The sequence below is a fragment of the Glycine max genome, chromosome 9 (genome assembly GCF_000004515.6).
Source record: "Glycine max cultivar Williams 82 chromosome 9, Glycine_max_v4.0, whole genome shotgun sequence".
In the NCBI taxonomy this organism is placed as follows: domain Eukaryota; kingdom Viridiplantae; phylum Streptophyta; class Magnoliopsida; order Fabales; family Fabaceae; genus Glycine; species Glycine max.
Genome location: NC_038245.2, coordinates 29591094 through 29735272, shown reverse-complemented (window position 1 = coordinate 29735272; position 144179 = coordinate 29591094). Strand labels below are relative to the sequence as shown.

General features: G+C 35.7%; 2 protein-coding genes and 1 long non-coding RNA gene across 8 annotated transcripts; all 3 read left to right on the top strand.

The window, feature by feature from the left end:
* The first annotated feature begins 39355 nt into the window (after positions 1-39355).
* On the top strand, positions 39356-72079 carry LOC100791541 (DNA gyrase subunit A, chloroplastic/mitochondrial). Its single transcript, XM_006587186.4, has 27 exons — positions 39356-39925; positions 41258-41327; positions 41476-41541; positions 44294-44395; positions 46632-46676; positions 46778-46876; positions 46981-47067; positions 48528-48598; positions 50678-50786; positions 50889-50951; positions 52488-52553; positions 52688-52776; positions 54539-54587; positions 55552-55638; positions 57178-57271; positions 57529-57599; positions 57727-57816; positions 61933-62058; positions 62133-62290; positions 65463-65544; positions 68561-68725; positions 68847-68948; positions 69475-69611; positions 70189-70309; positions 70403-70457; positions 70605-70704; positions 71644-72079. The coding sequence occupies exons 1-27, from the start codon at positions 39531-39533 to the stop codon at positions 71750-71752; spliced, it is 2808 nt and encodes a 935-aa protein (XP_006587249.1). The 5' UTR covers positions 39356-39530; the 3' UTR covers positions 71753-72079.
* Positions 72080-73232: 1153 nt separating this feature from the next.
* On the top strand, positions 73233-76000 carry LOC100791016 (uncharacterized). Of its 6 annotated transcripts, XR_005886559.1 has the most exons (6): positions 73233-74168; positions 74246-74488; positions 74648-74748; positions 75107-75456; positions 75550-75632; positions 75715-76000. It is a non-coding gene; the product is annotated as an uncharacterized lncRNA (long non-coding RNA). The 6 variants fall into 6 exon arrangements; XR_005886561.1 differs by lacking the exon at positions 74648-74748; XR_005886558.1 differs by having other exon boundaries at positions 74648-75456.
* Positions 76001-84680: 8680 nt separating this feature from the next.
* On the top strand, positions 84681-87047 carry LOC100527442 (uncharacterized). The gene is given in 3 exon segments (NM_001249222.2): positions 84681-84864; positions 84994-85069; positions 86585-87047. Coding segments are annotated over 3 exon segments (444 nt in total). The 5' UTR covers positions 84681-84789; the 3' UTR covers positions 86878-87047.
* The last annotated feature ends 57132 nt before the right edge of the window (positions 87048-144179 follow it).

Here is a 144179-nt window from a genome sequence, read left to right as displayed (position 1 = left end):
CAGAGCTAAAGATGGAAACTGCAAATTCTAATGCAGCAATTTGTTGTTCTTAAGTAGAAAACTGAAAACTCCACACCCTGGGATATATCCCTTACTATGCATGTCCTTTAAATATAAATTTATATTAAACAAACACTAATATTTTAATTTTCAAGATTAGATGCAACATATGTATAGCGACTAAATTTTCTTGTCGACGTATCAAACTCAGAAAAGACTAATGAATAAAGGCAAGGTTCTCTTTATATTTCTATAGTAGGAAACTAAATTTAATGGGTTTTTTTGCAGTTTGATAACAGACCATCGTGCAACTGCTTGCAGTCAGTTTCGAAGGTAATGTCTTGAAGACCCAATTCCCGAACCCACAACACAACAAGCTAGAGAGGAGGATGCTTCATCTTCATTTGTAGGGATGATTCCAACATGATAATAAGTTCTAGCAAGAATGAATTCTCCTTTAACATTTTGTATACATGCACTTAAGCAACATATACTAGAATCGGAGATAACTGAGGTGTCAATATTCCACTTCAAAGACCTCGTAGTAGGCTTGTGCCAATGCTTGATGACTTATCGAGTTTAAGGAATATTATTGCTTGAAGCTAGAGAGCGAGACATCCTAGCTTGTCTCTAATGACAGATGAAGTCATTTGCTAGTCCGAAAGAAACAAAAGCTGGTCTTTCCTTATTACCTCAAACCCTGTCATTTCGATGGTGCCAAAGACACCATAACAATGCCAAGAAAGAAACCTTGTGATTATCTTCTAGATACTATAACACTTGGAAAACACATTTGTTAGTGCTTTCTTCCTTTTCAACAATAGGAGAAATAAGATTCCAACACCCAGAGAGACTCCAAATTTCTCTAGCATATGGGCATCCTAAAAAAAGGCCAAGAGGATTCTATTAAGCGATCACACATAGGGCATATGGTAGTGCATTGAACACTCTTGGTGATTAATCTCTCTCTAGTTGGAAGACAGTCACGAGCCAATCTTTGTAAGAAAATTATGATTTTGTGATGGGCATCAAGACTCCATATAGCATTCCATTCTCCTGACTCTCGCATCATTGAATTATCAATCTGAAATTCCATTGCATGGTAGTAGGTGGATTTTACTAAATAATTTTCATCCTTGTTGTAGTGCCAAATCAACTTGTCTTCACATCCATATTGCTAAAGTGAATTGGCCTACTTTTGATAATGTCCATGTCTCGTGCACCAAAAATATGATCAATCACATCATTATGCCAAGTTTTGCTGGAAAGATCCATGAGCTCATTCACCTTGAGATCTTCAAGGCCTTGCATAGGGGTTTATTTATGAAGGCGCCATCAGGGGATCTAAGCCTTGGGTTGCATTGGGACCCAGTGTAGTTTGAAGAAAATCCTACTTAGGAAAATATTTAGCTTTTCGAACTCAAGTAGCTATAGCTTCTTGGTCAGAGACAAGCTTCCAACCCTTCTTCCATAGCATGATGATAACTATGGTACATGGATATATTTGATGATTAAATCAAAGAAAATTTTTTAGATTTCCTTAATTTTATTGCTTATTTTTATGTGAATAATGAAAATTCTAACATCATTCAAATTCTAGACCAGCAAGTGTTTAATTTGGGAAATTTATAGTACTTTGGTGTTATATTTGTTGCAGAAACATAGAATAAAGGTTGGAATTTGGAAGAGAAGTTGAAGATTTGAAGATTCTCACTCAACACACAGAAGACATATAGAGAAATCAGCTATTACGTGAAGGCGCGCTTAGCCCGAGACCACCGACTCACTCACTAAGTGTGACAGTCGCGCTTAGGGCGAGGTTGCGTAAATTTTAAGCTGACTTGACCTATAAAAGGAGGAAGAGGCAAAGGAAAAAGACACACTAATACAGATAGAGATAATCCATGAAATTAGAGTTTCCTAAATAGGGGAAATCGACCTTTAGGAGTCATTCCTTCTAATGCAATCCTACCCCCAAGGGCATTGGATAGAAGACTCCAAGAAGATTGGGCCAGAGATGCAAGAGAAGGCCCTAGGGTTCTCATGAGCCTTAGGATAAATTTTGGGCCCATGGGCTAAGTATGAGCCCACTTATCTTTGTATATATTAGATTAAGATTTCATTATTTTTGGGCCTTGTATTTAGGGCTCCATAATGTAGATAGGGTACCCTAGAAATGTAGGATTTTCCAGCTCTTGTATTTTAGAGCACCTAGACTAGTTTTTGTATTAGGGGTTGTGTTTTTTAATTTCACATGCATTAAGTGAGTATCTGATGTGTGTGTTGGGAAATAAATTTAATTGAATTGGGAGAAGTCCAATCCAATTAAATTTTAGAGGGGGAGGTGAGCATTTGCTTGCTACACCTCATGGCCACATCATATAATCACACTTTGTGCATGTCCTTCATGTTTTACATGCCTCATGACACCTAAGCACACTTAGTGGAGAATCTTGGACTTGATCTTGGATTAGTGGGCTGAACCATAGCTAAAATTCACTAATCATAATTAGTGAAATTTTGGCTCCAAAATTTGGCTCCACAAATTCATTTTCAAATTCAAGTGAAATTCGAATAGAAATTCAAATTTCCCTCCAATTTTGTGTGACACTTAGGCTATAAATAGAGGTCATGTGTGTGCATTTTTTCAACTTTGATCATTTGAGAATTACTCTTCAAAGTTCATACCTCATTCAAGGCACAAATTCCATGCTCCTTCTCTCCCTCTCCCTCTACTTAGTTTCTCCTACCTTCAAGCTCTTATCCATAGCTTCCTATGGTGGTGCACTTCTTCTTGACTCATCTTCTCCTTGAAGTGGCATCTCCAATCATCTTTCTTCCTTCTCCATTCCACTGTCATTGAACTTCAAGAAGCAAAAGACTCTATTGATGAAGAAGATCCAAGGCCCACAAGCTGCACATGGAGCTACATCACCTTCCCTCAATCTCCATCCTCCTTTATCTTCTTCTCTTTCCATCAACCCCTTGCAATTGTAAAGTCTCTCATGACAATGAGAGGCTAAACCACCTATAGTTGAGAACTTGACAGCCAACTAGTTTTGATGTAATTCTCTTCCTATCTATTTAATATTATTACTTTTTACATTATCTTTTCTTGTGCTTAATGTTATTGTTTATGGCCTGATCACCCATTTGCATAATAAGTTTTAGGGGTAGCGTTGGGAAGTGTTATTATCTAATAGAACAGGGGGTATCTAAATAAAATCATCACTAGGGATAGGTTGATTTTATTTAACATGTTATACATCTCTATTCTTAATGTAATTTACTATTTTATCTCTGCAAAGGGATTTGGGAGAGAAAATAGATAAATTAAGTTTTTTCACTCGAGAGATGTTGGTTAGAGTATATAAGTAGATGTAAGTGTAAATTGGAATAATTATAAATAGAGAAAATTCATTAATATTACATCAAAGAGTAACTGGTAGGCTAAGTTCCTAACATTCTCATCTTCTGAATTTAACTTCTATAATATTGGTTTTTCTCATCTTTTTTGTTTTTAATTAATTGATTTAAATTCATGTTTAATTTCTTGTTTATTTTAATTTAATCCTATGTCAATTTAATTTACTATTTTTCTCACAATGTTTTCAAATCAATTTATTTATTGCCAAAAAATTATATATTCATCTACCTAAGTACAAACAAAGTTCCTGTGGATTTGACACTCAGACTTCTATTTTAATTTTACTACTTGTGACAATTTGGTGCACTTGCCAATCGTTCAACAAGTTTTTAGCACCATTGTCGGGTACTTTGTTCTTTGTACTTGGTAATTTGGATATTCTAATTTTAAAGCAATCAATTTTTTTAAAAAAATTTAATTTTTTATTTATCTTTAACCTTGATTTAATTTTTTAGAAAAAAAAAATCTTTTTCTTGTGAGACTATGCTTGCAAGATGGAACCTTGGAAGAACTTGATCCATGGAAGATATTTTGAGTAGTATGCTTAGACATCAAAGGCTTCTTAGTAGCCAATTAAAGAAATTGTTTGAGCATGTTGAAATCATGCGATTAGGGGTCAGTCATCCACAACTGGTAAATTGTGATATTTGTGAAGGAAAGCATTTCAATGATAGTTGTCATCTTTACTCCATGGAAAATTATTGGTGGGAGCAAGAGATACATCCTTACAATCAATATGATGAAGAAAGACTTTCAAATCTTGAGAATGTTTTGATGCAATTCATAGAAACATCCCAAGATAGCTTCAAAGCCAATCAAAACACAATTCAAAATCCGGAGAGTTGGTAAGCTAGCAAAATAAGTGGTTGAAATACCTTTTTTGGTCACAAGGGAAGAAAACTTAGTAGAGGTTAAAGCTCATGAGGAGAGTCTTGCAGAAGAGCATGATTCAAGAGAAAGAGATGAAGAAAAAAAGAAAAAGGTGAGGAGAGAACACAACAACAGTGGGAGAAGTGCTCACTAGTAAAAATTCAACAAAAAAGTCTTCTCCAAGTCAATACCCCTCCCGGTCAATTGATTTGCAAGGAAGAAAGGCATAGAGAATGTGATAAATCTTTATGTGCCATTTTTTCCTTGATCACCAACACTTCTCTCTCAATGATATGGAAAGCATTTCAGGGATACATGAGTTTCATGGAGTCTCTAGCTAAGAAGAAAAAAATGCAAGGAAGATGTGTTCTATGTGATCTTCATGCCACCTTGAAGGCATTTGTCCCGTCAAGCTAGTGACATTAAAGAAGCACTTACTGGGAGGCAACCCAGGATTTCTTGCTTTATCTCTCTTTTAGTTAATTACATGGTGTGTTTTTCTATTTTTTCTTAGGATAGTTGTGTTTAATTTCCTTCAATAATAATGTGTGATTGCCTTAGCTCTAGGGGTTAAGAAAACTGGAGCAATGTCTTGCATGAGTGAAATGATAAGAAGTGACCAAATGCATGTACAAGTTGCTTGGCCAGGAGTCCAGCTTCCCTCTGTCGGCGGGAGACACCTCTAGCATTGGTGATGATGATGCTACAAATGTTGAAGCTGATGATGATTATGTTGTAGACATCACTGATGCTCGAACAGCTTGGGATCCACAACCCACTCAGGATTGAGCCCCACTTTTGATCAAGACTTTTCTTTAGTTTTCTTTTCTTTATTTTATTTTATTCTTTTTTATTTTCATGCAATTTAATTTCAGCAGTTTAAATTCAATTCTTTAAATTCAGTCATTTAATAGTTTTAATGCATGATAGAGATGTAAGTACTTATTGATTGGTTGTGGCATGTTTTAGGTGAATCAATTGCATGAGTGAGACAAACTACGTACTCATGAATATTGTTGTGAAAAATTCTGATTCTCGTGTGAGCATGCTTCATTGTGAGTGATAAGTGTGAATTAAATGTGCATGAGTGAAGTGGTTAGCATGCCTGACAAGAATATAATGAGTGACAAACGGAATGCTTCATGGATTGAGTTTAAATCCCTAGTTTTGCATGATTCTTAAATTGTTGGAATGCATACATGATGTGGAAATGTTCAAGGCCTTGTTGTTTATTTTATTTCAGCTACTTAGCCAAATAGCCACCTTGTTACTAGTGAATGTCCATTGCACCCTATTAAGCCTAATTTGAAATCCGAGCCGAATGAAATTGATACTGAGTAACTACCCTATCTTAGGTTGTAGGAGAGCACTCATGGATCAAGACAAATTTGTCCCAAATTTGGGGGAGTGTTTTCGATAAACTTTTGTTGCTGAAACATTAATAACAACACAAGCTAATGTGAGTTGTAGTATACAGTAAATTGCTCCAGTCCAGTATTATTGTTGATTGTTCATTCTTGTAAAAAAAAGTGTTTGTTTATTTTGTGGAATGAGAGCTAGAAGCAACCATGTGCAAAGAAAAGTATGTGTGTTATTAAGTGTAGCAAAACAATAAGGTTGGGGCTGTGAAAAAATGAGTTATGGTTTGTCAAGAAAATGGGGAATGAATGCTCTCGTAGAACCTAAGCTTTGAATCCAAGAAAAATGATGATTTCTTTGTTAGCCCGGCCACATTACAAGCTTGATAAAGTCCTTAGTGATCCACATTTTGTATGTATGATTGCATTGAATGAGATGATGTGCAAAGTTGGGAATGTTAGTTTCAGTTGTTGTGATTGAAACATTCATAATCGAGACACTTGTGTGCTTGAGAGAAACACTAGCCTTGTGAGGAATGAAGCATGGTGAATCTTCTGTGACGATGGTCATACTTGCTAACCTATCTTATCTCCAAGGGAATCCTTTCATGCTTTTATCATGTGATCATGACAAATGTGAACTTAAGAGTTGGCCATTAAAGTGTTTGAAATGCTATGCAGTTATCTCATGAATTGTGGTTGGTACATTCTGAACCATGTCATTAGTACTTTTTCTTGAGGACAAGCAAAGCTTTAAATTTGGGGGAGTTTGATAATTGTGGTACATAGGTATATTTAATGGTTAAATCATACAAAAATTGTTAGATTTCCTTTATTTTATTGCTTATTTTTATGTGAATAATGAGAATTCTAACATCCTTCAAATTATAGGCCAACAGGTGTTTAATTTGGGAAATTTATAGTACTTTGGTGTTATATTTGCTGCAGAAACATAGAATAAAGCTTGGAAGAGAAGTTGAAGATCTGAAGATTCTCGCTTAGTGCAGAGCACTCGCTCAGCGCACAAAAGTCACATGGAGAAACCAGTTATCAAGTGAAGGTGGCTTAGCGCGAGTCGTGCGCTAAGTGCGTGACCACCGACTCACTCACTAAGTGCGACAGTCGCACTTAGCGCAAGGTTGCGTAAATTTTAAGATGATTTCACTTATAAAAAGTGGAAGAGATAAAGGAAAAGGACACACCAATACAGGTAGAAATCCCATGAAATTAGAGTTTTCCAAATAGGGGAAACCCACCTTTAGGAGTCATTCCTTTCCTCCATCTCCATCCTCCTTTATCTTTTTCTCTCCCATCAACCCCTTGCAATTGTAAAGTCTTTCATGGCAATGAGAGGCTAAACCCTCCTTAGTTGGGAACTTAACAGCCAACTACTTTTGATGTTATTCTCTTCCTATCTATTTAATATTATTACTTTTTGCCTTATCCTTTCTTGTGCTTAATGTTATTGTTTATGGCTTGATCACTCACTTGCATGATAAGTTTTAGGGGTAGCGTTGGAAAGCGTTATTATCTAATAGAACTAGGGGTATCTAAATAAAGTCATCACTAGGGATAGGTTGATTTTGTTTTGCATGTTATACATCTCTATTCTTAATGTAATTTACTGTTATATCTCTGCAAAGGGATTTGAGAGAGAAAATAGATAAATTAGGCTCTTTCACTCAAGGGATCTTGGTTAGAGTGTATAAGTAGGTGTAGGTGTAAATTAGAATAATTGTAAATAGAGAAAATTCATTAATATTACATCAAAGAGTAGCTCTGGTAGGTTAAGTTCTCAACATTCTCATCTTCTGAATTTAATTTCTATAATATTTGTTTTTCTCATCTTTTCTATTTTTAATTAATTAATTTAAATTCATGTTTAATTTTTTGTTTATTTTAATTTAATCCTATGTCAATTTAATTTACTTTTTTCACACAATCTTTTCAAATCAATTTATTTATTGCCTAAAAATTATATATTCATCTACCTGAGTACAAACAAAGTTCATGTGGATTCGACACTCGAACTTCTATTTTAACTTTACTTCCTTTTTTAGCCTCCACAACTGTAGTGTTTTGACTTGGTTGTTCCCTAGCATTAATTACGTCAGGACCCCATTCACATTTTCCATCATCAACAGTTGAAGAACATTATAGTTTCTCACATTGATCTTCTGTGTGACCTAGAAGACCACAGTAATAACAAAATTGGCCAAGTCTCTTATACTCAAACTTCACTTCCTTTGGCTCTCCTCTAGGTTTACGAATTTTGCTGATCTCTTCAGCGAAACCCTAATTTCCAGGAAGACTGATCCTCATGTATGGCCTCAAGAAATTCGAGATACTCTTGCCATCATATTCAAAAATGATGAAAGAATTCAAAGAGAAAAATCCCTTGATCTACCTCTCTAATGGTGGGTGCTAGACTTCAACCATCCTCTCCTTCATAATAGGGAACTCTGATGGTTCTTTTCATAAAAAACGTCCAACGAGATAAAGAGATAGATTGGGACCATCATCCGCAATGGCATCTTCTGGAATTAGTGTCTCTAGAATGTTTTCTTCAATGGATAAGTTCTCAAGTAGGCCAGGGGATCCATGGAGGAAACAAACAAAAACACAAAAAAAAAATAGTGTTTCACACGTAGGAGAAGCTTATACGAGGCTAACAAGGGAGGAAACCCTAGCTAGGAGAGAGAGGTCATCTCAATGAGAAGAGAAAAAGTCAAATTTTCTATGCTATTTTTTAAGCCAAACAAGTCTAAATAATAATATAATTGATCAGTGTGGCCTTGCATGTATCTCTTAAGTTAGTAGATTATTTTTGTTATAAGCTTTCCCAAGTTAAAAGAATAATAAGAAACATTTGCTTTATAAAAACTTAAAATTATATACCTTTCAATGTAAAAAAAGATGGAAATTCCATAATTAAATGTTTGAGATTGACTAATAATCTTTAAGATTTTTCAGATATCCCCCATAAAAATTAAATTTAAATTATTTTGGGTACAAAAATAAATTAGTTTAAATATTATATCAGTGTAATAATGAAGTTTCGTTGAATAATTTAAACATGCATATGATTCCACCAAATGTTAATTAAGTAAGATAGTAAGTTGAATTTAGGTAAGCCAATAGCAGCACTCCAATATGATCATTGATCAATGAATTTGTCCTTAAAAAAAATTACCAATGAAGAATTTACTAGACTTGGTGGTTTGGATCTTGTACGTGGAAAAGAACACAAAATCAAATTTTCAACTGGGGAACACTTGCACGAGCCCATTCAACATAAATTCCCGCAAAAAATGGAAAACAACGTGGGGCGAGCCCATTTGCAGGTGGCGGCGAAGTGAAGGGTATAGAAAGAGAAGTGATTGACGAGGGGGGAAGAACGCATATTCAAAACCAAATGAAAAATCAGTTCTTCATTTTCTGGCGGCTTTTAATTTTCAATTGTTTCATAGCATTTAAACTTTTCAGCTAGGCATTTTTCGACAGCTTTGAACTATCAAAAAGACAGCGAACGAAATAGACAGAAGTACTAAAACTTAGCATAGAAAAAAAAAATTAAAGGATTTTAACCAGTGAACGAAAAGTTTATAAACAAAAATTTAGACATATTAAAAAATTCAATGACTAAAAATATAATTTATCCTTAATTATATATATATTACAATTTTTTGTTATATATATATATATATATATATATATATATATATATATTATTTTATTTTTAATATTTTAAAATGATAACTAATTAGTTTGATAGAAATAATTAAAATAATAATAATTAAATAAAAACTTAAAATTATATAATATTTTTTATTAAAAATAGAAAAAATGTGAAGTTGATATGATTAATTGTGTTGTGTGCTATTAAAAAAATTAGAATACTAGAATGTTTGACATATTATAAGCATGATGGGTGGTATGATTGTAGAGTTTTATTTTTATACTGTAAATACAGCTCTTGACCAATTATAAATAAATTTAAGTATAATTTTTAAAGTAATTGTAAAAAAACAACAAATCAATTCAATTATATATTATATATTTCGATGGTCCTCGCACAATAGGTTTCATTTAACATTTTTGCAAAATAAATAAAATTAAGGCTAATTAAGTTTATGGTATCTAAATTTTTGTTTGATTTTTTAAGGTTTCTTAACTTTTATACATAAGATTTTTAATCTTTAAACTTTTATTTTACTAGTCAAAATCTTTAAATTTTTTAAAAAATTAATTTTTAGTCTCTAAACAAAAATTTGAATATATTATTTTTATTTATTTAATGAGATTTCAAGGATAAAGAAACTAAAATTTTTAAAATTTTAAAGATTAAAAATCTTGATGAAAAAAAGTTTACTAATATTAACCAATCAAATAAAAATTTATGAACTAACAATTAAATTTTGTAAAAAAATTAGAAACTTAAAATTTAATTAACCTATAATACTGATGTAGCTCCTACGTGGAACTTGTAGGCCTTGGATCTTCTTCATCAATGTAGTCCTTTGCTTCTTGAATTTTAATGACAGCGGAATGGAGAAGAAGAGTTCAGAGGAGACGTAACTTCAAGGAGAAGATGAGTCAAGAAAAAGCTCACCACCATAGGAAGTCATGGAAAAGAGCTTGAAGGTAGAAGATGAGTGAAGGGAGAGGGAGAGAAGCGGCACGAAATTTTGTGCCTCAAATGAGGTCTGAACTTTGAAGTGTAATTCTCAAATGATCAAAGTTGAAAAAAATGCTCACACATGACCTCTATTTATAGCCTAAGTGTCACACAAAATTGGAGGGAAATTTGAATTTCTATTCAAATTTCACTTGGATTTAAAATTAAATTCATGGAGCCAAAATTTCACTAATTATGATTAGTGAATTTTAGTTATGGTTTAGCCCACTAATCCAAGATCAAGTTCAAGATTCTCCATTAAGTGTGCTTAGGTATCATGAGGTATGTAAAGCATGAAGGACATGCACAAAGTGTAACTATATAATGTGGCAATGAGGTGTAGCAAGCAAATGCTCACCCCTCCTCTAAAATTTAATTGGATTGAGCTTCTCCCAATTCAATTACATTTATTTTCCAACACACACATCAAATATTCACTTAGTGCATGTGAAATTACAAAACTACCCCTAATATAAAAATTAGTCTAGGTGCCCTAAAATACAAGGGCTGAAAAATCCTACATTTCTAGGGTACCCTACCTACATTATGGAGCCCTAAATACAAGGTCCAAAAATAATGAAACTTTAATCTAATATGTACAAAGATAAGTGGGCTCAAACTTAGCCCATGAGCCTGAAATCTACCCTAAGGCTCATGAGAACCCTAGGGCCTTCTCTTGCATCTCTGGCCCAATCTACTTGGAGTCCTCTATCCAATGCCCTTGCGGGGTAGGATTGCATCATTGTCTCCCCCTTGAAAAGGATTTGACCTCAAATCCCGAGGTTCTGAAGACTCTGGGCTTTTTTCCTCAACACTTGTAAAAAGAACAAAAACATATGTATTAGTGGTGTTTGGTATGTTGAAGTAAGGTAAGGTCTGAAAACCCATTTCATGGGCATCTTCCCATGAAGGAACATGCTTCCTCACCAACTCAATGAGTGGTGCTATAAGTATAGAAAAATATGGGACAAACCTTTTGCAAAAGTTTGTTAAGTCATGGAAGCCCCAAATTTTTCTTATAATTGGTGAAGTGGGCCACTCAGGAATGACCTTTATTCTCTTAGGGGTCATGGGAATCCCTTGATTACTATTTAAAAAATTAAGAAAAGTAATGCAATAAAACATGCCTTTTTCTGTATTTTCATGTTGATTATTCCTACCAAAAGGTATTACAAACCTAAGGAGTCCCATATGAGTACCTAAGTTTGTATTGAAACTAAAAATAAGAACAAACCTACCTAATAAGTCCCTATGTACACAAATCATGAAGATGTTAAGTGCACGAGTGATTTTACAAAAGAGGGTTGTACCACTAAAAACATTCATCATACCACCTATTTTAGGGATTTGGTGCCTAACAACACTATTTTGGGCACCAACAAAGCACAAGGATTTAAGCTCTTGCGAACCAAACCCTCATCCAACAACTCCTTTACATGAGGAATAAACTCAAGCCCAAGAGGTGTGACAATGCTAACAAGTGTCTTTTTACAAAGGAGAAAATATGGAGTTTGTCTGAGAGGGGAAATTTCTAATAATATTTGTCTTTATTTCAAAATGTTTTTCCTTCTTATCTAACCTCTTGGAGGAGACACTTACCTCCTTACACTCCTCCTTAACCATTAAAGGTTGTCCTTTTTCTTGGGGGTAGATTTCTTCACTAGATTCTTCCCCTTTTACTTCTTCACTTTCACTAGAGGAAGGTGAAGTAGTAGCCTCATCTTGGCTACTATAAATGTCTTGGCTCCTCATAATCATGATTTTCTTGGTGGGGCATTGAGAAGTAATTTGTCATCTTTCAAGACAGTTAAAGTAGTCTTTTCTTGCATACTAGCCTTAGGGGGTTGCTTTTCTATTGTCTTCCCCTTATCATCTTTGGGCTTAGAAGGTGTTGCCCCTAAGATGCCTAAACCTTGGTCTTTCTTTGGATAAGAATGAGAGCCATAAGATTTTAAAGTAGACTTTCTTTTAACTTTTTGCTTAACCCTTATTTCCCAATCTAAGTAAGTCTCTACATTGTCCTTCCCATGGAAGTATGGGAGGTTAATGCTAGCCTCTTGAGGCTTTCTTTCATTTTCTCTCCTATAGGAGTGAGGTCTAAGATGTGACCTATGCCTTCCTTCATAATGGTCACGAAGTTCTTCACTTAGGCTCTTGCAAGAGTTATGTCTACTATAGGAGGCATGTTTTTCTCTTTTCATTTCCTTCATTATTTTTCTTCTTTCTTCCTCTCTTATTTTCTCTCTTTCATCTTGACTTATTTCTTCCACTCTTTTTTTCCTCTTTCTTTTCTCTCTCTTTCCACAACTTAAGGGATCTCAACTCATCTAATATCTTATACAAGGGGTCCTTAGGAGTAGAACCCTCACCATTAACACTAGATGAAGAATGAAGACTCGTGTTGGTTCCTAAGTTGTGGTTCTTTCTTGTTGTGGGTTTGAAAATAAAAGGTAAAAGAAACTATGGTTGAAGCTAGCCAAAATAAACACTAAAAGATGTGTGAAAGATATGGTAAAAACTAATTGGTAAAAGGCAAGCTATCTAGGCGGTTTGACAAGGGAAGGTAAATGAAATAAGCTATGAAAGTAAGCAAGAAATGTAAACTAGGCGGATCCTAAGAGTGTTTGGATGACCTCATTTAAGGTTCTCAACAAAACACTCAGTATCCTAAGGGAAAATTGCCTAAAATTATTACACACAAATGGAAGTAGGGTGACCTATTGGAGGCTCCCAACTTACTTCCAATGAAAGGTCTTTTTATTACAAAATTTGAAAGCAAAGCAAATTGCCAATTACAAAATTACAAAAAAAAGTTTTCAATTTTGGTGGCTATTCTCTCTATGGTGTTTCACTCAATTTGGAGTGCTTCTTAGTCGAATAGCTCATAAGGTGGTTGGCCCCTTGCTTCTTGACTCAAATTCTTCAAGGGATGACATCAATCCTCCTTTCCAATTCCCTATGTGACAAATCACAAACAAGGAAACAAAGATACAAGCAATAACCAAAGACTAAAAAAATGAAATGAAATTTAAACCAATAGAGTTTTAACAAGACAAATTTTCAAGGATTATTCAACAATTAAAGCAAAGAAAAACACATAAAAGCAAGCTAGAACTCAACGAGAAACTTAGAATGGCTCTATAGTAGAATAAAAAAACAAAAAAAAAACTCAAGAAACCTCTAGTTTTGGCACTTATTTTCACACTAATTTTCAATTGAAATTTCAGAACTAAGATTGGAATAAAATAAGCACCAATTATAGAACAAATTTCGAGCCAAAACAACAAGCACACTTCCCTTTCACTTTTTTTTCCTGGACACTGATTTTTCTTCCAACTTGTGTGATTTTTATTATTATTTCCTTTTATCCAAATCGCTTGGTTCTTTTTTTATAATTTTGTTCCATATGTCTAGAAAATTCAGTAAATATTTCAGCTCAAAATTCATAGTGACCAATTCTCAGTAATTTATACAAGTTTGTATGTTCAAGCTGCCAACACCAGCGATTTCAACCTAGAAATCAAGAGTAGTATTTATGTTGCTTAAGGCTTGGATAGTTACAATTTGTGTTTGCTTATGCTCAATTATCTTGAATAACAAAATCCAGCCATTTGGTGCTTATGTTTGCTTAACACTTGTTTTGATTCACAAATTCAGCCACAACTCAACTTCATCATAGGCATCATGTAGAAAACTTAGAAAACAAAAAAAAAAGTTCAACTACAAGACTACTTCTGGGAACTGATTTAGAACATGTTATGAACTAAATAACATGCATGAATTAGACTCAAAATTCAAAAGATAAGCTAATAATGATAAGAATATATGAACAAATGTAACTAGAATTGAATCAACAAAATAAAAATTCAACACAAACTTAGAACATAATGTGACAATTATTATGACTAAACATGACTCTAAGACAACATGGATTAAGTAATTTACACTTAGATTTTTATGTTTTTTTTCTAATCAATATTTTGGAAGAAAATTTAGATCTAAAGGTTCAGCATAAGAAGATTATGTCTGAAAAATGAAAGAACCTAAAATCAACAAAAAAACATGATTCAAGAGTAGATCTATAAAATTTCAACCATAGAAATGCAAGAACAAGTGTAGATCTAAGATTCATTCGGTTTATTTTTTTGAATCTACTCTAAACAACACCAAATCACAAGACAATGGAGGATATACATGGAGAATAATATGAATAACAAGGAATTAAAGTGAATTAACCGAACAAAAAGATAGAGGAAGCAAAAGAACATCACCTAGATGAAGATGCTCTGATACCACATGATGTAGCTCTTGTGTGGAGCTTGTAGGCCTTGGATCTTCTTCATCAATGGAGTCCTTTGCTTCTTGAATTTTAATGGCAGCGGAATGGAGAAGAAGAAGAGTTGAGAGGAGACGCCACTTCAAGGAGAAGATTAGTCAAGAAGAAACTCACCATCATAGGAAGCCATGGATAAGAGCTTGAAGGGAAGAGAAGATGAGTGGAGGGAGAGGGAGAGAAGGGGCACGAAATTTTGTGCCTCAAATGAGGTTTGAACTTTGAAGTGTAATTCTCAAATGATCAAAGTTGAAAAAAAGCACACACATGACCTTTATTTATATCTTAAGTGTCACACAAAATTGGAGGGAAATTTGAATTTCTATTCAAATTTCTCTTGGATTTGAAATTGAATTCATGGAGACAAATTTTGGAGCCAAAATTTCACTAATTATGATTAGTGAATTTTAGTTATGGTTCAGCCCACTAATCCAAGATCAAGTCCAACATTCTCCACTAAGTGTGCTTACGTGTCATGAGGCATGTAAAGCATGAAGGACATGCACAAAGTGTAACTATATGATGTGGCAATGGGGTGTAGCAAGCAAATGCTCACCCCCCCTCTAAAATTTAATTGGATTGGACTTCTCCCAATTCAATTAAATTTATTTTTCAACACACACATCAAATATTCACTTAGTGTATGTGAAATTACAAAACTACCCCTAATACAAAAACTAGTCTAGGTGCCCTAAAATACAAGGGCTAAAAAATCCTACATTTCTAGGGTACCCTACCTATATTATGGAGCCCTAAATACAAGGCCCAAAACTAATGAAACCTTAATCTAATATGTACAAAGATAAGTGGGCTTATACTTAGTTCATGAGCCCGAAGTCTACCCTAAGGCTCATAAGAACCCTAGGGCCTTCTCTTGCATCTCTGGCCCAATCTACTTGGAGTCTTCTATCCAATGCCCTTGCGGGATAGGATTGCATCAAATACTAAAGTCAACTTTATTGGTACAACCACCTCTAATCTTCACCATCCAGATTCATCAAAATCTCCATCATATAATAGATCAACATCATCTTTGGAAAACCCATGTTCCGTATCCTCATCTGATCCATGATTCATTACTGGGATCGCCATGTTCACATTCTAATTCACTCTCAAAATCCTCAGCCTCTCTGTACTCTTCAGAAATCTCATCCGGATAATCATTCAATGGAATATTGTTTTCAGCTATAAGCCTATAACCAACAAATGTAATGAATTCCTTAACCATTTGTGGTTTTTCATTAAAGGGTATTGTCGTATTGATGAGAAAGGTAGACTAGCTAATTAATACCATTTAACTTGAGAATGGTTTTGCATCATAGGATTTCATTGTACAAATGTCAAAAGCAAACATTAACACATTGGATATCTCAAAAGCCAGATTCTTGACGACAAGGAGGCGTTTCAAAAGAAAATGTTAGAGAAACTTATATGGATTTGTTTCGTCATGCTTATTGGAGCACGACATGGAGGGGTTTCCGTAGTGGAAAAGGAATTTCGCTCTGACGTAAGCTTTGCAATTCACAAATTCTCAAAGTTAATCAACAAATTTTTGTTTCATTACAAGACAATATGATGGTTGGTGTGTATTGTGTATTTTATACTTAATAGTCTCTCTCTCACTATCTATAGACAATAAGATTTCTTCTTTTAGATCTTGAAAGGGTGTCTACTCAAAGAGCTATATCAATGCTTATGTGCTAGTAGGGTTACAATTACAAATGAGTATGAAAATATGTAGGCCACAATAAGAGAAGAAAGAAAATATAAAGATTTAATCAGTTGGGACAATAAAACATCTTATGATAAATAATAGGTAAATATTCATTTTAATTATTCTCTGCAAGTGTATGTCAATGACAAAATTGATTTTTCTAAAAGAGGAAAAATTAAAATTTTGCCCACAAATATATGAAAAGTATAACAAATTTGTCATATTATTAGCTCACATTTACTAACTCAAACGATCATGCTTATGTGGCACCTTTAAACCCAATATTTGTCATTGAAAATAATGACATGTGTGTTGCTTATTCGGTGGGACTAATGTGTTAGCATATTGTTAATGGACTAATTTTTCAGTTTCAAAAATTGTTAAATTATTTTAATTTTGTCTCTGAACTTGGTAACTTGTTGTATTTTTAATCTATAAATTTAACTACTTATTGTCATTTTGGTATCTAAACTTAATTATGTACTACCATTTTGGTCCCTAAATGTGCTTTGAATTTTTAATTAAATTTCACGTTGCATGTAAATTATTAATATAGTCATCATACTGTATTCCCTTATTTTCATTCTATATCTCATCTTTTTCATCTTTTTCTTCCATACTTTGTAGTTCATCTTAACTTTCACATCCACCATTTTTATGCAAAGTTCGTCATTTATTCAACTAAAACATCAATATTAATAGGAAAATTAAAAAACATCTTTAAAATCTAATTTTTCTTGATAAACATTGTAACGACCCGCCTCGTCGCTACGATATCACCACTCTAAACTGCGAGAATTTCAATTTTTAAATGAAAACTCCATTAATTTGCTTATGAAAAATGAAAGTAATTTTTTTTCTCGATATACATTCACCAAACAACGCACCATTACTTAAGTGAATACATATATATATAGGTATAGTAACTCAGTACACATCATTCACATAATGGAAAGTAAATTTGTTCATACACATAATTAAATTTGTGATTTACATCATCAATTCAACAAAAAGAATTATGGAACCATCTATGGAGAAGTTGATTAACAAAACACAACTCTCTCCATAAATAATCCCAACGTCATCACGTCGACTCGGCGGCTCCACAAAAGAATCTCACTTCTCGTACTCTACTGCTGTCATTCTGCTCCAATGAACAAAGGTTCACGATCATCACAGGTACCAACCACACGGCATAAAATTTGCGAGGGGAGAGTTTATAATAAAAGAAATTAATACAAAAATCAAATAACCATAATTAGTAAGACAACATTAACAAATATCATATGCTTACACAAACATTCATTAGTCCAACACACACTCAACAAATAGTCATCATTCGTCCATAGTTCTAATCAATCATGCTTAGTATGATACGTGCACTTGACCTCAACTCTCAAAGCAATGTGGTACCATCTCCAAGGAAATAGCCTAAGTGTGTCCATACGACACTCTCACTTAGGAAAACTAGGTAGTAAGTGTCGAGTTCACCCTGTCGTGCACAGGCAACTCCACCCCCCCCCCCCCATGGTGATCAGCCTGAGTCTCAAGGGAGTTTCAAACCGAGTGACATGCCCCCAAGTACAAGTATTCCTCCTCATGAGAAACTACAAGTACTTACTGACAAAGTTTATACTATTTCCATGTCATACGAAGTATGAAACATGGGCACCATCAATATTGACCATGAATATCCAACAAGGTCACTGCACCCCCCATGTACATACACAACCTACATCATCATAATGACATTTTCAACATTATCAACATCTCACCTCACTATCATTATCAATATTGACATTGCCCTATCTCATTTCAATGACATTGCCCTATCTCATTTCAATGACATTATCAACAACAACAACATCATATCATATTAACATAATCATCAATAACAGCATCAACTCATATCAACATAATCATCAATGACAACATCATCTCACATCAATTAATATCCTCAATAATAGTATCATTAGTAAGTCGCATTCTGCATATACATACATGTATAGTTCATGCCTAAGATTCACACTCCTCAGGTCTTCAGACCATACAAGTCTAATAGAAACAATAATCTTATTCATCAATAATAGATATATTGCATCCCATTAGTCAAAAACATTGTTTTCTTGAAAACCAACATGTAACAAGGACAGGAATACATCCCCATAGTTAGGTTTCCAGACCTCAACTATGGTATTAAAAACTGTAAATGATAATAAACTCCCCTCTCCTATCGTGAGCTCTACGTCGGTTTCTTTTTGCGTCACTTAGAGACCTCTCTCGTTCACGTTCGTCAATCCAAATGCAAGGTTCTATATAACAAATTGAAGGAAATTTAGTATAGATTTCAGAAACAAGGTTAATGACAACATTCAGAGTCAAATACCCCTGTCAAAACATAAAGGGCTTAGAGGGTATTTTGGATTCTACTAAAAGGAGACATCATTATAAAATTCTGATCACGTTAATGTGATCGGGGTTCAGTGAAGGTCATGAAAATAACATCAATGTTATAAAAAAATAACTTTTACAATGTCTCATTCTCAAAGGTTTTTCAAAGGAAGTGTAAAAACACCCTATTACAGTACCCAAAACACAAGAGACACTAAGAGAAACTCAAACTAACTAAGAGCAAGGCTTAGAAGTCAAGATTACCTCGAAGAAGCTACAAAAGGAAGAATTGAGGGAGTTTTCTCCATCGAATCCTTGAGGAGGATTCTGAGGATTCCACTTCGATTACAATTTTCTTCTTGGTGTGGAGGTTAGGCGGTAAGCAACAGTGGCTCATGGTGGCCACCGGTGGTCATGGGTGGTGGAGAAGGAGGTGTTAGGGTTTGGGTGGCATTTGGAGAGGAGGAGAGGGTGAAAATCGTGTTTTTCAAACTGAAGAACGTATTTATAATCTGTAGATCTTGCTTAGTGAGATCATCTCGCTAAGTGGGAGTCCACTTTTCGTGCTTAGTGCAACTCCCTCTGCACTAAGTCTCGCTCAATGCAATTCCCTCTCAGGTTGAAATTGCGCTTAGCGCACCCCTTCTCGCTCAGTGCAATTCCCTCTCGGGTTGGAATTGCACTTAGCGCGCCCTTCGCACTTAGAGAGACATCAAAAGTTGTTATTTTCAAAATCCCAACGCTCACACTGTGAGAATTGTCTTAGGAACCTCTAGTCAGAATTTGAAGACGATCAAACGGTTAACGAATCCGGGATTGCGATTTTACTGAAATAGGTTTAGGTAAAATTTAAAATCTCATAATTTCAAATTAGCTCAACAAAACTCCACATAACTCAACATCCACATCAAGAAATTCACACAAGACTAATTCAAGTCATACCTCAACTCATTCAAGTCAACCATATAGTCAAATAATACGATAAATACAATTAAACATCGATTTATAATTAGTAATATTTCAAGGTGTTACAAACATTATTTAATTTCTTTAAGAAATTTCATTTTAATTATTCAATTAACATTTTTCAAATAGCTCCTTCAACACTCTCAAGTAATCATATATTACATTTTTGTTTCGATTTTAGTTCTTTAAAGAAATTTTTTTGTTTTAGTTCTTTTTGTCAAGTAACATCGTAAATGATAAAATAACAATGATGGTGACAATCTATTGATTTGTCATGTTATTAACGAGTCTGAGAAGATAATCACATAATTTTTTGATCAACTGTGTTTTTAAATTCCTCATCAACTCCATTATTTATATATGGCCACTTTACTCTCTTTCTCCATTTCTCCCACAACCACAGCCTCAACCTTTAGATCCAAAGTCTCGGCCATGGCCACCTCTCCTCCTACTAAGATGACCCCTGTCATCATTATTAGTGGCAGAAAAGTCGGCAAGACCTTGCAAGACATGGGTACCGGCCAAGACCTAGTGGTCCAACGAAGGGAGTCTATGGCTCTCAATTTTGAGGGACTCGTCCTTGTGTGCACCTGGATTGATGATCTTGAATTTGTGGTTCAATCTACTCCTCCTTCCAGATGGCCCGGTGAGTACTCTTGTTCACGTATTTGTTATCTGTAGGAATTGAAGACAAGTACAAGAAAGTTTATAACAATTCACTTACACTGCTCAACTGAATGTGCTAGACTTCTTGGTTGATTCACAATTAAGATTGAATTTTATAACAAATTGAGTTAGACTCCTTTGGCTAATTCATAGTAATGATTGAATTTGTCCATGGCTTCACTATTAATGATCATGTTGTTGCAGATTTGGTGTTTTTCCATAACTGAATGTTGGAGCCATGGCTTCAGAGCAAAGGCTTGAATGATGCAAACCAGGTAATGGCGTATTTCGCTGTGACAAAACTTGGAGAAGCCCCCATAGATGGTACCACTGATACCTTTCCAAAAGGACTTACCTCTGTATATGGCAAGTGGGTTTCTGATGTAGCTAAAAGATTGGTGTTGCTAGGTGCATTAGGAATATTGCTTGTGCACCTAGCGAAATTTTTTTTGAAAATGCCCTTAACTGTTTTCTTCTTCCTTTTAAGTTAATTTTTTTACAGTAGCGCACTCATTCGCTTATTTTCTCGGTTTCTTCTGGTTTTTTCATTATCGTGAAAGATGCATTGTGTCGTTTTAGTCGAGGTGAAAGTTTTACGGAGGTACATCGATGGTGGATGGTTTGGTTGTTAACGGAAGTACTTTGGAGGTATGTCGGTGTTCTTTATTTTTTTGCATAAAATATGGATTAAAGAATCCGTAAGTTATATAAAACTTATAGATTGATTAATCTGTAAGATTTATATAACTTAAGGATTGGTTAATCCGTATGAGTTATACGAATTTTTATTTTTTTTAATTCAAAGAAATATTAAAATTTTAAATTCCTTTTAAATTATAAATATATTGATATGATCGTTGAAAAAATTAATGTGTATAAAAATTTATTTGTTTATTTGAAATGTAATTCGTATTATTATTTTAAACATTTTCAAATAAGTGTAGATTGATAATTAACTTGTAAGTATTTATTTTTGTATTTTGGAAATGGTATTAATTGTAAAATAATTTACACTTGTAATATATGTATAATTTATTAGAATTGTTGGGGTCTAAAATTGATTTTTTGTGTGGTTATAATTTCATGAATTAGAATTAAGTTGAATAATATAATCTATTTTACTACATATGGTTCGGTGATAATTTTTTATGTATTATATGGTTATCAATTGTAAGTAAAAAAATTGATGTTATTGGTTTTTAATATATAGGGTTACCAATTTTAATGTTTTATAATATTATATGCAGGAAAAAATTACATAGGATTTTGTGTAATAGTATATGTATGGTGTGGTTAGGGGTTGTTTGTTTCTAATGTTGAAATTTTTGAATATCTTGTTAAGATGGATGAAGATCAATGGATGTATGATAGTATAATGTCTGAAGAAGTTGATATGAATGAACGAAATGAAGACGACGCTGGTGTGAATGAAGAACATGTTGATTATTCTGATGTGTTCAATACTTCTCGGGTATTAATGTGATTTATTGTTATTAAAGTAATAAAATGAATGTCCCTTGAAGACTAAACTTGTGTGGATTGCATTGTAGGTGTTTGCTACCCGAGATGATGTTCTACATTGGGCTCGATCGGTTGCTTATGAAATTGGATTTGCAGTGGTGATTATGAGGTCAGACACAAACACGGGTATGAGAGGAAGGACTTCATTTGTCTTAATTGGTTGTGAAAGAAGTGGTCAGTATAGGTCTAGGAAGAAAGATTTTGTAAGAAGAGATACAGTAGGTTGGGGTGGTAGGTCCGGGGGCGGAAGTTATAGACACCTTTCCATACTTTGTGTCTGTAGTACTTCACTTAATTTCCTCTGCAATATTGGGCTTTGGCGGTATTTATCATGCACTTTTGGCACCTGAGACTCTTGAAGAATATTTTCCATTCTTCGGTTATGTATGGAAAGAGAGAAATAAAATTACTACAATTTTGGGTATTCACTTAATCTTGTTAGGTATAGGTGCGCTTCTTCTAGTTTTAAAGGCTCTTTATTTTGGAGGTATATATGATGCATGGGCTTAGGGGGCGAAGATTTAAGAAAAATAACCAATTTGACCCTTAGTCCAAGTATTATATTTGGGTATTTATTAAAATCACCTTTTGGGGGAGAAGGGTGGATTGTTAGTGTGGACGATTTGGGATAGGAAATATGGGTGTCCCTTTAAGCTTCATGGGAAACCAGTGGTTGGAGGCCAAGCATGGATGGTGAAGTTAATGTGTGGGAATCACAATCATGAAATGGTAAAGTCATTAGTTGGACATTCATACGCTGGTCGATTGACTAAGGATGAAAAGACAATTATTGCTGATATGACAAAGTCAATGGTGAAACCAAGAAATATTTTGCTAACGCTGAAGGAGCACAATGTCAACAGTTATACAACAATCATAAAACAAAAAATTAAACTAAATTGTTTGATGTGACCATGAAAGTCTCGTGTCATTACATGATTGGATAATATATAAGTCAAATTAATGTGACTTATTTTCAAGTCACACTAAAATAACAACCAATTTTAAAAATTTTCATCTCAAATACATACACCAAAAATGAAAGTAATCAAACATGCACATTTGTCTCCACAGAATGTTGCATATTTGTTGCATTGTAAATGTTTACATGTTAATAGGCATATGTGTTGGGGAAAAAAATGTGTATGTGAAAAAATCACTCTTTAGTTTATTTACCAATTAATTATGAAATATTTAATTATAGTAATTAATCATAATTTAAATATTCTAACTAATAATAACATTTTATATTTTAATTTAATTAATAGTAATAATATAGGGGTAAATTATGATTTTCATCCTTGAATTTTTCGGCAATTATGGTTTTGGTTCCTAAACTTTTCGAGAACCGATCAACATTTTTGAACCATTTTCCTTTCATATGCTTTAGTTATTTCCATCTAATTTGGACATTAAGTGATAGCATGACCTTAGTTTTATTACGTTTTTTGGACTAAAACCCACCAAAAATTAGTTTTTGAAAGGATTAAATAATTTGTGCAAGCTTAGCCGCCACAAATTACTTTAGACCAAACCATTTCATAGGTCACAAAATCAACATCAAACGTTGTCTATTAAGATGCAAACATACTAGTCTAACGTCTTATAGATACACAATATTAAGCTCATTGTCTTTTTCTCTCAGGATTTACAAGATATTTTGAAAGCTTTTTACAACTTAAAAATTTTGAATTCAGAGACTTAAAAGATGAAAAATGAATTTGACAAAAAAAAAATACTAATAATTTCATCGCAACAAAATTCACAACAAAGGTTGTTTGAGGGAATTGTCAAACAAGTATGGAAAGGTAGAACTTGCAAAAGTCTTTGACAGTCATCGTTTTTAAACTTTTATGTTATACTTTCCAAAGTCATTCATTATGTTTCCCTCAAACAATTGTCAAACAAGTGCATAACATGCATGCAATGTTGTGAATGGAACAACATTATACCTTATCCTAAAACCTCCTCCATTCCCCTCCACTTCCTAACTAACTTGCAACAATACTTCACACTCTCACTTCATTGTTAATGGAGTTGGCCCATATGAATGAAGTCCATTCAAATTTTTTTTTTTTTGCAATACCATTAACTTTAAAAAACAACTTTGTTTTAACCATATTTTTCACACATATCTAAAAATTAAGCAGTTAAAAAAATAAACTAAACCCATCATTATGGCAAGATTAAGGACATGATTGGAATTTCAGATCTTTACAAACCTTTCTATTGTCTTCATTAGTTCCCTTTATGTTGTCTAGATTAGTTTGCAGTATGCACTTTCATGGACCCATCAAATGATATCAGAATTCTGTATGTTACAAAATTAAATAAATACAACAATCATGAAATCAAAAAATCATTTTTAAAGCTCCTTAAAAGTGTATAAATAACTAATCTTATTTTCTGTAGAGGCAAATATCATAAGAGGCGGGTTGAATTGTGATTTTAAAATTTTTATAAGATTTTTTAAAACCTATCATGTGATAACATTTTATCAAATAGAAAGAGAAGTTTTCACAAACAGGTACGATTTGACGATAACAATAGATATAGTTACAAACTTTTTTCAAAGATCAAAATCAAATTTGAACCCTTGTTAGTTAAAACAAAAAGCCATAAATATGTAAGACATAAAGAGTTTTATATTGGTTCATCTCTACCATTGAGACTATGTCCTGGTTTTTACAACCCACCAAGTTCTAGTACCTTTAAAAAAAGTTACAAGTATTTTTCCTTGCCACTTATGGCTCTTACAACATAGCTTATGCCTAAGATTTACACCATAAAGTATTTTTTCTCAAAAAAGCCACTTCTAGCTCTTAAAAAAATCAACAAATTTGTTGGGGGTATATTTTGCACACAAAATAGCTTAAGCGTCTTATAGAAGGATATACAAGTTAAGCACTGAATATTTTTCTCTCAGGATTTACAAGGTGTTTAAAGAGCTTTACAACTTAAAAATTTACAGAAAAAGAGCTTAGAGAAGATAGAACAACAAATTTCAAATATTAGTGAGTTCGCTTGTAACTTCAATCCTTCAAAGCTTCTTGTATTTATAGGAAATCTTCAGCAAGTGTTTGTTGCCTCTAAAAGGCTTCATTTTCTTCATTGAGGGCTTATGTCTCAAGAAGTGTTCGTTGGAGCATTTAATGCAAACATTAAACACACATCCTTTCCATGTTGAAATACCACTCTCTTTGGTTTTCTTGAGCCACACGTCAATAGAGATCAACGTGCTTTTCCTTAGAATAGTTCTGATCAACACTAGTGTAACATAGTGCATCTTATGAGATGAGGAAATATGTTGTTTTCTTTAAGACATGAATGTTCTCTTACTTCCTTGGACTTCAATAGATCCTAGCATGGTTATCGAAATCACGAGTCAACTCATAAAATGGTACAAGTTTATAACTCCCCTTTGACTCCACGAGTTAAATCACACACTAAATAAGAAATTGAGTGAACTTAAGTAGACTTAAACAAAATCAAGCTAATTCATGAGTCTATGGCCAAGTCACCGAGTTTGGTTGAGGCTAAAAAATTGAACAAAATGTCACCCTGATGGGTTATTTTATGTGTCACCCAAATTAAGAAACTTAATCAGACTCCACTTTCCATTCTTGTGTTTGTGTTTCGTTGTGCCTTTGTTCTCCGCTTATGGGCTCTAGTTTCACATTGGTGTTTGGTCATGTTGTCGTATTTGGTTATGCCTTTTTTCTCCACTCTTGTTCTTGTTGTTGTTGGTGAGCCCTGAAGCACGACCAGGGTTCATGTTACGGTGTTGCCTTCGAGTTGTTATGCTCATCCCACAGTCACAACTAACACAAACTTTATCTTAATGTTGTGTTCGAGTTGGTATGTTTGAAGGTAAGCTTTGTTTCTCTTCCCATACTATTTTTTACTCTTTCACAAATCAATTTTGTTTTGTCCTATTATCTATTTAAGGCAATTGCCTTTGTGCTCATCTATTTTGTTTGAAGCTCATCTCTAATTTTTTTCATGTTTGATGTCAGTACAATGTTTGGGAGTGGCACTGGAACTGGATCAAATTCATCTGATCCCAATGCAACTGCCTTTTTAATTGCTAGAGCTAGAAGTAAAAAATGCTTTGGGAAATAGACCAGATATTAGGTGGAAGCATGAGACAAATGTTCAAGGCATTGGAAAAAAATTTAAATGTAACTATTGCTCACAGATTATGAGTGGGGCATTTTTAGATTCAAGCATAATCTTGTTAGGACTATAGAAGATTTAGGTGTCAAAAGAAGTTAAAATGGCAATGCTGAAAATTATTGCAAAGGCTAAAGAGGCATCTAAGAAGAAAAGAAGATTGAACCTTATTGAATAAGAAGATATGCATGTTGATGAACTTCACAAGAGGGGGAAAAGTACAGAATTTGGATTTAGATAGTCGGTTTTAGAAGAATGTAACCATGTGCCTCAAAGTTGTTACCCCTCTTATGGTGGTCCTTTGATTGTTGATTCTGATGAAAAACACGCCATGGATTTCATATATGAGAAGATGGATAGTGCAAAAGAGAAGATAAAATGCAACTTTAATAACATTATGAAAAGGTAAAATTTGTAAACTTTCTCACATTTACAAGTTACTTATTTATTTATATAACTATGTGATGTCTAATATAACATATTTGCCTATTTAGTAATTGTAATCTGTGTAGCTATGAGTGTGACACTCTAAAACCTATTATGAATAAACATGAACTTTTACTTCAATATAAAGTGATTTTAATGTAATAATGTTCATTAATGCAATTGCGAAAACATTTTACTTAAAGAAAGTGTGAGTAATTTTTTTTCTTAGTATTCCTTTATACATACCAATCATGACGAAAATATAAATTGCTCGGTAAACAAATGTGTTCTAAATATAAACCATACACTTTTAGAAGAGTGAAGAGAAATGAGATAATTTTTTTTATTAATGTCAACATAAAAGAGTGCATAATTATATAAACTAAATCTGAACCCGTGCGATGCATGGGGTTTTAAATAAAATAATAAAATATTCGAATTAGATAAATCACAATGTGAATTGTTTTATTTTATTCATCAGACATATAGTTTCACTTTATGTTCTAACTTGGTCATAAGTTGTAACCAATATTTTAGAGCAATTAAAGGGGTAGTGCGAAGAATATCCAATTGGATAAATTAATTGCTATGAAATTGGATATATAACAAATTTAACACATCATAGAATGTTATTAGACTTAACATAACCACTCTTATTAGTACATAAAACAAAACCTTCCCAATTATAACCATGCTAAACCTCTTGACCCCATTCTAAAGCATGTATTTTTCTATAATTTGTGCAAAGAAAGTATGCTTCCCAACTCTAGCATGAACCTTTCATAGGAAGATGTACACATGCCAAAAGTTCAATTGTAGGGCATTATCCATTAGTATGATTGAAAGATAAAGTGGAATAGAATTCACATATGGTCTTAAATCCTAATTAAAAGAAGAGCAAAGGACAAGCAAAAATAGTGTGGAGAAAACATTTATCCACTCTAAAGCTTCAATACAATGCACCTTTTTTTTTGTTGAGAATCATGCATTTCAAGTTAAAAGACCAATTTTAGTGTCTGCGAAATAGAAAAAGTCTTGTAGCCAAATACATTCATTAAAAGTCGTTTTAGTTGCAAAGGATATGTACATAATTAAAATCATTTAACAAAATAAATAGGGAGGAAGTTAGTAACCTTTTACATGTTAAAATAGCTAGATTTGTGCGACTTCTTGCTAGCTTCCTGTTAAGAGATTCAAGAAAACAAATTAGAAGTTCATAAACTAAAACCACAAAAAAAAATACAAGCAAAGAAAAAAAGAGTTTTTTTAACAAATCTTAGCACAAATAGTATAAGCTAACTTTGTGTGATAGTTATCACTTCAGCAATGCAGCAAAATATTCCACCAATGTAGTTCTAATAGTGTTCCAACAATGCAGTTCAAATAGAAATGGCTAAAGCTATTTTCAATAAGTTGTGGATGATAGCAAGTAAGGAAGCCTACTCTTTATTCAATGCTTTCAGCTCCTCTTTCACAACTATGAGAAATTTAAAAAGGAATATACATTAGAAAGTAAAATTACAAAAACATTAAACCAAGTTCAAAATCTAAACAAAATGAAAAAATAAGGTAGATGAGTAAGGAAGAGACACCATAAACTACTCCAAACATAAGGGGAAAAGGTTACCTATTTTCACAGAGATGTGTGGGCTAGGCGCGTAGCTATTGTTGAAATACAATAAATCACACTAGAAGAGGGATTGAATAATGTGTTATTCAAAATATAAAACCTTTTTGAAATGGAAGATGTTTACAATAAACAAGTTTATAAAACCCTTGTCCATTGACTAAAAGTGGACAATCGTCTAATGATGTATAAAACTTATTTTTCAGTGAAAACCTTGTGTGCAAAATGTATCAATAATGAACTTTGAAAAGCTAAAGAAGAGCGGTAAAAATATTTTGTCTTATACTAGTTCTCTCAACCTGAGCTACATCCATTTCATCTTTTCCAACAAGTGAAGGATTCCACTAATCAAACTTGATTAAAATAAGTATTTTTTTTGTCACTCCTAACTTACAAGTATTCTTCAGGCCACTACTAGCACAACCGTTAGACTCCCCCCGAATCTAAGAATACCCAAGTATTATTTTCTCACTAAGTCACTGATGTAAGCTCCATTGGAGCTTGAAGGCCTAGGATCTTCTTCATCAACGGATTCCTTTGCTTCTTGGAAGATGAATGGCAGCGGAAGGAGAAGGAAGAGAGATAGGAGATGCCACTTAAAGGAGAAGATGAGTCTAGAAGAAGCTTACCACCATTGGAGGAAGAAGAAGACAAATGAAGGGAGAGGAAGAGAAGAACACAAAATTTTATGCTCTAAAACAGCTTTGAAATCTGAAGATTAATTTTCAAATGATTAAAGTTCAAAAAATGCACACACATGGCCTCTATTTATAGCCTAAGTGTCTCACAAAATTGGAGGGAAATTTGAATTTCTATTCAAATTTCACTTGAATTTGAAATTGAATTTGTGGAGCCAAAATTTCACTAATTATGATTAGTGAATTTTAGCTATGGTTCAGCCCACTAATCCAAGATCAAGTTCAAGATTCTCCACTAAGTGTGCTTAGGTGTTATGAGGCATGTAAAGCATGAAGGACATGCACAAAGTGTGACTATATGATGTGGCAATAGGGTGTAGTAAGCAAATGCTCACCTCCCCCTCTAAAATTTAATTGGATTGGGCTTCTCCCAATTCAATAAAATTTATTTCCAACCACACACATCAAATATTCACTTAATGCATGTGAAATTACAAAACTACCCTTAATACAAAAACTAGTCTATGTGCCCTAAAATAGAAAAGCTGAAAAATCCTACATTTCTAGGGTACCTTACCTATTTTATGGAGCCCTAAATACAAGGCCCAAAAATAATGAAACCTTAATCTAATATGTACAAAGATAAGCGGACTCAAACTTAGCCCATGGGACCGAAATCTACCCTAAGACTCATGAGAACCCTAAGGCCTTCTCTACGGGGTAGGATTGCATCAGTCACTATTGGTTTTCACAAACAAAAGTTTGATATAGAATTATATATTAATTATAACACTTAATGAGTGAATTTACAATTAAGTTCTAATCTCTCATAAGTACTTTGTGTATCACAAAGGATGGACTCTCTTAAGCTTAAGGTATTTTTCAACAATTGTTTTCTTTTCTCTTATTTCTTGATTCACGACTCTTTTTTTTATGTGTTTGTTGTTTTTCTTCTATCTTTGATGTTGTATTTATAGATAGAGAGAAGCTCATAATTATGGAGAGTATTTTCAGGATTGAATAATATGAAAATTTTGCAAATTAATTTTGTTTCCTAAAATAAGCAGATCATGTGCATTTCTATCTGATAGGATCAGAACTTTCTATATTTGTCATTCATAAATCAATATGGTCATTAGACTCATAAAAGGAAATATAAGATTGATTCATAGATTTATTCCTTTTAAAAAGAATCATATAAACTGACATAAATAGATAATTCAAATAAAAATTCATATTTCAATCGGTGTTTGGATGGACTGGACAAGTACTTCCTACTTCCAGTAAATGAGGTGTCCACTAATGGATAGTCTCACTTGGTGCTGCTTCCAATCATCAAATTTGTTTGCCTTACATGTAACAAAATGGTTAATACAAATTTATGTCTTTGATTTCATCAAAACCTTAAGAGATGTCTGGGTCATCCAGTGTCTGATAATAGCATCATTGCATCGAATAATGGATTGCCTCTCCCATGCTAAATTTGGTAACACATCAATGCCTTGATATAAATCTTTTTAGATGAAAATCCAGAAGTATTAATAGAGAGAAATAAATATTGAGATAACCAAAGCATTGATGGGCAGAAATGAAGACTCTAAATAAATTTGGGAATGAAACGATATTCTAAACAACATCTATTGTATACATATAAAAAAATGGGGTAAGAAACTGAACGGTAAGGTGTATTGTGGGAGTGGAATATATAGAGGGAATGGTAGGCTAATAGAATATGAGGAGTTAAAATTTTAATATGGTAGGCTAAAATTAATATGGAGGTTTAGGAACGAAAAAATGTCTAAGGCGTAACTGATTTATACATATTATGATAGTACTGAGTTTGTAACCGTTAAATATATCAGTGTGTGGATACATCCCCAAAATACACATAATAGAAAGCTTACGACTGAAGTATAAGCATAATATCTAGAACCTAGGTTTACCTATACATATGCAAAAGAAAGAGAAACACCTAGTGTCAAAGCAGTTACCATTAACCTAAACCTGAGGGAGAAACTATGCACAAAAGGGTGAGACACGAGGTCGACAATTAGAAGATCCTTAATAGTGAAACTCCCATGAGGAAACATCACACATGCCCTCATCAATATCATCCTCACTATTTTCCTCGATAAGCCACTCGACTCCTCCTTGGGGAAGCTCCCCATCAGCTGTCGTTGTGCCATCCTCCACAATCTAGCTCAAGTAGAAGTTCTAGCTCCATTTGACCCTAAAATAAAAACGTAAGGGATGAGTTTTTTCATTTTTTCAGCCAAAACACAAGTCAAAACACATAAGGCTAGCAACAACAGTGTTGTGGTTGTCTCAACATAAGGTGTCACTTTTTCACTATCTCAACATACATACCCATTAGCCAACTACCACTAGAACTCTCATAACTTAGTGATCTTACAACATTTTTGTTTGGATGACTGCAAGAGTACACCCACACCACGGTATAATGAAAGGCTTTCATCGGACGATTATGCCTTGTATTTGTCGGGATTGCCAAGTCAACACTATGGAAACACAACTATAAACTTAATGTCTTTATCCCCCAAGAACTCTAATGTCAGAAAGCATACCTCAGGTACCACTCTATAAGACCAACACAAACTCTGAGGATTGACTCCTTAACACCCTCCTCCCTAAGATTTACTTTATTTTTGCCCTGGGGTATGGCTACACAGGTACTAAATGCTAATGAAAGGCAAATCGAGCCCAAGAATCCATCATAGCTCAAACAAAATAAATATATATAGATTAGTGAGGACCTCTCCTCCCACACCTCATGGTGTGAAACCCGTCAATCGACCATTGTCTTACGAGCTCTAAAAAATTTCAACACGACGGCTCCATATGACTCTTTCAAATTGCATCTCAATGCCCCACCATGTATTCACATTTGCTTGGACGTCTCTTAAGCATCCTATTCTTAATAGGAATTCAAGTCACATCGGCACTCTTACCTAAGTTCGCGTGAACTAACACACAACAATGCATGTGTATCGAGATGTATAGTGCCCACTAGAACGAGGTTGTAGTAAACATTGAGACTCATTCCCAAGTCCCTATTACAACCACACAAAAGTGCATGTCTTTCGAGACATATCGCACCCACCATAATAGGGTCCTAGTTGACATAGAACTTATGCTCAAGTCCTTGTGACTACCTCACACAGGGTCGTACGCAAAACATCATTGCAATCCATAGTTGTAAGTCAACCAGGTCACACACAATCATTACAAGCAACCATGTGCCCAAGATCACACCTCCTAGTCTCCAAGTAAAACAACACATACCACATTTACAATCGCATGAGATTCAAATTCCCTGGGTCTTTCAATCATAATAAAATAGATTGTATTTCATATAGTAACAATTAAAATCAACATACAACACTTAGAAAAAATTAGCAATTTAACATATCAAGTAGCCATGTATTAAAAACCCTATCTTTTAGAAATAGGGGCAAATGCAAGGCTCAATGAAAATATGCAAATGATTTTAGTTAAATGAAATTTTCTAAGATTTCTAACAAAGAAAACCATTTGATTAGCAAAAATCTATAAAAGAAATACATAAAAGATTCCACGAGGCAACAAGATAGAGAACGTTCAAGTTTTGACATAGTTCAAAGATTTATAAATTTCTACCTCTTCCCAAAATCATTTTGACTTATAATTGTTAAAGTTTAAATCTAACATAATCCTCTTTTCATCAAGGTAAAAATTGTATAAAATTTGTTCTATGTCATTCCTAGTAAAATTTTATTTCCAAGACTTTTCCTAGACTTCACAAAATGTCCTTCATATAGCCACTTCGCTTTGCTTTGGCCTTTAGAATATGAAGATGAAACCCTTAATTTTTATAATATACATGATTGATTTCTCTCTCTCTCTCTCTCTCTCTCTCTATTTTAATAAATTGTAAATACCATTTCAAGTGGACAACCACAAAAGCCCAAAAATTAAAGAAAATCACGCATTGCCACACCAAACTTGCAAAACAAGACAATTGGCTTGTATGTCAAAGTTGGGCCTCAAAATAACATCATCTCTCAAGGATTTCAACATAAAAGTTGTTGAAAATAATATCTAGAGTAAAATAGGACAAATTTCATTAAAACCCAACAGGTATATTTTTTTATAGGCTCGAAACACTAAGACCAATCCAGAGAACAAAATCTTTGAACTAGCCTCTCCCTTCTCATAGCCCCAAATTTCAAAAATCAAAGCTTGCTTAAAAATCCTAAGAAAAATTGAATATGGTCTCCTTTGTAATAGGAGCTAAATCATTCACAACTTTCCAAAAACAGTTTGAGAAAAAACCTTAAAAACCCATTTTTTTTCAACATGCAATGCAATGGAGGTTTACTACACCATGATTGCCTCCTCCCAAAGGCAACCATGGGTTGAGTTCAATAAAAAAAATCCCTTTTACCCTTGATAAGCTAAGCAAGAAATGAGGAAGAAGAGGTGTGAAGATGGTTAGCTAACCTAGTACTTGCAAAGACACCACTCAAGGACCAAAGTGCATAATTTGCTTCTTCTCGCTTCGGTGCTCACGACTAGACCAACTAAAGGAGATGAAGAATGACTTTGTTTCTCTTCTAAGCATGGGCCAAATAAGAGATAGGAGAGAGAAGGGAGCTTTTGGAGTGTTCAACAAGTTAGGATTCTTGGAGAGGAAGGCTAGCTTTTTGATTGGCTTAGGTGGATGGTGTGTGAAGGTTGAGTGTTATGGGAGTTAAAGAGTGATTGGAGGGGTTTTTCCCCCTTGCATGGTCAGCCCCCGCTCCCATTGGTGGGTGGGGTTTGTGCCATGATGGCCTTTGGGGTTTACATTGTGTAACTTTTCACAATGTAATTTTACATGGCAAATTTTTTTTCGCAAAGAAAATAAATTTTGAACTAGTTTTAGGAATTAAATCTAATCAATTAAAAATTTCATAAAATTTGAAACTCAAGGTATTTTTGTGTAATTAAGTAAATCCTAATGATCAAATATTTTTTCTCTTAAAAAGAATTAAATCAACAAACAACATATCACAAGCAAATAATTAATTACAAACAATTAATCATCAAGAAATAAATTAACACGATGATTTTTAATCAAATCACACTTTACAAACAATTCAATCGCAAACAAAGTTAATTACAATCCACAACTAAAGAAATTAACCATGGAGAACTATGAAAGCGATATTGTAACTCTTCAACTTAACTGTTATTAAGAACTACTTATTTCCTCTATTTCCATTTTTTTCTTCAATGTGGGATCGGATGGAGTCTTGACACTTCAAGATAGGATTTGTGTTCCCAATGTGCCCGAACTTTGGAAGATGATCTTAGAAGAAGGCCATAGAAGCAACTAGAGCATCCACCATGGTGCTACCAAGATGTATCAGGATCTAAAGGTAATGTTTTGGTGGCCCAACATGAAGAGAGAGGTTAGCAAGTTTGTGTATGCGTGTTTAGTCTACCAAAAGGCTAAGATAGAATATCACAAACCTTCAAGTAAGTTACAACCCTTAGAGATACCCCAGTGGAAGTGGGATAGTATCTCCATGGATTTCGTTGTAGGACTACCCAGGACCCCAAAGGTTTTGATTCTATTTGGGTTTTTGTTGAAAGATTGACCAAATTCGCACACTTTATCCCCATCAATATTAGGCTTTCCTTAGAGAAGTTGACCTCCCTGTGCATTAGTGAGATTGTCAGATTACATGGTGTGCCATCTAGCATAGTGTCTGATAGAGATCCTAAATTCACCTCTAGGTTTTGGGAGAGTTTGAACAAAGCGTTGGGCACCAAGCTTAGGCTAAGTTCAACCTACCACCCTCAGACTGATGGCCAAACTGAACGGACCATTTAGTCACTAAAGGACCTTTTAAGAGCATGTGTATTAGAACAAAAAGGGAGTTGGGAGTGTTTTCTGTTGTTGATAGAGTTCACCTATAACAATAGTTTTCATTCTATCATTGGCATGGCTCCATATGAAGCTTTGTATGGTAGAAGGTGTAGGACACCCCTGTGTTGGCTAGAACCTGGAGAGAACTTCACCTTAGGACCTGAAGTGGTACAACAAACCACTGAGAAGGTCAAGTTGATCCAAGAGAGGATGAAGATTGCTCTGAGTAGGCAAAAGAGTTATCAAGATAAGAGGAGGAAAGACATGGAATTCGAGGCTGGTGATCATGTATTCTTGAGAGTCACCCCTTGGACTAGGGTTGGTCGAGCTTTGAAATCCCAAAAACTTACACCTCGTTTTATCAGTCCTTTCCAAATTCTCAAAAGAGTTGGTCCTGTGGCATATCAAATTGCATTACCCCCATCTCTTTCTAGCCTCCATAGTGTTTTTCATGTTTCTCAACTCCGTAAATATATTCATGATCCTTCCCATGTGGTCGATTTAGATGTTGTTCAAGTAAAGGACAATTTGACATATGAAACATTGCCTTTGAGGATCGAGGCTAGGCGAACAAAGCACTTAAGAGAGAAAGAGATTTCATTGGTAAAGGTAATCTTGGAGGTGCATCAGGAGAAGATGCAACATGGGAATTAGAGAGTCAGATGGAAGAAGCCTATCCATCCTTGTTTCAGTCAGGTAAATTTTGGGGACAAAATTTCTAAAAAGGGTGGGAGAGTTGTAACACCCTAAAATTTTAATAATTAAAAATAGATGTTTGATGTTTTACTTGTGTTATTTGATTACTTGATTAATTTGGATGAGTTAAGGTATTCTATGAATTAGCCATGTGCGATTTGCTTGATGTGGATGTTGAGTTATGTGGACTTTATTGACTTAGGTTGAAATTATGAGATTTCAAGTTTTACTTAAACCTGTTCCACTAAAACTGCAATCCTGGATTTGTTAACCGTTGGATCACTTTCAAATTTGGACTGTAGGCTTGCAACCCAAATTTTCAAATTTTGACTATTGGGATTTGCAATATAATATATTGAGTATGAGATATGATATTTTAACCGAAGCAGTAAAATTTGAGCTAGATCATCTCGCCCAAGCGAGCCAAATTTTGCCCAAGCGAATTTAAGCTAGATTTGCTTGCCTGGGTGAGCCAAATTTTGCCTGGGCAAGTGTTGCAGGTTACAAATATGTCCAACAACGTAAAAGAGTCATTTTTTTTCTCCTTCTCTTCCCTTAAACCCTCTCCCAACACCCCCAACCTCCTCCTCCACCACCACTGACCACCGATGACTGCCATGAGCCGCCTTTGCTTGTCGTTGGACCACCGTACGGAGAATAACAATTTAATCAAAGCAGAATCTTCAAAACTCAACTCGAGGATTTGGTAGAGAACGAAGCCTCCAATCCTTCCTTCAAAATTTCTTCGAGATAATCGTTATTTCTAAGTCTTCTCCTTGTTAGTTTGAGCCTACCTTTGCATCTCTTATGACTTGGGTACCATTATTGGATGTTTTTACACTTCCTTTGAAAAACCCTTGAAAAAGAGATGTTTTAAAAGTTACATTTTTATAAAATAGACTTTGTTTTTGTAACATTTGTTGAACCCTGGTCATTGTGTTGTGATCAAAATTTCAAAATGACCTCTCTTTGATATGAATCTCAAAACACCCCTTTAGCCCCTTTTTAAATTGAATGGGTATTTGACCCCAAAAGTTAATATTAACCTTGTCTTTGAAATCTATACTGAATTATCTTTGATTTGGTATATAGAGCTCTGCATTTGGACGAATGGATGTGAACCTAAGAGATCTTAGAGCAACGCCGCAAGTAACTAACAAAGAGATATAGATAGATGAGGGGAGTTTATTGTTTGTTTATAGCTTTTGATACCATAGTTGGGGTCAGGGAACCCAATTATGGGGATGTATGATTGTCCTTGTGCATGCTGGTTTTCAAGAAAAACTGTGTTTTTAACTAATGGGATGTGATATATTTGCTATTGATGTGCATGCTGATTTTCAAGAAAAACTGTGTTTTTAACTAATGGGATGTGATATGTTTGTTATAGATGATTAAAATTGTCAATGATGTTGTTGTTGTATTGATTGGAATTTTTGGGAAAAGTCTTAATTATAGAGGAGACTTTGCCCAAAATTTTATATTTGTTCTTTATTTACTTCTTTATTAAATTTTAAATGGGCATAAGAGTTTGTTTTGAATACCATAGTTTTCCTCTTTAATTTAGAATTTTCCTTAAAAATATGAGTCTCATGATATTATAGATTGTTGTTGTATGAGGTTTATGTTGCCTGAAGACCTGGGGAATGTGAATCTTGGGCATGAATTTATATGTATGCATATGAAATGTGATGTTGATGATGATGTTGAGATGAAATGATGTTGATGATGTTATTGTGATGATGTATGTTGTGTATGTACATGGAGGTATGGTGACCATGTTGGATATCCCTAGAGGGAGAAATAAAGTGTTTTAAAGAGTTTTAAGCATTCCTGAAGAGAGAAGGGGATGACTTAGAATCTTTAACTATCCATGGTTAGTGCATTGATGATGCTCATGTTTCATACTTCATATTGCATGAGAATCTTTAAGCATTCCTGTAATGATTTCGAACTTTCGTTCGTGGGAGCAGATAAGCAGCCGTAGACTTGGAGGGAAGTCTTTTGTTGGAGCCGCCAAGCCGACGTGATAACGTTGAAATTTATTTTGTGGAAGAGTTGTGTTTTGTTATGAACTTTTCCTTAGTTGGTTCCTTGAATCTTTTTGATTGGGCATGTAAGTCCCAAGTTTAGATATATGGAAAAAAATCTGAATTATGTCCTGACATTTGAAAGATATATAGTGGTGTATTATATATATATATATATATATATATATATATATATAAGTATGTATCTGTTCATGTGTTTGTGAGTTGTTTGATGAATGTACACGCAAAAAATTTACCATCATTTTCACAATCAAATTAATGGAGTTTTCAATTAAAAATTGAAATGTCATATTTTATAGTAAGTGATATCGAAACGACCAAGTTGTTACTTTAGTTTTAATCAATATTCATATCAATCGTTTCTTTATTAGTGACTTCTAAACAAAATGATAATTTAATAATATTTCATTTTTAAGTAAATTATACTTTTTCTTGTAAAAATATTATTTTATTATAATATTAAATATTAAAATTATATTTTATGAATTATAATATTTTTTACGTGTCATGTAATAATAAGAAAAAAAGAGAAGAAAAACAATAAAGTAAATTTTTTCTAAATAGTGACAACCCATCCTTTTCTATTGTAAAAATAATAGTAAGAAAAAAAAAAGAAAAATATTAAAGCAAAATTTTCCAAAGGTTTAAAGGTAGGGGTAAAAAAATAAAATTCACAATGTATCCTTTTTTATTGTAAAATAAAATAAATAGATTATTAATTATAGTATTTTTAGGGGTGATTTGATTTGTTAGAATATATAGAACAACACAACATAATCATTTGTTCCCTATTAGATTTTAAAGTGATAATGAGACAACATAAAATAAGTGGCCAAATACAACGCAAAATATGTAAAATTTTGTTACTCACATCCTTAAACAACTTTTTGTTCTTAGTATAAAAGAGTGAAAATACAAAACTATCCACTAAATCTTTTCTCACTCCCCACTTTTTTTTTTCTTTTCTAACTAATGTATAAAGCTGCTCTATCATACTGGATCGTTGAAATAGTTGTAGCACCGATTAAATAAATTTTCTAGCATGGCAAAATGCTAGCAATATGAAAGAATAACTTGCATTTGCTTATTTGTTTTCTTCCAAGTTAATAATATTAAATATTAAAATTATATTTTTTGAATTATAATATTTTTTTTACGTGTCATATAATATAGTAAGAAAAAAAGAAAAGAAAAAAATAAAGCAAAATTTTCCAAATTGTCATGCGTAGAAGTAGGGGTAAAAAAGTAAAATTGACAATTTATTCTTTTCTTATATTGTAAATAGATATTTTTTTTAATATTTTGCCATTATTCCTGCATTCAATGTACAAACTACAAAATATTAATATTAATATAAGAAAAAAATTATGCATTGAATAAAAAATTTCACATAATCATTAAATTATAATTCTTTATATATGATAAATTTATTGACTTTTAAAATAATTATATTAAAGTAATTCAAACAATGATATACTATTTGATGATGTGGTATAAAATTATTTTAAACCGCACATAGACATTTTATCTATATTAATACTTAGAACATCTTTAATGAAATTTTTGAGTTCAAGAATTTTTATCGACCAAACCTACTACTATTTTTACTTAAGAGTTATCAATGCCGGAAGTTAGATTTTAGGGACAAAATTCTTTTTTTTTTATAAAAAATATTATTTTATTTTTTTATAAGTAAAATTCAAAAATGTAAATTCAATTTTACCACTAAAATAAAAAAATAAAAGTTCTTACATCAGCATATATGACATCATCTCTCTAAAAAAAGTATTCCAACACCAAAACACCAAAAATGAGTTCTTTGAAAGTTCTTACAATCAATTAGTAAACTATTTATGAAAAATATAAAAAGGAAAAAGACAAGAAAACAAAAATCATGCGAGTGATGACACACAAACACCGGTTCATTATCAAATCTCAAACACCTTTGGCGCGCAGTGTCCACAATACACACTACAAGGGTTTTAGAGAACGTCTCTCACCTCTTCTCTATCCAAAATCCCTAAAACCCCAACAATACTCCCACGCTCTCACTTTCAAATGGTTGCAGCAACTGCAACCCTATGAAACCCTCTTCCCTCCATTTCCAAAACCCTAACCCTATCTTCTGCAGCCCCATGGCACACTCCGCGCTCCGCGTCCTCCGCCTCTCCCCCTTCCTCCAGCCATTGCGCCTCCGCCACGCCCCCTCCGAGCTCCGCTTCCTCTCCGCCCGCGCGCCGCGGCGCCCGGCCTCGGCGTTTCGGTCCGCCAGGCGCCGCGACGACGAGAATGGGAGCGTCACGACGGCGGCGTCGGCGACGACAGATAACGGTTACGTGAGCGAGGGGAGGGTGGTGCCGACGGAGCTTCACAAAGAGGCCACAGAGGCTTACATGGCGTATGCAATGTCCGTTCTGCTCGGTCGCGCGTTGCCCGATGTTCGCGACGGGTTGAAGCCCGTGCACCGAAGGATTCTGTTAGTGTTCTCTTACAAGTTTTTTAAGTTCTAAGTGTTTTTAATATTGAAGCATTTTTTTTGGTCTTGTCACACTATTGTAACCGGATTAGAGATTAATCTTGGGTCCAAAAGGTTAAAGTGATAGATGTGATAAGTGATGTGACAAGGAAGGAAGAGAAAGATGGGTAGACAATGGGGGTGGAAATGAAATGAGATGGAAGAGAAAATGGGTAGATAATTATAAATTTATGATTAGTCTATTAGAAAACGGGGAAATTTCACAATATATTTGTTTTTGGGACTGCTCCTACTTTATCAGTGCCACTGGGGATTTTGAACAATATTCATTTGAGTTTTTCCTTTGGGATTTCTTTTTCCTCTAAGTTCAAAAAAAGTTGGGGGTATTTCACAATTTTATTCATTAATTTTATTTAATATTTTATTGCCTAATTATTCTTTTCTTCACACCAAACTCACGAATTTTGTGCTAACCTCTTTGTTTTATAACACGGGATAGATAAACAAAAGTAATTTTATTTGGCATGGGGAAGAACACTGGCTTAAATTGTCTTTCTATTTTTATTCCCTTTGTTTCTGTGATTGATTGCGTTTGGAGCTTGGTATCGAATCATGTGAGCATGATATTATTTTTGCAATCAAAACATCCTTGCTTTCATTGGTTCATGAGTTGTATATGTAGTAAATGTTTGCATTACTTCATGTTTAGATTAAACCTATTGTTCCTTATTTCTCTCATTATGTGAAGTTTCTGACATGGTCACTTATAGTTTGTAGTGCAGCAATAACAAAAACTGGGGTAATACTCTTCTTATTCCTAATTTTCTATTTGCCCTCTTCACTAACCACTTATAATATTAATTTTCTAAATTATAACCAGTTAAATGTGGATAGACAAATAAAATTCTAATTACGGTTTATTTGAATATAAAGTATTTTATCGAGGGGAATTTAAGAAATTATAATCAAAAGTAATTAAGGTTGATCCTGTATACACATAATTGGGAGTGTTCAATGTTCCTTATCCTCAATGGTCATCAGCAATGCCTTTAGCCTTTGCTTAAGTTGTTTATTGTGTATGGTTGGGGTGGTGTTGTTTCCTTTGTGGGGTTTTTTGTCTTATGTTCTATATCAGGAGATATATCTCCTCTGTTATTTGTAGTATCCCTGGTACTCCTTTATATTAATATATTATTACTTTTGGCGGTTCAAAAAAAACATAATTGGGAGTGTGAATCACCCCACTAGTTTAAAATTTTCAGTCGTTGAAATTTGACAATTCTTATTGAGATTGAGATTTGATTGCAAACTAAGCTACTATTTTGAATGCAGATTTGCTATGCATGAGCTTGGCCTCTCATCCAAAAAACCGTTCAAGAAGTGTGCGAGAGTTGTTGGAGAGGTTAATATCTAGCCATTGATGTTATATTCTCAATTTTGTTGAAGCATCCAATGTGTTCATCTAGAAGCATGCTTGGACTACTTATTAAGTTATTATCCATTGTCAATTTTTTTGTTTGATGTGATACTATATGATGCTGTTATTGTAGGTATTGGGAAAATTCCACCCTCATGGAGACACTGCTGTGTATGATTCCTTGGTGCGAATGGCCCAGGTAAACATTTGCCTTTTGCTTTCCATGTTATTTGAGCTTCATCTTAATATATTGTGTTTGGTTTAGTTGTGAAGAAAAAGATGATTTCAATAATTAATTATGGTATAATTGGTTATTGTTATAATCTATCATTTTGAATGAAATTTTTTTGTTTGTTAAAAATAAGAAAAGTGATATTAAGATAATCTATTAAATCTATTATGTTCGGATTGTTTGAAAGAATAGCTTTTTATAGTAAAATTACAAAAAAGGTATAGGACTGGAGTTATTGTAAAAGTTAGTTTTGTATTTAAAAAATCAATGTTGAGGATTTTTTTTTTTGCTCAGCAAAAATAAGTGATATATTATAAATAAGTACCAGAGGTACTAGGGTACATAAAAGGATGGGTATACAGCAGGTTCAGATCGCTATACAAGGAATACTAAGAACCTGATTGGACCCATAGTAGGAAATAAAATACCCTGCATGAGCTATTGGAATTACTACATCCGTCGTCACTCCCTAATTACAGAAAAATGCTTTGAGTTGGGAGGGCCAGTGACTAAAGTGCACTGTGAAACCCTTCTCCATTGCCTTATGCCAAGACCATAGTAGGAATAGTGCATCGTCCATCACTTTGCTTCCATCGAAGGATTTGTTTTCAAAAACTACCCCGTTTCGATGCTTCCAAATGGTCCATGTTAGCACTACCCACTAGCACTTCCATCAATGTTGAGGATAAAATGGGAATACAAAAGTTAGATAGAAAATAATTTGATAGATTTTATTCTTAAGCTACATAATTTTGCTTATGATAGAAAAGCTTTCTTCTGTAGAAACCACCTTTTATCACTTTGATAGTTTTACCAAAAATATCAGTTTTTTTGAAAAAAAGCTTTGATAATTTTTAAAAATCTGTTTCTTCCCCTGAAATAATCCCATCCAAACACTCTTATATATTTTGGGCCATTGATTGTTTTCTGTAGTATCGGTTAACATAGTAGGTGCTTGATGACTGACTAATTATGGTAATTAAGTATTTTTTTTCTTTTAAAAGGTCTCTTAGAAAACCTGTTTTTTAAGTGTCCAAGAATTCTCCCCTTATGGTGGGAATCCCCAGCTTGGACCAAAACTGTGGGAGTATTCTCCCCCATTCCTAGGCAGAATTACATGCAGCACACGCTTATCTCCAAAGGAAAGCATCTGCAGGCTAGGTGGAAATGTTGGTGGGTGGCGTTGACCTGGTCAATATGGCAGCATCGAAACCGGATTGTGTTCCTAAATGAGGCTTTTAATGGATCCAAGCTAATGGATGATGCTATTTTCCTGGTTTGGTCTTGGTTTAGACAGCTGGAGAAAGGATTTGTACAGCCCTACAACTATTGGTCTAGCAATTTATCAACAGCATTTTTTGAATAGGGTAGCAGTGCAGGGTTATTGTATTCCCTTTTGTTTGGCACCTGATTCGTAGGACCTATGGTTCTGCTAGTTGGCTGCTGTATACCTTGTATATTTAGTACCTCTGGTACTCACAACTATTAATACAAATTATAATTTTGCTGACCAAAAAAAAAAAAAAAAAAGGTCTCTTAGAAAGTTGCAAATTTTATTTTCCCAACATAAGATAATGCAATAATTCTAAGATATCCATTAAAAGGGCCACCCACCATATTATCTTCGATCCATTTAAAGGGCCACCCACCATGTTGTCCAAGCACCAAGTTCAAAAAGTGATGGGTATGAGGGGGTGTATTAGGAAAAATCAAAGTCCCACATTGGATAGAGATAAGACCAAGATAGAGAATATAAGTGGGTGCAACTCTCACCCTAGCTTTTGGGGTTGAGCTAGGTCCAAATCCACATTCTAAGAGATATTTGTATCAAATATGTTTTTAGCCCATGTAAATATGGTTAAATTTGATTTTAGTCCTCCATTTTTTTTGTTGGTTATGGTCCACCATTTTTTTTGTTGGTTATGGTCCTCATTTTTTTTTTGAAAATAATGTTTATCAGTTAATGGTGATCTGACTGACATTTAGGGATTCCACGTCAGTGCCTATTCTGTGGTGGCATGCATGGCATGTCTAGATGCATGCCACATCATAAGTGGTAATAGGGACCATTTAAAACATTTTAAAATTTCTGAGGACTAAAACGAACTATAAAATTTTGCAGGATTAAAACCAAATTTAAATTGTCATCAGAATAGATTTCTAAGGGCTAAAATGAACACTGAAGCCTTTTTTGAGATTGTAGTCAATTTATTTGGAGATTTTGCGGTAGTTTAATGGCATTTAATGTCTTTTGATTCTGATGTATTAGCTGCACAATAAAAGGCTTCATGGCGACGACAATTTGATCTATGCACCAAAGCACGTCTATATGAAGTGTTTGTTTACGTGTAATAGTTTAATAATAATGAGTAAACTATCCTAGTTATTTTTATTTTTCCTTGATCATGCTGAATTAGGAGGTAATTGTGCCAGAGACTTACTCATGATATTTTAGCATTACATAGGTTTCTTGATCAGCCTACCTACCTATGTATGTGTTCTATTAGATGGGTAGTGATAAAGGTCCTTTTACTGATAGTGCTATTTCCCATTAGTATTTTGTACCTTTCGAAGGAATAATAGATTTACCTAGTATATTTTGAGACCTAATGGGCAATTACTATTTTGAAGTGATTCTTTTTTGGATTCTGTCTTAAAATATTACACTTCCTTTCTTTTTTCTGCTGTTATAATCTATGTGCTTTCCAATTTCTTTCAGGATTTTTCTTTACGCAGTCCTTTGATTCAAGGTCATGGAAATTTTGGGTCAATTGATGCTGACCCTCCTGCTGCCATGCGTTACACAGAGTGCAGACTGGACGTATGTGTTTAACTGATTTAATCTTTGAATCTAAATTATACTTGTCTATCACTTTTGCTTTTATATCAGAGTGTGCTACAATGTATTCTGCAATCAATAATTGTTTGTGCTGGTTAATTACTGGCAGGTAAAAGAGTTGCATACTAGTTTTTAGTCATACCAGAACAGAGTTGATTTTTTAACCATATTTCTTAATTTTGAGTAATTTTAAAATTCAAATATATCTAACATTTAAGGTGCCAGACTTAAAAGATTATATTTTTGAAATCAGTTTCCTTTTCATAAGTGTGAGGAGGAAAAGAAAAATGGAAGATCATGTGAATTTTTGATATATATGATTGATGATTGATGTATATATAAATCAACACTCAGTTGTTGATATGGTTGGGGTTTCAAAATTGTGATATTTGGTCACTTTGCTTGAAGATCTGAAGTCAGAACTTCAGAAGGGTTTTGTCTCAAGAAATTACTGCATGGTATATTTGTCTGCAAAAAAAATAAAATGGGTCTTACAGGACTACTACACAAGGAATTTCCAGGAAGTATGAAGTTTTTGGTTCCATAAACATGAATATTGGTTGCTTTCTATGACATTGTCAAAACATAAAAAGGGCTTATATTTGGTTCTTCTCTTGAGCTTTGTTTGATTGTTGCTTGGTAATTTTGTATTGCTTGGAAACGATATGGCTCTACGGTATCTCATCTTAAGCTCTGTAATCATTAAACGATGATCATCAGAATTCTTGTTTAAAGAGTCTTATTCCTTTCCCTTTTCAATTTTTCTTTTTCATGACGGTATTATGAAAGAACATGACTTAAGAACCTTGTGTGCATTCAATAAAACCCAATAGCGTCATTATTAGAGTATATGTTAGAATAACTGTGAAAACAGTTTGCAAGGGCTGTTAGCTTTTGCTAACAGCACCTCACTAATATCAGGCTGTTAGTCTATTAACAGATTTTCCCTCCTATTTGTTAATTCTGTTTTGTACTTAGTTTGAAGGGTTAGAGATCTATAAATACTTCTCTGTAACTAACTTTCAGATTCAATAATATCAGTTCCCTTTCTCTACATTGTCAATTTATGGCTAGTCCTCTGGACTCTCATTGAGCAGTGGTTAAAAGGATCTTAAGGTATCTCAAGGGTACCTTGTCTCATGGTTTACTTCTTCAGCCTGCTTCTACTGAGAAACCCATGGCTTTTTATGCATTCTGTGATGCTGATTGGGCATCTGATGTAGATGATAGGTGTTCCACCTCAGGGGCTGCCATCTTTCTTGGCCCAAACTTGATATCATGGTGGTCTCGCAAGCAGAAAGTCACAGCTAGGTCCAGTACTGAAGCTAAATATCACAGCTTGGCTCAAACTTCTACTGAATTGACATGGATTCAGGCTCTTTTAACAGAATTGCGAGTTCCCTTCACTTCTCCTGTCCTTTATTGTGACAATCAAAGTGTTGTATCCATTGCTCATAATCCTGTGTTCCACAGTTGCACGAAGCATATGGAAATTGATGTCTTTTATGTTAGGGAAAAGGTTCTGGCCAAGCAGTTTTCAGTCTTACACATCCCTGCTTTGGATCAGTGGGCAGATGTGCTGACCAAGCCTCTTTCTTCAGCAAGATTTGAAGTTCTCAGAGGCAAACTCAATGTGAAGAGTTTTTCCTCTGAAAACTCTTCCCCTTGAGTTTGAGGTGGGGGGGGGGGGGGGGGTATTAGAGTATATGTTAGAATAACTGTGAAAACAGTTTGCAAGGGCCAACATTTCTGTGGAGGTTGTCTGGATTGCTCTGTGAATTCTAATTTAGTTATCAATAAGATTTGGTGTTAATAGATCAGCATGAAGTTTTACTTGGTCAAAAGCAGTTGTCCAGAGTGTTGGATTTTTTTTGTGCTCTTTGTTGTTTATTGAATTGATTTAACATATTGGCAGACATTTTTATAGGAGAGTATACCTACTCGTCCAGCAGTAGTGTCTTTTCTTTTTCTTGTATCTGTTAGTCTGTTTAGCTAACCTCAGTTCTCTTATAGTTAGTTTTCTGTTAGGAACTAACTCAAGGTTAGTTGACAGTTACATTTGTGTAACTGTATATGTAAACTGTATCGCAGATAGTTATTGATTGGGTTGGTTTTATCAATACAATCTAACTTTCCTTCTTTCTCTTTCTCTCTCTCTCCCTTCTCTGAATCTATTAATTTTAATGGATGGTATTTGGTTCTTGGTCTGAATTTGCAGGATCTGACTGAAGCAATGTTGTTGACAGATCTAGAGCAGGACACGGTTTGTCTCTGCTCTTCTTTGCCCTGAGATTTATGTTTTTTTTGAATTAATTTAACATCTTAACTGAAGTGCATATTATGTCTATATGTTCCTGATTGCAGGTTGATTTTGTTCCGAATTTTGATAATTCTCAAAAAGAACCATCACTTCTACCAGCTCGCCTTCCAACCTTATTGTTAAATGGTTCTTCTGGCATTGCGGTGATTTTGCATTCCTTTTCACATACTTGACACAAGATCTGCTGTTTATTGACTAATCATGCATCTACTCACGTGGAGCTGTCCATTTTTTTTATCTTCATCAGGTTGGTATGGCAACTAATATCCCTCCTCATAATCTTGGGGAAGTTGTTGATGTGCTCTGTGTGTTGATACATAATCCCGAAGCTACTGTGAGTGGCAAACATTTCTCTCTCTCTCTCTCTCTCTCTCTCTCTCTCTCTTGTTTTGATAAAAAGGAATCTGTTTAGAAAGGAGATACAAAGATACAACCAGATCTTCGAGCACAGCTCAGTCCCAAGGGTTTTGTTCTTTTTTCTTCTTCCAAACTCTTTAAACCTCATTGCCATTAATGTCTCTGCTGATTGATGATAAGAACAGATGTGTTACTGGTTCTAAATTGTTCATACACATAACACCAATATCATCAGGTCTCTGAATCTGCAACAAATCATTACTATCAATCCTATTTGGTACTGCTGTCCAGACAATAGCCATCAATCCGAGAATGAGCTTTTGATTTCCAAATAAATTGATCAACAATAAAATTGTTTCTATGAATCTAGTTTTTTGATGGATGTTGAAAATTCTGTGACTTTTGGTCTGAGGATATGCTGTTTTTGTAAACGAGGAATAAGCATTTGAATCTATGATCCAGTTTGATTAAGTTCATAAAAAAAATGAAATATAGAATAATGTTGATGATCTCCAGGAGGCTTATTATTTTATGTGCAATTATATTGTTGTTTTTTGAAATCAAAACCAAAATTTGAGTGGGTTCCAAACTTTACATGTCTTAAACTCCTTAACTAATAAAGTTTCTATAAGTGCGATGTCTTACTTTTAATGAAGTTTAGATGATATATTGATTATCTTATTAGTTGTTAACATTGTTTGGTTGGTTAGGATGGGATGGGAGGGAAAATAGTAGTTATGAACTGTGAAGGGGAGAGGAGATAGGGAAACCTTTAGGATAATTTCGCCAGTACATTCCAAAAATTATAGATCTCCCTCTAAATCCCCCACTGTTGGAGGGGAGACAAAACTGGTGGGAATGGGTATTAGCCCCCACATTTCTCCTACCCACCCCTCCACATTTTTGAACTAAATGAGGTAAATTTTAGAAAAATCCCTCCTCCATCCTTCCCTTCCTTTGAACTAAACTCACTGCAAAAGTATATCTTCTTCAAAAGCATTTGCTGATTTTTTCTTAAACTTAAACTGTCAAGTAAATGTTTATAAGAAACTCCCATGAAATTGGTGTGAAATGTGCTTATTAGAAACAATGAAAGTATGAAACTCATTTTTATTTTTTGGATTGAGTTACCCTTGCTACTGAAACCTATGAGATTTCAGTATTATTTACGAGTAAACCAGTGCAAGATAAAACTGACACATGCGAAAAACTGATAGGATTGTAGGGAAGGACTTTTGAAGGGCCTTGTCTCTCCCCCAAATTATTAAGCACTTTAATTAATTTGTATATGTTTGCTATTATACGTTATCTTGTTGGGTTAAGTAATATAATTCTCAAGTAGTGGAAGAAAAGTCATTTTGTGTTTTGTGAACTTAATATTATTCTCCGTTCTTCCTTCTTTAATGAAAATTTCTGATTAGTTTTGGTGTGTTGTAGCTGCAAGAATTGCTTGAATACATGCCTGGACCAGATTTTCCAACAGGAGGGCTGATTATGGGAAATCTTGGGTGAGTGTATGATGGTTTTGGTAGTATTCCTTTTTTAATGAATATTTGATAAACATTTTTACTATTTTTTTTCCAATATTGCTTGGCCATTTTACGTAGTGTAATTATACACTTCGAAAATGTTAATAGTGACATTTTAGTTATGAATCATTTATTGGTCGAGAAATGTTAGTAACACACTCACACACTCTTTCTAACACACACTTTCCTATTGATTGAAATATGTTGGAAATCACAAAATTATGTGGGTCCTACCCTATATTTAATGAATCTCACTCATGATATTGTAGTTCTCAATAGATTTTAACCAATAGCAGAGTATGTTAAAGTTGAAGTTCGATAAACAAGGGTCAAGGTTGATATTCTACACTCAATTGAAGCTTTTATATATATGTATTGGGAAAAACCCAAGTCTCACATTGGCTAGAGATAAAACCAAGATAGAGTATATAAGTGAGGAACAACCTTCATCCTATGAGCTAGCTTTTGAGGGTGAATTAGGCCTAAACTCACATTCTAAAAATCTAAGATGGTATTTGAGCTTGAGGTCTATCCATGGCGACAAATCATAATTTCGCTTACACAAATCCTTCTTTTCATCCGATTTCTCAAAAAACAATGCGTGAGTTTCTTCTGTGCATCTAATGCATAGTCGACGCGCTTGGATTGTGTGGAGATCCTGTTCTTCCGCGTGAACACCTTGACATGATTCTTGAAGGCCTACCAGAGGAGTATGGTCCAGTGATCTCAGTGATCGATGCAAGTTTGAACCACTTCTAATTGGAGAAATAGAGGCATTGCTGCTTGCACATGAGGCACGCATGAAAAAGTTTCAGAACTGCTTTGCTGATTCACCTTTGATTAATGTTGCTCAAGGTTACAATTCATTTTTGAATTCTTCCAAAATCTAAGAATATGAAATGACAGAAAGGTCAACAAGTACAAAAAAGAGCAGAGGTGCAGACTTTGGCACCTTACAAAGACAACTACAATAAAGAAAAAGCATACTACTAAAAAGATAGAAATTAGAATAAACACATAATAATTTAACACTCCCCCTCAAATTGGAACATATAAATTGAATCGGAGGTCCTCTCATAGATTTGGTCAAAATATTTGCAAGATGATCATTTGAGCTGACAAATTCACTACTAATCTCCTTGGACAACAGTTTCTCCCGAACAAAGTGGCAGTCAATCTCTATATGTTTGGTTCTTTCATGAAACACCGGATTGGCAACAATGTGAAGTGCTGCCTGGTTGTCACAATACAACTTCATTTGTTTAACTTCACAATTCTTGAAGAAGTTGTTTGATCCAAACTAACTAACATGTGGTTTTGGCCATAGCCCTATATTTTGCTTCTGCACTAGACCAAGCAACAATGTTTTGTTTCTTGCTCTTCCAAGAGATAATATTGCCTCCAATGGATACACAATATCCAGTAGTGGACCTTCTGTCTATGGGGCATCCAACCCAATTAACATCACAATACCTAGAAATTTGAGTATTTCCTTTATCTTCATATAAAATCCTTGACCCGGAGCCTTTTTAATATACGTAAGAATGCGAATCACAACCTTCCAATGATCAACATGAGGGGCCTGCAAGAACTTACTAATCACACTAACTGCAAAAGAGATGTCGGGTCTTGTAATTGTGAGATAAATGAACTATCCAACCTGTCTTCTATATCTTTTTGGATCTAAGTATGGTTCACTTTGGTCTGCCATCAACTTTTGATTCGGGTCCATAGGACTATCAATGGGTCTACAATTAATAATGCATGTTTCTTCTAAAATATCAAGAGCATACTTTCTTTGGGAAACCACAATGCCTTCATTTGATTGAGCTACCTTAATACCAAGAAAGTATTCAAGACTCCCAAGGTCTTTAGTCTGAAAATGACTGGACAAGTACTCTTTTAGTTAGGAAATCTTAGCATTATCGTTTCCTTTTACATTGATTAATTGTATCAAATTTTCTATGATGCATTTTTTTTCTTTCCTTTTACATTGTGCTTTTCCGATTTTGTTGTACTATGTGATGTATGGTTTGATATATACTCATTTTTCTTAAGGATCTTAGAGGCATACCGTACTGGCCGAGGACGTGTTATTATTAGAGGAAAAACCGATATTGAATTGCTTGATTCAAAGACAAAACGGACTGCAATAATCATAAAAGAGGTGACACTCTAGATTCTTTCAGATTTGACATTAGAAAATTAGAATCACATGCTTTATTTCTTTAGAAAATTGATCACAGATTCTATTTTATGATTGGAGTAGATTCCTTACCAGACCAACAAAGCAACTTTAGTTGAGAAGATTGCTGAACTTGTAGAAAACAAGGTATTACTGTGTTCCAACAAGATATTAATAAAATACTGCAAATTTCAATTTACTTTTATCTTCTTGAAGTTACGTGCTCTCTCACTTTGTTTGTGCTAGTGAAATAAGATAATTTGAGGAAAAGAGGAGAGGAGTGGTGGCTATGGGGTGTTTGGAAACTTCTAAAAAAGTAGACATCTAGGTGCTGTGCACTTTTTTTCCTTTATCTTATTTTTAAAATTTATTTTGGTCCTTCATCTTTCAAAAGTTCATTTTGGCCCTTGATCTTTTAAATTTGGGTCAAATTGGTCCTTTTGAAATAGTGATCGTTTTTTTTAAGATGCGATTTTGAACTCTTTTTTGACTGATTCAAGACATATAACTTGTCCCATTAAATTCAACTACAAGAAAACTATAGAATCTAGATGACCTTCGAGCCAGAAAGGGTTATAAACAAGGTGAAAGTCGCATGAAAAGTGAAATCATGAGCAATAGAAAAAATTGAAAAATCTAATATTAGATTCTTTTCCGGTTGTTCCTGGACTCCTTTTTCATTTAATAATCAGTTGGGTTCCATAGTTCTCATGCAGGTGAATCTCCTTTTCCGGTTGTACCAAGTTTCATGTCTTGAATTCAGATGTTTGGGTTTTAGGAGTTATGTTTCATCTTACCTTGGAAATTGTTTTGTAAAGATTTCATTGTGAAATGATCTCTCATTCTCTCTTAATATTCTTTTTGTGAGGGTTATTGACATGAAAATTGTAGAACTTAACAACCTTACTTTTAGAAGGTGAATACATAATTCTTAATTTAATTTTCAATGAATATATGTGTGTGGGTGCGTGTGTGTGTATATATATATATATATATATATATATATATATAGAGAGAGAGAGAGAGAGAGAGAGAGAGAGAGAGAGAGAGAGAGAGAGAGAGGAGGGATCAAGTTACTCCTCATCCTCACTCTCTATTTTCTTGAAATCTAATGATTCTAATGTGTAGTTAATCTTAATCATTAGATTTCAAGAAATGAATGGTGAGGATGGTGTCCTATATTTTAGACATTAGTTGTGTCCATGATGTGTCGTAGTTGGTGCTTCATAGGATATCATTACTTCCTATTTCCAACAATTTCTTTGATTTTTGTTGCTATACTGTCATTAGAAGCTTTTGACCAAGTTATGCTTTTAGTTTTTTTATGTATTTTGTTATATGTTTGAAAAGTAACCCTGTTGGTGATAATGACTTAAGTGTGGGAACAAGATTTGGTTGGATGAATATTATAGTTTTTTATGTTGGATTATTCATATTTATAATTGGACAAGCAGAAAGCTTGTATGTTTTTTTCTCTTGTACTCTTGCCTTGTGAATTATATGCAATATCATACTTTGAGCTCATGTTTGTTTATTCATTTTATATTTCCAGCATTATAAAGTATTCATTTTATATTTCCAGCATTATAAAGTATTATTTTTATGCTAAAGTTAATCTTTGTTTAACTTGCATCTAGCATGTATATTTTCTAACATAATTTTGTTTTTGTTACTTTCTTACAGAGTTTAGATGGGATAAGTGATATTCGGGATGAGAGTGATCGTTCTGGAATGCGTATAGTTATTGAGGTAGAATATATAAATATGGCTCTGACCCTGTATTATCTTATTGAATGGACACATACAGAAACAGAGAGAAAAGTAAGAAAAAGGAGAAGGGACTGTTGAGCTGGTCACCATGATTAATCTCTTTCATTGTGCAGCTGAAGCGGGGATCAGATCCATTGATTGTTTTAAATAATCTTTATCGCTTAACATCTCTGCAATCAACATTTAGCTGTAATATGGTGGGGTAAGTTTCTGCAGCTTACACATGTTTTGAAATAGTGAATTTAATATTTTAAAATGCTCTGATCACTGATACATCCTTCTGGTGACAATTCTGATGATTGATCGATATTTTTTTCTCTTATATGAGGATTTGTTTTTTGATAGATAAATATCTTTTGGAATGACTCTGCTTATTAGACCTCCTTGGAGGCCTGTGAGGCTGTGACTCTTTTACTGGCATAGAACTTGTGTTTTTGGATTAGATATTTTTGCCAAAAGTTTTGTTGGCCAAAACTTCTTGGTTACAAATTATGGGATTGCACGTGAAAGCTCGAGGTTATTCCATTAGACAGATACTTGTTTCTTTACCTGTTGGAAAGGAACAGATTCACGTATGTTTTTTCATTCTTTGATTTCTGCGAGTGATTGACTTTTTTTTTAGGAAGCTCCCTCAGAACATTACGTGACAGTTCAGGAAATCAGTGTGCAGATTTGTTCACCATTATTACATCTGGCACTTGAGTTTAACCCATTTTTAGTCACCTTAGAGCATATGATGTGTGCCCTAACTTGAGAGGGAATGCTAAGAGTGTTTAGAATTTAGAATAAGTGCACTTTGGTCTGTTTTTCTCTTTCAATCTGTTAGTACAATATAAATATGTAATAAGGCTATTTTCTTCATATCTATCTGTTCATATGATTGATTGGTAACAAAAAGCTTGCATTATAGATAGAAAAATTAAAAGACCCCTCGTCCTATGCTATTTGTGTTTTTTAATCCCCTTTAATCTGAAGCAGTTCAGGGAAAGGAATGAAAGTACAAAATCAATTGAGTGATGTGGCCACTGGCCAACATGTTTTGCAAATTTGGGCTGGATGTAGATTGCAAACATTGTTTTTGGGCTCATGGATGCCAAATAATATTTGTAGAATCCCCATGCCACGTTGGTGGCATAAATCTTTTCTTATTTTTTTGATCAGCAAAATTAGATGTATATATATATATATAAGAGTACCAGTGGTACTAGAAATACAGGATAACATTAGAGTACCAGCAAATCTTTTCTTGAATGGGAAGTTAAAGGGAAATTCCATAATCCATATTGATGTTGACATTATTGTCTTTAAATGATTTGGTATGGTTGAAGGTTATTAATAGATATCATTTAAGTGTCCAGTTTTGCAAATTTTTATGACTCAGCTGTCATTATATCATTTTAATAAAAGATTGGAGGTTTGTGCATCTAATGACTTGTAATATTGCCTTTTAAAAGTTATTCCTATCCATCCTGCTATAAAAAAGGTGCATTTTTTGGAAAACGACTTGCAAAAGCTGAAAATCAGTGCCCCAATTGGGCATGACAAACATGAAGTGTACACATAACAGCCAGCCACCCTGGCAAGGGATGCAGGAGAGAGAAGTGGGAAAACATTTATAGAAAGAGAGGAATATAAGGGAAAAGGAGAGAATGAGTCAATTTGGAAAGACTTAGTGAAAGAGGGAATTGAGAAGGAGAGACTAGGCCTTCAAAATCGTTGGACTATATATATATTTTCTATTTTTTATTTCAGTTAATATTTTGTAATTTTCTTGTTACTGATGCTGGTATCTCATAAATATCAAAATCAGCAAAGATATATTTACCAAATACATATCACTGCTTCTTTTTTTATAATCCCCCAATTCTATCAATTTTTGCTCATCTTACTGTTTCTTTCTTCTTTTAATCTATTTATATACTTGTCTTAAATTGAACATACCTTTTTGTCTGATTTCTTCGTAGCATTCTAAATGGACAACCTAAACAAATGGGGCTGAAGGAATTACTGCAGGTGAGTACTTACTGGCCCTAGAATACTACTGTGTTCATTTCACCTCTTGAATTGTTATTTTGAATAAAAAGTACTTATTTCTTGCCTCATAGCATAGCATAAAATTGGTTTGCTTGTTAACACCTTATTGATATTCTTTAATGAATTCATGTCTCTATGAAGTACAAGCCTTACATTCATGTACACATTCAGCAATGTGTTAGACTAGTGCTTTTGACTCGTATACACATGGCTTATACAGATTTCTTATTTAAATAAAAAGAAATTCATTGTTACTAGACTATTATCAAATCCTTAAACAATCTTTAAAATTTTAAAGCTTACTTGCTTTTTTGTTTATTTTTTTTTATTAATGTGCAATTTTGATCGCCTAATATATTTTTGATCTAATTTAATCTCTTGGTTTTTTAAATTATTATATTCATGTCCTTTTGTCAATTTCTGTCTACATAACTCTCAGTCATTAGTTTCTGCACAAATACTTTCTATCTAGGGTTTTTGATACTATTACGTATTAACATTAAATGTTATACATATTTTTATATATTATTATATTTTTATTTTGATTTATTAATTAGTGATCTTAAAACACTGGTAAATATCGTGGAGAAAGTGAATGGCAGAATGTGCAAGAATGTGTCAGCTGCATTATAGAATATAACTACTAAAAATTCCAATTGAAAATCATAAGAATTTTTTTTCTTAAACTTTAGAATAATTTTTAGTTCATTTTACTCAGAATCAATCCAACCCATTATTGATCAGGTTGGTTTGGTTTGGTTTGAATTTGATAGAAAAATTGTATAAATCCAACCTAACCCAAACGGGTTGGTAACGGGTTTGATGGAACCCTACCTAATAATGCCTTTTCTTCTTCTGGCTTGAGCCAGTGTAATGCTTTTAGCATCTTTTAAAGAAGTGTGCTACTTTTTCTTTTCTCTTGGCTTAATACTCTACCTTTCAGGCATTCTTAGACTTCAGATGCTCTGTTGTTGAGAGGCGTGCAAGGTTTAAGTTATCACAAGCACAAGAGAGAAGACATATTGTTGAGGTATGTCACATATACAGTAAGATCTATCTGTGTATGCTTCCTTTGTCCTATGCATAGAGTGTACAGCTCAGACATATTCCAGCGGTAGAGGGGTTATATTCATAAATTTATCTGTGTTTGTTTCTGGGAGTTTAGTTACTATGAAAGTGATAGCTTAAAAACCACCAAAATTGTATTTTCCCATGTTCATGCATATTTTGTTTCTTATGTTCTTAGTTTATGTTGATATGTAGTTAATAACAGGTTTCAGCTCCTTGGACTTTAGCATACATTTCTAATATATCACAATGTACTGGGAGCATCTAAGTTTGACTTTCATGAAACATTGTTGCATTGCATACCTTACATTCTTAAAAGTATTTACATGTTACCATCTGTCATCTGTGTTATATGATTATATCTGAACTTGTTAACTTTTTTTGTTACGTTCATTATTCCATTGTTTGCACATGTGCAAATCAACTATTATAAAACTGTGAACCCAACCTTGGTTCAGGTTTTGCTCAAGGACTTGTGGGCTAAATGATTAAATTTTAATTGCAATTAGGAGAGAACATGAGAAAGATGGGAAAGTTAGTTTCAGAGAGAGGAAGAAAATAGATCTGATACATTTAGGAATGCGTAACAGAGTACAATGTTATTTTCAGTATTTCAGTTTATAGCTTGTGACCAGAGAAAATTTCCTTGTCTGGGTGCATTGCCGTTACCTGCCTGTATTTCCTTCAAATTCTCACTAATAATACAATCTCCCTTGTTAGTTAGGGATTGAATGTTATCAAACTTGGCTGGAGATCGTTTTCTTTTTTGCAATGGTTGTTAAAGATATGGGCTTTTCCTTTCACTGGATTTGGAATAAAGGAGCAAGTGAAAATTGGGTTAATTCAGCAACACTGCTTGCTATGTTGATTGGAGATATAGTGACACTTGCTACTTTTAGCTTGGAATGTGTTTATGTTTTCATGTTATTAGCTTGGTGAATGGTGACATCACTGTTCATTTGGCTTGTCCATAATTCTTTGCTAATGGTGTTTTTAATAATATTTGTCGTGAATTGGTCAAAGGTTAGAGTGCTGTTATATTTATTTGTTTTTGTTGGGCATTTGTTCTTTACATTCTTTTGTTTTCTTCATTTCTGTCTGAGAATGTCTTGTTGTAGATTCTCATGAAGTCTTTCTTGTCCTCTTTGCTAAAATATTTGAATTTTCTTTTATTAGTTTAGAAACAGAGTCTATGTATAGTGTGCCGATTACTGGGGTCATTATTTAGTATAGAGATAACTAGTTTCGTTATCCTTTCCTAGGTTCATTATTTATGTTCTGTTTTTAGAGTGCATAGATTCACTATAAATAAACTTTGCAATTCAGTGCTTTTCACGGAATGGTTCAGGTAAGCTAAATCCTTTTACAATAAGAAAAGAAAAATAAATGATTTGGAAAATTTTATGCATGAGGATTGTATGAGATTATGAGACTAATTATTGAAGTTTAGTTTTTCTTAAAGAGTTGTTTGGATGTAAGTTTATGTTATGTACAAACTTAGGGTATTCTTATTGGGTTTGATAATCTGGATGGAGTGATTCGCATAATACGTGAAGCTTCAAGTAACTCGGCTGCAGCAGCTGGTTTACGTAATGGTAAACTTCTTATTTTAAGTATATTTATTGGTTTATTGATTTTTCTTGATTGTAAATTTCTCCCCTATTAACTTTGTTTTAAGACATTATATGAAGATGAGGCTGCTTTCATATAGACTGATAGTTGGAAACTTTTCATTTTGAATAACTATCTTCTGAATAGTACTACTTGTTATGGAAATGAAATCTATGTAATCATTGGTTGAAATTCTTTATCTTTTAGCTATTTAATGTGGATAAGTAATATTGCTTTGCAGCATTCAGTCTCTCTGAGAAACAAGCTGAAGCTCTTCTGGACATTAGCCTAAGAAGACTGTCCCTTCGTGAGGTGCATTATAATGATGCCTATAACTAGACTAGAATAATTGATTTTTTTCTTTATCAAGATTTCTATGAATAATTAAATATATATTTGATAAGAGCATAAGCATAATTATAAGCTTTTTGTGGTGCAGAGTGGAAACTTTGTGGCTGAAAGTAAATCTTTGATGGAACAAATTTCCAAGTTAGAGGAACTGTTGTCCAGCAGGAAAAATATACTGGAGGTATAGTTTCACTTTCAATCTGTTCTCTTGTTCATAATTTATCTTTCTTGAAATCTCTATTGCTTAGATAACAAGGGGTTGAGTTAGTACCTAAGTTTATTTTTCTCCGTGATACCGGTATTACCTATTTGCTGGTATGGCAATGCGTGAAGTTGTATATTTCCCTTAAATTCTTAATGCTGTTCCTATCTGTATATAAAAAATTCACTGTTAAATCTCAAGCACTGAAGGGAATGGGGGAGAAAAAAGAATTGGCAAAGATATATTGTGCACAAGTAGAGATAGTATTTGGATAGGGGGAAACCACAAGTGCATGGTCATTGTCAAGTATTACCTCTGGTCCTATATATAAGAAACAAAAGGTAACATTTTCTTGGTCTTAATTATAAGAAACACGATTACTTAATTGTTAAATTTTCTTTTCACCCCTAATGATTACTCTCTTTTCCCATGAAAGTGGGTGCATTTATTGAGCCATCAACAAAACAAAACATACTCATTGATTGAAAAATAATCATATCTTAAATCATTTAATGTCATGGGTAGTCATGGAATAAAATTAAAGTTTATGACAAGCTAACTAATCTAATTATTTTTACTGGTCTTGATGAATTATGTAATTGCTACTTATATATAGGACCGGAGGTAGTAATAAATATCGAATCCACAAGGATTGTGTTTTTGGCTTTGCAATTGTCACAATTAAAAATAGAAACTAAATAATTTGGAAAAATATTGAAATTTGATTTGTCGAATATTTGATTTAAAAAGGTAAATATTAAATAAAGATAAAGATAAATGACAAAAATATATTTTGGATAAGATTTAGATTTGTGAAATTCTAGGATCAGGGTTTCGCATCAAGACACTTGTTCAATTAATCCAACAATTCAATATTCTTCCTAATTCTCTTATAATGGTGAATTAATCTAAGGTAATTTCCGCTCTCTTTCAAGAAACGGAGATATGCCTAATTAAATTAACCCCTAATATTGTGGTGCTATGTTCAATTAAGCCCTTTACACTTGTTACTAGTTTGTTTTATCATGAATTCTACTGGCATAAATTAAAACCTAAGCCCTTCTACTATGGTTCCAACACGTTTAGTTCACCTCTCAATTCATCCATAAGCGTCTAAAATCATGCAAACGGTGATCAAGTGTTTAATATGTATAAATTACAATAAGAGAAGAATGAAAAGACAAAAAAGTAAAGAAAACCTTGAATAAATTAAGTTAACATTGAACAATTGTCATGGACTATGTCCTAATCCCAGAACAAGAAGAAATACTCACACATGATCATGAGCAATCCCAAAGGAAACATAAAAAGAAGAAAAAAGAGTACAAATCGGAGAAGAGAAAAGCCAAGAAAATCCAAAGCTCTCCAAAGCTGTCAATTCTTAAAGTCGGAATCCTTCTACAGAGTGTTTCTCAGCTATTTAAAGTCAGAACCCAGAATTGCTCTCTTTTCCTTCCAAAAAGGTTTCGGATGGCCAAGTCTGATCGTAAAAGTCCAATATCGACCAGAAAAACTCCATTTAGCACCAAAGTCATTATGGCTTCTGTACACATGAAAACAACCAAGACACACATGTTTGACAAAAAGGATAAAATGCAATGAAATGAATAGAAACAAAGGCCTAAGCAACTAATAATGCAAAGAATCCAATTGGGAAAAACCCAAGTTTCACATTGGCTACAGATAAGATCAATATAGAGTATATAAGTGGGGGGAAACCCGCACCCTATGAGCTAGCTTTTGGGATTTAGGTCCAAAACTTACATTCTAAGAAATTCTAACTAAAATGCTTCCTAATTAAAGACTAAATGCAACACATCATATTCCAATTAACAAGTGGGAAAATATGTGTTGGAAAGCAGCATTGGTTGTGGTCCCCCCCTAACTTGCTTTAATTGTGGCCTCTTTGGCCTACCTTAATTGCAACCTCTAAGGGATGTACTAAGTTAATGAATCTAGACTAGTATTCTGACATTCAACATCAAGCTGAAGGCTGAAGCTTTCTAAGCTCTAATCTTGCTATGAAGATGTACTCAAAGAACAGAACTTGAAAATATATGGGTGCAATTAACCATGTAGTTGGAGAGAGAACTCAGCAAAATGGGGAATTAAAAACACTGTATGGGAGACAATGATACACTGCCAAACAACTATTACATGGCAGGAATTATGCACAACCAGTTAATTAGAAACAGATATATATATATATATATATAATACAGAGAGAGAGAGAGAGAGAGAGAGAGTAAAACTTTGTGGATCTGAAAATCTAATTTCATTCCCACTGAGATTCTATTACAATCTAACTTTTATACTAGATTTAGAAAACTTGCAGAGCAAACTTCTAATAGTTAGCTGCCAGCTGTCACTTGACAGCTGGATTACTAACTTCCACACTCTAAATCGAGTACAGCACTCACATACAGATGAGCTGTAGAAGCATGGAACAAGAGAAGGAAGAGAATCAGAGGCTTTAATTGGTTACCATCACCTTGAAACAAGTTAAATTGGCTTGATGTTATGCTTGCAGCTGAAAAAGAACACAACAAGCTACTCATGCACATAGCTGAACAGTCAAAATTCTGCACCAAACAGTCTATATAAAGCCATGCAGCAGCCAAACAGTGGAGGCTAGCCGGCCAAACAACAGCAGGAGCAGAAAACCCGTGTAGGCATAAGCTGATACATATCAAACGGTTAAGGTAGAGAATTTTAGAGTACATTTCTGTCTTGAAAATTAGAAAAATGTACAAATGTGCAGAGTTTCTGAATAACAGAAATAAGAGAGCCTAACTGGACAGTTATAACTGTCACTGAGACAGTTCTGACTGTCTTACAAACAGCTACCTGAATAACAGTTGATACTTAATATGTAGCTGTCTCTAACAAACTAACACAAGCTGAACCGAAAATAGTATTCTTTCCCAAAAAACAAGAACTAAGCAGTTGTCTACTAGGAAGGTACGGACCAAACATGTGCAAGCATATCCCATGTAGGGCCTGCATGCAAACAGACCTAGGTGCAGTGACACAAAGGATAGTGACATGATATGGTTGGATCAGGAGCAACCTGATCTGTGGTAGTTAACAGAGAATGGCCAAAATCATACTGTTATGCAGTTGTAATATCTGGAAAAACCACCTGAATGGGGTTGCAAGGAATGTTGTTGTGTTGTTGATGGTGGTTTTCCACCCTATAGCTATTGGGCAACATCTGGATGCAATGTTGATGTCACTTTCCTGAAAAACTGGTTGGGAATTGTTGATAAAGAATTACAGCTGCTAAATAATATTTTGGAGACAAAAAGTGGCAAGATTTTCATCAGAAAATGGAGTAGACAGGCTGTGTCTTGACTGGGATGGTTGAGAATCTACCTGATCTCTAGAAATCTGCCTGGCCAAGTGCTACATGACTGGGCATGAATCTTATGATCCTTGAAGAGAGGATGATGGCGATTGTGGCATAAAAATGGCAACATGAAAGGCTGTGCCATGTACTGCCATGAGCAGCTGGAAGCGTGTCTCTTGCTCTACCTGAAAATCTGGCTGCCTATGGATTGGTGCATGGCGCAAGTTTCTTTGTTGTGCTGGGAAATTGTCTAGAAGCAGTGAGGAATGAGGCAGGGTTTGGGTGGCTAATTGAAATGAAAATCATGGTCATCCCATTTACCAGAAAAAGAAATCACTGTAGGCAGTGGGTCTACATACAAGTACAGTGATTTGTACAAGTTTCTTCACTACTATATATATATATATATATACTGGATTTGGTTATTGCTATTCAATGAATGTTGTCACTGTTTACATTGTTTTTTAACTTTTTGGACACTAATTGTGTGGTGAAATACATGCGCTAATGGCAAGACTGTTAACTTTGCTAAAAATGTGATAAATTAATTTACAGCAACCTGGAAGGGCATGTTTTTTTTTTTTTTTGGGTTTGACTATAATTCGTTATAGCTAAAGATTACAGGAGATCTAATGAAACCATAATCTTTCTCATTTTAGACCAGTTTTTCTATGACTTAGGGGCTATTATTGTTGCTATTTTTCTCTTGTGGGGATGACCTGTTTGACCTCTTTCTCATATTTTAGCTTATAGAACAAGAAGCAATTGAACTGAAGAGTAAGTTTTCCAATCCAAGACGTTCAATGTTGGAGGACACAGATAATGGTCAACTTGAGGACATTGATGTTATTCCAAATGAAGAGATGATATTGGTATGTGGCACTTTTCTTTTATCTATAGGTATTTTACGGATTCTTGTGTTAATGAGATTGTCTTTTACTTTCAGGCACTTAGTGAAAAAGGTTATATGAAACGGATGAAGCCAAGCACTTTTAACCTACAAAATCGTGGAACAATTGGAAAATCTGTAGGAAAATTAAAAGTGAACGATTCAATGTCTGATTTTCTCGTTTGTCATGCACACGATCATGTCCTATATTTCAGGTTCTTTTTTATTGTATTAAATTAATGAAATAATTTCTGCCTATTGAATGTTTTAGACTATGAGGTTTAATGCAGAACAGAGACGATGAAGACTCATTAATAAAACTCATTTTACTTTTTATTATTTACTTTCAAGAGATCTGTATCTCTAGAAACCATAGTTGTCAATAATGACATAGTGGAGAGGAGCGGCCGACCCCAAAAGTGGGATAGCGGATAGCCGGATGACCGCTATTCTAATGTTTTTTATATATGTTAAATAATTAATAATATATATATATATATATATATATATATATATATATATATATATATATATTCAAAAACAGAAAAATAACTCAAAACATAGTTACTTCAACAAAAGTTACAAAACATAAAGTAGAAAGTCAAGCAAATAAAGGGCTTAAAGCCTTAATCCCTCTAAGAAAGCCTAAAGTAACTATAATAATAGACAAGTAGACGTTAAAATTCAAATAGACAAATGCAAGTTTTTTAATACTAAATTACTAATCAGAATCGGAATCTTCATCCTCTTCAAGATCCAAGTAATTATCTTCTTGAAATCAATCACTGCCACTAGCATTAGAATTGTACTCTTCTCCCCCCTCATCTCCATTCTCTTATTCCACTTCCACCACTTTTTTTCCTTTTTCATTTGTAGGTGCAGGTGCAGCGACGGCCTTGTTTATCTGTGTTTGACTCCTTGTGTTTTTTAAAGGTTCACCAGCCCTAGTTGCCTCAGCAACATCTAACCAATTCAAATCATCATCATCAAAAACCAAATCATTACCAGCTTCTTCTCCTTCCAATACTCCCAATAACCACTCATTGCTATCATCAATATCATTTAAAGCAATAGAATCAATCACATCATGACACTCAAAGTGATCTAGAAGAGCTTGGTTATACTTAACATAAACCAAGTCTTGAAACTTTTGGTGCTCAAGCCTACTTCTCTTCTTTGAGTGAATCTATAATAATTTAAAAAACATGAATGTTAGTTACTTAGTTTCAATTTCAGCTTCTAATGTTTCATAATCAAATTAAAAATGTTCACTTTCATATAATACTTAATAGATTAAGTGATTAACTTACATGCTCAAAGGTACTCCAATTACGCTCGCATCCCGATGAGCTACAAGTCAAACTTAGAACTTTAATGACAATGGTTTGCAAGTGTGGTGTTTTCCTTCCATACAATTTCCACCACTCGGTTGTAAAATGCAATTCATATGTATTAGCATTTACACTGATTATTAATTAATTATTCAAATTTATAAGTGAACTTTCCCACTTATCAGGAGATATTACCAAACCTCTCTCCAGTCCTTTTATACACTAGCAATTGTTTGTGAACTTCAACTACAAAATTATCATCTTCACTAAGCCTATCAATACATTTGTAGAGGCCATCCACCACTTCATTATCATTGTCAATGTTTGGATTGGTGTAAAAGAACTTCAAATTTAGATAATAACTCACAATTCAAAGAGCTTTCAATAACAATGAAGGAAAGTATAAGGATATCCTTGCAATCATTGATAAAAGATGGGATTGCCAACTTCACCACCCTTTGCATGCAGCGAGTTATTATCTAAATCCGAAGTTCTTTTACACAAATCCAAACATTGACAATGATAATGAAGTGGTGGATGGCCTCTACAAATGTATTGATAGGCTTAGTGAAGATGATAATTTTGTAGTTGAAGTTCACAAACAATTGCTAGTGTATAAAAGGACTGGAGAGAGGTTTGGTATGACTGTAGCAATGAAAGCAAGGACTGAAATATCTCCTAATAAGTGGGAAAGTTCACTTATAAATTTGAATGATTAATTAATAATCTGTGTAAATGCTAATGCATATTGATTGCATTTTACAGCTGAGTGGTGGAAATTGTATGGAGTGAAAACACCACACTTGCAAACCATTGTCATTAAAGTTCTAAGTTTGACTTGTAGCTCATCGGGATGCGAGCGTAATTGGAGTACCTTTGAGCATGTAAGTTAATCACTTAATCTATTAAGTATTATATGAAAGTGAACATTTTTAATTTGATTATGAAACATTAGAAGCTGAAATTGAAACTAAGTAACTAACATTCATGTTTTTTTAATTATTATAGATTCACTCAAAGAAGAGAAGTAGGCTTGAGCACCAAAAGCTTCAAGACTTGTTTATGTTAAGTATAACCAAGCTCTTCTAGATCACTTTGAGTGTCATGATGTGATTGATCCTATTGCTTTAAATGATACTGATGATAGCAATGAGTGGTTATTGGGAGAATTGGAAGGACAAGAAGCTGGTAATGATTTGGTTTTTGATGATGATGATTTGAATTGGTTAGATGTTGCTGAGGCAACTTGGGGCTGGTGAACCTTTAAAAAACACAAGGAGTCAAACACAGATAAACAAGACAGCAGCCGCACTTACACCTACAAATGAAAAAGGAAAAAAAGTGGTGGAAGTGAAAGAAGAGAATGAAGATGAGGGGGAAGAAGAGTACAATTCTAATGCTAGTGACAGTGATGGATTTCAAGAAGATAATGACTTGGATCTTGAAGAGGATGAAGATTCCGATTCTGATTAGTAATTTAGTATTAAGAAACTTGCATTTGTCTATTTGAATTTTAATGTCTACTTGTCTATTATTATAGTTACTTTAGGCTTTAGCTTTAGCTTAGAGGGATTAAGGCTTTAAGCCCTTTATTTGCTTGACTTTCTACTTTATGTTTTGTAACTTTTGTTTAAGTAACTATGTTTTGAGTTATTTTTCTGTTTTTGAACTTATATATATATATACATATTATTAATTATTTAACATATATAAAAAAACATTAGAATAGCGGTCATCCCGTTATCCCACTTTTGGGGTCGGCCTGCTCCGCTCCGCTATGCCAGTGTTGACAACTAAGGTTTAAAAAATGTTGACTTTATTTTTCATCATGATGTATGTAGAACCTGTACTTAGTTTTGTTTTGGATTTCACCTTTATATATAAAGGATATTGAGCTTGTAAGTAGGCTTAGTGTATGGCTTGGCTAGCTTATTATGCACTACTATTCTAGTAAATGACATTATGGGGGCTTCATTCAGAATCACTGTTTTTTATTCTTTTCTATAAAGTTTTTGAAATTGTTGCATTTCAGCTGATGGCTTGTGAAATTTTTCAGTGATAAGGGAACAGTTTACTCAGCTCGTGCCTACAAAATTCCTGAATGTAGCCGCACTGCTGCTGGCACACCACTTGTTCAGGTATTTATTTGTCCTTTCTCTTTCCTACATGCACTTGCCAGAAAAATGAGCATTGCATTTGCCTATAGCCATGCAACTGAAAGTTTGGACAGAAAGTATGATGATAAAAATAATGAAAAAGACCAAATATTCTTCACTCTTATATACATGTGTCAAATCTAACAATTAACTGGTATGTATATTTTGAAACATGTATTCGAATGTGAACATTAACATAAAGTATTTAAATGAAGTACATAATACAAACTTTTTTTATCTTACAAATTTTTGAGATTAATGTATCTTGTGAGAGCTTTCTACATTTATAAAATGATTCCACTAACTATTTGACCGCGTAGTATGTTATTGATCCTTACATATATCGGTATACATGTCTTTTTATTTTATCAGCGAAAATATGAATTATATATTATATATATACTGTAGATAAAACTGTATTGCACCAGTGGTGCTGATATACACAGCCCTTAGGCATCACCCCTCACGAAATCCAGAGAATCTTACCAATTACATTTGAGATGTATAGTAGAAAGATTCTGTGGATTTATCACTGAGTGATAACCCCCACAACAAAAAATTCCCCCTGTTGCTTTTCTACCCCACTCATCCCCTTACAAAATTCATCCTAATATTACTACTCCATACTTGGAATGGGACATTAAAACCCTTTTCCAATGCATTCAGCCACGACCAGATGAAGAACATTGCATCATCCAATACTGTTTCCCCTCGGAATTCCTGGTTGTTAAAAATGTACTTGTTCCTATGACGCCAAATACACCATGTTACAGCAGCCCACAACACCATCTGCCTCTGCCCATCAATTCTGCCGCTTTCACAGTACCAATGCTGCAGAAAATGTTCCCTTGGCACCACCTGAACCCCTGAAGAAAACCCAATCCACGAGTAACACTCCAGCCAAATCTCCCTAACCCTTTCACAGCTAAAAAATAAGTGATCTACTGATTCCTCAACCCTCAGACATAACGGACATATATAGTTTAGATCCCCCACAGTTATTTGTCTCAGATTTAGATTTCTTCCGGTTGGAAGTTTATCCCTCACCAGCCTCCACACGAAATGGCCTACCTTATTTGGGACTTTAACTTTCCACACCCTTTTAAATATCTCCTCTTCTGATTATCCAACTACCGCCTCATACAACCATGCATAAGCCCCTCTAACAGTGTATATATTTTCGCTCCCGGCCACCCACATCCACCTATCCTGTTCACTTGGCCGAATACTATAATTATTCAATTCAGCCAAAAAATCTGACACTAAATTCACCTCCCAATCTGAAAGTTTCTTCTCCAAACAAAAGCCCATTGCCAATAAGATCCCCCCATAAAGCCCATCTGCGCCACTTTGCAGTTTTGTTGTTCAGACAAGACAAAAAGGCGCAGGAACTTTTCAGCTAGCGATTCCTGTCCCCCCCGACCATTTATCAGTCCAGAAATTCACCCTACTCCCACATCCAATTTTTAGTTTCATGCCTTTACTGAACCACTCCCCAACCGCCGAGACGCCACATGACTTCTTTAAATCCCTCCACCATAGTGATTCTTGCCGGTTGACCCTCTCCACATCTAATGCTCTCCATCCCCCATACTTAGAAACCAGAATTCTATTCCAAAGAGAATAATCCTCCTGAAGCATCCTCCATTTCCACTTCCCTAGCAGTGCCATATTAAACAATTCCAAATTCCTAACTCCCAAGCCTGCATGGGATTTTGGTAGGCATACCGTTCCCACTTAGCACATGCAGTCTTGATCTCATCCACCCCCCGGCCTCATAGAAACCTCCGTTGCAACCTTACCAATATCTCAAGGACCTTCTTTGAAATCTTAAAGAAGGAAAATATAGAAGATCGGAACAGAGTTGAGCACTGATTTTATCAAGCACACCCTTCCACCAAATGACAAATGTCTTTGTCTCCATTTAGAAAGCTTCCTTTGAAATTTTGCCACAATCGGTTCCCAAGTTTCCTCTCTTCTTTGATTAGCCCCTATTGGTAAACCCAAATAAACAAACGGAACTCAAGGAGCCTGCAACTAAGGATTGTGGCAGAATTCTGAACCCATGCCTCTGAAACTCCAAATGCCCCAAACATGTCTAATTGACACACATGAACACATAGAATGATAGAGGAATGCAATAAATGATTCAGAGGGAAATTTGACAATTAAATTTAATGAACCTATGTATGGAGAGAACTGGAGAGAGAAATTGGGATTTGAATAAAATAAAGGGAAACCTGGTGCTAGAAGCTCAAGCAACAGCGGGCTCTGGGGAAGGCTTGGACCTGTTATGAGTCTGTTGTAGGCAACCTTACCTTGCATTTGCAAGAGGCTAATTCCACAACTTTGACACATACAAATATGTTTGGTATGAGAGGAACTGAAAATGGAAGAGGGGATGAAGGAAAGATTGTTAAATCATGTTTTTGCCTTCCTTTGGTTGCTTAAAAAGTAAGGAGGAAAGATTAAAAAGTAATAGAGTGTAGCTAGTATGACTAGCTTAATGCAATTTAGCTTATGGGACCTACCAATTTAGCAATCTCTAAAAAATTAGAAGAAAGGGAGAGATAAAGATGTTCCTAACTCCTTAAACACTGAATATACAAAATACCCTTACTTTTCTGTATTTTTTTTAAATAAAGGATATTTATGGTATTTTATATACATAACCTTTTTTCTTTCATCTTCTTTCCTAACAAAAAAGTAACAATTTATAAATCATATCATTTTCCATTCCATTTTTTTCATCGGTTTCCTTTTCATTCTTTTTTCTTTCTTCCCCAAACCAAACATACTAGTAACCTCCTAGTCCCACAACAGAAACTCTAATCAATGCATGAAGACTTCCCTTGAAAAATAGGGTTTGTATATTTTTTAAAATATTAATTTTATATATACAAATTGCACCTTGCATTTTTAAATTTTAACATTAGAACAAGGACCAAAAATGAGTTGCTTAAATTAACAAATTTTCTTTTGGATTCATCTGAGCCAGATCTTATCTTTATCTGATGGTGAAAGAATAACATCTATTATTCCTGTGAGTGAGTTTGCTGAGGATCAGTTTTTGCTGATGCTTACAATGCAAGGCTATATCAAGAGAGTATCCTTGAATTTGTTTTCATCAATCAGGTCGATCGGAATCATTGCTATTCAATTGGTTTGTTCTCATCTGAATCCCTCTGTCTACATTTCTACTTCTCCATCGTATTGTCCTGTTAGATTACTGTTTAACATCTTATCCTATGAATGTCATTCATGCATACTGTTTAACTTTAAAGGTTCCTGGTGATGAGCTGAAATGGGTCCGTCTTTGCTCAAATGATGACTTTGTGGCCATGGCTTCTCACAATGGAATGGTCATGCTAAGCCAATGCAGCAAGGCAAGTTTCTGGTTGTGTTATTTCCATTTCTTTAGTTAAAGTTTAAATTTCAAATTCTGTAAACATTTATATATGTTAATTAAATAATATCTGTGAAGAAATTCATTGAAAACAAAAAAGCATTGAATTTTACTGCTATCATGCGATATCTTTTGAATAACTTGGTGCTGTAAACAGTTTCATATTTTCAGCTCTTCAAAATAATTTTATTTTGCCTTTCTATGATTTAGGTGTTAGAGAGACTTGGAGTTAATTTGTTTGAATTTCTTTCTATGTAATTTGTCTGAATTTTCTTGAGACGTTAACTCTCAACCTAATGGATTTATATTATAATTATAATGATTGTACAATTGAATCTATATAATTCAGGGATTATCTGAAGTATTTACTGGCTATTTTGCTTATTGAAAAATGTACAGGAAACCAAATCCTTATGAATAAGGAAATATGGGAATTAGGAAGAATGTCAAATTAAATTTTGGAAAATATTTGTACTTCTTTGCTGAAACTTTTGGTTTAATCTCAGATTCGCACACTAAGTAGAAATACGCGGGGGGCACCTGCAATGAGACTCAAAAAAGGGGATAAGATGGCGAGTGTGGACATTATACCAGCAGCGATGTGGAACAACTTGGAAACCACATCAAAATTTCCTGGGATCAAGTAATGATGATGAGATCCTGCATGCTGTTATTCATTAACAGCTGTCAGAATTGTCTCAATTCCTTTATTTTTCCCACATGTCTGCTTCAAGTATAATCTGATTGAGAACATTGTCCTAGCAGCCTAGAACTGTGTCATTGTGTAGGAATCACGTTCATACCTGCTTATAATTAGCATGTTTCTTTGATGGAAACATTTTATGTTTCAGTAATATTGGTTTTTTTTTTAATGCCTTGAACTTACGTTGTGAATTTGCCCTGAACAACCGTATTATATTTTTAATTTTACTATCTACAACCCTCAAATTTGGATATCTACAACCCTCAAATTTGGAAGGTTTAAACATTTTTTAAATTATAATATTTTTTTTTTAGTTTTGAAATGGTGTTATGGGTTTTCAGATTTCTTTACATATTTTTTTTTGGCTTTTATGATATTTTTATCTTTTAATTGTGTAAAGGTGAATTAAATATATTGTATCTACTTTTATTCTGTCTTTAAATTGGTCTTGTGAAGTCAATATGTGACCAATTTATCAGATATGTCCTTAATATATTTATTTACTATATGCCCACAGTGCAAAGAGCCAAAATGGGCCATGGTTATTGTTCGTATCTGAGAATGGTTATGGAAAGAGAGTTCCTTTGAGCAGTTTCCGGATATCATCTTTGAATCGAGTTGGTTTGATAGGATATAAGGTATTTTTATATCTTAGAAACATCCCTGTCTTGGCAATAATAAAAGTTCCTTTTCAATTAAACCTTTTGTGTTATCCTGTCCTGTGTATTCAGTTTTCTGCTGAGGATCGCTTGGCTGCTGTTTTTGTGGTAGGATTCTCATCAGCAGGTATTTTTCTTAATGTCACGCTTAGTTCAACAGTGATTCTTTCAGTTGCAATTATGATAATTACTAGTACTAATTTTGCTGCTGATATTATTATGATATAAAATTGCCCTAGTATTGATGTCATTGTAAAATCATCATCTTTAACAGAGGATGGTGAAAGTGATGAACAAGTGGTTCTCGTAAGCCAAAGTGGCACTGTCAACAGAATTAAGGTTCGGGATATTTCAATACAATCCCGATTTGCAAGGTAAAATTGAATTGTTTCCTTTTATAGCATATTTGCAACTTATTTGATTTATGAATCATTATGGCAATAAGCCTATAACCTGTGTGTTAGAATAGTACAATAACCTGAAATTAACCTTCTAAGGGACATTTTAATCAGCATTTTAAATACCCAATACCGCAAGTCCTTGTTTGTTTGTATTGTAGGACTCTATCACCAATTGTCCTTGTTGATTTAGTCTGTGCCAACTGCCATGGGGCCCCAACCCAACTTCATACATTGTTATGGATGAAGGACAAGTTGTCCCTCCTTGCCTAGTTGAAGATAACCCCTCTTAGCTTCATATAGTTTTCGGTGACATGAGGCAAACCTCAACTGTTGATGACCTTTTTCGGATAAACTGTTTGGCATCTTTCCAATGAACTATAGGTGACCTTCAAACCACAAGTGACTTTTCTAGTGAACTTAATGCAAACTGTCAGTAATCTTTTCCAGTGACCTTCAAAATGTCATTGTACTTTCCACCTAGATAGTCCTCCAATTGCCACTGTTATGTGATCTCAGAAATTTTAAGCTTTCAATTTTTAGCTGCCACTATGTTCTCAGCTGTATCTATTTTTAGTGTTTGAACTTGTTTGTTCTGTGTTCTTGTTCTTGCATTGTTATTGAATTCCTGGATTCTGTTTGACAAATGTTTCTATTTAATGTATCTGTTGTCACAAGTCAGCTTATTTAGCAATCTTTTTTACCTCTATAAACCGGATGCTATATTTATTGGACTTATTCTAGATGCTACGCCGTGAAACCAATGACTTGCTGATAAATTTATTGTCTTTATGTTGACAACATCTCTGGACACGATATAGCTGGACCTCTATTGCACGAGAGACTGCCCTTAATTTGATTCCTTTTAGTGGGTTTTTTTTCTTTAATGACATTTGTTTGGTGATTCTATGTCAGGGGAGTTATTTTGATGCGACTTGATCATTCCGGAAAGATTCAGTCTGCTTCATTGATCTCAGCAACAGATTGTGAGCCTGAGGAAGTTCTTGCCATTGCTCAAGGATAGTAAAAGAAAACCTTGAAGAGGTTACTTGGCCAAATGCCGGAATATCTGAGTTGTAGTTTACCCCTTGATGAAATGCTGCTGCTGCTTGATCCTTGAATCTGTGCTTTTGGACATGGTTTCTATTGAAATCGTCCTATTTTTGTCCTGCTCCCTTTATATTTTGTATTTTGGGAAAAGGGGGTACCTTTGAAAAGGTGGTCGGGATGCCTGTAATTTTTTTTGTCTTGTAAATTGTGACTGAAGAGTGAAAAACACACGCGAGACGATAGTTACTGGTGAAAAATTTTAATCAACTCTACTTTTCAATGCTTGAGAATCTTCTCTTCATATCACATTTGCAAGTTTATGTTAACTTTCTTTAACAGTCTAGAATAAAAGTATGTATAGTTTAAAGGATATTATAGTGGTCAAGAATAAAGGGTGTAAAGGCTTCCCACTTTAATTTTCCTGTCGGCTCTTCCAGAATAATTAAAAAAAAACTTTAATTTTCCTGTGCATCCTATTTGGTATGTTTGGTTCATGATAAATTAGCAAATCAGCGAATTTCATTGTGTTCGTAATAAATTTTCTTTGCATTGAGTTCATAATAACTTTCCTCAAATGTTTATTTTAATTTTTGTACTGTTTGAACTGATTTTGGATTTTTTGCATCATTATTTATATTAATTTTTATAAAAAAATATTTATATAAAAAATTGTATAACCATATTCTTGTATATCATTTCAAGTTTGCGCATAAATAAAAGTTACATAAAAAATTGTATAACCAATATTACTGAAACAAAAAATATCATTTTAAGTTTATTAACTAATTGAAGTATTCAACGCTTAATTTTATCAAATATTGTCATAATAAATAAATTATTTTTTTTTACTATTAGTTAAAATTTATCTTTTTTGGCTTTTAATTCTATTATATTCTATTTTTAGAAAAAAAAATACATAGAATTTCTTTTAATATATGCCTGAATAAAAGTATTATACCTCTAGACACCAAAGTTAATTATTAAATTAAAAAAATATTTTTAATTTTTGGTGAATTTTACTCCAAATAAGTTAATTTCCGTGTATTTTATTCTCAACTTTTGATAAAGTTGTAAATTTTATTCTAACCATTTATTCATTAGTAAATACAAAAATTGAAAATAAAATTTGTTAAAAAATATTATATTAGAAGTAAAAAGTATAATTATGTTAGAAGTAAAACTAACGATGATAACATCTTTGTTAAAAATTTAAAAGATAGCATAAAGAATATAATTAAACTTTTAAATAATACAAAATGTAAACCCTCAGATTTAATTTAGAATGAGGAAAAGTCACTGAATCCAAATCCGTAAATTAGAGTAGTTCTGCAAACAAAGCCTAATTTTACCTGAAGTTTTTATATTAATATATTAATCAATTAATTGATTAAGGAATTATATTATGGATGCGACCGAGACTAACGTGAACGTCCAACCCCATGCTTACACAATTACAAACCCTTGCTGACGCCGCACTTCTCAAGCTCCTCCTGCGCATTATTGCATCTACGTGTGTATGTTCAACGAGGCTGCTCTTTGTTGCACTAAAGATGAGTTTTATTTTGTGCTGATCTTGCTCTTCTTTTTTTTTTTTTACAATGACAACAGTGAGAATGATCACGTATTTTGGGTGTCTAGAATTATCATAATCTGCATGTTAATCTTTTTAGATAAATTTTGCAAATATTGTTAGGGTATTAGAAAAAGAAAATTTCTTGACAAGTTTGTAACCATGCTGGTTTCCATTGTAGCAAGGCAACCTAGTCTACATAATTTATTATTGTGCTTTCAAGCTGTGGAATAGCATTTGAGAGTGTAGGAGATACCTTCCATTGCTAATAGGATTAATGAAGTAACAAGGGGCCTAACTCAATTGGTTAAACATGGTGTGAGTGTTGTAAACTTCCCAGTACCGTGTTCAATTCATAGGATAAAAAAATAGGATGAATGGAGTGGTAGCTGGTTAGAGTAGAGTTTTTCCTTATTGCCTCAATATTAGTGGAAAACAAAAAAAAAGTGTTGGACATTTTGCTAGGAAAATGTCTGATACAGCAGCCATGGTTTGCTAAATATGAAAACGATTTATTGTAATGATCCTGCCTAATGTAATCTTTTGGAAGAGTAGAATGTTCATAATCTGTATTTGTTGATGTTTTTTTTTACTGAACCTCAATTGAGATTTGAGCCACATTGTGTGGATTTGAAAGAAATAGGTAGGATATGTTGAGACCTTTAACAGTTGGTTTATAATGCAGGCTCTGTCTGAATCAAAATTTCTAGGTACCATCTTCTCATTTTTGTCTAAGGAACTTGTGAAAGGGTAGCCTGTTGGTGCTTTTGTAGTTCTCTTCCCTATTGCCACACAAGTATCGAGAATTTGACCAATATAGGTATTTTTTTAAAACTAAATATCACTTTGGAGTGGTTTTCAAACAATTTATCAGACCGAGTGATTCCTGTCATGTAGAAAATTGATGGTGTCAGTCAACTCAGCTCCAGCTGGTGGCACCACTCCGAAGAATTTCATCAGTTCAGATGTGTGAATGACTTGGTGATACCATTCTAGGTGACTTCACCCAGTCAAACACGTTTCACCCAAAGTTGTATTTAGTTTAAAAATACCTCTATAGCCTATTCTCCACAGAATATGAGATCTCCCGCCATATTTATCCTTGACAATGCTTCTCTGAAAAAGGGTCTTGTTAAGAAGGTATTTTACAGGCTAATAATCATGTTGTGAAACTTCTACTTTGGTATAGGTTGTCAGCTCTTATTTCTTATGTTCTCTAAATTATGATGGAAATACCAAAATATGTTTAGCTTAGTGTGTGTTATTTATTTAGTTTTGGCTTTCTTATTTATGGTTTAGAAATGGAAAATTCTAAACTCAGATGAGGACGCATAGTTTCTAATGAAGCAAAAGAAGAATCTAAATGACTAAATGATTATCGGCCAGACATAATTCACGAGGTTGGTATCATCTCCTGAAATTACCTTTGCTATATCACAAGTTTTCAACTGTAGTGAACAGAGCAGATCAAGTAGATGATACATATACCAACAACCATCGACACAAGTGATAGTAACTTGTATCCTTTAACCAAGTAGTTCAGGATTCGAATCCTGGTTAACCTTTGAGTATAGAATAAATCGTTTTGGGAGGAAAACACTCACCTTGTGTGTGCTTGAGGTCCCCGATGAAGATTTGTCACTGCTTTCGGCAGGATAACTTTGTACCAATACCAAATAATTAATGTTTTTTCTATTGCATTGTACATATTTGCATAAATATCGTTTAGAATTAGAATTAACTGTTTGACTTCTTCAGGCTCTCCGTTGCATTCTAGATAGCCCTCTTAATAAAGCTGGCATGGTAGGGGCAATATACGTTAAAATGGATCAACGAGGAGTGTTTGAAGTCAAACCACATGTTCGTATACCAAGAACGTGTAATCGATTCTGTGGTGTCATAAGTAAACTTTCTTATCATTTTCTTCTTCCTTTTTTTCTTTTCTATTTCCAACTATTGTTTGTAGTTTGAGTAATATCTTCATGCATATTGAAACTTATGCTGTACTATAGTAGAATTGCTTCAAAAAACTGTGGTGTCATAAGTTCTTCTTCGTGTTGTTGAGGAACCTATAACACGCCATTTGCCTGTCAACTCTCACATAGTAGGTGAGTTATAATGTTTGAATCTCTTCAGACTTTTTGTATTTTTATTTTATCTTATCTTGCTGTGGTTTTTGAAGTATGTATGGCATGATGCAGGTCTCTCTTATACTTCAGAAAAGTTGGTTGACATAGAGGAATATGTCTCAGTTTGGAGCAATGATTTGAGTCCTGTTTTTGTGGTATGTTTTAATTTGTCAACATGACACATGATGTGATATGTTGGTTTCAAACATCCTGATAGCTTCTTTTATGTGTTTTCAGGTAGGCACAATGGTGAATGGGAAAGTAAAAGGGGACTATATGCATGATTATATTTCAAGTTTAAGTTCTGAAAAATGTGTTTTTATTTTTTTTATCGTAGAATATTAGAAATCAATTCCTTGATGGTATTTTGATTATGCTACTTGGAATATAAATGAGAGAGAGAGAGAGAGAGGGAATTTAGGGATTGCCCTTCAAGGTTTATCCCAGCGTGTCCATGACCAAAGCCGAATACATTTACATATACTTTAGCTTAAATAATGGCTAATATAAATTTCAAGAAAGAGTTAAGGATGAAACAAAGAGTTAAACATACATTGCTTACCTACCATGTATTATCAAGTTTTAAAATTGAATTTTGTCATGAGAATATGGACATATGGCCTGATGGCTGATATGAATCTCATGTTAAAGGAATAACAAAATCGTGTCTCTTTTTCCTTACTCCCTTTTTATGGGCCAGACTAAATTTTCTTATTCAAATTCTTCTAAAATGTTAGGTTTATATGTATTTTCTCTTTTATTTTGGGAACATAAAGAGGAGGTCCATGTTTGTTACTTTATTTTAGGCCTAATGGAATTGAGAGGTTTGATTCTTTTGAATGAGTTGTTTATAAATATTCCATCAGTGGGTAAATGATTGCAGTGCATTTATCTGTTGCTGCTGGGGTTTGCCGAAGCATTAGTTGCATAAGTGCAAGTATAGAAACTAGGTGATGGTTGATTCTTGTATTTATTTTTGGGAGAATTAGGGTCTACAAACTAGCATTTATATTTTCTATATAATGCTCCCAATTTTGGTTCTGGTATCTTGGAGGATTCATAGTATATCCATCCTTTTCCTCTTGGTTTCTTTAGAAGTGTAGGTCTTCTTTAAAGTTAAAGATTTTGTTTTATCTAAGGTACATTATATATTCATGTGTGATATGTTGACTGGTAACAGATTAAAAACTATATAAAGCTCATCTCTTCTATTTTTCTCGTAGACTTAGCACCTTAAATGCATAAAATTTGTTTGTTTTTTTATAGATAAATGTTAATTTGTTAAATTTTTTTAAAAATATCAGTTGGAGGGATTCAAACATGTGACTTCTTTCCTATCCCTTCACCCTTTCACTGGACCAACCTTATATCTTCATAAAATTTGTTTTTGATTGGAGATTAATCGTGCTAGTTCTACTAGTACTAGAACCTTCTAGAAAATTCTCATATTCAGCCTTTTGTGTGCATTCAGTTTCGAGCTTGTTGTAACATTGCTGCAGTTTCCAATTTTATTTCTATGCTACTTAGTATAGAAGTTATATATTATATTAACGTGTGTTATTACTGATGCAGTTTCTGAATATCCACTTGCTGCTAAATACTGCCTAGGAATGATATGTGAAGCTTTGTAGCAGAAATGGAAGATCTTTTGAATTATATATTCAAACGTATATAAAAAGGAAAATAATTTTTTTAACAAATTATTTTATTGGTTTTCAAATTGAGTTAATGGTTTGACATGTTTTCAATATCCAAAGTGAAACGTATGCAATAGAGAGGGTTTGACATATTTTCAAAAACCTTCGTATATTGTGCGGCAAAGCAGTTCAGCAATTCCCATCACTGTGGTTCTAATTTCATTCCGCAATTAAGTCTCTTTATTGAACATCCACTATGCTGCGCATCTTATATTGATACTCATTATTGAAAATTGATTCCTATATTCCTATATATTGTTAGTGTGTGTATCCGGTGTGATGTGCGGGGTGAATTATTTTGGTGAGAAGCGAACTAATTTTTTTAATTTGTATGTAATATATAAACAATTTTATATATTTAGTTTAAAAATATTTGATGTATGAATCATATTTTATTTATTTATAATTAATAATAATATTTTATAATTACTAATTTAACTTCAACTATTTCCAGTTTCAAAAAGTATGTATGTTAATTTTAAAGTTTAGAATTTCAACAACTTGGTATAAAAAATTTAAATACAATATTTAAGAAACTAATGCATTTGACAAAAATCGGATTGAAATGATTTTTAAATCAATTTTTTGAAAAATTACATTTATTTTCAAAACAAAGAAAAAATGTTTTGGGAATTTGAATTTTAGTTTTAAAAAACATTCTGATCATCATCACCATTCCACTGCCACCATGACACTACCACCTCCACAACCACCATCCAATGCAACTATCGCTACCACCTCCACCAATTTCGCTAACACTATTCCACTATCACTATCATCGTTGATGTCACTATCACTATTCCACTACTACTATTACCGTCGTCATCACCACCATCATTTAACCACCTTTGCTACACTATTTCATTCTCACCATTGTCATTATTGTCACTACCATCATCATTTTAATGTTATTATCGCCACCACCACCTCCATTGCCTTGGCTAACACTATTCCACCCCCCACTATTGTTGTCGTCACTACCAACTATGCCGCCAGTCTGTTGCCACCACCTCCATTGCCTTCATTGACATTATTCCATCCATCCCACCATTACTATTATCGTCGCTGCTACCACCATTACTGTTGCCCCACCATCACCACCACTCCATTTTCATCACCATCATTCTATCACTACTATCACCACCAACGCCACTAGCATTGTTGTTACCATCATTCTATTGTTGCCACCATCACTGTTACCCATGTCACCATCATTATTTCATATTGGAGTGAGATAAGATAAAATAAGGACTCATTTTATCTATCTTCAATTTGCAACATCTTTTTTTAAAACTAAAAAAAAATAAAATTGAACCCTAAACTCAAAATCAAAAATAGTTTTGATCGTTGAAATTTTCGAAACTAAAAATGAAAAAGAAAACCTCCGAAGAGCCTAAATTGTTAGAGTTTGTGGGTTCTAGTTTCTATTTGGTACTTATTGGGCCTTAAGCCCATTTATGTTTTTGTACTATATATATTAGTGAATAAATGAGAATCAATTAAATGTTATTTTCCTCCAAAACAACATGGTATCTAGAGCCTAAGGTATTTGTTTTTCAGTGTGCTCTCTGTCCCTTCTGGCAACCTCCAATGATCATTAACTGGCGCCAAAATTTATTTTTGGCGAGTTTTCCCACGAAAATTCCAGATCTGGGAGCGTCTTCCTCTAATTTGTCTAATGGTCTAGGTTTCGTGGCCAAACTCCTAGCCACATGCCTTTTTCCAGTATATTTGGCCCCTTTTCACCGGCTGCCTTCATTGTGCATGACGACGCGTCTAATAGCATCTTCGACACCATTGAACTCGTCGAAAACTGCTGGTTCCATTTTTGGCCCTATTTCGTTGTTTTAGGACACATGTTTTCCCTCTCTTCTTCAAACAACACTATTTCTCTCCCATCTTGACTAATTCATGGCTTCCTCTCAACCCATAAAGGTTGAATCTTCCATCTTTATTAACTATGCTACTACCCCTTTTTCCTTTGACAAGTTGGATGGCAACAACTATAATTCTTGGTAGGGTTGTTCAAAACCAAATCAAATCGTTTGTTAACTGTCAAACCGATCCAAAAAGATGAAAACCACAAAACCCAAAAATCTAAAAATTGCATACTTTTTGCGGTTTGGTTCAATTTTCGGATCTTGTTATAAAAAATTGAACCAAACTGAACAAATTGCATATTAGAATTACATTGATTTTTATTGTGATAATGAATAATAATTATTAAATAATTTATTAGTTTTCCTTTTCTTTATAATAAAGATGCATATTATACTTTCATAGGTTAAAAAAGGATGTAGTAACATTGTTAAAAAATAACATTAAATATCAAGTAATGCACAAATTAGTATTATGTTACAAAAAGAGTTGGTAATATCATTTTATATCAATGTTAAATAGAATTGAAAATAATAATCTTTAACTAAAATATGTTTGGTTCGGAAGACTTTTAGTCTAAAAACCAAACCAAACTGCACCGTGAAAACCCCTAATTCTTGGCCTTTTGACATCAAACTTTGGCTCTACGGCCAAGGTTATGAAGACCACTATCTCACGCACATAGGTACTTCTATTCCTAAGGTCAATTGTCCTTTGTGGATAAGGATTGATACCTAACTATGTAGCATCGTTAAAACCACTATTAACCTTTGCCATAAGTCAGTTTTCGTGCTCATGAAACATGTAAGGCAGCATGGCAACAGACTAAGATTTTGTACACTATCATAGTGTACAAAATTCATTGACAACTTGATGGCTCCATGGGTGACTACTTAGGCAAAATTCATGGTCTTCTCCATGATTTCAATGAATTATTTCCCTCGGATTCAACTCATGCTCAGGAACTTGAACAACTTGGAATCTTTCTCATGTCATTGGCATCGAATGGGTTATCTATGGAGTACTCCTTGGCTCGAGATCAAATTTTGGTTTCTCCCACCATTCCCACTTTGAACCCTATCTGGTCTACTTTGCTACATATTCAAGCCAAACATCCTGCTTCTGTTTAAGTATCTTCTGCATCAATTGACTACATTGCCTTGGCATCTTAGAGTCGTGATCATGGTTGTTCTTGGAAGCCAGTGGTGAAACCAAACCAAGACCACTATGACAAACCCAAACTTATGTGTGACTATTGTGGCAAGGCCAATCACACCATTGCTCGTTGTTATTGTCTTCATGGTCCCCCTATAATGATTCGTCGCTGTTACATGAAACTAGAAACTATATCAAGTAGAAGACTTTATTTAATTCATTTAAAACTCTATAATTAATTCGATTATGAAAATACTTGTAAACTTTTCTCATTTCAAAGGCCAAAGCTAAGACACATGATACAAAGGTAAAACATCATGTGATATAATAGTTCAACTAAATAACTATGTGCCCTATGGAACTCCATCATAACATACACATATATATCATTAAAGAGACTCATAACTCCTCAAAACATATATACAACTTTATAAAGGTAAACTTCCTAAACTCTAAACCAGTCAACACTATACAAGATGCTAAGAAACGAGAGACAAAAGTACATCTTTACATCCCGATATGCATGCATATCCACGAAGTCTCCAAATACACGGGGCAACCTTGTAGTCATTTGCTCCCCACATATATCCAATACAGGATCATCACAAGCACAAACCATACTACAAAAACACAAGGGTAAGCTTACAAAATAAAAGAATACTAAAATGGTATAAAACTTAAATCATTAAAGTGTGACCTACTATCATCACATAGAAAACATAACAAGTAAGAATCATGCAACAAGCATAAGTCTTAGTATCCACATGACAGAGCATGTCATAATGATCATCAGTTCATCAACCATTGCATCAAGATTCAATTATCATACACTATCATCATTAGTCCATCTATCATCAATATCAAAACATTTCCACAACTTATCAAGCAACACATCATTCTCAAGTCACAATTATTAATGTAAATGTCTAACTATCATTTGATGACATACTAACTCTTTACTCTTATAAGATTTCACGTTAAGCAATTAATTCAAGTATGTCCCTTAGCATAATCACACATTGACTATTCAGTGAGACTTAAATTAACTTTATAGAGAAAGTGTGGTTTTATTGAAAAATGAATGAGCGTGGGTAATTGCTTACCTCCAATAAGGCTTGCAATAACCTTAACTTAACTTATTTAGGAACTCACTCACCCATAGGCCCTTTCACCATTAGCCACCATTGACAACCTTCAACACTAGGTTGATGGCCTTCTCAGCACCCCCAACTTACATGCCTGCTCACATGAAATGTCATTCATCAAAGCATGCATGTTATGATCATTCAAATCAATATCATACGTCATCACAAATTCATTTGCCAATATCAAAACTAAAAGAGGTTATAATATCATAAATTTACCCTTCATATGTTCATCACACTCATGAACCCACCTATAATTCAATAAGCATAGCAAGACATTCTAACACCTTGAATTCTAGCAAACACCTCACCAAAAACTCATTGAATGTAAATCTAGTGATCTCAATATATAGTCAACTCTAATCATAAAACAACATCATCTCAACCATATCTCATATAATCACTAATTCATTAAGATCTCAAAACAAACAAATTACATAAGGAAAAAGAACATTAATCACATCCCCATCAAAACTAGTTTCCTGGACTCAAAACTGGTCACTAGACTCAAAACTACTCATTGGATGCAAATCTGGTCATTGGATGCAACTTTAGTCATTGGACGCGAATTCTGCAAAATCTTGAAACTATGTAGAATTGTCTATCATGGCTTCTAAATCATTCGGAAACAAACCCAAACCATTTTCTATCAATACCAATACAAAAAATAACATCAAAATCCTTTAGAAATAAGAACATTTCATCAACATTAATTAAATAATCAAAAACCCAATTTCAAAACTCAAAAACCCTAAATGCTCAAACTTCCATTTTCAAACAACATGGTTCATTTTGAAGCAACATATAAACAAATTCTAAAACAATCTAGCATAGGAAAAAGTAAAGCTCCCCTTACCTATTCAAACTCAAAAGATGACTTTGTGAAAAGGAAGAAGAAAAGGAAGGAACTTTGGGTCCAAGGAGGAAGTTTTCCTCAACTCCACTAGCACTTCACACTACAAGGGCATTATCCATACCCAAAATCTACCCAAAGTCATATCTAAACCCAAAAACTAAGTCTTTTCCTTGGAACCCCCTATGAGTGCTCTATAAGAAAACAAAATGGAACATAAAAAAGGGAGGAGAAGTGCTTACCACACCAAGGGTTAGCCAAATATAACAAGAAAAAGGAGAAAAGAGCTTCATTTTGCATAAGGAGGATCAAAACTCAAGCTCCCAAGGGAAAGGTTCTCTTGGAGAAGTGGAAAAAAGTAGATAATGATATTTTGATTTGGGTTTCAGATTTACAAGAATTTTGTCAGGAGTTTATGACTTTTTTACTTCCTTCTCTTCATATCCCACACTTCATTAAACTCACCCACCCCTTTTTTGTAACGCAAGATCCATCCACTTAGATCCAAATGAACCATTGAACCACCTAAGAACTTCTTGAAATCCAAACTCCAATTTGTCTTCATTGAGAAATTTTCACAAACACATGTGAGCATAATTTTTCAGCTCATCAAACCAGAATACAAGACCTTCAAATTCAAAGTGTAGCCAAGCCACATAAATTCAATTTTCTAATCCCAGTCCATAAATTTGAAGCAGCACACACTGTAAAACCCACAATCATCATCATTCATGAAAAAAAATCATCATCACAATTAACATGTGCTCGCTAATCTAGTAAAACAATAAGCAAAGAACAACACTCAACTTCAAACTGTATCTCGTTGCCAAGAGCAACGACCTACACCACTGAAAAAGTCACTCTCACAAAAGAAAATCGAAAACACCGCTCTCAAGCAAACCAAGAAATGCTTTTAGGACACGTTCAAGACTGGCAAGAATATCTTCACCAAATCCAATTCAAATAAAAAGGGAATAACAGAGCAAAGGCTTTCTTGAGAAAAAGAAAAGGGTTGCTCAATTTGTTGGAATTTTCACAGGAAAATGATAGTATAAAAGAAAATGGAGAAGAGAAAAGAAAAAATCAAACAAACAAAGCAGCAGAAAAAAAATCAAGGTAGGTGGTATCGCTTTGATACCATGTTAGAATCAACATTTTTCCTAGTGAAAATGCAAAGATTTCAAAGAGAGACAAAACATTGTGCGAAAACGGAAACAAGACCTGAAGATTCTGCAGCTTGATGTAGGCCTAGACTTTCTTGACGGCTTCGAATCGGGACACTTGTGGAGCGTCGAGGAAGTCTCTGAGCTCGAAAGACACCAGAACCACCTTCTGTATGCCGGAGTTGGTGGTCCTAGGCGCGATTGTCTTCTTCACTGCAACTTTCGCAGCAGCTCCACTGGATGGAGTGGGTTTCTTCTTTGTTGCGCTCTTAGCCGCCCCGCCATGAACGCTCTGTCGAAGATTGCCACGAAAACCCTATTTTGTTTTCTAATTCCAAAAAACCCTAGAGAGAGTGAGTGAACGAATGAGTGAGTATGAGAGCGTGAAAGTGAGAGGGTTGAGTTGAGGCATTTGGCCTTGGGTTGAGTTGAGGATATTCATTTTCACTGCACGGAGGCTAGCCGTGAAAGTTTCAGAGATGTTGAGGTTAATTGAGTCAAGGCTACTTCTCGCTGGTTATAGGGATTTTGATTTTTTTAGCGGAATTTTATTAGACATAACATTCTAAGGCGGCTTTCAGTAATCGTCTTAGAATGTATGTTGTAAAAAGCATTTTTCATTACAATAATTACAAAAATGTCACCGTTTCATTTTTTAAGGCGGTTTCAAAAGAACCGTCGTAAAATAAAAATTATATTTCTAATAAAAATTAAAATTTGTTTTGCGGAAGACTACTCAAAGTTCTGAATTCTACCTTGAGTGTTCCTTTTTTAAACAAAAAATGGCATACTAAAACATCACAATGAAAACTGCAATCTCATCTATTGACACCCCAACCCTCGGTCACCTATCATTTGCAGCACATACACCAAAACATATTATTAAATAGGAAAACAAAATAAACATGGGGGACTTACCTTGGATGTTCCTTTCTTTAGCCTCATGCTGAACAAAAATAAAATAAAAATATATTAATTTATTTAATTAATTTTTGTTTACAATCTTTACTGAAATTTTAAATTAATACGCGTTCAAAGTTGTTAGATAATTTTTAAAAATAAATATCTATCGCCAAAATAACTATCACGATCAAGTAACAACCACCAAAACTATGAAGTCAAGTCAATCCTTTTGAAATAATATATGATATGATGTTTCCCAATAATTAAGTACCTGACGATGAGAGCCTACTACGTATCAATGGATTGATGTGCAAGTAACAATAAATTACTAACAAAATTGAAGATCGAAAAATCGAAGATAGTGCAATGTGACTGCTATATATATGTCTCATGGTTGGACCAAATCATTATGACCAAGTACAACTTGAGGATCATAACCAATTAAGTTTCATATCGAAGTTCTCTCTTTCCAAGGAACATTTATAAATTTTCTTGGCGCATTTTGCTAGCTTACACAAATGGGGTTTCTAGATAATCTTCAAGAATGGTTCACTGCTTGTACCAAACCAAAGGAGAAACTTGTGCCCAAGAAGGTAATTAATCTTCATTTCCTATAGCATCTATCTTGCTATTTGTGTGTCTCTTTTTTAATCTATACTCTTCAGACTTTTACTATTTATCTAATCTAATCAAGATGTCGATTTTGTTTGTGTATGATATAGACAGTTAATGTCAGGGTGAAAATGGATTGTGAAGGTTGTGAAAGAAAGGTTAAAAATGCAGTGAAGGACTTGGAAGGTTCATATATATAAATCTCTCTTGACATATTATCTCTTTCTATTGTCTTTTCAGTAGCACTTATTTGTGTTTGTGTTTTACTGGCATTTGAGAAACCTGTTCAGTCCATCCCTGAAAGACCTTAGTGAACTGTGAGCAAATCTAGTATCACTATACCATATATTAAGACCCAATTTCTTATACACCCTGCAGTTAAAATTAAAGCAACTTGTTAATTGTTATAATCTTAAACAAGTTATACCCAATTCTTTTCTACCTTATTAGTTTTATTTTGATTTTTCTTTATCACATTATGATCACTTTATCATACACTTCTCTCTTTTCTTTTTCCTTTTAGGAATTTTTTTTTATTTAATTAATTATATAAATAAAATTTCTCATTATATTCATTTTTAGTCCAAATTGCACCTTACCCAAAGGAAGCAGAATAATAGTGTTATTGTTTTCCCCTCTTGAAAAAAAAAATGACAATAATCAACCATTAGGCCATCAATTTTTTGGCCATTGTTTTTTCTTCCAATTCAATCAAACTAGACATCTTGTCTAGTAGAACTGCAATTAAATGAAACTTAACTATTATTCGAACCCTATAAATGTCAAGTCAAATACATTAATAACTTATAACATTCACTACTAATACAATTATACAAGCACATGCAAGAACGCTAGACTAGTAATTAATACAAAGGTCAAACCTGTTTCGTCATGAAAAGCATCCTAAGATAGATATATATACTAATTAGAGGTGGTAGGTAATTGCTTGAGATCTTACTCATACATGTACACTTTCTTTCATTTTTTGTATTTATTCTATAGTCAAACAAGCTATGGATCTTCTTCTATGAAACTTCCAAATCCATCACTATTCAAATTTTTTAAGTTATGGATTGGCCAAAAAAACATTAAAGTGATTGAAAAATATAACTATATTGAACTAAATTTATCATGCTTAACCCAAAATCAATAGAAGATGCAAGAAGGACCTAATAATTAAAGTCAGCTTTAGGCAAATCTGTAAATTTCTGAAAGTTGCGCGATACCAAAACTGTGGGCAGCAATACTCTGATTTATGTAAACTTAAAATAACATAGACAAACGAAAGAAGAAGATAAAGAAAAAAGGAGAAACATTTGTGTGGTTTTAAATATGCCTCTGATATTACTTAATTTTTTTTTTAAAACAAAAACTCTTCATATGATAAAACAACTGTTGTAGCTATATACAAAACGAGATGGTCAATTCATTTTGGAATTTAATTACAATGTACTGTAAAAAAGAATATACTCATCATTTTAATAACGCAATGTTATGTAGTTTCACTCTTAAATAATGAAAGTATTGATGGTATAAAAATCTTAAAATTATATCAAAATTAAACACTTCATTTTTATTTATTTATGAGAATCAAATAAAGAAAGTTTACAATAACTTACACACTCTCTCTGATCAACTAAACTAGACCCCTTGATAATTAAACTCTTCATATATTGAATTACTAAAAATGAATCGTTTCAGGAGTGGAATCATATGATGTGAACCGAAAGCTACAGAGGGTAAGTGTGACTGGTTATGTGGATTCAGAGGAGGTTCTGGAAGAAGTGAGGAACACAGGAAAGACCGCTGACCTTTGGCCATTTGTTCCCTACGATTTGGTGGCATTTCCTTATGTGAAAGGGGCATATGACATCAAGGCACCTTCTGGTTTCGTCAGAAATGTCCCAGATGCAATGGGTGACCCTAAGTCTCCAGAGATGAAGCTTATGAGGGCCTTTGATGATGATAACCCACATGCATGTTCAATCATGTAAAGCAACTGTTGGTGATGCTGTAATGCTTTTCTTGGAAAATGATTCTGAATTCCTCTTGAGTGTTTACATGTTGTGAGATATATATTAGATGAGACAAGAGATAAGTGATTACTACAGTGGATGATAAAAGAAAAAAAAAACATAAATATGAGGTATTGATAAAGTGTTGTAATTTGTGAGTGTTCAAGAATCCATAGCTTTGTTTTTTTTTTTTTTTTTTTACGTTTTACCCTTATGTTCCAAAGAAAAGTATAATTTTTCAACAAGAAATTAGTTATAGCAAAATCGATGAATGAATACTTTGCATTAATAATTTGTTTTAAAAAAGAGAAAAACATAGTTTCAAGCATTAACTTTCTCGACATAAGATCATGTCTTTCTGATTTAGTTTATTGATGGAGCTAGCGTGGGTCCGTAAGGCCATAAAGTTTCCCATCGTGGGTGACTTCTTCTACACCGTTAGATTAACTTCTTTTAATATTGATGGCTGATATTTTTTTATTTTTTTATTTTTTTCTCCCTTGCTTACACATGTTTTAACAATGCACTTACGACGTCGGTCCATTGGCAGTGTCGTAGTATATCGAACCGGTGGCATTTTTGTAATATGGTCTTTTGAAGACGAAGACAGTTTTTACAAACACCATCTTCAAATGATGCAAACGACGACGGGTCAAAGATAACAGTCATAGAAATGAGACTTCAAAGACGTTTTCTAGATACACCGTCGTCGAATGCGCGTGCATGATAGTGTGCCTTCACTAAGCTGACTATCTCTGTCATTGATCGGCCGTGGTATGTGTTTTCCGCGCCACCTCTTGTTGTGGTGGTAGTGTTTCGACTTTGAAGTTTGGTGTCGTCGTTGTCTACTGTCAACATTGTGAAACATAGGTTTGTGTCACTCTCTAGTTTTCGATTCGCCTCTAACTTTGTAGGTTCATGAGATGTGCATATGCACTAAATGTTACTATAAGATTAAGTTATTGAAGCTCTAGCATTTCTATTTATATTGAGTCATTGTAAGTAGTTATGCAGTCAAAAACATGTTATTTTTGTTGTGGTGCTTATAGGAAACATGTAAAGAATTAATTTTGACTCGGGTGTCGTAATCCCTTTTGCACATTATGCACTACAGCTGATTAAGGGTGCCTTCTTCCACGTCAGGTACTGTATCAACCTTTGCAAAGTCTGTGCTCAGTTTGAACATATTGTTCTTCCACTTCATTTATCATTAGCTGTGACCATGTAAATTTAATATATGCGTTATGCCTGTTGTTGTTAATGTCAATGGGGTCCCTTTATTGTTCTTCCACTTCATTTTTTCTGTTAATATTTTATGCTTAACATGCAACAACATATAAAATAGTTAGTATGAATCAATCTGTTTCCACACTAAAAATAACATAAGCCTAAGGCTTGGATATATTTATTTGGAAGGAAACATATCCCAATGAGCCAATTTCAATGGTGTTTATTAGTTTGAGAAATTCTGAATGCAACATATAATTCTAGTGCAAGTGCTTCAAAATAACATAAAAGCAATCTATGAGATGACGAAGTAACTTGCTCATCATGCTCCAGTCTGGGATCTCCCTATTTAGTTTAAAAATCAAAGTTAACCTCAGAGTTATATTCTATTCAGATCCAAATCTACATCTAGATGATGAATACTGCTTCAAATTGATTAAATCTTCCAGAATGCTATATAAGAAGATAGTGATAGTAATATGATCTGAGTATGAGCCATTGAGTAAAAGATTTATGGATATTTGTTGAAGTAATGAATTCTTCGAGTGCTTGATTTTCCAATTTGTGGATATTTGTTTTGCCTTGTGGAGGGTTTTATTTAAGTAAAAAATTTGTGTGGGTTCTTAGAATTCACTATAAAGGAATAAATGTAGGATGAAATTGCACTAGAATATTTGATTGACCTCATTGTAATTGTTTCATTTTATTTGTTGTACAGAATTGGGCCAATTAAGTTGAATGCTTTGTCGACCTTGTAATAGTGTTTCCCTAATTATCATAAACCCTTTGTACAACTTCTTTCTATATATATTTGGCCTGGGAGACTACCTCCCATTCCAAGGAAATTTTTCTGTTGTTCAATCCACCTTGTGGTTTTTTGGCCTCTTCTGTCCTTGATAGTTGTGGGTGGTTATTGGGTGTCCAAAATAACACTCAGGTTTGTGTGACATCCACACCACACGCTGCCGAACCAAATCTTGATAGCCTCTAGTATTCAGTTTGGCAGAGAATCTTATTGATTGTCTACTTAGGGTTCCTGCTCTAGAGGCAACACTGACAATTGGTTCATAGATAGGTGCCGAATCCTTAACTTTAGGTTCTTTCTTCGCAAGCCATGGTTATGAAGGACTTGGTCATGGTGGTCGAGGAAGATGTGAAGGGAAACATCTTCGACACACATATTGTAAGCATTTTGACCATGCCATCAATTGTTGTTACTCTATGCTTGGTTTGGGAGGGAGATTTAGTATAGTTATTTGGAGTTTCGTATGGCTCATAGTGAAGTAGACAACTATGTGTTCTACAAATCACAATGTTCATCTAACCATTGTATTTATTTAGTTGTTTATGTTGATGATGTTGTTATTATTGAAGGCTTCAAACACCACTTAGTTTTTCGTTTTTAACAAAGGATCTAGGATGATTGTAGTATTTTCTTCGAATTAAGGTAGCTCAGCCAAAGGCAAGCATTGTTATATCTAAAATGAAATGGGTATTTTGGATGAGACTGGTATGTTGGATTGTAAGCTAGTTGACCCTTCTATTTACCCAAATGTTAATCTTTTACTGGGAGATATTGGAGGTTGATTAGGAAGTTGAATTACCTAACCATGATGAGTCCTGATATGTTGTTTGTTGTAATTGTTGTTATTTAGTTTCTTAATTCCCCTTATGATAATTAGCCTTACATATTATAAGACAAATCCATGTTGCCCACAGACCTACTTAGTATCTAACTTGAGATTCACATGTTTGATCATCATTAATTGCACTATTGTGATTAATGTGAAAATGCCACATTTTTCCATATCTGGTTTTTATGGTTGTCACAACCTACCCTTCGGCGGGAAGGCGAGGCGAGACTCAAGGGTGCATCTTCCAAAAGAGAAAACGCGCGGGATTCGCCACCAACGTTTATTTAAGGAAAACGTTAGAAAAACCAAAAAGGGGTCTGCAAATTTTAAGAATAAGGGTTTGGGAGTCTTTTACACGCGGGGAAGGTATTAGCACCCCACGTGTCCATCACAAGGGATGATAGCCTTTAATCGAGTGTGCAAAATCATGACTTCAATATTTATTTATTTTTCCCTTTTTTATCTTTATATTTTTATTGGGGTCGACAAGAGCGTTGCCCTTACTCCTACATATCCTCAAGTGCGATGAGGAACTCAAACCTACGTAGTTCTTTAAAAGCGAGAAAGTTATGCATTGGGTTGATTTTAAACTTTTGAAAGGTTCATATAACCAACAAAGTGAAAGAAGCTGTTAAGGCGTTGGATCTTGGACGGATTCAAGAGACTTTTACGGATAAGAACTCAATTGCATGTTGATTTTATCTTGGTTTCACTTATTAACTTTCAAACTCATTAAAAGATGGATGGTGACATAAATGATCAGTCAAAACTCACTTTACCAAAAGAAAAAAGATTACATATGGTAGAAGAATGAGATGAAGATGTACAAATCAACAAAGAGGACCCCTAAGGGTGCATAGATTGTACTCAAATACTTAAAATAAATACTAACCAGATGAAGAACAAAGAACATTGAATGAAGAACGATGTAGAAGTCGATTACGATAGCGATTTGGTAGCGCCTCGACCTCATTTTTCTCTTTTTTCTTCTTCGTCCCTTCAAATTTCATTGAAACCTTTCAATGTTTGAATGTTGAACCCTTCCTTCAGCCCCCTTCACGCCTATTTATAGGAAATGAGGGGACTTGGTTGATCTGCAGCTCGCTCGGGTGAGCTGTTGCTTCAACCTGAAGTAACCTTGCTCACCCAGGAAAGCTGATTACTTCACCCCTAAGCTATTTGGGGGTCCAAGCGAAGCCTGGGCGAGCCAGGGGTCAGAAAAGGCTTCAAAATGATCCTTTTACCCTCCTTTTTGGGTATTTTTTTCATTCTTTATCGAAACGCCGAATAATCATTCGTCTTACACGGTGATCGGTGTGAAACAACTCAATTCAGCTAGCGAGAATCAAAATGTTAGCAAATGATAGTCCTCGGACAAAATTAGGATTTGACAGTTGCCCCTCTTTACTTATCTTTTATTGAAGATGAAAAGGTAAGTAAAGATAAGGACATTAATTTCATCCTAGTGATCTTGCTATCCGACCGACAACTAGCGAAAACCAAAGCAGTGAAACCTGTGAAATAAATGTATGAAGTATCAGGTACACCAAACAAAAGACCTTGAAGTCTTGAAATGTAAAGGAGACATTGAAGTCTTGACAAAAGACATTGATAGCCTTTGAAAAGTAAATGAGACATTGAAGTCTCGGCAAAAAGACTCTGATAGTCCTGGAAAGGTAAAGAAGACTTTGATAGTCTTGGCAAAAGACTCTTATAGTCCTTGAAAAGTAAAGAAGACTAAGATAGTCTTGGGAAAAGACTTTGATAGTCCTTGAAAAGTAAAGAAGACTTTGATAGTCTTGGCAAAAGACATTGATAGTCCTTGAAAATTAAAGAAGACTTTGATAGTCTTAACAAAAGACTCTGATAGTCTTTGAAAAGTAAAGAAGACTTTGATAGTCTTGACAAAAGACATTGATAGTCTTTGAAAAGTAAATATGACTTTGATAGTCTTGACAAAAGACTTTGATAGTCCTTGAAAAGTAAAAAAGACTTTGATAGTCTTGACAAAAGATATTGATAGTCTTTGAAATGTAAAGGCGGAAGACATTGAAGTCTCTGCAAGACAAAAGACTCTGATAGTCTTGGAAATCTTTTACTAAAACGTGAACATGTCTAGCAAAGAAACAAACCTCTAAATTGATTAGAACAAAACATATTTTTTTTGAAGAAAAACAATGTGACTAATGGGAAATGAAAGCATGCAGATAGAATTTCTCATAACCAAAAATGAGATTTAAGACATTAGCATTTCATTTTTAAAAGAACATTAGAAGAAACACTGGGTCCAACTGAATAGAGGAAAACTGCTCAAGGTGTATAAAGGCTCACACAGGCAAGTGTTTCATCTTAATTCCAAACCACAGACATGTCATAAATTGACTCTGCAAGTCATTTCCCATCAAATCAAAGATAATATGCATAATCATCATGGATCAATAGGACTTTATAAGGTTGGATTCTGGTAGGAAATTTGGCTTTGGTAGTCCTGGCCTTTCCCCTTTGGTTCGGTGCGGAACAAGAAAGCGGACACAAAGATTTGGTTTGTAACTAAAGCAGGCAATCACTTTACACATCCCCCGTGTCTTAACCAAGTTACTATTGCCCCTTTTTTTCTTTATATTTTTTTCTTTCCGACAATTCTACACATTGTTCAGATATTGTCTGGTCCAAAGAACTTGTTCTTTCCTTTCTATTTTCCTTTGCTTTTCTTTTATCTTGATTGATTGATTCTCTCTCTTTCTTTTATTTTTTTTGCGTTTTGACGAACACCTCTAACCCAAGGTAATAGAAGCTTCGCTTGGAAGACCCTCATGCTTTATCATCCTAAGGAAAGGTTGGAAATTTTCATCCTAGGTCAAGGTTATGGCAAAAAGTCGACGTTTGGCTCAAAAAGCCTGCAAATGGCAGGACATAATGTATGTCGGGATATTTGTTTAGCCAATGGCTTAGAAAGAAGGGAATGCCTAAATCATTTCCATGAAATGCATATTATGATAATTAGAAATTCATGCAAAATTAATCATAGCACACATCCATGCAAACACTCAAATATAAGCCTTTGTGGCCATGCAAACACTAAGGCTTAGGGTTCGTTTCCACATTTAGACCAAACTAGTGTTTCGATAATTTCTCCTTTTATCAGGTCATACAAACATCCGAGTTCATTTTGGCATTAATCTGTCGTTGTTTTCACCCTCTAGGCATACATTTCTTTTTTCAAAAACCTTTCGTGTTTTGATCCGTGAATTTTCCAAAGAAAACTGGTGATCATTTCTTTTTTTCAAAAGCATGTTAGTCTTAGTTTGTTGTTTTGTTTTTTTTTTTAGAAAAAGTTTGTAACCTATGCAAAGTTGTTACCTGAGATTACACTTTTCAAAGGAACAAAGGGCACGTGAACAAAAAGAAACCATACACAAATCCCCATTTTTTTTGTTTTCTTGCTTCAAACAAAACATCAAAATGAAATAACATGACAACATGCTGGAAGCGATAAACTAGAGACGAGTTCCATCACAATAAAATAATACGTCAACATATTGGAAGCGATAAAGTTTCATAACAATGAGATAACAAACAAATACCGAAAGCGATAAAATAAAGTCAAGTTCAATCACAATGATATAACAAACAAATACTAAAAGTGATAAAAACAAAATAAAGACGAGTTCACAGTTTTAAGCAATCCCAGTCAAGCGACTCGGCCTCCTCAAAGGAAGAAGTCCATCACATCGGCCATGTCATTGTCTTCCTGAGCTCCATCTCTATCTCCGGGGGTCCCTGCGGGTCTTGCCCCTGCCTGAAAATTGGGCCTATCTCCAGGCCATGCAATGTAGAAGCAAAGCTTCATGGTGAATCAAAGGTGATTCAAAGGTGTTTTGATGATAACAATGATGATAACAAAGGTGATGACAAAAAGCTCAAAGATCAATCAAAGAACAACTCAAGTGAATCAAGAACAATTCAAGAGTTCAAGATAAGAATCAAGAAGAATTCAAGACTTAAGAAGAAAGTTTAGAGTCAAGAATCAAGATTCAAGGTTCATGATCTCAAGAATCAAGATCAAGATTCAAGACTCAAGATTCAAGAATCAAGAGAAGGCTCAATCAAGATAAGTATTAAAGAGTTTTTTCAAAAACTGAGTAGCAGATGAGTTTTTCTCAAAATCTTTTTACCAAAGAGTTTTTACTCTCTGGTAATCGATTACCAGAATATTGTAATCGATTACCAGTAGCAAAATAGATTTGAAAAAGTTTTTCAAACTGAATTTACAACATTCCAATTAATTTCAAAAAGCTGTAATTGATTACAATGTTTTGGTAATCGATTACCAGTGTCTTTGAACGTTGAAATTTAAATTCAAAAGTGAAGAGTCACATCCTTTCACATAAAAGCCTTGTGTAATTGATTACACTGATTTGGTAATCGATTTCTAGTGATTGTTTCTGAATAAATCAAAAGATGTAACTTTTCAAAAGGTTTTTGACTTTTTCAAATTGGTTTTAAGTTTTTCTAAAAGTCATAACTCTTCTAATGGTTGTTTTGACCAGACATGAAGAGTCTATAAAAGCAAGGCTTTGTTTTGCATTTCAACAATCTTGAATACTTTTCCAATCAATCTCTTACAATCCTTTACAAGCCTTGAATCTCTTTGAACTTCTTCTTCTTCTTTGTACCAAAAGCTTTCTAAAGTTTTCTGGTTTTCTAAACCTTGAAAACTTGTGCTATTCATCTTTTCATTCTCTTCTCCCTTTGCCAAAAAGAATTCGCCAAGGACTAACCGCCTAAATTCTTTTTGTGTCTCTCTTCTCCCTTTTCCAAAAGAACGAAGGACTAACCGCCTGAATTCTTTTGTGTCTCCCTTCTCCCTTGTCAAAGAATTCAAAACGACACATTCTGAGAATTCTTTTGATTCTTCCCTTTCCCTAATACAAAAGTTTTCAAAGGACTAACCGCCTAAGAATTCTTTTGTCTCCCCATTCACAAAGTATCAAAGGTTTAACCGCCTGAGATCTTTGTCTTAACACATTGGAGGGTACATCTACTTGGGTTTGACTGAGAACAAGAGAGGGTACATCTCTTGTGGATCAGTTCTAGTGGAGGCTACATCCACTAGGTTCAAAGAGAACAAGGGAGGGTACATCCCTTGTGGATCTTTGCTTGTAAAAGGATTTTTACAAGGTTGAAAGAAATCTCAAGGATCGCAGGTCGCTTGGGGACTGGATGTAGGCCTAGGTTATTGCCGAACCAGTATAAAAACTCTTGTGTGTTTGTTTCCTTCTTCCCTACTCTTTTACTTTCCGCTGTGCATTTAAATTTCTGCTTTTACTTTTGGTTAAGTTTTTTTTCTACTCCTTATTCTCTTAACAACATAGTAAAAGCCTTAGAAGAGTAAATTTTTAATTAGTAAAGGTTTAGGAATAATTAATTCAACCCCATTTCTTAATTATTCTGAGGCCACTCGATCCAACATGCAACTGCGAACCTGAACTGCTCGAGAGTAGGCCACGAGTAAGGGCTTGGATCTTGGCTCTGCTGATGCAGGGTGTACTGGTAAAAGCTCTCATTCAGCTACACCTGACCCCTATGATTGGTCGCCTGCTGGTCAGCCACATGCTACATATAAAGTTCCATCCTCTGCATGTGAGTAGAGATGAACTCTAGAGATGGTGGCTACTGTAGAGGTGGCAGTGGTGCATCTACGTCTGGTTGTTGTTGATGGTCATGCCCCTGTTGTTGTGTCTGTCTTGGCTTGCAGTATTTTTCTATAAAGGTCTTGTTAATGGGAGGCCAAATAAGCTTTGTGGGCGTAACCGACACCCCATAGAACTGGCAAAGACCCGTGATCAAGGCCGGAAACCCCAGTGCTCTGTTGGACTTTTCGGGGTCCATTGGATGTCTAGGAGGTGCGATCCCTGCAAACTGGTAGATGGCGTCTGAGATTAGCTGGGCCATATGAATAGTAACCTGAGTCAAGATGGCGTAGACCAGCTGCCACTTTGGTAAGGGAAGATTAGAATTATGATTGCTAGGGAAACTTTTACTGAGAAGCAGTGCCATTTGGATGGTTAACTATCATTTCCCCTTGCTCATTGAGCCATTGAAGTTTATAAGGTTTTGGGTGGGGAATGATAGTGAGGTTCAACTTGGAAACTAATCTTGTGCTACAACAATTGCAACAAGATCCATTATCCACAATGAGAGAACAAGTTTTATCTTAAATTTTGCATCTTGTATGAAGGATGTTCTCTCTTTGGGATTGAGATAGATCACAAGATTGACCTCCAAGGAGCCTTCTAACCATTAGGAGGTCACCTTCTTCATGGGGGTAGACTTCCTCACTAGACTCTTCACCCCTTACTTCATCTTCACTTCCATTAGAGGAAGGGGAAGAAGTAGTCTCCTCTTGACTACTATAAATGTCTTGACCCCTCATGATCATGGTTTTCTTTGTAGGGCATTGAGAGGCAATGTGACCTCTCCCAAGACATTTGAAACATTTAATGTTGTTAGTCCTTTCTTGGGAACTACTCTTAGGGGTGGATTTCTCTATGGTTTTACCCTTATCTTCCTTGGGTTTGAAGGTGCAGCCCCCAAAATTCTTTGGGCTTGGTCCTTCTTTGGATAAGACTGAAAACCATAAGATTTTGAAGAAGGCTTTCTTTTAAGTTGTTGCTCCATTCTTATACAAAGTTGGACTAGCTCATCTAGGTCCCTATATGGAAGGAGTTCAACCTTATACCTCACTTCCATATTAAGCCCACTAAGGAACCTAGCTATGCTTGTTCTTTCCTCCTCCCTAAGTCCAGCTCTTAAAAGGAGTAGTTCCATTTGTTGTCTATATTCTTCAACACTCATACTCCCTTGTCTAAGCCTTTGGAGCTTGTCCATAAGCTCCCTTTCATAGTAGGAGGGAATGTGCCTCTTCCTAAGGGCACTCTTAAGATCATTCCAATACTCTACTGGAGGATCCCCATGAATCCTTCGTTCCCTAACAAGGGAAGTCCACCAATAGAGGGCATACCCTTGAAAGTTAAGGGTAGCCAATGGAACTTTTCTCTCTTCGCTAATATGATGGCAAGCAAAGAGTTGTTTAACCTTCATTTCCCAATCTAAGTAGGCCTCAACATTATCTTTTCCATGGAAATATAGGAGGCTAATGTTAACCTCTTAAGGCCTTATATCCTTTTCTCTTCTTTGGGAATGGTGTTTAGTATGTGAACTATGACACCCTCTATAATAGTCACTAAGTTCTTCACTTAAACTCTTGCAAGAGTCATGACTACTATAGGAGGCATGTTTTTCTCTTTTCATTTATTTCATTATTTTTCTTCTTTCTTCCTCTCTTATTTTCTCTCTTTCATCTTGACTTATTTCTTCCACTCTTTTTTTACCTTTTTCTTTTCTCTTTTGTTTTTCTTTCCACAACTTAAGGGATCTCAACTCATCTAATATCTTATACAAGGGGTCCTTAGGAGTAGAACCCTCACTATTAACACTAGATGAAGAATGAAGACTCATGTTGGTTCCTAAGTTATGGTTCTTTCTTGTTGGGGGTTTGAAAACAAAAGGTAAAAGAAACTATGGTTGAAACTAGCCAAAATAAACACCAAAAGAGGTGTGAAAGATAAGGTAAAAGGCAAGCTATCTAGGTGGTTTGACAATGGAGGGTAAAGGAAATAAGCTTTGAAAGTAAGCAAGAAATTAAAGTGTAAGAAATACAAACTAGGCGAATCCTAAGAGTGTTAGGATGACCTAATTTAAGGTTCCTAACAAAACACTCAGTATCCTAAGGGAAAATTACCTAAAATTATTACACACAACTGGAAGTAGGGTGATCTATTGGAGGCTCCCAACTTCCAATGAAAGACCTTTTTGTTACAAAATTTGAAAGCAAAGCAAATTGCCAATTACAAAATTACAAAAACAAAAAAAGTCCTCAATTGTGGTGGCTATTTTCTCTTTGGTGTTTCACTTAATTTGGAGTGCTTCTTAGTCCAATAGCTCTTAAGGTGGTTGGCCACTTGCTTCTTGACTCAAATTCTTCAAGGTATGGCACCAATCCTCCTTTCCAATTCCCTATATGGCAACTCACAAGCAAGGAAACAAAGACACAAGCAATAACCAAAGACAAAACAAAATGAAATGAAAGCTAAACAAGTAGAGTTTTAACAAGACAAATTTTCAAGGATTATTCAACAATTAAAGCATGAAAAGCACACAAAATCAAGCTAGGACTCAAAGAGAAACCTAGAATGGCTCTAGAGTAGAGTAGAAAAACTATAAAAAAAACTGAAGAAACCTCTAGTTTTGGCAGTTGTTTTCACAATAATTTTCAATTGAAATTTCAGAACTACAAAATTTGAACCATAGAAATGCAAGAACAAGTGTAGATCTAAGATTTAATCGATTTATTTTTTTGGAATCTACTCTAAACAACACCAAACCACAAGACAATGGAGGATATACATGGAGAATAAGATGAAGAACAAGGAATTATAGAGAATGCACCGAACAAAAAGATAGAGGAAGCAAATGAACATCACCTAGACAAAAATGATCTTGATACCACATGATGTAAGCTCCATTGGAGCTTGTAGGCCTAGGATCTTTTTCATCAATGGATTCCTTTGCTTCTTGGAAGATGAACGGCAGCAGAATGGAGAAGAAAGAGACAGAGGAGACGCCACTTCAAGCAGAAGATGAGTCTAGAAGAAGCTCACCACCATAGGAGGCCATGGATAAAAGCTTGGAGGAAGGAGATGAATGAAGGGAGAGCAAGAGAAGAGCACAAAATTTTGTGCTCTAAAAGAGCTCTAAAATCTGAAGTTTAATTTTCAAATGATCAAAGTTGAAAAAATGCACACACGACCTTTATTTGTAGCCTAAGTGTCACACAAATATGGAGGGAAATTTGAATTTTTATTCAAATTTCACTTGAATTTGAAATTGAATTTGTGGAGCCAAAATTTCACTAATTTTGATTAGTGAATTTTAGCTATGGTTCAGCCCACTAATCCTAGATCAAGTCCAAGATTCTCCACTAAGTGTGCTTAGGTGTCATGAGGCATGTAAAGCATGAAGGACATGCACAAAGTGTGACTATATGATGTGGCAATGGGGTGTTGCAAGCAAATGCTCTCCTCCCCCTCTAAAATTTAATTGGATTGGGCTTCTCCCAATTCAATTAACTTTATTTCTCAACACCCACATCAAATATTCACTTAACACATGTGAAATTACAAAACTATCCCTAATACAAAAACTAGTTTAGGTGCCCTAAAATACAAGGGCTAAAAAATCCTACATTTCTAGGGTACCCTACCTATATTCTGGAGCCCTAAATACAAGGCCCAAAAATAATGAAATCCTAATCTAATATGTAAAAAGATAAGTGGGCTCATACTTAGCCCATGGGCCCAAAATGTATCCTAAGGCTCATGAGAACCCAAAGGCCTTCTCTTGCATCTCTAGCCCAATCTTGTTGGAGTCTTCTATCCAATGCCTTTGCGGGGTAGGATTGCATCAGTACTCAGTGACAATGGCTCATCACTTAATGTCATGCCTAAGAGTACATTGAACAAGCTGCCTTTCAACGTGTCACATCTAAATCCAAGCTCCATGATAGTATGAGCTTTTGACGGCACCCGTAGAAACGTTATAGGGGAGATTGATCTCCTAGTTCAAATCAGACCCCAGACTTGCCAAGTCACATTCCAAGTGATGGATATCGATCTGGCCTATAGTTGTCTTTTGGGCCGACCTTGGATTCACTCGGTTGGGGTGGTCCCTTCAACGCTCCACCAAAAATTGAAGTTCGTGGTGGAAGGGCGTTTGGTCATTGTGTCGGGGGAGGAGGATATTCTAGTAAGCTACCCTTCTTCTATGCCGTAAGTTGAAGCTGCGGAAGAATCCTTGGAGACGGCTTTCCAGTCCTTTAAGGTAGTGAGCAATGCTTTTGTGGAATCCCTCCCGACGCAACCCCGCATATTTGACGCTGCGATGATGGTAGCCCGTGTTATGTTAGGGCACGGATATGAGCCCGAAATAGGCTTAGGAAAGAACAACGATGGTGTGGCCAGCTTCGTGGAATTCAAGGAAAACCGCAAGGGGTTTGGGCTAGGCTATAGGTCCACGCGTGCGGATGTAAGAAGAAGCACCCTAGAGAAGAGAAGTAGGGGGATGAGCCAACAGCCAAGGCCGTGAGTGAAAGAAGCCCCTCCATGCCACATCAGCTAGAGCTTTGTGAGTGCGGGCTGGAGGTGTGAAGAGCAAGTCACCATGATACACAATAATGCCCCCCAAGAGCGTTCAAACTGGGTACAGTCGTGCCTTCCTGATTTCCAATTAGGAAACTGACAAGTTGTTGAATGACCTGAAGTTTCCATGGCGGACATAATGTAACTCGTTAGTTTTAACCCTACAGTTGGGCCTAGGCTTTAGGGTTTTCTCCCTGTTAGGGCATTATGTCTTTTTGCTATCAAGATATATAATATAAGATCTTTCCTTCATTTGTTCTTGCACCGTTACCCATTCTCATCCATCTGCATGTTTATTTCTGTTGCGATTAAATGGTACAGATTCGACGATGAGTCCAGTGAAGGTACTAATACCGAGGACCCTGACGTCGATTTTGAACGAATAGCAAGCCAAGCCGAGGATGGAGAAGATGAAGATATGGGGTTTTCCCCGGAGCTAGAAAGGATGGTCGCTCAGGAAGACCAAAAGATGAAGCCGCACCAAGAAGAAACGAAAATCATGAACTTGGGTGTTTGCAAGGAAAAGAAAAAGGTAAAGGTTGGTATGAGCATGGCCACACCGGTCCGAGATGAATTGGTGGTTTTTCTACGAAACTACCAAGACATCTTCGCTTAGTCGTACCAAGATATGCCTGGTTTGAACCCCGACATTATACAACATCGGTTGCCATTGAATCCCGATTGTTCCCCGATAAAATAAAAGCTAAGAAGGATGAAGCCCGAAATTTCCTTGAAGATCAAAGAAGAGGTGAAAAAGCAGTTCGACGGTAGCTTTTTGGCAGTGGCTCGGTACCCCGAATGGGTGGCCAATATTGTGCTGGTCCCTAAGAAGGATGGGAAGGTACAAATGTGTATGGACAATCGGGACCTAAACAGAGCCAGTCCAAATGATAACTTTCCTTTACCACACATCGACGTCCTTGTAGATAACACAACCAATTTCGCTTTGTTTTCCTTCATGGACGGGTTCTTGGGTTACAATCTGATAAAGATGGCATCAGAGGACATGGAGAAGACTATGTTCGTCACCTTGTGGGGAACATTCTGTTATAAGGTGATGTCCTTTGGGCTCAAGAACACCGAGGCAACCTATCAGCGAGCTATGGTAGCATTATTCCACGATATGATGCACAAAGAGATTGAAGTCTATGTGGATGACATGATTGCCAAGTCTAGGACTGAGGAGTAACATCTCGTCAACTTGCGGAAGTTGTTCGAGAGACTGTGAAAGTACTAGTTAAGATTGAACCCCGCCAAGTGCATCTTCGGGGTCAAGTAGAGAAAATTGCTTGGTTTCATCGTAAGTCAGAAAGGGATAGAGGTGGACCCTGAAAAGGTAAAGGCCATCCTTTAGATGCCCGAACCGTGCACTGAAAAACAAGTCTGAGGTTTCTTGGGGCACCTAAACTATATAGCAAGGTTCATGTCGTAGCTCACCACTACCTGTGAGCCTCTCTTCAAACTTTTGCGCAAGAATCAGTCAGTCTGATGGAACGATGACTGTCAAGTGGCATTCGATAGGATCAAGCAATGCCTTATGAACCCTCCTGTGCTGATGCCACCAGTGCCCAGGTGACCTCTTATCCTATACATGACGGTGTTGGATGAGTCGATGGGGTGCATGCTAGGGCAACATGGCGATTCCAGAAAGAGAGAACAAACTGTCTATTACTTGAGCAAAAAGTTCACTGCCTGCGAGATAAACTACTCTCTGTTGGAAAGGACATGTGCCTTGGTATGAGGGTCCCATCGTCTAAGGCAATATATGTTAAGCCATACTACTTGGTTGGTATCCAAGATGGACCCAGTCAAGTACATTTTTGAGAAACCCGCTCTTACAGGACGGATCGCTCGATGACAAGTTCTGCTATTTGAGTTTGGCATTGTCTATGTCACTCAAAAGGCGATAAAAGGAAGCGCCTTGATGAACTATCTAGCTCAGCAGCCTCTCAATGACTACCAGCCCATGCATCCGGAGTTTCCAAATGAAGACATCATGGCCTTGTTCGGGGAGAAGGTGGAGGATGAGGAAAGGGATAACTGGATCGTGTGGTTCGATGGCGCGTCTAACACCCAAGGCCATCGGGTTGGGGCGGCTTTGTTCTCTCCCAACAACCAATGCATTCCCTTCATAGCTAGATTGGGCTTTGATTGCACGAATAATATGGCTGAGTTAAGGCATGCGCCCTCGGAATCCAAGTGGCAATTGACTTTAACGTCAAATTGCTCAAAGTGTACAGAAACTCAGCCTTGGTAATTCACCAGCTGAGGGGAGAATGGGAAACTAGGGATCACAAGTTGATACCCTATCAGGCCTACATCAAGAAACTGATTGAGTTCTTCGACAAGGTCACCTTCCACCACATTCCCAAAGAGGAAAATCAGATGGTTGATGCGCTTGCCACTCTGGCATCTATGTTTCATCTAACCCTACATGCTTGCCATACATCGAGTTCAGATGTCGCAGCAAGCCCACACATTGTTGCTTGATAGAAGAGGAGCAAGACGGTACGCCGTGGTACCACAACATCAAGCGGTACATAGAGTGTAAGAAGTATTCATAGAATGCATCTGACAACGACAAGAGGACGTTGCGGAGGTTGGCAGCTGGTTTCTTTCTAAGTGGAGGTATCCTGTACAAGCGAAATCATGATATGGTTTTGCTCCGATGTGTAGATGCTAAGGAAGCCGAGCGAATGCTCCTGGAGGTGCATGAAGGGTCCTTCGGGACTTATGCTAATGGGCATGCCATGGCTAGAAAGATTCTAACGGTAGGCTTGATGTAGCTCCATTGGAGCTTGTAGGCCTAGGATCTTTTTCATCAATGGATTCCTTTGCTTCTTGGAAGATGAATGGTAGCATAATGAAGAAGGAAGAGAGAGAGGAGACGCCACTTCAAGGAGAAGATGAGTCTAGAAAAAGCTCACCACCATAGGAGGCCATGGATAAGAGCTTCGAGGAAGAAGGAGATGAATGAAGGGAGAGGAAGAGAAGAGCACGAAATTTTGTGCTCTAAAAGAGCTCTGAAGTCTGAAGTTTAATTTTCAAATGATCAAAGTTAAAAAAAATGCACACACATGACCTCTATTTATAGACTAAGTGTCACACAAAATTGGAGGGAAATTTATTCAAATTTCACTTGAATTTGAAATTGAATTTGTGGAGCCAAAATTTCACTAATTATGATAAGTGAATTTTAGCAATGGTTCAGCCCACTAATCCAAGATCAAGTCCAAGATTCTCCACTAAGTGTGCTTAGGTGTCATGAGGCATGTAAAGCATGAAGGACATGCACAAAGTGTGACTATATGATGTGGCAATGGGTAGCAAGCAAATGCTCACCTCCCCCTCTAAAATTTAATTGGATTGGGCTTCTCCCAATTCAATTAAATTTATTTCCCAACACACAAATCAAATATTCACTCAATGCATGTAAAATTACAAAACTACCCCTAATAAAAAAAAACTAGTCTAGGTGCCCTAAAATACAAGGGCTGAAGATCCTACATTTATAGGGTACCCTACCTACATTATGGAGCCCTAAATACAAGGCCCAAAAATAATAAAACCGTAATCTAATATGTACAAAGATAAGTGGGCTCATACTTAGCCCATGGGCCCAAAATCTACCCTAAGACTCATGAGAATCCTAAGGCCTTCTCTTGCATCTCTAGCCCAATCTTCTTGGAGTCTTCTATCCAATGCCCTTGGGAGGTAGGATTGAATCAAGGCTATTACTGGCTCACCATGGAAAGCGATTGTTGCATCCATGTTAGAAAATGCCACAAGTGCCAGGCATTTGCGGACAATGTCAATGCTCTACCCATGCCTTTGAACGTTTTGGCAGCGCCATGGCCCTTCTCTATGTGGGGAATAGATGTGATCGGAGCCATTAAGCCCAAGGCTTCGAATGGACATCGCTTCATCTTGGTTGCGATCGAGACTTCACCAAATGGGTTGAAGCTGCTTCATACTCTAGCATGACGAGGAGCGTAGCGGTTAGATTCATAAAAAATGATATAATTTGCCGATATGGGTTACCCCGAAAAATTATCACGGACAATGCTACCAACCTAAATAACAAGATGATGAAGGAAATGTGTGAGGATTTCAAGATCTCCATGCCTTACATGCCCAAGATGAATGGTGCGGTTGAGGCGGCCAACAAGAACATCAAGAATATCATTCAGAAGATGACAGTGTCATACAAAGATTGGCACAGGATGCTCTCTTTCGCGCTGCATGGTTACCGAACCTTAGTGTGCACATCAATTGGGGCAACTCCATTTTTGTTGGTGTACGGGATGGAAGCCGTACTGCCGTTTGAAGTAGAGGTCCCCTCTTTAAGGATTCCGGCAAAGTCCGGGTTGAAAGAATCGAAGTGGGCCCAAGGGCGTTTTGATCAGCTCAATCTTATAGAAGGTAAGAGATTGACAGCTATGAGCCACGGGCGCTTGTATCAAAGACGGGTGAAGAATGATTTCGACAATAAGGTACGCCTACTCAAGTTCGATGAAGGGGATCTTGTCTTCAAGAAAGTGTCCCAAGCCCAAAAAGACATTAGAGGGAAGTGGGCTCCAAACTACGAAGGACCTTTCATCGTGAAGAAAGCATTCTCAAGAGGAGCACCGGTGCTTGCCAACATGGACAATGAAGAGTTACCTTCACCCGTGAATGCCAATATCGTCAAACGGTATTATGCTTAGCACGTGGGGCAGCTAGGGAGTCAATACATGATTGTACTCTAAGGCTCCCCAAAGTTTTCACGTCCTTTGTAAACTTTGATCACAACATTTAATAAACATCAGATTGATGGTTTGCATTTCAACCCTTGTGTTGTGTCGGTTATTGGTTTAGAATGTGTATTCTCATTTTAATCTTGGGCCATCTCGCTCAATCTGTAGGGGTGTCGCAAGCGTTAAGTAAAATTGAACATAATAAACATTTGCTTAAATCGTTACACTTGAACTGCCGAATCATGAGCATGCATGCATATGCATTTTTGTCATCTTGTGAGTCGGAGGATAAGCAAAGATTTGGTCGATACCACACCAAAGCAAAGGTACGAGTAGGCACTAGGCCCGTGATCAAAAGATTATCATCCCACGCCCGGCTCAAGACGTTAAAGACACGCTAGTAGGAGGTAGCTTAGCACCTTTTAAATTTCTGCTTGTTATTTATTCACTCATGTTTCTTAAGTCATAGTTGGATATGCCTAGTTTATTTGCAATCCTAGGAATCAAGAAAAGCACAGCAATAGGGTATTTAGATTTTCCAAAAGAAAAATAGTACAGAGTTAGCTCGCTTGGGCGAGCACCTCTGCATGAGAAACATAAAAAGGGGGGCTGAGTGAAGTTTCATTCATCCCAAAACCTTCCCCAACATTCAAGAGATGTAGAAGCTTGCAGAAATCACAATTTTGTAGCCCTAAGCCACCATTTTTGTGCTTTTGCTTCCATTTTGATACTCTTGTTCACTCCCTACAAGTAAGTGCACTTCTCCTTTGCTTTTTGGCTCACTATTGTTGCGTTTTAATGTCTTATTTGCTCATCCTTGCAAAAATCTGAGAAGCAATTTATTCTTGAATTCATGCTTGTTTGGTTGAATTGGGGGTTGTAGGGGATGGCCTTAGGCTTAGGTTGTGTTCTGAAAAAATTAGGCATGTCGCATTGCCCCTATTCCTCACTTTTTTGTGCCTAAACGTGCGCCCACCAAGTGCTCGGTGAAATGCCTCGATGGCATTTGTGCATGGTTTTGTGAATTTCGTTTTTGGGACTGACTTGTGCATATGTGGTTGCCATTGTTGAGTTTAGGGACAGCTTGTAGGAACTAGAATGACTGCCCATAAATGCCTTAGGCCTAGGAACTCAAGCTTTCATTTTTTAGTGCAAAAAGGCATGAAGATGAGAGCATGTTGATGAAGGTTGTACCATGATGATTCTTTGCACCTAGAAGATGTGGAAAGGTTGTTCACCATGTATGTGTGTATATTAGCATAGGTAGCGAGAGGCAAACACCATTCAAGTGAAGTGTACATGTGTTGGATAGGTAGCCAAGTGCCTTGCCCATATGCATATATGCTGAAAATGGCACGAAAGTGCTTCTCAAAATGGGAGTGCATGGCATGAAATTGCTTTTCAAAATATGAATGAGTAGTAAAAATTCTTTTTCCTTTCCCATGAATGTGTAACACAAGATTGCTTTTCCAATAAATGCAAATATGTGTGTGAATACATAGCATGAAATTGACTCTCGAGTGTGTGTACATATATGGAATAAAATGTGAACATATAGCAAATGCCACCCAAAATGCAGTAGATGTAGGTAGCAAAAATACCTTGCCAATTTGCATATGTGTTTAGTTAGTTAGCAAATACCTCACGAATAGGAAGGTATGTTGATATAGGTAGCAAAAATACCTTGTTAATTTAATGTAGGTAGCAAAAATATCTTGTATGTTAATGTAGGTAGCAAAATACCTTGTTAATTTGTACGTTAATGTAGGTAGCAAAATACCTTGTTAATTTGTATGTTAATATAGGTAGCAAAATACCTTGTTAGTTTGTATGATAATATAGGTAGCAAAAATACTTTGTTAATTTGTATGTTAATATAGGTAGCAAAATACCTTGTTAATTTGTATGTTAATGTAGGTAGCAGAAATACCTTAAATATGCATGTATGTTGATATAGGTGGCAAAATACTTTGCACATATGTGTATTGATGTAGCTCCATCTGGAGCTTATAGGCCTAGGATCTTCTTCATCAATGGATTCCTTTGCTTCTTGGAAGATGAATGGCAGCGGAATGGAGAAGAAAGAGAGAGAGGAGACGCCACTTCAAGGAGAAGATGAGTCTAAAAGAAGTTCACCACCATAGGAGGCCATGGATAAGAGCTTCGAGGAAGAAGGAGATGAATGAAGGGAGAGGAAGAGAAGAACACGAAATTTTGTGCTCTAAAAGAGCTCTGAAATCTGAAGTTCAATTTTCAAATGATCAAAGTTGAAAAAAATGTACACACAAAATCGAAGGGAAATTTGAATTATTCAAATTTCACTTGAATTTGAAATTGAATTTGTGGAGCCAAAATTTCACTAATTATGATTAGTGAATTTTAGCTATGGTTCAGCCCACTAATCCAAGATCAGTTCCAAGATTCTCCACTAAGTGTGCTTAGGTGTCATGAGGCATGTAAAGCATGAAGGACATGCACAAAGTGTGACTATATGATGTGGCATTGGAGTGCAGTAAGCAAATGCTCACCTCCCCCTCTAAAATTTAATTGGATTAGGCTTCTACCAATTCAATTAAATTTATTTCCCAACAAACACATCAAATATTCACTTAGTGCATGTGAAATTACAAAACTACCCCTAATACAAAAACTAGTCTAGGTGCCCTAAAATACAAAGGCTCAAAAATCCTATATTTTTAGGGTACCTTACCTATATTATGGAGCCCTAAATACAAGGCCCAAAAATAATGAAATCTTAATCTAATATGTACAAAGATAAGCGGGCTCATACTTAGGCCATGGGCCCAAAATCTACCCTAAGGCTTAGGAGAACCCTAAGGCCTTCTCTTGCATCTCTGGCCCAATCTTCTTGGAGTCTTCTATCCAATGCCATTGCGAGGTAGGATTGCATCATTCCCTCCCCCTTCAAAAGGATTTGACCTCAAATCCCAAGGTTTTTGAAACTCTGGGCTTTTTTCCTCAACACTTGTAAAAAGAAAAAAAAACATATGTATTAGTGGTGTTTGGTATGTTGAGTAAGGTAAGGTCTGAAAACCCATTTCCTGGGCATCTTCCCATGAAGGAACATGGTTCCTCCCCAACTCAATGAGTGATGCTACAAGTATAGAAAAATATGGGACAAACCTTTTGTAAAAGTTTGTTAAGTCATGGAAGCCACAAATTTTTCTTATACATGGTGGAGTGGGCCACTCAGGAATGACCTTTATTCTCTTAGGGTTCATGGGAACCCCTTGATCACATTTAAAAAATTAAGAAAAGTAATGCAATAAAAAATACCTTTTTCTATATTTTCATGTTGATTATTCCTACCAAAAAGTATGACAAACCTAAGGTGTCCCATATAAGTACCTAAGTTTGTATTGAAACTAAAAATAAGAACAAACCTACCTAATGAGTCCCTATGTACACAAATCATGAAGATGTTGGGTGCACGAGTGATTTTACAAAAGAGGGTTGCACCACTTAAAACATTCATCATACCACCTATTTTAGGGATTTGATGCCTAATAATACCTATTTTGGGCACCAATAAAGCACAAGGATTTAAGCTCTTGTGAACCAAACCCTCATCCAACAACTCCTTTACTTGAGGAATAAACTCAAGCCTAAGAGGTGTGGCAATGCTAACAAGTGTCTTTTCACAAAGGAGAAAATGTGGAGGTTGTCAAAGAGGGGAAATAACTTTAATATTTATCTTTATTTCAAAATGTCTTTCCTTCTTAGCTAACCTCTTGGAGGAGACACTTGCCTCCTTACACTCCTCCTTAACCATTAAAGGTTGTCCTTCTTCTTATGGGTAGATCTCTTCACTAGATTCTTCCCCTTTTGCTTCTTCACTTTCACTAGAAGAAGGAAAAGTAGTAGCCTAATCTTGGTTACTATAAATGGCTTGGCCCCTCATAATCATGGTTTCTTGGTGGGGCATTGAGAATTAATGTGTCCTCTTCCAAGACATTTAAACCACTTTATAAATCTAGTCTTCTCTTGCATAATAGCCTTAAGGGGTTGCCTTTCTATTTTCTTCCCCTTATCATCTTTGGGCTTAGAAGGTGTTACCCCTAAGATGCCTTGACCTTGGTCTTTCTTTGGATAAGAGTGAGAGCCATACGATTTTGAAGTAGACTTCCTTTTAAGTTGTTGCTCTACCCTTATTTCTCAATCTAAGTTAGCCTCTGCATTGTCCTTCCCATAGAAGTATGGGAGGTTAATGTTAGCCTCTTGAGGCTTTCTTTCCTTTTCTCTCATATGGGAGTGAGGTCTAAGATGTGACCTATGCCTTCCTTCATAATAGTCATGAAGTTCTTCACTTAGGCTCTTGCAAGAGTTATGACTACTATAGGAGGCATGTTTTTCTTTTCTTAATTCTTTTAGTATTTTCCTTCTTTCTTCTTCCCTTATTTGTTCCCTCTCATCTTGATTTATTTTTACCCTCTCTTTTCATATTTCTTTTCTTTCTAGTTTTTCTTTCCATAACTTGAGGGGACTCAACTCATCTAAGATTCTAGATAGAGGGCCCTTATGACTAGTACCCTTGCCATTAACACTAGATGAATGATGACTCATGTTGGTTCTAAGTTGTGGTTCTTTCTTGTTGGGGGTTTGTAAAAAAAGGTAAAAGCTAAGGTTCCAAAAGAACTCAAGATAAGCGTGATGTCGCAACCTACCCTTTTGCAGGCGAGCTAGATGAGGCTCACGGGTGCGTCTTCCATAGGAGGAAAATGCGCGGAGTTGCCACCAACGTTTATATGTTGAAAACGTCGGAAAAACCGAAGGAAACCGGTCATGAAGAATATTCCAGATAAGGGAGTTGTATTTACGTTTGAGGAAGGTATTAACACCTCTCACGTTTGTCCCAAAGGACAACAGCCTTAGATTAGGATTGTGTGAAATTATGTATTTAAACCTTTATTTCATTTTTATTTTTGAGGTCGACAAAAGCGGGGCTCTAGCTCCTACGTACCCTCCATCGAAGATGAGTCTAGAAGAAGCTCACCACCATAGGAGGCCATGGATAAGAGCTTGGAGGAAGAAGGAGATGAATGAAGGGAGAGGAAGAGAAGAGCACGAAATTTTGTGCTCTAAAAGAGCTCTGAAATTTGAAGTTTAATTTTCAAATGATAAAATTTCAAAAAATGCACACACATGACCTCTATTTATAGCCTAAGTGTCACACAAAATTGGAGGGAAATTTGAATTTCAATTCAAATTTCACTTGAATTTGAAATTGAATTTATGGAGCCAAACTTTGGAGCCAAAATTTCACTAATTATGATTAGTGAATTTCAATTATGGTTCAGCCCACTAATCCAAGATCAATTCCAAGATTCTCCACTTAGTGTGCTTAGGTATCATGAGGCATGTAGAGCATGAAGGACTTGCACAAAGTGTGAATATATGATGTGGCAATGGGGTGTAGTAAGCAAATGCTCACCTCCCCCTCTAAAATTTAATTGGATTGGGCTTCTATCAATTCAATTAAATTTATTTCCCAACACACACATCAAATATTCACTTAGTGCATGTGAAATTACAAAACTACCCCTAACACAAAAACTAGTCTAAGTGCCCTAAAATACAAGGGCTGAAAAATCCTATATTTCTAGGGTACCTTACCTATATTATGGAGCCCTAAATACAAGACCCAAAAATAATGAAACCTTAATTTCATATGTACAAAGATAAGCGGGCTCATACTTAGCCCATGGGCCCGAAATCTACCCTAAGGCTCATGAGAATCCTAAGGCCTTCTTTTGCATCTCTGGCCCAATCTTCTTGGAGTCTTCTATCCAATGTCGTTGCGAGGTAGGATTGCATCATGTATTCATAAATATTTTCCTTAAGAAAAAAATGTTTGTAAATATATGTGCATCCTAAGGAAGCATGCACATCGACGTGTAATTTTCTCTAAATTCATATTGATATTTGTGTTTTGTCGAAAGAAATTGTATGTCGTTAATGCTTGATTTTTCTTTAAAATGGTATTTCCTTCTAAACTGACTCTACAAATGTGTCTTCGCAGGGTATGGCCCCGAGGAAGCTTCCCGCGAAGAGGTCTAGGAAGGACACCACTGGAGAGGGTTCCTGTGCGGCCCCATAAACTGACATGGACTTTGACAGACACCGGTTCCGGCGCACAGAACACCAGCAGCGCTTCGAGACCATCAAGGGATAGTCGTTCCTCAGAGAGAGATAGGTCTAGCTAAGGGACGATGAGTTTCCTGACTGAAATTCTGATACCAGGGGACAGATGTCGTACAGGATGTCACGACATCACGCTTCAGAACATGCAGATTATATGTGTCCGTATGAACAGATTAAACAAGTAAATAACACAAGAGAATTGTTTACCCAGTTCGGTGCTACCTCACCTACATCTGGGGGCTACCAAGCCAGGGAGGAAATCCACTCTCAATAGTGTTAGTTCAAGGTCTAACAGACCCCTGTTTACAACCTTCTCACCTAACCACTACCCGTGCGATCTCTACCTAAGACCCAATCTTAGATATGAGAACCTCTGCTCACTCCCTCTCACTCACACTCTCGTGTTTACAATTAAGTCAAAGACACACCAAAGATCAACTCTGAACAAAAGAGATCAACTCTACACACTAGAGATCAACTCTAGACACAAGAGTCCAACACTTGATGTTAGGGTACCATCAAGGTGGCTCACAAAAGACTCAAGTCCCAAAAACTCACAAAATAACTCTTCAATCCCGGACTTGGTACAGAACTCGTGCAGCCTCCATGATTATATAGCCGTGTACGATTCTGGGCTGCAAGTTCTTGATGCTGGAGGAGATCTATCTTCTTCTGAAAAATCTGCAGTTTAAAGAACTAAAAGATAACTTTTGATCTTTTAGTTTGAATCTTTAATCTTTAATCTTTAATCCCTGAACGAACTCTTCTACTTTGAAATTCGAACTTTAATGATCTTTTAATTCGTTCCTAAAGATAGATCTTCTAATCTCTTGCTAACTGCACAATAATCTGTTAAAGATATAACAGATTTATATGTCCAGTATTTTCGGGCCAGATGTCAGGACATCGTATCCGACATCTTGGATCCTGCAGCTTCAATGCTTCACTTGACTTTTATCTTGCATTGTACAGCAATTCCAGTATTCTCGAGCAGGATGTCAGGACATTGTATCCGACATCGTGGATCCTTCAACTTCAATTCATCACTTGACACTTTATCTTGCCTTGTGCATTGTGCAGCCCGATCTTATTCCTTGACATAACGTTGGACATCATGTGCAGCAACTCCAGCTTTCCTTCATTGTCTAAGTGCTTATGTTTTAACAAAATCTTAGCCAACCTTTTTAAACTCAGTAGTGCTAAGCACTAACAATCTCCCCCTTTGGCAAATTTTGTCTAAAACATACTTAGACACTTCCTGAGCAGGTACGAGCAGTTATGCATGTGGAATCAGCAACTTCCATTTTCAGAGTAATCAAGCACAGCGGAAATTCTTCAAGTTGCTAATCTACAAGTCTTCTCCAGGATGTCAAGACATCTCGCGTGACATCAGCTTTCTGCTTCTGCTCCCCCTGTCTCCATGCTTACTGCTTCATCTTCTATCAGCTACTAGTCTTTTCCAGGATGTCGAGACATCTCATGTGACATCCGCTATCTGCTCCCCCTGTCTTCATGCTCCTACTGCAGCATCTTCTAGTAGCTTACATCAATCATCAGTCATCATCAGCAGCAGCAGTCTCCCCCTCAACGTCATACAGCTCCCCCTCAAAATCATGAATCATGCATACATCGTTTCCTACTGCCATACATCATACATAGTATCCTACTACTCAGAATCATGCATAATAGCAAGCATAATACTATTACTCCCCCTTTTTAGACATAAATTTGGCAAAAGTAGGATGCATGAAATTAATGTGCAAATAGTACAGACCAATAACAATGAATTGTTCAAAGGAACATGCCCCTATATCTAATAAAAGTAAAAACAAAATTAAAGGTCTGATGATCATGGGGTGGCTTCAGAATCATCATCTGATTCTGTTTCTTCTGCTGCATCTTCCTCTTCCTCAGCAGCTTCTTCTTCTTCTTCAGCTGCTTCTCCTTCTTCCTCAGCTGCTTCTTCATCATCAATGCCACTCTCTGAGAGCCTTTTGATCAGCAGTTCTAGCTCCATCTTCTTCTCTGTGGTGGCTTTGATGGTTGCTTCCAGCACCTTGCATGTGTCCTTGAGTTCAGCAATCAGAGCATCCTTGGACACAGCACCTGAAGCAGCAGCTTTCCCTGATGTCGAGACAGATGTCGAGACAATGTCTGGGACATGTGTCCCTTCAAACAGTTTGTAATGCAGGGATAGAGGAGATTCTCTCTTCATCACAGAGTCAGTGTAGTTTAACATATTGGGATGCTGACTCAACATAATGCCACATAATACAGTAGGGAAGGCAATGGGTAATTTGACAGCAAATGATTCTGAATGCTTAACAGTTTGATCAAAGATATAGTTTCCAAAATTAAATTTGGATTTGGTTCCAACAGCATACAGAAATTTACCCAAACCTGTGGCAACAGTGGAAGTATGATTGGTGGGAACCCAGTTTGCAGCTCCAATCCTGTGCAGAATGGCATACTTCACACTTAGCTTTCCTGCTGAAAGCTTCCCTTTCTTTGGCCAATGCTGGACTTGTTTGGCAGTGATTTCCTTGGCAATTTGATGCTCAGAAACATCAATATCTATCACTCCATCAGTAGGTCTGCCCAGATATTTGTTAATCACAGCAGGGGAGAATTTAACACACTTTCCTCTGACAAACACCTTTTGATACTCATCACTTTTTCTGTTAGATATGTCAGAGGGAATGTTGACAATGAATTCCCTGACTAAGCCTTCATAGCAATCTCCCAACTTGCTGACAGTCTTCAGCAGTCCAGCAGCCTTGATGAGGTCCATGATCTCCTTGCAATCCATGGCAGCTCTTCCCAGTTCTCTTTCCAAGGCAAGTCTACGTTGATATACATATTTCCACTTTTCAACATTGCCAATGGAGTGGAAAGAGATGTTGTCCAATGGTGCATCAGGAACATTTCCAGGCACCTTTCTTCCAGATTTCTTGGCCCTCTTAGATGTCGAGACATCTAGTTCGACATCATCATCAGACTCGGATGAGGAAATTTCTTTCCTTTTCTTGGAGGGGATAGCAACCTTGCTTCTTCTGGATGTGGCAGGAGTGACTGGAGTGCTCTTCTTCTGGGCCATAGTCTTGATTCGTCCAGACCTCTTGATGGGAGTTTTTCCCTTTCGGCTTTGTAACCTTTCTGCAATGCCAGGTGCCAACCTGTTGACAATGGGTTCTTCATCAGATTCGACTTCTTCTAAGTCAATGAGGTCACCTGGAGCAGGTTCTGGTGCCCTTGGTGCAGGGGTCTCCTCTGCGGCTTGATCATCTTCCTCTGTTGATCTCTCTTTGCTGGGGGAAGAGAGTACTTCATCATTTGGGCCGGAAGATGTTGGAACATCTTTCTCAACATCAGGCATAGAAACATTCGGGGTGGAAGATGTTGGAACATCTTCATCAGCTTCAGGCACAGAGGCTTCTTTCAAAATGCTACTCACCATACTGCGGATTTTCTTGTCCATCTCCGTGTCTACTTCCCTAGGACTTGTTGCAAGGCTAGGGTTTTCAGCAATCTTCACTCCCTGTTGTCTTCTGGGAACCAGTTTCTCAGGGACAGAAGCTTGACCAGGAATTACTTGTATGGGTTGGATGTTGAATTCTGGTTGTTCCTGGTGCGGAGATGATGGTACAGCGGGTGAACCAGAAGCGGAAGTTTCTTTTGGTGAGGTAGCCATGGAAAAGCAGAGCGTTTGGAATGATTTCGTAAATCTCAGAAGGCTATTGGGAAATGCTGGTAAAAACACGAATGCCAAGCAGATATAAATTTGAATGAGGAATGTAGAGGGTCGTGTGAAGCAACGGTCGAATTTTCCTTGGTTCAGTAGTGAACGTGCTATTAATGTTAAGTGATTCGTTTGGGCACGTTCAGATTGCTGTAGTTGCTATAATTCCTCTAGCAAACAAATGCCCAGCTTGCCCCTCAGTTTTTCAAACTGATTTGCATCCAAAGCCTTTGTGAAAATATCTGCTATTTGTTCCTCAGTGTCAACATGCTTCAGTGTGATCACTTTATCATCAACAAGATCTCTGATATAGTGATGTCTAATGTCAATGTGCTTGGTTCTGCTGTGTTGAACAGGATTTTTAGAAATATTAATAGCACTCATGTTGTCACAGTACAATGTCATGACATCTTGTTCGACATTGTACTCCTTCAGCATCTGCTTCATCCAAACTAGCTGTGAACAGCTGCTTCCTGCTGCAATATACTCGGCTTCTGCTGTAGATAGGGACACACAGTTCTGCTTCTTGCTGAACCATGAAATAAGATTGTTTCCCAAATAGAAGCATCCACCAGAAGTGCTTTTTCTGTCATCTGCACTCCCAGCCCAATCAGCATCACAATACCCAACCAGCATTGAATTTGAACAATGACAGTACATAATCCCATAGTCACTAGTGCCATTTACATATTTCAGAATTCTCTTTACTTGATTCAAGTGACTTATCTTGGGATTGGCTTGATATCTTGCACAAACACCTACTGCATAGGTGATGTCGGGTCTGCTAGCTGTTAAATATAATAAGCTCCCAATCATGCTTCTGTACAAACTTTGATCAACACTGGTGCCTGCTTCATCCTTTGACAGCTTCAAGTGAGTAGGTGCAGGTGTCCTTTTATGACTGGCATTCTCCATCCCAAACTTCTTGACAATGTTCTTTGCATACTTGCTTTGAGAGAGGAACATGGAGTCTTCCATCTGCTTCACTTGGAGTCCCAGAAAATAAGTCAGCTCTCCAACAAGACTCATCTCAAATTCAGATTGCATCTGTTGGACAAAATGTCGAAGCATCTCATTCGACATCCCTCCAAACACAATGTCATCAACATATATCTGTGCAATCATCAAGTTTTCAGCATCTTGTTTGACAAAGAGAGTCTTGTCAATTCCTCCCTTCCTATACCCTTGCTGAGTAAGGAACTTTGTCAGCCTTTCATACCAAGCTCTTGGAGCTTGCTTCAATCCATAGAGAGCCTTCTTGAGCCTGTATACATGATCTGGATGAGTTGGATCTGCAAATCCCTTTGGCTGCTCCACATAGACTTCTTCATGCATAGCATTGATCCAGAACTCATCAGTCAGTGCCTCTTTCACATTCTTGGGCTCAATTCTGGAGATAAAGCATGAGTTGGAGACAATTTCAATCTCCCTTGATCTTGTAGTGACTCCTCTGTTTGGATCTCCTATAATCAGCTCCTTGGGATGCATTTTCTGGATTCTAATGGAGGGTCTCTTGCCAGGTTGGTTGATGTTTGATTCATCTGTAGCAGAATCAGAGTTTTCTGCATTTTCTCCACTTTTAGCTGCATCTGCTACATTGTCTCCCGATGTTCTGACATCTTCTTCGACATCCTTCTTTCTTGCTGGAGACAGATCATCAACAACCATATTGATGGATTCCATCACTGTTCTGGTTCTGGAATTGAATACTCTATATGCTCTGCTGTTTGTAGAGTATCCCATGAATATTCCTGCATCACTCTTGGGATCCATCTTTCTCCTTTGCTCTCTATCTGCCAAAATGTAACATGGACTTCCAAAGATGTGGAAGTGCTTGACAGTTGCAGAGGTGTCTGATTTCTCTCTGATAAAGTTGACCCAGGTAAATCTGGAGAAATCATCCACACCAACATAGGCATACCTCTTTCCTCCAAGGCTTTCAACCTGCATAGGCCCCATCAAATCCATGTGATGTAGTTCCAGCACCCTGGAAGTGGTCTGATGTTGAAGCTTCTGGTGGGACATCTTGACTTGCTTTCCAATCTGACATTCACCACAGATTCTGCCTTCTTCTATTTTCAGATTGGGAATGCCTCTAACAGCACCTTTGTCAATGATTTTCTTTATGCCTCTTAAGCGCAGATGTCCAAATCTTTGATCCCATATTCTGACTTCATCTTCTTTGGAGGATAGACATGTGGAGGAGTAGCTGGTTTCTTGGGGTGTCCATAGGTAACAATTGTCCTTTGACCTGCTGCCCTTCATTAGAACTTCACTCTTCTCATTTGTCACCAAGCATTCTGACTTTGTGAAGTTTACATTGAATCCTTCATCACACAGCTGACTGATGCTGATCAAGTTTGCAGTCAGTCCCTTCACCAGCAGTACTTTGTTCAGACTAGGAAGTCCATCATGAACTAGCTTTCCCATTCCAATGATCTTTCCTTTAGAGCCATCTCCAAATGTCACATAACTAGTGGAGCAGGGCTCAATGTTCAGCAGGAATTCTTTGACTCCTGTCATGTGTCGGGAACAGCCGCTATCTAGGTACCAATCTTCCTTAGCTGATGCTCTAAGTGAAGTATGAACAACAAGACTGACAGCCTTGTGTTTTGGAACCCACATCATCTTCTTTCTGCTGTTGCTACTTTGAGTTCCATGATGTGGATGGCCATGTAGATGATAGCAAAAGGGCTTTATGTGACCATACTTGCCACAGTAGTGACACCTCCACTTCTTTCTTTTGCTCTTTTTCTGCTGCGTTCCATGATGTCGAGACCGATGTTGTGACATCGTGGCTCCAGTCCTGTTTTTGGCAGGAACAAATTCTGTCATGGTCGTTCTGCCAGCAGACTTAGGATTAAATCCAAGTCCTCTCTGGTTTCCAGCATTTTTTCCAAGCAGCAGCACCTCATCAAGCGTATCTGAGCCTTTATTCAGCATCTTTATTGATTTGGTCATGTTTTCCAATTTAGAGTTCAGAAAACCGACTTCTCCTTTAAGCTCAGAGATCTCCTCTTTATGTGCCTCCTTCTCAGCCTCCAGATCTGCAATGATCTTCTTCAGTTGTGCTTCCTGCTGAAGAATCTTCTCACTTCTGATGCATAGTTCTCTATAGGACGTAGCAAGCTCATCAAAAGTGATTTCACTGTCAGTATCACTTGAATCTTCAGCAGTTTCAAATCTCCCAGTGAGTGCATTCTCATCTCTGTCAGAGTCACTTTCCTGTTCACTCTCTGTATCAGATCGACATACAGAAAGTCCTTTCCTCTGCTTCTTGAGATGAGTGGGACATTCAGCTATGATGTGTCCATAGCCTTCACACCCATGGCATTGAATTCCTTTGCTGTGACTGGGCTTTACATCTGACTCTTTCTGGTATTTACTGCCTTTCCTGATGTCGAAAGGGATGTTCTGGACATGTGGCTTCTGCCTTCTGTCCATTCTGTTCTGCACTTTGTTGAACTGCTTACCAAGGAGCACAACTGCATTAGTCAGACCTTCATCAGTATCCAGGTCATACTCACCTTCTTCTCCTTCATCATTGGACATGAAAGCCAGATTTTTACTCTTCTTTTCAGCCCTATCCGAGAGTCCTAGCTCAAAGGTTTGAAGAGAACCAATGAGTTCATCTACTCTCATGTTGCAAATGTCTTGGGCCTCCTCTATTGTAGTGACTTTCATGTCAAATCTCTTAGGCAAGGATCTGAGGATCTTTCTCACCAGCTTTTCATCTGTCATCTTCTCTCCCAAGGCAGTGCAAGCATTGGCAATTTCAAGAATGTTCATGTGGAAGTCATGAATACATTCTTCCTCCTTCATCTTCAGATTTTCGAATTTTGTAGCCAACAGTTGCAATCTGGACATCTTCACTTTGGAGGTTCCTTCATGAGTGATTTTCAGGATCTCCCATGCATCTTTGGCCACTGTGCAAGTGTTGATCAGTCTGAAGATATTCTTGTCAACTCCATTGAATAGAGCATTCAAAGCTTTGGAGTTTCCAAGTGCCAATTCGTCTTCTTCTTTAGTCCAGTCTTCTTCTGGCTTCAATTCTTCAGTGGGCTTTCCTTCTGTGTCCAGCATCTTGGGATGTTCCCAGCCTTTGATGACAGCTTTCCAGGTTCTGCTATCCAGTGATTTGAGGAAGGCCACCATTCTTGCTTTCCAATATTCATAGTTGCTTCCATCAAGAATTGGTGGTCTGTTCACTGGTCCGCCTTCTTTCTCCATGTTCATCAGAATTTATCTCCCTAGATCTCACTCTGTGATTTCGAGTGTTGGCTCTGATACCAATTGAAATTCTGATACCAGGGGACAAATGTCGTACAGGATGTCACGACATCACGCTTCAGAACATGCAGATTATATGTGTCCGTATGAACAGATTAAACAAGTAAATAACACAAGAGAATTGTTTACCCAGTTCGGTGCTACCTCACCTACATCTGGGGGCTACCAAGCCAGGGAGGAAATCCACTCTCAATAGTGTTAGTTCAAGGTCTAACAGACCCCTGTTTACAACCTTCTCACCTAACCACTACCCGTGCGATCTCTACCTAAGACCCAATCTTAGATATGAGAACCTCTGCTCACTCCCTCTCACTCACACTCTCGTGTTTACAATTAAGTCAAAGACACACCAAAGATCAACTCTGAACAAAAGAGATCAACTCTACACACTAGAGATCAACTCTAGACACAAGAGTCCAACACTTGATGTTAGGGTACCATCAAGGTGGCTCACAAAAGACTCAAGTCCCAAAAACTCACAAAATAACTCTTCAATCCCGGACTTGGTACAGAACTCGTGCAGCCTCCATGATTATATAGCCGTGTACGATTCTGGGCTGCAAGTTCTTGATGCTGGAGGAGATCTATCTTCTTCTGAAAAATCTGCAGTTTAAAGAACTAAAAGATAACTTTTGATCTTTTAGTTTGAATCTTTAATCTTTAATCTTTAATCCCTGAACGAACTCTTCTACTTTGAAATTCGAACTTTAATGATCTTTTAATTCGTTCCTAAAGATAGATCTTCTAATCTCTTGCTAACTGCACAATAATCTGTTAAAGATATAACAGATTTATATGTCCAGTATTTTCGGGCCAGATGTCAGGACATCGTATCCGACATCTTGGATCCTGCAGCTTCAATGCTTCACTTGACTTTTATCTTGCATTGTACAGCAATTCCAGTATTCTCGAGCAGGATGTCAGGACATTGTATCCGACATCGTGGATCCTTCAACTTCAATTCATCACTTGACACTTTATCTTGCCTTGTGCATTGTGCAGCCCGATCTTATTCCTTGACATAACGTTGGACATCATGTGCAGCAACTCCAGCTTTCCTTCATTGTCTAAGTGCTTATGTTTTAACAAAATCTTAGCCAACCTTTTTAAACTCAGTAGTGCTAAGCACTAACACTGACTTTCAGGGAGAGATACCCCACAGGCATTGGGCACCACTTGTGACACCCATGGCTAATTTCGATCCGGAGATAGTCATGGAGTTCTACGCTAATGCATGGCCCATCGAGGAGGGGGTCCATGATATGCGCTCCTAGGTGAGGGGCTAGTGGATTCCTTTCGACGCAGATGCCCTCAGCCAGTTCCTGGGGCACCTACTGATCTTGGCAGAGGGCCAAAAGTGCGAGTACATCCAGAGGAGGAGACATGTCTCTAGCTTTGATGAGGAGGATATTGCCTAGCTGTTATGCATACCGGGGCAAGACTTCGCCCGGACCGCCGCAGGGAGATGGGTGCGAATCATGCGCACCAGCATGACCACCCTTACACATATATGGATGACGTTTCCCGCTCTGATCACGGGTCTCTACCAGTCCTACGGAGTGCCCGTCGCCCCCAGCAAGGTCATCCGGCCGCATATTAATAGGGCCTTCATCAAGAAATACTGCATCCCAGACAAGCACAGGGTCAGGTGCCATAGCAGCCAAAGGAGGACCAATAACCAGCTGCAGATATGCCACCGCCGGCTCAAGAGGAGGTACCGTCTCTGAGGTCCATCCCAGATCGCCTGCAGAGGATAGAACTCCAGATGCACAGGTATATGCACCACGTGACTAGCCAGCAGGCGGCTAATCACAGAGGGCAGAGGCAGCTGAACAAGATGTTCTATCGTTACAACCTGCACCAGTAAAGTCAGGACCCCAGTCCTTTCCCTTGGCCCACTCTCGAGCAGTTCGAGGCCACGGTGGCCTGGCCTGGGGACGAGACCGATCTAGAGGTGGAGACGAAGCTCAGGATAATGAGGACATGGTTGACATGTTGGACTTCCTCCTGTGAGGAGTCAGAGCTGTACGGTCAGGTCGCCAAATTTGTGATTTGTTTTCATTTGGACATTATTGCTTTCGGTTATTTTGTTATTTTTGTTGTGATTTGACATTATTGCTTTTGTTTATTTTGTTATTTCCGTTGTGATTTGAAATTATTGCTTTCGGTTATTTTCTTATTTCCGTTGTGATTTGACATTATCTACTTCCAGCTATTACGTCCATTGTGATTGAACTGAACATGTCGTTATTGCTTTCAGTTATCTGTTGCTCATTGTGAGTAATTTTACTGCGTCTAGCATATTGTCATATGTACTTTGCGATGGTTTGTCTGAAACGCCAAAAATAGAGGTCTTGTGTACTTTCATTCACACATTTTTTTTATAGATTGTAATCTCGGATACCAGTCGTGCCTGGATTGCAAGCTGTTTATAATCTCTTCTTCGCTTGAGGAAAATTGATTGGAAGAAATAGATAAAAAGAAAAAAAATAATTAATCAATTAAACCAAAAAAAAGGAGAAAATGCCAACACGCTTTTGGAAAAAAATAACTGTCAGTGTTTCTTTGGAAAAATTCACTGGTCAAAACACAAGGGGATTTTGAAAAAAAAATGTGTATACACCAGAAGGGTGAATGCTGTGAAAAGTTTTCCCAAATTCCTAAATGGACTCGAATGTGTGCATAAATTGATTAAAGAGAATTTTTTGGAAACACTGAGTTGATTTTAAATAGGGAAAATGAACCCTAAGCCTTAGTGTTACATGGCCAAAAAACTTGATGCTTGAGTGTCCACATAGGAGCACACATGATCAGTTATGCATAAATTTCTAAATCATCATTGTTATATGTGTGTCATGGAAATAATGTGGGGCATTCCCTTATCTCTGAACCGCTTGCCAAGAAAATACCCTGACATATGCCATGTCTTGCCTTCCGCAAGCCTTTTTAGCCAAAACCCCAACCCTTTGGCCATAAACCTTGACCCACAATAGGAATCTTTACCCTTACCCTCGGAAGAAAGAACAGAAGGATCTCCAAAAAAAAAGTTTCATTTTACTGTTAAGTTGTGAAAAAGAGAAAGAGAAAATCCCCGATAAAATATTGGCGGAAAGCAAAAGAGAAAAATGAGAATCCCGATCAAAGATTGGAGGAAAGCAAAGAAAAAGAAAAATTCCTGATCAAAGATCGGAAGAAAGAAAAATCGAAATATATAGAAAGGTCGTTGGACCAGGAAATGTCTGAATAAGACACAAAATTGTCCCAAGCAAGAAAAGAAAAGAAACCATGACTCGAGACACATGAAGCTCCCCTTGTGGTTACCAACCAAATCTTTGTGCCCGCATCACTTTCGCGCCACGCTAAACAAAAAACAGGAAAGGAAAAGGCTGAAACACCCAAAGCCAAATTCCCCCTCCAAAATCCAACTTCCTAAATGTCCTATTGATCCAATATTATGCATGTTATCTTCGATTTGATAGGAAATGATTTGCAAAGTCAAGTCATGACATATCTATGGTTCCGAATTAGGATGAAACACTTACCTTGTGAGATTTATACTCTTTGAGTGGTTTTCCTCTATTTTTCTGTTGGACCCAATGTTTCTTCTAAATGATCGTTTAGAAACAAAATGCTAACATCCTAAATCTCATTCTTGGTTACGAGAAGACTTTATCAGCATGCTTTCCTTCCCCAATAGACACGTTTTTCTTCAAAAAATACATGTTGCTTTGATCGGTTTGAAGGTTTGTTTCTTTGCTAAAGCGTGTTCACATTTTAGTGAAAGAATACCGAGACTACTTTAGTCTCCTTTTCATCATCTAGAGACAATCAAGTCCGATGACACACGGAGACCAACATGGTCATCTGCTCTTTTTTTCAAAGACTTAATGTCTGTCGACCAAGACTACTTTAGTCTCCCCTTCGTCAACCAGAGGCGAATGAGCCCGTTGACATGCAGAGACCAACATGGTCATCTGCATCCTTTGTCGAAGGCTCAATGTCTGTCGACAGAGACTACTTTAGTCTCCCCTTCGTCAGCCAGAGGCGAACGAGCACGTTGACATGCAGAGACCAACATGGTCATCTGCACCCTTTGTCGAAGACTCAATGTCTATCAACCGAGACTACTTTAGTCTCTCATTCATCATCTAGAGACAATCAAGTCCAATGACATGCAGAGACCAATATGTTCATCTGCTTGTTTTGTCGAAGGCTCAATGTCTGTCGATAGAGACAACTTTAGTCTCCCATTGGTCATCCAGAGACAATCAAGTCTGATGACACACAGAGGCCAATATGGTCATCTGCTCGTTTTGTCAAAGGCACAATGTTTGTCGACAGAGACTACTTTAGTCTCCCTTTCGCCATCCAGGGACAAGCAACTCCAATGGCACGTGGGGACAAATTATGGTCACCCACCACCTTTGCTATCCAGAGACAATCAAGTCTGAGGACACGCGGAGACCAACGTGGTCATCTGCTCTTTCCATCAAAGACTCAATGTCTATCGACCGAGACTACTGAAGTCTCCCCCTTTACTATCCAGAGACGATCAAATCCGATAGCATGCAGAGACTATAATGGTCGTTCGCTTTCATTGTTCCGACACTATCAAAGTCCTCTATCATCAAGAGACAAGCAAGTCCGATGGTATGCGGGGACGATGATGGTCGTCCGTTTCTAATTATTTTTTCTTGAGATTTTTGTAGCCCCCTTTGCTATCCAGAGACAATCAAGTCCGATGGCACGCAAACACAAACATAGTCGTCTGCTTCCCTTGTCGAAAGACTTAATGTCTATCGACCAAAGCTACTGAAGTCTCCCCTGCTATCTCAAGACAAGCGAGTCCGATAGCATGCAGAGACTGTCACGATTATCCATTTTTATCAATTTCAAGGCACCAAGGTTTTTGCTGATGCGCCTAATGTCTTTTATGCTCTTTCTTTTGACAGGTTTCGTTGATCGAGCTAATGGTAGTCGGGTGGAAATTCGGCTCGTACGAAATTAGTGTCTTATCTTTACTTCTATTTTATATCCAATAAAAAATAAGTAAAGAGGGGCAACTGTCATACCCTAATTTCGTTCGAGGACAATTGTTTGTCGACGTGCAGATTCTTGCCAGTCATGTTGAGCTGCTTAAAGCCAATTGTCGCCCGATCCATAAGATTTTGCGAAATTTCGGAAGGAAATGAGCAAAAAACTCAAAATGGGGGTGAAAATATCAATTTAGGGGGGTGTCCTTCAGCACTGGGCCCATCAGGAAGCAACCTGCTCGCTTGGGCGAGCATGTTGCTTCTGGAGGAAGCCTCCAGCTCGCCTGGGTGAGCTGGGCGGCAACCTCCTCTCCTATTTTTTCTATAAATGGACGTTGGGGGCTGAGGGGAAGGGGTTCAACACCCTGTGTATTCAGATTTCACTTAAAATTAGTGAGGAGAAGAAGAAAGAAGGAGAAAATCATGGCCGAGGCGCTTCCGTAACACTTCTGTGACGTTTCCGTGATCAATTCCTTGAACATTCTTCGCCGTTCTTCATCGTTTGTCGATCTTCAACCGGTTAGTTTTCCATTTCAAAGCTTTGAATTCATTCTATACACCCTTAGGGTTCCATTCTTGCTTTGTATGTTTCCATCTTCATCTCATCTACTTTCAATATTCTTTTTCTTCATTTTAAGCGAGTTTCGACTAATCATTTAAACCGTAATCTTAATCAATATTAAAATGAATTTCAACTGATCGTTTGTGTTTTAATCTTGTTTAATCGCCTTCAAATTAAAATTCAACCGATCGTTCATGTTGTAACCTCGATTAATCATCAAAAAGGCAAATTTCAACCGGACATTTACTCTAAAAGTTCTTTTCAAATGAGTTGAGAAATAACCAAGTGAAACTAAGGCTAAAATCAACTCACAAATCAAGCTTTGCCCGCAAAAAGGTCATTTGAAATCGGTTCAAGGTCCAACATCTTAAAAGGTCCTTTTACTTTTATCGGTTAAAATGAACCGTTTAAAAGTGTAAAATCAACACCTCGCGTAATTTTCTTGCTTTTTCAAAGAACTATGTAGGTCTGAGTTCCTCATCGCAATTGAGGATACGTAAGAGCAAAAGCCCCGCTTTTGTTGACCACAAAAGGATTAAAAAAAACATAAAAAAGGAAAAATAAAATAAAATTGAAAGTCATGATTTTGCACATTTGATTAAAAGTTTTTGTCCCTTGTGGTAGATACATGGGGTCCTAATACCTTCCCCATGCGTAAAAACAACTCCCGAACCTTTTATTCTTAAAGTTTGTAGACCCACTTTTGGTTTTTCCTAACATTTTCTTCAAATAAATGTTGGTGGAGATTCCACGTGTTTTCCTTCCTTGGAAGACGCACTCATGAGCCTCGCGTCGCCCTCCCACCGAAGGGTAGGTTGCGACAAGCTTGACTGTCACTTTATTTGTGATAAGATTATAACTGCATCATTTGTTAGTTACTTGGTTCTAATGACCATCTAGAAAACATCTTCACTAAGTCTCTTTGTGGACTGAGGATATCATGCATATGTAGTAAGCTGGAATGCACATGACTTATACACACTAGCTTAAGGGGGAGTGTTGAATTTATTATAAGATTGTATTGTGACAATTAGCAGAGTAGTTATCTGAATATTCCTATTGCAACATTGTCTTATTCTTGTTAAGTATGCAACACTCTTATTAAATACTCTTGCTAATTTCTTAAGAATTTATTCTATGATTATTAATCTCTAAATCAATTTAGTTAACTAGAAATGACAATCATGGTTGTCCAAACTATGATTCCCTTCTTATGATAGAACAATTTCATGTCCTGCAACCAATGACTAAGTTAGATCTCCTGTTCGACTCATTGATTAGGATCAATTATGAATCATGAACCAAGTCATTACACATGTTTTACTTGCAACTCAACTTGCAACATTCTCTGGTTTGTGACTCTTTTCCTTCTTTTTTAGTATGCAATTTTGTTGTCCTTGATATGTGTCCTTGTCTGGTTTCCATTTGTCTTTTGATCTAGGTCTGTCATTGCCTTCACTAAAGCTTGGAATATTTTTATTATGGATTTTGGATATACACAATAGGAAGAGGCATTTGTGGTTGTGATTATAGAGGAAAAAAATAAAACTGATTTTAGTGTTAAGTTTTTAAAATATGCATAATGATTGAGTTTCAATATCTATATCAAAAGAAAATCCAATCAGGATGTTTTAACTATACCACATTTGCCATAAAAGAGTTTCAACCTACTTATAGCTCGTTTTACAAAAACTATGCCTTTGTTAGTGGTAATTACAAAATTCTATTATAATCATTAAATTAGGATTAATATTAGAAAGGGCCATGTTAAAATAAGTTATTTCTTTATATTAGAATGATGCTCAAAGATGTATATACTAATGGAAGAGAAAAATATCAAATTAGGAACAACATTAAAAAGGGAGTAACATAAATAGGTATAGCCAAAAACATTTTCATTTTATGGTGCTTTATTTTGTTACTAACAAGCTTGAAATCAGCTTCCTCTACAATTGCAACTTGATGAAAGGGCTGCAAAAAATGTATATCCCCTTACTAATGAACGACAATTACTTCAATTGGTGCAATTCTTTCAATCTCATATATCAAGGCATCCATTTTTTGCTTAAACTCTACCTTGATTTTATCCCTATTTGAGTGTCTCCTATCTTTTAGTGCCTTATTTAGTTGATCAAAGTCAAAGACCTGGATCTGAGCTATCAACATCCATAGGATCCAGAATGATCGGGAGGCTAATTTGTTCTAGTTCACACTTTTCTAATATGTCCTACTTTTGCACATTCAACTTATCAATTTGTGCCTCCTGTAAAGACAATATGGATGTTTGCTATCCATATTATGCGGTGGAAGTTACACAAGAGACAAGAATTGTACCCATCTAACCTTAGAGTGTATCAGACAATTAAGCTTGGATATTTGTTGTGGCTGCAGAAGCTTTGTTCTTCACTCTTGAATTTCCTTTTCACAATCTTCTAACTTTGATTTCCACTCTACAAGAGTGGAAAGAGAATAGAGAAAGAATAAGATTTCCATGGAAGAAAAAATAAACAACAAATTGAAGTAATAGTCGATCTGTGTTCCCATCAATTTCAAATAGCAAACAACAAAGGACTACCCAAATAACCAAGCTTTCACCCCAATAACATCCCAAATCCACAAGGGGAAAAAAAGATAGCAAATCCAATGAAGAACAACTATGCCACATGGTATTCTATCAATATCATACAGCAAACACAGGTTGCACCAAATATACCTTTAGCTTCTTCCTTAAGATGATTAATCTCTTATGTAGCATTCTCGGCTACTAACTTTGCTACAGCCTCTCTGTCCTGTACATGTTTTAAATATTTCTCTAAAGCACCAATAGAAGCTTTCAACTCTTGAATTTTTGAACTTATATCCCGATTTTGCTCATACTTCAACCTATAGAATATTTTCCAAAAATACTAACAAATCAATAGCTAGATGGCAAATAAAACTGAAAGTTGAGCTCCAAGTATCTTCTCTTTTTTTGCTCTTTATCTATTATTCTCTTGAGAATCTTCTAAACATAAAAGGAGATGTAGTACAAGAAACTATGGGTAAGAGAGAACACTATATGCAACAAGGACCATATTCAATATCACTTAACCAAAAGCTTCAGTTGAAGAACTAATTTTGATGCAGTACATCATAATTGACTCATGGCTTCTATACCACAGAATCCATTATTTGAACCGTGGACCAAACTACAAGATTTATGAATAAATTACTAATGTGAAATAGATCCTAACAACAAAATAGGTAATTGGTATTAGATAAATATTTTTTTACCACCCCCACTTAAACAGTAAAACAATTTTATAGACCTAGTCTTCAACATATAATCCTCCAATAAGTATTTCTATCCCCAAGATAATATAGTAATTAGTTTTTTTTAAAAGAAAAGAAAAAGATAGCTTAGCATCCTAGACTTGTTTGAACTTCAACAATTGTAGTTTTCCTCTTTCCTCTTTCATTTCCAACAATGTTTTTCTCCTCCAATTTGATGGCAATTTGATAATGTACTAGTTGTTGGTATTTAAAACACTTCTAGCAAAGCACATACATATTACTTGTTTGCAAGCTCATAAATGTATTCACTTATAGCAAAACAAAATTATGTTGGTCATGTTAAAAAATAAAAAGGTGTAATTAAAGTAAAAGAGAAGAAGGAACACTGATATTTTAATTTTAAAAGTTGGCTACTCAGGTTCAGCCTCTCCTCTACTATACTTTCAGTAGCTTTGAGTCGATTTTCTTCATACTCATGGAAGTTTGCAACTCCAACTGACTTGCTAAATTCTTTGTATATCCTATCAGTAATTTCATTTATCCTCTTCTCAAGCTTACATACATCTGCATTGCTCTTGTTAACAACATCATTTCATTGTAGACCATAAGCACCAAGTAACCAGTTAGATATAGAAGAATATTGCTAAAATGAACTAAGGAAATGTAAATGCCACCTTTTGCAGTTTTGGACTGATGCATCAAATTCTTTCTTTGATGGTCTTTTTTTTCTTGGCTCAAATTTGAAAGTTTATCTTCAATGCTTCTCTGGAAAAATTAAAAACATAAAAATAAACAAACAAAAGACATAACTTCAAACACACAATCCTTAATTAATGTTAGCTTGCCTTTGGTTAGTGCTTGTTTTAAAAAATAAACAAAAAAATACAATTTTAACTAATTTTGCAAGGACAACTTATGACCAGTTAGATTTCTCATGCCTACAAACAAACTATAGCCTCCATAATATGACCAGTTACCTACTAATAATTAATGCTGATATTTTAATGCCTATAATTATTAAATTTCAAATCTAAAAACTTATAAACAATTGGTTGAAGTTTGTGCTACTAGAGTTTTGGTGGAAGTTATGCATCCTCAACATATAAACTAGCCAAAAATCCTGTAAGTGTATTGAAAAAATTGTTTATAAAATATGAGTCTATTGAAAATTCAGTCATAGCCTAGCCTAGTGTATTGAATAGACTATTTATAAAAGATGAAAACAACCCTTCATCACTTATGCAAGCTTCTGTTAGCAAGAATATCCCCAAGATCTGCACTTGATATTCTCGGATCATTGAAATGGGTAACTTTAAGGGTAACCTAGTGAAAAACATATGAAAACATAATTTAGAACCAATGGGAGAAACACTGTGTTTTGACCTGCATATTCTTGTACATTATTCCAAACAAGGAGTAATTATTGCCAAACACAAAACATAATTTCATGATCAACAGTGAACAATGTTCATACATGATGCAATCCTCCCTAGGAAGGGACCAGTCACCAGAGCCATGAGCAAGAGGCTCCAAGAGGATTAGGCTAGCTGCTAAAGAAGGCCCTAAGGTTCTTATGAACCTCAGGGTAGATTTTTTAGCCCATGGGCCAAGGTTGGGTCCACTTATCTTTGTACATATTAGATTAGGATTTTATTATTTCTAGGTCTTGTATTTAGGGCTCCACAATATTGGTAGGGTACCCTAGAAATGTAGGATTTTTTTAGCCCTTGTATTTTATGGCACCTAGACTAGTTTTTGTATTAGGGATAGTTTTGTAATTTCACATGCATTAAGTGAATATTTGATGTGTGTGTTGGAAAATAAATTTAATTGAAATGGGAGAAGCCCGGTTCAATTAAATTTTAGAGGGGAGGTGAGCATTTGCTTGCTACACCTCATTGTCACATCATATAATCACACTTTGTGCATGTCCTTCATGTTTTACATGCCTCATGACACCTAAGCACACTTAGTAGAGAATTTTGAACTTGATCTTGGATTAGTGGGCTGAACCATAGCTAAAATTCACTAATCATAATTAGTGAAATTTTGGCTCCTAAATTTGGCTCCACAAATTCAATTTCAAATTCAAGTGAAATTTGAATAGAAATTCAAATTTCCCTCCAATTTTGTGTGACCCTTAGGCTATAAATAGAGGCCATGTGTGTGCATTTTTCAACTTTGGTCATTTGAGAATTACACTTCAAAGTTCAAACCTCATTTGAGGCACAAAATTTCGTGCTCCTTCTCTCCCTCTCCCTTCACTCATCTTCTCCTACCTTCAAGCTTTTATCCATGGCTTCCTATGGTGGTGAGCTTCTTCTTGACTCATCTTCTCCTTGAAGTGGCATCTCCAATCATCTTTCTTCCTTCTCCATTCCGCTGCCATTCATCTTCAAGAAGCAAAGGACTTCATTGATGAAGAAGATCCAAGGCCTACAAGCTCCACATGGAGCTACATCAATACACAATTAAATGCTTGTTGTTTTGTTTTATTTTTTGTTATATTTTTCTCACTATTTTTGTTTGTCCTTACACAATTAAAGGCAAACAAAAGTGTTTCACTTTGTCTACCTTAACTAGTCTTCAACCTTTAACAATTGGTTTTAGTTGTAGGTACAAGTTTTTTATTCAAACTTAGGAAGTTAAGTCTTCTTTTACAACCAATGTACTTGAGTCGACAATTTTGTATAATATAGCACTACCATCATCACACTCCTTGTTGTTGTTAGTGAGCAACTTTCAAGGTATGTAGTTGTTTGTCCCACTCCCGTGCTTATTACATGCTTGTTGATATATTACTGTTGTTTTATATAAGCAATTGTGTGCATTTCGAGTGAACCTTAGTTTCCCATTTGAGATTCAATAGAACGATTAATACAAACAGTTTGCATTAATCGATGTATTGAATCTTGAATTGTCTGTTTGGACAGTTTGGGAAGACTAATTTTTTATAGTAGATTGATACGCATAGGATACTTGTCTTCTCTTAAATTTGGCGATATTTCAGTATAGTGTATTTCACTTTGTTCTCTGAGTGCATAGTTGAATGTGGTGGATGATAACATGCCACCGCTTTCATTTCATGTACTTGGAGACCAATGCGAAATGCTGTCAAAATTTCAACAAATTTAAGAAAACACAATTAACTTGTACTTATTAAACTACTATAAAAATTGTCTTCCTGAATGGGATAAGGTCACACCTTTAATGAAAAAAGTGAGGATTTCATGCATGTCAGATAACTTTATGAAGTGTGAAAGCTAAGAGGAAACATGGATAGAAGTTAGATGAAAGCATCACGTGTTACTAAAGAGTATGAGAATGGTGTTGAAGATTTCTTGCAATGTACTGAACATAATGCACCATCTTTGCGTGGAAAATTTTTTTGTCCATGTGTTAATTGTGCAAATGGGAGACACCATTCATTAAATGGCATAAGGTCACATCTTATATGTGACGGGATCATTCCTTATTACACAAAATGGATATGGCACTAGGAACTGCCAGACAGGCCAATAGTCTCTCACCCTGAGCCGGTTGATGTACACATGGGACACCGTGTAGAAGACATGATTTACAATCTTGGACAACACGGTTTTCACAAGGCACATGCACCTTTGTATGCCAAAATAGAAAATGATTCAAAGACGGCTTTGTATTTGGGGTGCACAACTTTCACAAGGTTGTCAGTGGTGTTAGCTTTGGTGAACTTGAAGGCATGATTTGGGTGGAGTGACAAGAGCTTCATAGAATTTCTTATGTTGTTGAAAAACATGTTTCCAGAAGATAACACATTTTCGAAGAATCATTACAAGGCTAAGAAGATTTTATGTCCAGAGGGAATGGAGTACCAGAAAATCCATGCATGCCCTAATGACTACATGTTGTACAGAAATCAGTTTGCAGAATTGCGTAAGTGCCCCACATGTGGTGTATCACTGTACAAAGGGAAAGACGACAAAAGCAATGATGATGGAACAACAAACATCGAATGTCCAGTAAAGGTGTGCTGGTATCTTCCAATAATACCAAGGTTTAAGCGATTGTTTGCTAATGGACATGATGCAAAAAACCTTACATGGCGTGTAGATGGTAGAAAAAGTGATGGAATGCTCCAACATCCAGCGGATTCTCCGCAATGGAAGACAATTGATCATTTGTATCTAGATTTTGGCAACGAGACAAAAAACCTAAGGCTTGGTCTTGCTTTCGACGAAATGAATCTTTTTGGTAACCTAAGTAGTAACCACAGTTCATGGCATGTTTTGTTTATGATTTACAACCTGCTTTCTTAGTTGTGCATCAAGTGAAAGTGCATAATGCTTTGTATGATGATAGCCAGTCCAAGGCAGCCATGGAATGATATTGATGTGTATCTCACTCCTTTGATTGAAGACTTGAGAAAATTATGGGAAGACGAGGTTGATGTGTGGGATAGGTATTTGCAAAAGACCTTCAGGTTGCGTGCAATGATTTTTTGTACCATTAATGACTTTTCAGCATAGGGGAATTTGAGTGGGTATAGTGTCAAAGGACATTACGCATGTCCTATATGTGAGAAAAATACGAGCTTCATCCAACTGAAACATGGAAAAAAGAAATTATATACCAGGCACCGAAGATTTCTCCAACCTTATCACCCATATCGATGATTGAAGAAAGCTTTTAATGGGAGTCGTGAAAATGAAAGTGTGTCGACACCATTAGCTGGAAAAGAAGTTTATGATCGGGTCAACGACATCGTAATTATCTTTGGGAAGACCCAAAAGAAGTCATCATCTGAGCCAAACATATGGAAGAAAAGGTCAATATTCTTTGATGTTAGACATTGTATAGACGTGATGCATGTGGAGAAAAATGTATGTGATAGTTTAATTGGAACCCTTCTTAACATTAAAGGCAAGACAAATGATGGTTTAAAATGTCGTCAAGACCTGGTTGAAATGGGTATACAAGAGCAGTTGCATCCTATATCACACAATCGACGAACGTATCTGCCACCAGCATGTCATACAATGTCAACAACAGAGAAGATAAGTTTTTGTCAATGTCTGCGGAATCTAAATGTCCCACAAGGATACTCTTCAAATATTAAAAGTCTTGTATTCATCAATGATTTGAAATTGGTTGGCTTGAAATCTCATGATTGTCATGTGTTAATGCAACAACTATTACTTGTAGCCATTCGCGGTATCTTGTATGACAAAGTTAAGGTAGCCATAACTCGTTTGTGCTTTGTTTTTAATGCTATCTGTAGCAAAGTTATTGACCCTCGACAATTGGATGATTTGGAGAATGAGGTTGTCATTGTCCTTTGTCAAATGGAAATGTATTTTCCTCCATCATTTTTTGACATAATGGTTCACTTAACAGTTCATCTTGTGAGGGAAATCCAATTGTGTGGTCCTATTTTTTTATGGTGGATGTATCCACTCTAGTAGTACATGAAGGTCTTGAAGGGTTATACCAAGAATCAATACCGACCAGAAGCTTCCATTGTTGAAAGGTACATTGTTGAAGAATGTATTGAGTTTTGTTCCCAGTACATTGAAACAGTTAAATCTATTAGGATTCCTGAAACTCGTTATGACCAAACACGGGGAGGTAAAGGTACATAAGGATACAATGTTGTCACAATGACTCAACAGGAGGTCTCACAAGCACATTTTATATATTAAACAACACAACATGATATTTTCCGTACATAGAAACCCACAGACAAGTTCTTAGAGTTACACACCCAAAAATGAACATGATGAGGGTGTTGCAAGAGCACAATAAAACTTTCATTAAATGGTTTAGAGAAACAATATTAGCTTATGACAATGCTTCGAAAACTTTAAGATTGTTAGTTGTTGGGCCAAATCTCAATGTCTCTACTTGGAAGGGATATGATATCAACAATTATTCCTTCTACACAAAATCACAAGATGATAAAATTGTCGTGCGGAACAGTGGGGTCAGTGTTCATGCTTATTTTTATCACTTTTGTAGTGCATCCGACAACAATCCAATTCGAGCATTCATGCCTTACTTTGGAGTCATTGAACAAATTTGAGAACTTGATTACACTGAATTTAGAGTGCCTATGTTTAAGTGTAATTAGGTCAATGTGAATACTGGTGTGCATCAAGATCAACTGGGATTTACTTTAGTTGACCTAATAAGGTGGCTTACATGGACAAACCTTTCATTATGGTAGAACAAGCCAAACAACTCTTTTACGTCAAAGATCCATGTGATTCAAGATTGCCAATGGTTCTACAAGGAAAAGCAAGTGGTATCAGTCACCAAAATGATGATTCAACACTTGACATTTGTGAGATGCCTGCTTTTTGCAAACAAATGCCTTCTACAAATGAACACAACGACGTCAATGATGTACATGAAACCCATACTGATCATGATGAAGGGTTATGGGAGAATATTCCTACTCAACTGCATTGTATGAAAGTAATGTATACCATATTGTTTTATTTGTAACCTATTTTTAATGTCAATATTTACAATTTCTTACATTTATCTATTTATAATTGATTTACATTAACGAATTACTTTTATTTTCACAAGGCCATGGGATCACCGCCAAGCTCCCATCCGCATTCATATGGTCATTCACAGGTTGTATCTAAGAGAAGTAGACAATCCACACAACTCAGAAGGTTGACTTTAAAGAAACTTATATCAGCCTAGACCAGCGGTTAACGTCGATCCTACTACTAGGAGAGGATCAAGCCCACATAAAGAGAAGTTCCACGACTATCTAGGGGTAGTAGCTCAAGAAAAGTTTCCAATTGTTCATAGCAATTGAATAGATGTTCCGGAATCTCTAAAGCAGCTAGTGTGGGACGACATCTTGGTAAGTCCACTTAATGGTAGGTGTATTTAATTTTCTATTATGAACAATTAAAAATGTTGACATCCAAATTTGTTATGCAGGTCAAATTTGATATCCCAAAAGCAGCAAATGCCAAGAAGAAGGTCATGTCAACAGTGGCCACTAGATGGAGACAATTTAAGTCTCATTTGACTAATAAATTTGTGTATGCTAACAATGACAGACAAGATAAAGAGGATCCTTCTGTAAAATATGGTATAGATCCACAAAATTGGGAAGAATTTGTTGCAGCCCAGAACACACCTAATTAGCAGGTTAGATGTGGAAGTCTTTAAGTTTTTATTTTTCAATTTAATTATATGATTTCATTTTAATTAATTTGATGGAAATTATATATTATGCATGATAGAGAGTCGGGAAAAGAGCACAGGAAATTCAAAAACACAATGCCTGTCCCCATTTACTGTCTCGTGGGGGATATGATTTGCTTGAAAAGAAGTTGTTAGACTAGAAAATTAAGAAAAGAAAACATGAGGCAATGCTTACTGAGAATACACCACAAATTGATGACTCTTCCACATCTCCCATTGAAAGACATGTTAAGTGGAAGTTGGCCCGCACAAAGCGATATGGGCAGATGACATCTAAGGCAGCACAAGAAATATCTGATAAAATTGTGAGTGCATCGCTCATATTTTATTTGACTAACTTGTTATTTAAAAAAAACAATGTCATTCTGAGTTTATGCTTGATATAGGACTCATTAGAAGAACAAACAACACAGGGTTCCTCTATTCTCCAAGGTCGTGCGACATACTGAACACTGCCATTGGGTGATCGAATCATGGAGGTCGTGCTCGTGCAACGGGATATGGTGTGACAATATCTCAATACTATGGAAGGGCATCATGTGGCTTAAGCACCTCATCCACATCCATCAGCCAACAATAGTTGGCTGAGATAATTGGAAGTCTTAAGGAAGAGTGGAGGAATGAGATTATAGTCAACCTTAAAGAAGAAATGAGGAATGAAATTGAGGAAGAAAACAAGCGGACTCTAGAGAAAATGAAACAGGAGTTGAAGGAGACCATCAAGATAGAGTTTTCTCAGAGGGGATCACAATACTCACCCCTGATTCACGTGGATATATAGATATTAGCTGCACGTGTCAGCACAAAGGGTAGTAATGCTAAAAATGTTGTCAACCCATTAGGGGAAGAACATGAAGCTAATGCTATACCGACTATAGGGTTGCATGTGCAAGGTGATACTTGTACACGCTTGGTGGCCTTGGGAAACATATATGATGCGGGGTCTACCATACACATCGTCGCTTATGCAGGTGATGTGGTAAGGGTCAGTGTACAGAAAATTTATGACAGTGACACTAAAGTCCCATTTCTAAAGTTAGAAATTAAGTATGTCAGGCAGGCCCTTCACATATTCATTGCATGGCCAGCAAATCTTGTCAAAGTTGTATCACATGAGGTAATTTTTATTATGTTTAACATGTATTAAGACAGGTAATCTTGTCAAAGTTGATATAAATTAGTTACTAACATTACTTTAATTCTTTTTTTCATTCTTCATATAGGATTCACATGTTACTCCTAAGAAAGCGGCTAAACATGTTCAAAGGTCGAATGATGTTGGTATTGAGGATCCTTTGCGTCAGTTGATTAGGACCCTGTATGACATTTACGACTCGTTTGTTGAGTTGTTGTGGGATGGAAGTAAATTTGGGATTCCAAATGCAGATGCATCATTCTTCTTAACATATTCTGATGTAAATGAAATAATATTAGGTGACACATGTCTAAACATACTTGTACTACAATTGTGGATGATGTAAGTACATTCTATACCATATCACTATTAATTAATATTGGTTATAACATACATGATTTTCAATTTTTCATTTCAAATGATGAAAATAGGTTTATGGATGAGTGGAGTTCGACCTTGGGTCATGGTGTGGTGTATGGGTTCCTTGAGCCTCAGTCCATCACAATGCAAAGGACAGACGTGCTAAATGTCAACATTACATTAAAACATGGGTTAAGGAATCCCAACAAAAGGTCTATTTAGGAGCTTACTTGAATCAGTAAGTAAAATTTATCAAATACATGTATAGAATGTTTTTATTTTACGTACCCAATTATTTTCAAATGTAGGGCCCATCGACAACTGGTTGTTTTGTGTTCTATAAAGGATGTTGTCCTTTGGTTATGTTCGCTGCGTAAGAAGCTTGACATTCATATCAAAGTACCAGTTAACAAGTTAAGTATTATATCATAAGTCATTTAATATATTCTATACATCGACACATTAATATTTTTGTGCTCATTTACACGTTGATTTTTATTATTAAGCAGTGTAATGAAGACGTTAAAGAGTAGTTTGGATGGTCATATTGATAAAGTTGCAATGCAGTGGATTGAAATAAAGGTTAGTCATACAATGAATGTTTTTTATATTGAATGTAGAGTCATGTTCAAACTGGTGGGTATGGGTGTGGCTATTATGTCATGTATTGGATGTGGAACATAGTAGGCGGGGAGTTGAAGAATGATTGGAGCATGGTATATTTACTTTTAACAAAAACTTAATTGTTAACTATCAATTTTTTTTCATTTCACATGTATGTCACTAATTTTTATACTTTAAATTTTGTAGTGGTTTGGTGATGGGACGCCATTAGACATCGAGAGCATCACAACAATTTGCAAGAAATGGACAACACATTTTTTAAAAGTTAAAAACATATGATGTACATACCTTTAGATAAGATAGGAAGAACCATTGTGGCGCATTCGATGTTTAACATACTTGTTATAAACAAGTTTGTACAATTGTTGACAATTATTGACAATTATTTGAGAATTAATACACATATTTCTTTATTTCATTTTCTATGCAACAAAGCCCTTGGACAATGCATTGCTATCGCAATTGGTAGGTGTGTCAATAGGATCAGTTATTTTTGTGCGACCAAACTACCCATTTTGCAGGTCATTGTGTAGCTGAGCATGTCCATAGTGCTGATGATAGCCCAATTGGCATCAAGAAATATGAGGTTCAACAACTACATTCATGTATCTTCATATGAAGCTATTATTTATAATTTGTGTTTATTACCAATTTTTGAACTAATTCATACTATAAATTATATGTTAACATGTCCTTGCTGCGTGAAAATTACTGATGTGCTGGATGGATGGAGCATTGTCTGTGCGTTTCTAAATTCAGCAAGTGCCTCATTATTGGAAAGAGGTTCATGTCTATCTAAATGATTGTAAGTTCACCAAATTATATATGGGGAATGACGATATGCTTGTGCAAATTATATGTGGGGAATGAGGATATGTTTGTGCAAATATACCTATGGCTGATGTTGATGTTTAGGTTCTTAATTTTGTGTTAAGATTGAATGCATAAAGTTGTTTGCTACACAGGCGTGCTGAATGGGAACATGGTTACAAAGGCTCATCACAACCTTATCTTTGTTGTTGAAGGTTCTTTTAATATAAGTTCATGCTTGAAATAGGTTTTATTATCCTAAGTTTTACTAACAAAGATACAATGTTTACTTGACAATATTTCTGTTCTCCTTTCTATTTTATGGTGTGTTTAGTTATTTTCACACTTCATAGTGTGGAAGCAATGTCTTCCAAGGTTATTTTGATGATGCCAAAGAATCAAGAGTCAAGCAAATTCCAAAGATTCAAGAATGAAGTTTCAAGAATCAAGATTCAAGAATGAAGTTTCAAGAATCAAAATTCAAGAATAATCAACATCAAGATTCAAGACTCAAGATTCAAGAATCAAGAAGAAGACTCAGTCAAGATAAGTATTAAAAAGTTTTTCAAAATATTGAGTAGCACAAGAAGTTTTCACAAAATCTTTTACCAAAGAGTTTTACTCTCTGGTAATCGATTACTAGTAGCCAGCATTGTTTTTCAAACTGATTTACAAATTTGTAATCGATTACCATAATCATATAATCGATTACCAGTGTTTTAAAATGTTAAGATTTTCAAAATTCAAAATGAAGAGTCACATCTGTTGATGTGTAATCGATTACACCTTAATGATAATCGATTACCAGTGACTGTTTTCAAAAAATTAATTTCCAAAAGTCACAATTCTTCAAGTGACTTGTTTCTGAAGATTCTTTCAAAAGTCATAACTTTTTAAGTAATTAGTTTTAAAGGAATTGCCAAGAGTTACAAGTTTTGACTTGAGTTATCAAGAAATTATAAATATGTGACCTTGGCATGAAACATTCATTTTCATTTATCTTAATCATCTCTTTCAACCAATCTTTCAATAGTTTCTTTCATCTCTTTCAACAGATTGTTTCTGATTCATCTTCTCTTCATCTTTCTAAAAGTTTTTATTCAAAACTTTCTCTTCCAAGAAAAGTTCTTTGTTCAAAAACTTGTGTTATTCATATTTTTCATTCTCTTCTCCCTTTGCCAAAAAGAATTCAACAAGGACTAATCGCCTGAATTCTTTTTGTGTCTCTCTTCCCCCTTTTCCAAAAGAACGAAGGACTAACCGCCTGAATTCTTTTGTGTCTCCCTTCTCCCTTTTCAACGAATTCAAAAATACATAGTCTGGGAATTCTTTTGATTCTTCCCTTTCCCTTAAACAAAAGATTTCAAAGGACTAACCGTCTGAGATATTTTTTGTTTCCCCTTTACAAAGTTTCAAAGGACTAATCGCCTGAGAACTTTGTCTTAACACATTGGAGGGTACATCCTTTGTGGTACAAGTAGAGGGTACATCTACTTGGGTTGTTGTAACTGACAACAAGAGAGGGTACATCTCTTGTGGATCAGTTCAAGTGGAGGGTACATCCACTTGGTTGTTCAAAGAGAACAAGGGAGGGTACATCCCTTGTGGATCTTTGCTTGTAAAGGCTTTTACAAAATTGAAAAGAAATCTCAAGGACCACAGGTCGCTTGGGGACTAGATGTAGGCACGGGTTGTTGCCGAAGCAGTATAAAATTCTTGTGTTTGTCTTCTTCTTCCCTACACTCTTTAATTTCCATTGTGCACTTTAATTATCGCTTTTACTTTTGGTTAAGTTTCTATTTTTGTTCTTTACTTTCTTAACATTATAGTAAAAGCCTAATTGAATCTAGTAACATTAAGAAGGATATATTTTTAATTAGTAAAGGTTCACTAATAATTAATTCAACCCCCCCCCCCCTTCTTAATTATTCTGAGGCCACTTGATCCAACACATAGTCCATATTTGAATAGAAGATTTTGTAATTTTAATTAGTCTAAATTCTAAACTTACTACTAATCGATTTTTTTTTCTTTTTGTGGCATATGATTCAACTTTGATGTGAGGGTGTCTTGGTTGCATCAACCCTTTCCATAGGATCAATATTATTGCAAAAAGCTGCGATTTTAGCTTCTTTCCATTACATCAACATTGAAATTATGGAAACTAGGGCCAATGAAAATGTAAGATTTTTTTTTATGTTTAGCCATGACCATAGAGATAGGCCACATGAGTGCCACTAAGGGAATTGTGGGGATGGGGAGTTGATTCAGGGATCAGAATGGGGTGGCTATATGATGCATATAATGCCCCATTTGGTAGCATACTAAGGTGTTGTATTCCAACCCAATGGGTGCAAGCAGGGGTGCTCAATGACCAAGAGAGTCACAACCTGTAGGTACAGCCAGGGTTTCTATGGAGAATGATGCTCCAGAGCAGATCAGGAAAAACCATGGGTGTTGTCATCTGGCCCAATAGAGTTTGGCTATCTTGCTAACTTGAAATTTGGTACTTTGTGGATTTAAGTCTTGTGTACTAGTAAGGGAATTGTGTATGTTGTTGGGTGGTACAGACATACATGGAGTAGCTGCAAGAATGTCAAGGGGCCAAAAATGTCAACGGTACTAGTAAGACATAGGAGATTGAAGACACTACATATTAAGGTGAGAATGCCAAAGGGTCCTTCAAGTATTTTGAGTCAAAGATTTTCATTTCGTGCACCATGTATCTGACACTTGCAATTTCGAGGGAAAGCAGTCCAACAAACAACCTGTCAATTTGAAACAACACAGGAGGTACCGAGTTTTCAATATAACCATGCAAATATTCTGGTGCTTTACCTGCATTTTGTTTACCATGTTTGTTGCATTGGATTATGTTTGGAGTTTATACTAGCATTGTAGAGAATCAGATGAGGTGTCATTCAACTGTACTTTATGATTTTTATCTCATTTTTAATTATATATGTTTTGAAATTCACTTAAAAATATGTTGAAATTTGTTTTACTTTTACCTTTTCAGTTACATGCCTATTTACATAACTAGATTTTTCATACTTGTATCGTGTGTTGTTTTCTTAAAGGTATGTATAAAACTAAAAATGATAAAAAAAAAAAAAAAAAGACACAACAGCGCTGGAGAGGGATCAAGACTGTCAATGTGAGTACTACTTTTTTAAGATCTTTGGTTGAGTTAAACTAAGTTGTTTCAAATTTTGGTTTTCTTTCTACGTTTATTTCTATCAAAATGAGACCTTAATAAGCTTTAACTTAAGGAGGGTTAAAATATGTTTCATTATTAGTTATTCATATCTTCATAGACAGAAACATAACATGCTATGGAAATTAATAGAATGTTGGAAAGCCACCTTAATTGCCATCACCCCTAGCCTGCCTTAATTGTGATTGTTAGAGTTGGTTGTCAATGTGGGGATATCTATTAACTAGAGAAAGGCTAAGTCAAGCATTGTGTAGTGTGCATCCATTCAGACGTCAACTCTTGGGAGTTATGATCCCACATGAACCAAATATAAGGCCTAAATAGTGCTTATACAACTTGGGCAGCCCTCACCTTAGAAGCTAGGTGTTGACCAAAAAGGCTAAGTGAAGCATAATAGTGTACAACCATCAGGAGGTCAGCTCTTAGTGCGTTGAAAGGTTACATCAACTAGAGATAAGACCTAAGTATTACTTATAAAGCTTGGGAAGTCCTCACTTTATAAGTCAGTATTCTGGGGTTAAGTTAGGCCCTAAGCCCAAATTCTAAGCAGCAAGGCCAGTTAAAACTGGTAAATACAATTATAGTTGCATGGGGAAAAGGATTTAAAGTTAAGAACAAATAGGTTAATAGTACTTAATTACCTAAAAGTGTCACATAAAGACCCAAACTTGGCAATCACATAAAGTGTCACATAAATAGGTTAATAGTACTTAATTGGTTGTACTTAATTACCTAGTCAATAGACCACTGTGATGTTGTGAAAGTGTCAAACAATGCCAACAAACAAAAAGAATTAATAATCAACCCATCAAAGCTAGTATGAATTATATGCATAAAAATATTTCAGTAAGTGAAAGTCTTTTCTGCAACCTAATGTCTTTTATGCTCATCCTGTATGTCGCAAGTAGACATATGTTTCGTCATTAGATACGACCAGAAAGCCATGTTTTACATGGTATTTCCTATTCTTACTGTTTCATTTAAAAATATGTCTTATGATGTATTCAAAATATTTATTGTAGCATGGTTATCTTGTCCATCTTCATTTGATGGCGACTGATAAAAAAAACTTCATTTGATGGCTGTTGAATATTAATATAGCAATAAAATATTCAAGGATGTAATAATGGAATTGTCAATGCAAGGTCAGTATTAGAAAACCCCTTTTGTTTGTGTTATTATCACAAGCACTAGGACTCAAGCTTGATCATGTTAAAAACATGGATTATGCAAAGGAACACTTAATTTTTTGTCACTCCTATCCATCATGTCATGAGCCTAAATTGACTGGGAACCAGGAGCCACACAAATCCTGATTTGCTCACAATTTTGGTTCAAGTTCATGTTGGTGGACTACAAGTTTTGGTCCAGAATCATTGGATTGACATGCCCTCTATTCCTGGAGCACTAGTTGTAAACACTAGAGATCTACTACAGGTAAGTTAGATACTCATAATTTAATCTAATTGTGTCTTGATTAGCATACAACCTCAATGTCAATTTGCTGCACTACAAAGAATTATTAACACAATAACATGAGGTAAAAGTGTATATCCATGTTGCCTTAAATTGATCAGTTCATTCCACTGTGCACTGTTGGCGCATAACAATGATGATTTGATGGTTAACTTTGCATATATTCAATAACCATAACCAATTGTTGTTTAGAATCAAAATCACTATATTGAGGAAGGTTAAATTTTTCACTTTGCAAGGAATTTTTCAATTCAATTATCATTTCGTGCATCCAACAAATTTGTGCTTTAAGCTACCCAGCTTTGTGAGTTGAGGAAGGTTCCTTAGATGGATTAAAGTTTCTGAAAATAAAGATGTTGACATCCTAATAGGAAAATTCCGACCAAAGGGTCCATGATGGTTCAATGAATAACATCAATGGAGATAAAAGTACAGACCAAACGTTGGTTGCAAAAGAAGCAATATTGTTCATTCCATTTCTCCTAAATGAAGCTTTTCACATGAAGTATGTTAGATTAGATTAAACATTATAGGCCCACTAGATTCTTTGTTTTGTATATATTATGTAATTTACTTTCAAAAATTTCCTAGTACATATATTATTTGAATCCAATAAGAAATTTAACTGATTAAATAAATGAAATTTTGAATGCAAACAGTGGTAATTTAACCTCTAATTCAATATTTGAATGCAGCATCTACGACAGTTGTTAACTTAATATCCGTCGTAGTATGCTTGCATTTTACGACGCCATTTAACTAAAGCACATTGTAGATTGTTTGCATTCTACGACGGTGTTTGACTAATAGTTGTCGTAGAATGCAAGCATTGTACGACAATTCTTAGTTAAACACCTTCGTATAATGCTTGTATTTTACAACACGTTTTAACTAAAATGCATCGTAGAATGGAAACATTCTACGACGGTGTCTAACTAATAACCATAGTACAATGCTTGTATTCTACCATGGGGTTTAGTCAAAACGTGTCTTCAAATTGACTTTGTGTAGAAGTTGGTTGCCAGGGGGACCGTTGTGGAAAGTCAACACTTTCCACGATGCGGCCTTCAAAGACGGTTGGCAACCATCGTAGAATCCTTTAGTCCAGTGACATAGAAACATCACTTTCTAGTAGTGTGAAGAACAAAATAATTGATTAAGTGAACAAAATGATTAATAATCTCATGTCCCGTAACTTAGAATTTGTGAAGGTGTACAAATAATTGATTAGTCACTCAATATGATTGATTTAATCCCTAAGGAAATTTCTTCTCGGGCAGATAATTGATTTTCTAGGAAACAATCAATTATCTTACTCTTACTCGTGCTCATTGTAGCTCGATGAACAAAATAATATATCAAATCAAGGCATATCGATAAGTATGTTTTGTTTAACTTGCATTGTAGTGGAGAATTTTTGTTGAAACTGATTGTGTTGTGAACAATGTAGGAATTAACTTGAGCATATAGTCAAGTAGATTAAGTCAATCATTGGGAAATTTTAAGATTTTTTTATGTCTTTAATTAAAATA

Coding starts and splice junctions, on each gene's coding strand:
- LOC100791541 (XM_006587186.4), top strand. CDS start 39,531: ATGAAACCCTCTTCCCTCCATTTCCAAAACCCTAACCCTATCTTCTGC. Junction 44,396..46,631: donor ACACAGAGTGCAGACTGGAC/GTATGTGTTTAA, acceptor CTGAATTTGCAG/GATCTGACTGAAGCAATGTT. Junction 62,059..62,132: donor CAAATGAAGAGATGATATTG/GTATGTGGCACT, acceptor TTTTACTTTCAG/GCACTTAGTGAAAAAGGTTA.